The 144,179-nt window shown below is 35.6% G+C and overlaps 8 protein-coding genes, 2 long non-coding RNA genes and 2 pseudogenes across 15 annotated transcripts in view; 6 read left to right on the forward strand and 6 right to left on the reverse strand.

The window, feature by feature from the left end:
* Positions 1–4,576, forward strand: part of LOC132186079 (Nucleoside diphosphate kinase family protein) — a 5,876-nt gene extending 1,300 nt beyond the window's left edge. For both annotated transcript variants that reach the window (XM_059599869.2, XM_059599867.2), the window contains exons 3-6: positions 1–100; positions 871–978; positions 1,178–1,287; positions 4,270–4,576. The exon at positions 1–100 is cut by the window's left edge and continues 125 nt beyond it. In XM_059599869.2, the coding sequence (XP_059455852.1) occupies positions 1–100; positions 871–978; positions 1,178–1,287; positions 4,270–4,301 (350 nt within the window). In that variant the 3' untranslated portion in view covers positions 4,302–4,576. The remainder of the gene's footprint in view (positions 101–870; positions 979–1,177; positions 1,288–4,269) is intronic.
* A 9,569-nt stretch (positions 4,577–14,145) lies between these two features.
* On the forward strand, positions 14,146–17,012 carry LOC132188665 (protein DEEPER ROOTING 1). Its single transcript, XM_059603187.1, has 6 exons — positions 14,146–14,296; positions 14,432–14,507; positions 15,671–16,197; positions 16,300–16,465; positions 16,586–16,647; positions 16,762–17,012. The coding sequence occupies exons 1-5, from the start codon at positions 14,291–14,293 to the stop codon at positions 16,603–16,605; spliced, it is 795 nt and encodes a 264-aa protein (XP_059459170.1). The 5' UTR covers positions 14,146–14,290; the 3' UTR covers positions 16,606–16,647; positions 16,762–17,012.
* Positions 17,013–43,585: 26,573 nt separating this feature from the next.
* LSM1B (Small nuclear ribonucleoprotein family protein) lies at positions 43,586–48,963 on the forward strand. The gene is made up of 5 exons (XM_059603264.1): positions 43,586–44,153; positions 45,073–45,141; positions 45,231–45,346; positions 45,440–45,502; positions 48,553–48,963. The coding sequence occupies exons 1-5, from the start codon at positions 44,093–44,095 to the stop codon at positions 48,628–48,630; spliced, it is 387 nt and encodes a 128-aa protein (XP_059459247.1). The 5' UTR covers positions 43,586–44,092; the 3' UTR covers positions 48,631–48,963.
* Positions 48,964–52,495: 3,532 nt separating this feature from the next.
* LOC132188344 (Lung seven transmembrane receptor family protein) lies at positions 52,496–56,439 on the forward strand. Its single transcript, XM_059602768.2, has 5 exons — positions 52,496–52,847; positions 53,876–54,794; positions 55,069–55,164; positions 55,686–55,822; positions 55,942–56,439. The coding sequence occupies exons 1-5, from the start codon at positions 52,633–52,635 to the stop codon at positions 56,114–56,116; spliced, it is 1,542 nt and encodes a 513-aa protein (XP_059458751.1). The 5' UTR covers positions 52,496–52,632; the 3' UTR covers positions 56,117–56,439.
* Positions 56,440–58,985: 2,546 nt separating this feature from the next.
* LOC132187073 (exocyst complex component EXO70A1) lies at positions 58,986–62,711 on the reverse strand. Of its 4 annotated transcripts, XR_015912757.1 has the most exons (3): positions 60,426–62,711; positions 59,869–60,187; positions 58,986–59,416 (listed from the first exon to the last, which is right to left on the reverse strand). XR_015912757.1 is itself a non-coding variant. In XM_088517958.1 (1 exon), the coding sequence occupies exon 1, from the start codon at positions 62,493–62,495 to the stop codon at positions 60,651–60,653; it is 1,845 nt and encodes a 614-aa protein (XP_088374084.1). In that variant the 5' UTR covers positions 62,496–62,711; the 3' UTR covers positions 60,259–60,650. The 4 variants fall into 4 exon arrangements, 1 of the variants encoding a protein (XP_088374084.1); XR_015912758.1 differs by lacking the exon at positions 59,869–60,187 and having other exon boundaries at positions 58,992–59,416; XR_015912756.1 differs by lacking the exon at positions 58,986–59,416 and having other exon boundaries at positions 59,702–60,187.
* Positions 62,712–77,380: 14,669 nt separating this feature from the next.
* On the reverse strand, positions 77,381–78,632 carry LOC148584853 (uncharacterized). The gene is made up of 3 exons (XR_015912733.1): positions 78,288–78,632; positions 77,765–78,183; positions 77,381–77,674 (listed from the first exon to the last, which is right to left on the reverse strand). It is a non-coding gene; the product is annotated as an uncharacterized LOC148584853 (long non-coding RNA).
* An 18-nt stretch (positions 78,633–78,650) lies between these two features.
* On the reverse strand, positions 78,651–79,050 carry LOC148584854 (uncharacterized). Its single transcript, XR_015912734.1, has 3 exons — positions 78,963–79,050; positions 78,787–78,888; positions 78,651–78,700 (listed from the first exon to the last, which is right to left on the reverse strand). It is a non-coding gene; the product is annotated as an uncharacterized LOC148584854 (long non-coding RNA).
* Positions 79,051–80,297: 1,247 nt separating this feature from the next.
* Positions 80,298–83,865, reverse strand: LOC148584855 (uncharacterized; annotated as a pseudogene).
* A 7,511-nt stretch (positions 83,866–91,376) lies between these two features.
* Positions 91,377–93,849, reverse strand: LOC132187856 (pollen receptor-like kinase 3 pseudogene; annotated as a pseudogene).
* Positions 93,850–101,918: 8,069 nt separating this feature from the next.
* LOC132187503 (protein TIFY 10A) lies at positions 101,919–105,400 on the forward strand. Of its 2 annotated transcripts, none has more exons than XM_059601834.2 (5): positions 101,919–102,127; positions 102,233–102,437; positions 103,467–103,702; positions 103,815–103,872; positions 105,125–105,400. In XM_059601834.2, exons 1-5 carry the CDS (start codon positions 101,995–101,997, stop codon positions 105,246–105,248), a joined length of 756 nt encoding a protein of 251 aa, XP_059457817.2. In that variant the 5' UTR covers positions 101,919–101,994; the 3' UTR covers positions 105,249–105,400. The 2 variants fall into 2 exon arrangements, with proteins under 2 accessions (XP_059457817.2, XP_059457818.2); XM_059601835.2 differs by having other exon boundaries at positions 102,233–102,425.
* Positions 105,401–113,474: 8,074 nt separating this feature from the next.
* Positions 113,475–122,272, forward strand: LOC132186376 (oligouridylate-binding protein 1B). The gene is made up of 12 exons (XM_059600312.2): positions 113,475–113,711; positions 117,986–118,047; positions 118,436–118,538; positions 118,808–118,884; positions 118,959–119,020; positions 119,128–119,215; positions 119,414–119,489; positions 119,585–119,615; positions 119,975–120,094; positions 120,426–120,511; positions 121,276–121,452; positions 121,744–122,272. Exons 1-12 carry the CDS (start codon positions 113,610–113,612, stop codon positions 122,026–122,028), a joined length of 1,269 nt encoding a protein of 422 aa, XP_059456295.2. The 5' UTR covers positions 113,475–113,609; the 3' UTR covers positions 122,029–122,272.
* A 3,433-nt stretch (positions 122,273–125,705) lies between these two features.
* LOC148584856 (uncharacterized) lies at positions 125,706–126,527 on the reverse strand. The gene is made up of 3 exons (XM_088517534.1): positions 126,388–126,527; positions 125,903–126,294; positions 125,706–125,803 (listed from the first exon to the last, which is right to left on the reverse strand). The coding sequence occupies exons 1-3, from the start codon at positions 126,525–126,527 to the stop codon at positions 125,706–125,708; spliced, it is 630 nt and encodes a 209-aa protein (XP_088373660.1).
* Between the last annotated feature and the right edge of the window lie 17,652 nt (positions 126,528–144,179).

Raw genomic sequence — 144,179 nt, forward strand, 5'->3', positions numbered from 1 at the left:
AGGAGATGATTGTTCAGCTTGATGAGGACAGTGCAGCAACCTTTTATGCTGAACATTCTTCAAAGAGCTTCTATTCTAGCCTTGTCAAATATATGACGAGGTATCTGTTCTATTTTTATGATTGTTGCATGTTGTTTTAAATTAGTTTTTTTTATTCCAAATCAGAATTGAGCTCATGAAATTGGTTCTTGGGTGGATTAACCTAATTGCTTAACCAGTGTTGGTATTTATTCTTTGGAAAGCTCCATATTTGTTGTCTGCATTGCTGCTATTTAGCAAACTGCTGGATTGAAGCAAGTTCAATTTTTCTGTTCTTAGTCTTCTTCTTCACATCTTTTCATAGTTAATGATGTTATGTACAAAAGCAACCATGCTGATAGTATGGCTTAAATATACCTTTTTAAATTCTTAATTTTTTATTTTTATACCCATGAAAGTGGTTGATACACTAAAAATTATGAAAAGCATAGTTATGCATTAACTGATGTCTTCACTAATTAGTTGACTGATGGCAATATGTACCCAACGCATCAAACTATTCATTTTTATACTATTACTCTTTGAAGCTTATAAGAGCATCCTTGTTGGGTCTTTTGAGTTATTTTGAAGTTTTGATTCAGAAGAAGTCACTGTCATGAGCCCTGCCCCTGCCATTTTATACCCTTTATACCAACATCGATGTACCTCTCATCACATTGAGGTTGGGTTTTTATACAGCTCTCATCATATTGAGTTTTGACTTTGATCTTTAAATTACTCTGTGTAGTGAATTTGCTTCTGTGATGGGATTGATTCATTCTATGGTTACTTTGGCTCTCTCTCTCTCTCCCTCTCATACACACATGCACACTGTGACTCAATTTTTATCAGTGGTCCAGTGTTGGTTATGATTTTAGAGAAGGAAAATGCTATTACTGACTGGCGTGCTCTAATTGGGCCAACTGATACGCACAAGGCTAAGATTACTCATCCTCACAGGTATGTTCTCATTTTAATCTGTGTACTTGTACCTGTTTTTCTCCGTCTTTCTTGTTCTTGTCTTACAAATATATGGTCCATTGGTACTTTGTCTTATAATTTAGGAGCCTTGAATGAACTAGTAAAATGTCATGATTTCATCAGTCATAAAGTTCTTTACTGGATTTCTTAATTATATAAGTTCTGGTTTTATATCCAGCATCCGAGCAATGTGTGGGCTAGATTCGGAAAAGAATTGTGTTCATGGTTCAGATTCTACTCAATCAGCTCAAAGAGAGATCTCCTTCTTCTTTAAAGACATGTTTGCAGGTCAAATCCCATTCTCTTTTTTCCAGTCAATATGGAAAGATGTTTATTCTTTTCTTCTCAAGCCTATACTTTTCTTAGTACAATGATGCTACACTGGGTGAAATTACACATTAACCCTTTAAATTTGGCGCTTATTCAATTGCCATCTTTCCAAAACACAATGTGATGAAATGAAAGGCAATTAGCCTTAGCTCAACTGGCGCTTCTTTCCCTTGTAAGAACAAGGTGAAGGATGAGGTCGTGTTTAAAACTTATTATTGGGTGCATGTGTAACTTACTGATAAAAACGAAAAATTGAAACCAGACCTTAGGTGTACTGAGATAGTGACCCCATACAGGGAACTGGAGTTCTTAGGAGGGATTGATTAACCATGGGGGGAGTAGATGTGGGATTTTTATTTATGAGGTGTGTTCACTAAATTTGTGCAGTGTACATCAACAGAAGTTATAAATTTCTTCAAGGAAGAAAAAAAATACAAGAAAGAAAGAAAAAGAGCATTGCATAAGAGTATTTGATGTGGTGGGTTGCTTTTGCTCTTGTATGTAAAATAAAACATGGGAAAACTTCACTTATTGCCCATAATCTTTTATCACTTTTGCAAACATACCCTTAAACTTAAAAAAAATATCAATTTAGGGTTACGATCTTTTAGAAGTTTGCAATGTCTGCCCTCCTGTCAAAATTCAAAGGTTAAATCAAACGGTTGATGAGTGAAATCTCCAAAATACCCTTAAAATGTTTATTTACAAAAATGCCTTGAATTTGGACATGAGTATTTTGGGGATTCCACTTTCTCCTTTAGGATTTAAAGTTGAATTTGGACGGAATGGTTGACATTGCAAACTTTTGAAAGATGGTAACCTTAAATTGACACTTTTTAAAGTTTAAGGGTATGATTGCAAAAGTGATGAAAGATCAAGAGTGGTAAATGAAGTTTTTCCATAAAATACTGTTTCTTCTCTATTGTGCTATCTTTACTGGAAATGACAATATCTGTTATTTACTTGTTATCTTCTGTAAAATTAGTCAACTTTTTAAGTGATGTAGCATGGGAGATTGAATTGTGATGAACTTGTGATTCAAACTTGTACATGCAATCCGTATGCTAATATTTTTCTATCTGTGAATCTGAATATATGAAAGGATAAACTTTGATCATAATAACAGTAATTTTTACCTCCTTTTTACTCGGTAGCTCCATTTCTTTCTCCACTTCTGAAGCTCTGTTCCTTGAAGACAAGGGATAGAATATATGAAATGATAAACTTTGATCATAATAACAGTAATTTTTACCTCCTTTTTACTCTGGTAGCTCCATCTCTTTCCCCACTTCTGAAGCTCTGTTCCTTGAAGATAAGGGAGAGAATATATGAAATGATAAAACTTTGATCATAATAGCAGTAATTTTTACTTCCTTTTTACTCTGGTTGCTCTATTTCTTTCCCCACTTCTGAGGCTCTGTTTGTTGAAGTTAAGGGAGAGAAAATTAAAATTTGAAATCGTAGAACTAACATTCTTCCACAATAGATGTGAGATTCCAAATCTTAATACCCAATCTACGATATCAGCTAGGGGTGGGCAAATTAACCGTTACCGTTTAACCGGCCGTCTACCGGCTTCGACCGAACCGATATAAACCGTAGCCGATATGCCGATATCCTTATCGGTTAAAAAAGTAAACCGGAATTCGGTCCGGTCCGGTTAAGCGGTTCTTATCGGTTAACCGGTTAACCGATAAGAAACCGGAATTTTTTTTTTTTTTTTTTTAAGTCCTAGTCCCAAAACGGCGCCGTTTAGTCTTTTAGAGAGGTTTCCAAATTCCCACAAGTGACACAGGTTTCCGAATTTGTGTAATGGTGTTGCCCATGACTTATTTTCCTTTTGCTAAGTGACTTTAATTAGTTAATACTTTGTTTATTATTCATTAATGAATTTTATTTTAATTTGAGTTTGGGTAGGTTTGATGTTTTTTTTTTAAGTGATGACATTTGATGAGATTTCTTTGCCTTTGGTAAAAGCATTTTTCATTAACTAGTTTTGCTAGTCTAATTAGCATTCATTATGTTAATTAGTCCATTTGCTTTGAAAAAATGTATTTTATAATATTAAAAAAAAAAAAAAAAAAAAAGTTGAAGTGGATCAATATAAAAAAGTTTCAATTTTTAGCCCAAAAAACAAATATTTGGGTCCCAACAAAAAGTATTTGATCCCTAAAACAACTCATTTTTAATAAATTATTTTAGCCCAACAAAAAGTATTTGGGCTCTCAAAAGTCAAAAAAACTCATTTTTGGTTTTTGGCCCAACAAAATAAATCAATATAAAGCTCTCGGTTAAATCGGTTAACCGGTTTAACCGGACCGTTTAACCGTGTACCGTTTTAACCGAAATTATCGGTTAAAATTCTTATTGGTTCGGTATCGGTTAATAAACCGTTTAACCGAAAATTATCGGTTAATAACCGATAAGGTCCTTAACCGGACCGTTTTGACCGATACCCAGGCCTAAATTATCAGCAATGAAATGGATTATTAGGTTTTTCTTTTATGGGGGGAGAGAAGAAGGTTCAATGTGTGGATATGAACATCAATTTGTGGCTCTGCTATCCTTTTATTTACATAAGTATATGACAGGATCAACTTCCTCTGCATTTTAATTCATCGAAAAAGAAGGAAAAAAAATTCCTCTGCATTTTCTTGTTTGGTTTGCTTTTTATTTATTTTACCAAAACAAATCTAAAACAGAACATACTTTGCGAAAGGTTACCAATGAAAGAAAACAGTCGGAGCTTCTGATCACAGACTCAGTAATTATGAGATCAACTTGTTAAATGAGATTGTAAACTTAAACAAGAAGGCCTTGATTTCCATAAGGCCCTCGTGTATGTTAACAATTGTCTAATACTTTATACTTCTGCAGTGCATCGTGCTTACAAAAGAGAACTTTTATATTTAATTTGGTTATTGTATTTTCTTTTGACAGGTGGAGTAGCTACTGAACATGATGAACTGTAACTGGTACAAGTCTCTTCCGTCTTTACGTGTACAATTTTCCAAAAGGATAACTGCACTGCCAATTCCTTAATGGTGGTTAAGCCATCTGTTGCTAAAAGTTGTAGACTTTCTTTGAAGTCCTCTATGAAACTGTTTAGGTTCTTGTGATATAAACAATAATACGGGCTTGTCAGTGGGATCTATAGGTTATTTTAAGAATCTTGAAATGTCAGGTGATACATAAATTCCATTGTTTTGGCGATCCAGGCATAACTGCCATCAAGATTCTACTTTTATTTGGCAAGCACTTCTAAATTAAAAGTCGGTGTAAGTCAATGCAGATTGCTAACTGTTTATTTGCTACTAATTTTTTCTGGTATGAGGTTCCTTGTACATAAGTAACCAAGTTCTAGTTAGTTCTCATTGGTTTTTATCTAGTAGTTTCTTATCTGATAAAAAGCAAAACAAAAAAGAAAAGGAGATTGGTAGTTAATCTCAATCAAGGAGGTTTTTGTGTTTTTTTTTTGTTGGCAAAAGATGATCTTATTTTTATCAGAAGATGTGATGCTGAGTTCTCCTATGAGAATATGATGCTGACAATTCATTTTTTAGAACATGATCTGAAAGTGTGGTAGGTGGAGATGAGTTGGTCTTTTAAGTTCAAAAGCCCGGTCATGACAAGTGATAGTCAGTGAATCTGCATTTATTGGAACTTAACTGATCGAGATTACTAGGACTTTGACTTGTTGGCATGGTTTATTAGTGCCGAAAGTAATGAGGTTCTTCGAAGCCAGGATAAATCTTACTTGTCTATCTGATTTTGTACATCCATGTGGTTATGCATCTAGCTAACGTTGGATGCATGCTGGTTCGCTTGGAAATTCTATACGTCTTTTGATATGATCAGAGTTAAATGTAATCTTGTTCAACTTTTGTGTCTACCACTCAAAAATCATCAATGTGGTAAAATATTAGTCTTAATTATATCAACCATGTGTAATGGGGTCTAGAAACTACTTTAACAATTATAGCTCCCCTCCCCCCTTCCAAAAAAAAAAAAAAAAGAGGAAAGCAAAAAATTTTGCGTGCTTGTTAATATTACAATCTTATGCTGTAAAATAGGGATTGTAGTTTATGTCTATCTGCCTGTTCATTAGCTTTTCATAGCTCCATTGTTGGGCTGCAACCTCCGTAAGAGTAGCCAAGATGTGAATAACCTCATTCGTATAGACCCACGTTCGTTCTCCGCTTCATATATGTGTGTTGTAGTCCCTGTTGCTTGGGTCAATTTCCCACTGAATGAAAATTTTAAACTGCAGATGTAATAGTTGCCATGTAGTGTTAGGAAATTAATCCTATTTCTCAAGACTAGTGAGATGCGAAAAATAAGAAGAATGCGGAATAACAAAGATAAACAATCACACACGACACAAAGATTTAAGTGGTTCGGCTTAACAAGCCTACATCCACAGGTGGAGACGACCTGGAGAAAATTCACTATCAAAAGATGAAGTACAAAAATAGTAGAGAGAAAATCATTCAGATCCCAAAGCCCCAATACACCCAAATCTCACTATCACACAAGAAAGATTATTCCCAAAATAGAATACAAAAGACAGATGTACAAACTCTTTTTTTGCTGGAACGGATGGCGGTTGATCTCTATTTTCTTCTCTCACTCTGCAGCACCTTTTTTCTTCTAATCACTTGTTTTTGGCTCCTCCAAAAAACCACCAAGAAGAAAACACCCTTGCTGTCCTTGTACCTCCTTTTCTCAAATTCTCTATTTTTTCTCCTCCCTTTGATGCTTCACGTTTTTAGCACACACAAATTCACCTTGTGCTTTGTTCCTTATATAGAAGCTTAACTCTCCTTTTACATGTTGGTCTAGGACTCTTACTATAAGTCAAACAAGGAGTCCAAGTATACATAGGAGAAGGACTCCAAAACCCACATGTAAAGGAACAAACCGGTTGAACCAAAAACCTCTCCTACTTGAAGAAAGAGACAAACCACTGGGTCCCACCATGACTTTTAATTCAAGTCATACTTAATAATCTCCACCTTGACTTGAATCCCATCAAGTCTACCAAAACGAGTCTCCTCCAGATGTCTCCGCCTCAGCCCCTAAGGGCAATCACATTCTACAAGTGTCCCTCAAGTCCAAGCGCCTCTTGAACTTGAGCATAGGACCTGATTTAGGCATATTACCATGCCTCCCTATATGTCCCGTCGACCATACATCTTTCTCTGATGACTCTTTCTTCCTGTAGACCCATTTGCACCCTTCAGCCTTTTTTCCCTTGGGTAATTCTGCCGATTCCCAAGCTTTACCACTCCGTAGTGACTCCACCTCTTTCGGCATATCATCCTGAACAGACGATGGATCTCTACTACTAACTGTCAGAGCAAAAGAAACCATATCCTCAAAGTCATACCTCTTTGTTGCTTTTCGACCATGTTTCTCTTGCCTCTTGCTAAAGAATAACACTCTTCTCAGTGTTGTAAGTTTCTTGAAGATTCTTTGTCATCACATTTATCCGTGAGTGAACACTGTTCATCAAGCTCCACCTCCATGAATTGTTTCTCTTTCTACACTGTACTTTCAGAAAGCTCATCTAAGTTAACAAACTCAGACTTCTTCGGTTCATGCTCTGTAACTTCAGCTTTTGCACTTGATCCATCCTTGTACATAGCACATTCATTAAAAGTCACATTTCGACTTCTAATGATCTTCCGATTTTGATCATCCCAAAATCGATAACCGAAGTCCTCATCTCCATATCCAATGAAGAAACACTTACTAGATTTACCATTTAGTTTATTCATAGCATCAGACTCAACATGGACATACGAAGCACAACTAAAAACTTTCAGATGTGAAAGATTTACCTCTTTTCCACTCCAGACTTCTTCCGGTAGTCTATGGCTCAGGGGAACGGAAGGCCCCCTATTTATCAAATATGCAGTAGTGCTCACTGCATCAGCCCAGAAAGTATTTGGTAACCCAGCATGCAACATCATACTCCGAGCACGCTCATTGAGGGTTATATTCATGCGCTCAGCCACGCTATTCTGCTGTGGTGTTCCCGTGATAGTTTTCTCCATTATAATCCCATTCACTACGCAAAACTGTTTAAACCCCCTATCTTCGTATTCTCCTCCATTGTCTGATCTCAAACGCTTGAGCTTCAAGCCCGTTTTAGTCTCAACCATGGCCTTCCATTTCTTAAAAGTCTCAAATACATCAGATTTACTTTTCAAGAAATAAACCCATACCTTTCTGCTTGAGTCATCAATAAATGTGATGTAATACCGCGAGCCTCCAAGAGATGCCACTGGTGCGGGACCCCACAAATCCGTGTGTACTAGCTCCAGCTTTTCAAGCTTAGGTGCTTTGCCAACTTCCGCGAAACTCACCTTCTTCTGCTTCCCTAGGATGCAGCCTTCACACAAATTAAAATCAATTGACTTCAACTCCGGTAGTTTCCCCTTTGACATAAGTACCTTCATCTCTTTCTCGCTCATGTGCCCAAGCCTTAGGTGCCATAGTTTTGAGTCAGCAGTCGTATCTACAACAGCATTTGTATCCTTGCTATTCGTGGTCATATAGATAGTACTCGTCTTATGACCAAGAGCCAAAATCCTAGCTTCCCTGCTGACCTTCCACTTTCCGCCGTGGAAATGAATTGAATGCCCTTCTTCATCAAGCTGTCCCACTGAAATCAGATTCTTCTTCAGCTCCGAAACATGCCTGACCTTCTGTAGCTTCCATATCGAGTCACTGTGAACTCTAATGCGAACATCGCCTAAGCCCACAACATCCAGCGCCGTTTGTCAGCCAAATACACCTTCCCAAAATCTCCACCAACATAGTTCTCGAGAATTTTACGGATCGCTGTCGTATGAAAAGATACTCCTGAGTCTAAGACCCAAGAATCAAGAGGACTGTCAATAGAGAGAAGTAGGGCATCATATACTTCTTCTGTCATTACGTTTGCATAATTATTCTCAGTCTCCTTCTGCAGTTCCTTGCAATTCTTCTTGTAGTGGCTAGTCTTGCCACAGTTCCAACACTCAGGTTGTTGGCCGAATCTGAATTTGTTTCTCCCTTTTCTGGAATTTGATCTGCCTTGACCAGAGTTTCTATCTTGTCCTCTGTCCTGAGTCTTGAGGTTTAAAGCAGCACCAGAACAAGAGGCTTCATCTGCATCTTTTATGCGAACCTCTTAACTGAGACTCAAATTTCTGACGTCTTCATAGCTCAGTTTACTCTTTCCTACAGAGTTACTCACAGCCATCCTCACTGCTTCCTAACTATTTGGCAAAGATGCCAAGACGATCAACGTGCAAACCTCATCATCAAAATTAATTTCGACCGAGGATAATTGATTTGTGATGGTGTTGAACTCATTAAGATGATGTGCCACCGAAGCCCCTTCCGCCATCTTTAGGTTGAACAATTTCTTCATCAGATGCACCTTGTTGTTAGCCGATGGCTTCTCATACATGCTTGACAAAGCCTTCATTAGACCTGCTGTGATCTTCTCCTTTACAAAGTTTTGTGCAACTGATTTTGACAGTGATAACCTGATAACTGCTAGGGCTTTACGATCAAGCAGAGCCCACTCGCTATCATACATGTCGTCGGGTTGTTCTTCCAAAAGAGGTTGAAGAAGATCCTTCCCATAAAGAATAGCTTCAATCTGTACCTTCCAAAATCCAAAATCTTTGCCGTCGAACTTCTCGATTCCTATCTTTCCTTCTTCACCTACCATCGCTCCCACTCCAACCAACAGCTCTAATACCAGTTGTTAGGAAATTAATCATATTTCCCAAGACCAGTGAGATGCGAAAAATAAGAAGAATACGGAATAACAAAGATAAGCAATCACACACGACACAAAGATTTAAGTGGTTCGGCTTAATAAGCCTACATCCACTGGCGGAGACGACTCGGAAAAAATTCACTATCAAAAGATGAAGTACAAAAATAGTAGAGAGAAAATCACTCAGATCCCAAAGCCCCAATACACCCAAATCTCACTATCATACAAGAAAGATTATTCCTAAAATAGAATACAAAAAACAGATGTACAAACTTTTGTTTTGCTGGAACTGATGACGGCTGATTTCTATTTTCTTCTCTCACTCTGCAGCACCCTTTTTCTTCTAATCACTTGTTTTTGGCTCCTCCAAAAAACTACCAAGAAGAAAACACCCTTGCTGCCCTTGTACCTCCTTTTCTCAAATTCTCTATTTTTTCTCCTCCCTTTGGTGCTTCATGTTTTTGGCACACACAAATTCACCTTGTGCTTTGTTCCTTATATAGAAGCTTAACTCTTATTTTATATGTTGGTCTAGGACTCCTACTATAAGTCAAACAAGGAGTCCAAGTACACATAGGAGAAGAACTCCAAAACCCACATGTAAATGAGTAAACCGGTTGAACCAAGAATCTCTCCTACTTGAAGAAGGAGACAAACCACTGGGTCCCACCATGACTTTTAATTCAAGTCATACTTAACATGTAGGATGTCACATCAGTTTGTATTAGTATTGTACTAAAAACGATCTTATCTCTAGCATTTTCCTTATCCATATAGGGCTTAAATGGTGTTGTGATTACTCCGCATATTTCTATTCTTCTCTTTTGGTTTAGAGACCATAGAATTAAATGTGCCGTTAGTCTTGGAAGTTGCTTGTATTGATATTGCTACTGGTAACTTATGGGCATTACCAGAGCTCTTTGAGATTTCAAGAAATTAATACAGCGTTAGATTGTTGATTACTTTACAGGGTTGCCCCTTCGATGGAACTAAAGGATACCAACAACAACAAGGTCCTAATTCGTGGCCAAGAATGGTGGCTTTCTCCTTGTATTTGAGAGACAGAGGCCATAAATTATTATTCACATGTTAGTAAGATATTATATGCTGATTTTTTGAGGTTTTGAAGGGACCTAGTTGCAAGACGAAACATTTGCTTAACCTTAATGCAAGATACTTAGTTTATTAATTTACTGAAGATCCAATGAAAGGTGATCTAGTAAAGCATGATGGCCACCACGTTCATGGAAGATAGAGGTCCACATCATACAAGGTCTTTAGTTTATCTTGGGAAAGTGTACCACATTCCAGAAATAGTAAGTCTACTCCATCCGCTTCTTTGATTCATAAACCCTAGACATCTAGTAGATGCGATAACAGGTAACTCACATGGCTTCTATTCTTTTTCCCTCAAAAATTTGTATCTTGGTGGGAGTGATTCCTTTGGACTCTTTTCACCTCCATCTCGAGGAGTTTTCAATTATGAAAAAAATATTTTTAGGATTGCAGTGACGAGCCCAATGACGACAGGTATTTATGATATTTCTCACTTTGCTTTCGTAGCATTAGTATATATATTTATATATTTCTGATAATTTGATCTTTCTGATAATTGGATCTTTTTAGTCTTTGAAAAACGCATCTTTACACGTAGCTCATTGAGTTGTTAAACATCCTAAAATCCCCAATTACATGTTAAATCAATCATAAGACTAAACATATTTTCGTGGTGCACCTTGCTTGGAGGCGGCACTTTTTAGCATGTCCGTCGTTCAAGTGGTCCACACCAGTTTTGGTAAACTCTTTAGAATGGCTAAACATTCTGTACGAAACCTTTGTTTTTTGGTACTCTGCAAATGTGAGTGAGGAAGCAGAACAATTAACCAAGTAAATTGTGCTTATGCTCATTTTAATTATCATGGTTTGCCTAAGATACTATTTATAATAGAATAGTCCAATCAGAGAAATCTTGAAAGCAGCAATTGAATTAAAAAAGGTGGCACTTATCTTGAAGAAAAAGTTGATTCAGAAATCTATGAGATGGTGGTTGTTCTAAGCATGTATGTGGAGCCCATACACCGCTCTGAAGGGAAAAGGGTTTGGGTACTAGAGAATAATACAGATCAGGGTAGAAGTCAACCCGACCCCTTTGGTACACGTGTAGGTCCGACATAAGATGATGGGAGTTACTTTGTCGTGACACGTAGCCAACTGCCATAACCTAACCCACTATCTTTTTTTAACGTTTGTTTTTTCCTTTTCCTCAGCATAACCTAACCCACTTGCACCATTTGATGCCCCATTCCAAGCATATATTGAGATTGCTTAAATAGCTGAGGACAAGGCCTTTCATTTGTTAATACTTTTTAGAGTTTTTTTTTTTTTTTTTTTTTTTTTTTTTTTTTTTTTAAATATATATTTTGATGTGACAAAAATAAAGTAGTTTGAGTGTTTTATGTTTTGCATTGTTCATTATTGTTTTTGTTTTGCAAAAATAAAGAATAAAAGTTTTATCAAACAATTATTTTTCTTGTCAATTACCATGTACCCTAAATCCTTGGGAATGTATAACTTGCTCTATTGTTCTTATTAAACCCTTTGGATTGGTGTTCAACAAGGGTAGTCCAATATATATATAAGAGTGTGCAATGAACGACATTTTGGTTGGTTGGTAGTAATGAGATTTACTATAATATTATTAGCTGTAGATGAGTAGATGTTACACAAATTGGGAGATATATACGGTTTTGGTGGCAAATGGCAGCAAACTTTGAACGTTAGCCCCTTGAAAAGAGGGTATTGTCTTGTAATAAGCATTGAGTTGAACTTACGCAGCTAGAGAAGATTTTAGGTGGTTTTCTACTTTCTAGTCAAGTTTAGTGGCGGTTGTATCATGTATGTAGTCTGTGTTTATGAGTTTCTTTAGAAGCTCGAGTATTCTATAGTGTTAATATAGCTTTAATATTAAATAGTTCGCTACATAGCAAGACACAAATTACTTTTCTTGATGTACTATATATATATAGTTGAATTTGAGCTCTTCTTCCACATGGCAGTTGGCATGGTCCTCATTCCATCTTCGAGTTTATATATGATTGCGTTAAGGAGTTTAAAAAATGCATCTAATACGTTATAAAGTATCAAGCAAAAATGGGTTTGTCTGGTGAACAATTTAAAAAGTAATTTTTCAACATTTTTGCTCTAGAAAAGCTCAAAATTGTGTTTTTGAAAAGTTAAAAATAAGCTTAAGGCTTTTTATCTCAACACAATCTCAAACAGGCTTTAACATAGGCATTTACCCTGTTCCATGACCATATGGTTGTTAACTCAATGAAATGTGAAACCTATGATATAGCCTATCAAGCAAGGGAAATACTCAAAGGGCTTGAATCTTGATAGCCTGAGTTACTAGAATTTCAATCTCATATATATGATATAACCTTCCAAAATTTACATTTAATGAAGCGTCCCTTGAGAAGGGGGATTTGTGGTTCCTCAAATTAATTACATGTTTCTCTTGTCAAGAGAGATCCGTCCACTTAGATCTGCCTATGTTTCAACAAGATTTGTCAAGAAACTTAATTGGGTTCGTGGGAATTTCTGTAACGGTGGTGATCATGGATAATATGAATGCGACATTAATCTCTCGGGATAATTCCCTATCTAATTACACCAATACTAAGCCGCCATGTGTTTACATAGTTTAATTCCAGGAAATTCGTGTTCCTTTCCTAAAACGTTTCATGAGGTTTTCAAAAGAGTTTCCGCGGAGGGAGGGATAATCTCTACTGCTTGAAGAGGAGAATTCCTTTTGTTGCTGTCCAGAAAATCAATTATCAATATCCCAAAGCAATTGTAAGTATTTTGGTTTAAAATGAAAAGGAAAATACACTTTTTTTTTTAAAAGAAAAACCTTGAATGAAATTTTTTTAAAAAGCTGTTTCTTTCGGAATATAAAAGGCTTTACTTCCCGACACAGTTTGATACAGGCTCTAAAGCCTTGAGTTCAGAAGTATTGAACGTGCCCTACAACTGGGGGGGCAGTTGAAATTCAGTAGCCGGTTGGGTCATAAGGGACATTCCCATGCGAAAATTGGATTTTTTTGCTCAGGCGTTCCTCCTAGCAGCCCTAAGCATGACCCCATACCTTCCTTCCCTTTACTTTACTTTTTTCAAATTAATTTCTTCTATACTTTTGCATCGGGACTTTAATTTATTCTGCTTCCAAGTCGTTGCCCATGCTGCCCATCACTCCAATATCATATATATATATATATATATATACTACTAGTTGTGGATTGTGGTAATTAATTAATTTGTCTAGCTAGCTAGCTTAATTAGCTGCCACATGAACTCATTTATTTTGCTTTAATTAATCAAAAAAAAAAAAAAAAAACTAAGAAAAAAGAGAGTACAATCCTTAGCATATCATATGGATGCTGCATGTGTTAATCGAGCATCATGGAACCAAGTGAAGTGACTCACTGTACGGACGCCAATTAAGTTTTCGCCGTAAAAGGTCGAAGAAGAAGAGTCGCGAAAGCTTTTATCGTACGTATTATTAAAAAAGCAAACAGTAGTGGAATTAAAGCACAAAAATAACATTAAAACGAGTGGTCGTTGAGGCAGATTTGTACCACCAATTTTGGCATCCCTCGTGTCACCCCAATCGCCTTTCGATTACAGATGTATTGAGATTGACTTCTTTCTTGAAAAATGTCCAGCATCTCTACTTTATGATCTAATGGATGAACGTGGTGACACAAGGGCTCCTAGGTACATGATACAGAAGATGTTCCAGAATCGACCCGCACCATCCTCGTCCATGAGTTGTGCATTATAAATTGGAAAGAGAATGTCTTTATGCAGTTATGCTCGTGGGGGATTAATAGTTATTATATATACAAATTAGTCACATAAGTTGAGAGAGATTAGAGAAGAGAGTTTGGAGAGTGGTAATTAAAAGGGCCACGTCTTTTGGGAACTTGAACCACTACAAAATTAACTCTCTCAGCTCAGCTTGCCCATCAAATTCAGCAAAACGCCATCTTGAATTTTAAACTCCCAAAGCTCCATTTTCCATTGCCTTTTAAGATTGGCCTTCAGCACCTCAGTTTCTCCAAACACCGCCACTTCTTTCCATCCATACCCTTTCAAAGAGCTCTCAAATCTGCTGTGAAAATGAAGGTAAGTAAGTTCGTCTGCATGCATGAGAGAAAAACAGAGAGAGAGAGTTTGGTTGGTTGATTTAGCTCACACCCACGTAAAATGATTTAGAGATTATGGTTCTGAACTGATCATTTTCATTTGTTTTGATCGCAGCTTTTTAGTTGGATGCAAAATAAGCTCAACGGGAAACCAGGAAACAAAAGAGCTCATACACCTTCAGCTACTACTAGTAAGCATTATTTACACTAGCTTCCATATATATATATATATATATATATATATATATATATATATATAAAGCTGTATTGAAGTAACTGTTGGGGAGAGAGAGGGAGGCCGGGGTAGGATCATTCAGATCCACTCTGTATTTGATTTGATCGTGATTCATCCAATTCAGTATGAAAGTAAGGGAATTCGAACGTTAAAGCGTGTTTTAATGGGTCAGATCTAGATCCGAATCTAAGGGTGAATTTGATCTACATCAAAATTGAAGCACGACACAAAAGAGAGTCAAAAAAGTTAACAAGTCGGAACAGGATTTTAAGTCAAACGATGCAAGTTCTAAACCTAGTCAAGTCTATGATTTGATTAAGTTAATTAAATAAATACATTAAAATAGTCAATGGACCGTCAGAATGGAGACACTTGAATCAAGGTGCCGTAAAGTTTGCATTCCATTTTATCCGTCATTTGCCTCAAGCTTAACTACTTAAGCTATCTTATTGGCCGCTACTAACTTTGTGTTTAGAAACATTCTCAATTTCTCTATCATGTTATCTCCTATTAGAATTAATAGTGAAAATGGTCCCCTATATAACCCTTCCTTTTTGTTTGTATTGCTAAAATAAATTTGTTTGTTGTTTTGAAATTCACTCATTCATTCATAAAAAATAAAAGTAAAAAAGAAAGAGAAAAGTGATGGTAGGAATTCTACGACTTTAAATTTTTTGAACTATTAATTTCACTATTATGGATTATCACTTTAGTTTGTCAATGATTTTGTAATAAAAAATTCTAATACCCAAAGCATTTTTCAAAAAGAAAATTACTTTTGTTGGATAAAAATGTTGTTACCAATTGATTTGCTATAAAGGTCTTCCAAATTCTTTATCTTATAAGTCATATAACTAGATCCCATGGGCTTTAATTTTTTTAAAAAAAAAAAAAAAAAAATTGGGGTTCACCTTACAAAAATATAAATTTAAAGAGAATTTTTAAAATTTTGGGGCTCTTATTTATTTATTTTGCTTATTTAGTGATTTTCTTGGCCTTTTATGATAAAATTAAGTGAGCTCTTGAGAATGATTTTTCTTTCTTTTTTTTTTTTTTTTTTTTTTAAAAAAAAAAAAGTAGATTGAGTAAAAATTCTCTCTTTCTATTTCTTTTGTGTAGATCATCATGTGAAACAAGAGCCTCGTGAAGAATTCAATGACTGGCCCCATGGCTTGCTTGCCATTGGAACTTTTGGAAACAATGATTTGAAAGAAAATCCAAAAACCCAAAATACCCAAGACGATCCATCTTCATCAAAAGATCAAATACTAGATTTTACTCCCGAAGAAGTTGGGAAGTTACAGAAGGAGCTCACAAAGCTCTTGACACGTAAACCAAACGTGGAGAAGGAGATTGCTGATCTTCCTTTGGATAGATTCCTCAATTGCCCATCAAGCTTGGAGGTTGATCGAAGAATTAGCAACGCACTTTGCAATGATTCGGATGATCATAGAGATGAAGATATCGACCGTACGATCAGTGTCATACTTGGTAGATGTAAAGACATTTGCTCAGATCATAATAACAAGAAAGCCATTGGGAAGAAATCAATTTCTTTCCTTCTCAAGAAGATGTTTGTTTGTTCCAGTGGGTTCACACCAGCTCCCAGTTTAAGAGATACCCTTCATGAGTCAAGAATGGAGAAGGTATATCTATATATAAGTGTGTGTGTGTGTGTGTGTGTATATATATATATATTATGAATTTTTAGAGTTAGATTTATTAAAATTATTTTTATTGACTTGCAGCTTTTGAGAGTAATGCTTCACAAGAAGATGAACCCACAAAGTTATTCTCGGCCATCATCAATGAAGAGATATATAGAGGACAAAGAGATGCCAAAGAGGGAGAATGATGATGAAATGCAGGAGAAGAGCAATGACAGATGCAAATGGGTGAAGACAGATTCTGAATGTAAGCAGGACCCCTTTTAGTTTACATTAATTCAGACCCAAAAACCTCAAAAAGCACACACAAATTAAAACAACATGCACAAAATATGACACTGATGAGATAAATGTTCATTGTTTGCAGATATTGTTCTAGAGATATGAATCTGCCTTCCATCTTTGCTATAATATCATTTCAATTGCAAGGTAAGATCGAAGACCCTATTTACAGCTTCACTTGAATGAATATATATAACGCACAATTTTATTTTCTTAAGAGTTGGATCACATCTCTAACTTCATGCTATAATAACTTTGCAGATTCAAATGTTTAAGAAACATGAAGAAACTTTTTAATGGCGCCTCTTGATCAGAGGGCCAGAAAATGTATGATCGATATCCAGATGGTGTCTCTTTTTTGGGACGGTGTTTCCCCTTTTTTTTTTTCATGCTTTGTATCTGTGGACACAGTACAACGCATGCTATGAGATATCGTCAAACGGATTTCTGGAGTTTGTACTGACAAAGCCAGACATTATCTACATTTTTCACCATATTTTACATTACTTTTTTTTTTTTTCCTATGTTGCTCTCTTTGTAAGATATTTTAAGGTGAATAATATTAGATTGACATGGAATTATCAATTATGGAGATATTAGGGAAGACAAATTGTGCTTGCGTGTCGGATTCGTGTCGTATTAACGCATGAGTATAAGACTATATAGGTCAACTCTAATCTAACACATTTAATTAAATGGGTCAAATCTTTCAACTCTAATCCTCTAATTTTGTATTGGGTTCGTGTTGTGTTTATGAATCATGTCAAAAATTGTCAACTATTATGTCGCGTGTTGAATTCGAGTCATGACGAGGCATGTGTATAAAATTATATCGGTCAACTCTAACTCGGCCCATTTAATTTAACGAATCAAACTCCTCAACCTAACCCTCTAATTTTATGTCGGGTTCGTATCAGGTTCACAGGTCGTGTCAAAAATTGTTATTCCTATTTATAGCTAGGCAGGTTTCATATTCGATTCAGTTGATCAAGATGCCAATTAATTAGTATTGTTGAGAAGATAAATGGTGCGCTTATTAATTTCTTATCATATATCCACACTTTCACTTATTATTTATAGAGAGGAGATTCCATTTCAAGATTAATTAACACAAAGTCTAGCTACCAACAAGATACAGTTAATCACAACTCTTAAATAAGACGGACTACTAAAACAATCATATAAGATTAAACTACTATTCTAATACTTCCCCTCAAGTTAAGAATATATATTATATAACCCCAACTTGGAGAAAATATATGCAACTCACCCATGACCAAGTGCTTTGATGAATAAACCTAGCTACCAATTGATCTTCTGAGTTCACATTAGAAGTAACGATCTTTTTATTGAGTAATTTATCATGAAAAAAATGGCATTCTACTTTAACATATGTGCTTCGTTCGTTCATGAAAAACTGGATTGGTGGCTATATGACAAACTGGATTGTAGGTTGTCATATGTGCAAAATTAGAAAAATCTTGAATCAAACCATCCTATTTGAACACGGGGTTCCCCATTCAACCGGCAACCTATAAGACGTGGCAACAAAAGGGAAAAGTGCGGGAAAAGATCAACAGATGAAATCAAGTGACCGTGTTTGAACATAGAATGTGTTGTTCGAGCAGAATGAATCTTCACATGGCACCATCAGATCACATGGTGACAAACGATCAATGACCTAGATTTGAGCACCTGCCGAAATGACTTATTTGACAAGTTTAAGGCTAAAACATTAGGTGGCGTTCGAATGATTATCGACCGGAGGGAATCTCTACATGTCAATTAGTGTGTAGTGAGACGTGACACTAAAGGTAGATATTTTCATGATGACACAACGCCCTTCGAACGGGAGTGCACAAGACGAAAAGCATTTCCTATTTAATGGCTCATAACGTTGAGAAAAAAGTTTTATAACTTAAGCCTTCATTCTTAAAAAGTAATGAGGTGCTAACTCGGAAAGAGAGGAAGGTATTATAGCGTACTCGGAAGATATAAACACTCACACCCTCGTTTGTTCATTTAGTATAGTTATTATAGGCTTTATAGCGTCGTTATAATGCTTGTGGTAAAGCCTCCATCGACCATCATAATGTCTTTTGTCCGTCTTGACACCCTTGAATTCAAGAGGGCATATTTGCCTAGCCTTCCAGACTCCTCTAGTAACGGGCACTTTCTGCAATGACCTATGTAGTATGTCGTCCGAGCTCTATACTAGTCTTCTTTTAACAATTTCCTCAACCTCTTCAACTCTTCATCAACTACATACCTAAGTACGAGCTACCCATAATTCCCAAAACATAAAATAAATGTTTGGACATCGAATGAGCCAATTCTGTAAAACCTAACAAGTATAGTGTTTGTGAAGGAAACATAAATGTACTAAGTCTGAGTTTTGAGTTTAAGGTCAAAAGTTATTTTTACCTGATTCATATTTGCATTTTTTGGAGGCTCAAATATAACCACTTTTATGTCACATTCCAACTTTTACTTGCCAGTACCCCCTATGATGGCCTAAGATTGAGCGTGATTTATCCTTTAAACTAGGAATATATTCCATGTCATGGATCTGTGCATAGGGTTGTCAACTCGGTCCGGTTTCTCGGTTTTTGGTCAAAATCGGAACCGGAACCGGGGTACCCTGGTTCTCGGTTTTGGGAAACCGGAACCGGAACTGGGACCCCGGTTAACCGGGGTCCCAGTTACCAGCCGGTTCCGGTTTTACCTGGTCCGATAACCGGTTTTTTAAGAAAATTAATTTTTGCGCTTATTTTAGGTATTGGGCCTAAAATAAATCCTTTTTTTTTTTTTCATAAATTAGCTCATTTAAAAAAAAAAAAAAAAAAAATCTATTAGTCTTTTTGTCTAAATTAAAGAGGCTTTGTTGTGATTATTCCAAATAATTAAAAAATAAACTTAAAAAAAGCCTAAAAATCCTTAAAAAAAAAAAATCAATATTTTTGCCTATATAGGCCTTAGAAATAAAAATTCAATTTTTTAAAATACCCTAAAAATCATTTTAAATTAGGTACATAAAGAAAATATTAAAATAATAAAAAGTAAAAATGGAGAAGTGAAATGAAGAAGAGGACTAGAGGAGAAAATGGAGAAGAGGAGGGGCTTGCAGCGTGATGTGAGAAAAGAAGATGAAGGGGACTTGGGGGAGAAGTGAGAACTGGAGACGGGAGACCTAAACCTAAATGTAAAAAAATTAAGAAATATTAATATATATAATATAATAATATATAAATATTATTTAATAAAATATAAACCCGGTTCCGATATTCCCGGTAAAAACTGGGTACCGGAACCGGGGAACCCGGTTTTTGAATTTTTCAAACCGAAACCGGAACCGGGTCCCCGGTTTTCCGATTTTTTGATTCTGATTCCGGTTTCCCGGTAATTTTTGACACCCCTATCGGTGCATGATTATTATCATTGGGATGCACTTCATTAGCTTGGGAATGGATTCCTTTCTATGCTGGTAGGATATGACCAGGCTTCGGATCAATTTTGGGCTTGTGGATTAGTTTAATGGTCTTCGCATATGAATTTTGTGGGCCGTATGGCCTTGTCAGTCCAATTCCCAACAATTTCGACACTTATTTGTTCTTACACATATATGCTTACATAAATATATACGCAATAAGTCATAATCAAAGATTATTTATTCTTATTTTCAATAAAAATTTTGGGTCCATAGATATTGATATAAGTTGTTATTATTAAGGGTAACTTCACTTTAAACCCTTGAATTATCTCGCGATTTGACAACCTCCCTCCTCCAAAATTTCAAAACTTCTCAATTTAGACCCTTAAACTTTCAATTGCAATCAATTTAAACCCCTCCGTCAGATTTAGCTGTTAATTTCTAACGACAATACCTAAAAAGACTAAATTATTCATAATTTTCGTTTTTTTTTTTAAAAAAAGACCCATGGGTTAGGCCCTGGCCGTGACCCACGTTGGGTCTCGGCCAAAGACCCACCGTGGGTCAAGGCCAGAACCATGCTAGGTCACGACTGTGACTCAGCCGTGGGTCAGCAGGCCAAACCCACGAGGAGAGCTTCGTTGGACTGTAAAGCTCCAAGCCACCCACCGCTCCCTCAAAACACCTTTGCCCCTGTTCTCTTCGCCCCTGTTCAGTTTATTAGCGTATTTTTTTCAAGTTTAGTTTCAATTGTTTTCTCTATATCACGGCTATGACCCAGCTGTGGGTAAGCAGGCTAGACCCACGCGGAGATCTTCGTTGGACTGTAGAGATCCAAGCCACCCACACTCCCTCAAAACATCTTTGCCCCTGCTCTCTTCGCCCCTATTCACTTTATCAGTGTATTTTCTTCAAGTTTGGTTACAATTTTTTCTCTATGTATGCTTCTTGTTTGTTTTTCGTCTTCGTATGCTTCTTGTTTGTTTTTAGTTACAATTTTTTCTCAAACACAAACGACAACTCTCGTAGTGTTTCCCAAAGCCGCCTTCACTAAAATCCCAATTTCCCTTTTCATTCAACAACGGAGAGACCAAAACAACCGAGTTGGGTTTGGCCGTTGGGTCACGGCCAGACCTAGCCGTGGGTCTCTGGCCAAGACCCAGCGTGGGTCAGGCCAGACCCGCCTGACCGACGGGTCACAAGGCCAGAGAACCGTTGTGACTGCAATTTTTTCTTTTAACTTTTTTTTAATTTTTTTTTTTTTTTTTTAATTTGAAATTAAGGGTAAATTTGAAATTTTATAAGAAAGTTAAGGGTATAAATGTCATTGTCTCACTTTTAACGTTTAAAATCTAATGGAGAGGTTCAAATTGATTGTAATTGAAAGTTCAGGGGTCCAAATTAATAGGTTTTAAAATTTATGAGGCTTGTCAAATCGCGTTGTAATTTAGAGGTTTAAAATGAAGTTACCCCTTATTATTATTATTGAAATTATCCCTTTAGTTATCTTTTAGCTATAAAAAGTATATAGAATAAAACCAAAGGCCATTTCATATAGTTTGGTGGGAAAAACAAAAGGGAAAAATCATATTTAGCCTTTAAGTTCTCATTTGATTTGGATTTAATAGCCGAGTTTCTAATTTCAAGAATAAATTCATTGAGTTTTATCCAAGTTTGAAATAGGTTCCTATTACTTTACTGTTAAAGACTTAAAGTTAACAATTTGTTATAGAAGCATGTTACACATCATTCTTTCAACCATCTCTTTTTATAAATTCAATTAATCAACTAATGGATTTGTGGACTCGTGGTCCTACACAAATTCAATGATGAATTTATCTATTCGCTATATAAAAATGGTTGAAAGATAGTTGAAAGAATGATTTTTATCATTTCTTTTTGCTATATACCACTTGCGTTTCATTTGATACCTTAACATTCATGTCAGCACTCAATCTATTGCCACACCAACTAGTGCCAAGTGATTAATAGAAAAATAAAACCCAAATTATGGGAAACAAAAAGAAAATTAATCTTTCGCGTCCATCAAAAATGGAAATGCCAAGTGATTAAATCCTTGGCCAATCGCAAAATTTGTAAATATGCGCAGCCAATGATAGCTGAAGTCACGTATGATCCGTCACAATTCCAAAGACAACAAAAGATAGGTTTTACCATGTTGGCCAATTAGATCAACTCTAGCAAATTAGTTGAAGGAGCAATATTAGCTACATTTTAGCTATTATTAATTGCACTTTTTTGAGCTCCAACATAATAGCTTCAGATTAGCTAGAATTCCTTAATTGCTATAGTGAATAGCAATTTGGTGATATTCATTGTAGCACACTAGATGAATAAAATATGCTTTCATTTTCCTTTGTGTTATGAATACATTCATGGATTTGGTGGATGATCATTTAGTTTTATCTCTTAGAATTCTACACATTCATGTCATCTTTTAGAATTACTATAACATTCATGTAATACATTGATGTAACCTTTTGATTCATGTACTACCCTTTTATATTCCTTAACCTCTTATTTGGATTCCATGTCTATAAAATGGAGTATTGAGTAGTATGTAAAAGAATATAATATAGAAGAATCATACATAGTTTCTGAATAACTAGTTTCACATATTGCAATCTTTTTATCTTATCTTGTTATTTTCTTTGATTTTACAACACATTATCAGCACAAAGCTCTAGCCAATTGTTGTGTTATTTTGATCTTCAACATTAAAAGCTATATATGAGGTATTCTCAATTCATTGTAAGTTTCTTTAACATTTAGTAATCATATTATATATTTTGTTAATTAACATTCTAACATATGCTTCAAAAAATTTAGTGTTTTCAGAATCACGTTATAATATATGCATATTATGATCTATGTGAGATTTATATGAACTAGAACGTTATCATACTAATGCTATGAATATAATGTCTTATAGTTTATATTTTGAAAATTTTTGGTTTGCGTATAGTATCACTTAATTTTAAATAATGTTTATTTATTTAATTCTTGATATATTTTTGTATAGATAATGTCAAATCTTACAAAACTTGAGTTTGTTACTCTTGACGTTTCTGGCAATAATTACATATCTTGGATCCTTGATGGTGAGATCCATCTTGAAGCTATGAATCTTGAAAATACTATTAAGCAAGATAATCAAGCATCCCAGCAGGATCGCGCTAAAGCAGTGATTTTTTTTTTTTTTTTGTCATCATCTGCATGAAGAATTAAAAACTGAGTATCTTACGGTAAAGGATTCCTTGACCTTGTGAAATAATTTAAAGGAGAGATACGAGCACTAGAAGATAGTTATCCTCTCAAAAGCTCGTTATGATTGGATGTACCTGAGGTTGCAAGATTTTAAGAGTGTCAGTGACTATAACTATGCACTCTTTAAAATCAGCTCACAATTAAAATTAGTCACTGATGTGGATATGTTAGAAAAAAAACATATACCACATTTCATACCTCGAATGTGCTCCTACAGCAGCAATAGCGAGAGTGTAATTTCATAAGATATTCTGAACTAATTTCTTGTCTTCTAGTAGTTGAGTAAAACAACGAGCTATTAATGAAAAATCATCAATCTCGTCCAATGCCAACGGGTTCTACACAATTTCCTGAAACAAATGGAACCTCATTTCATGGTAATAAAGGAAACCGTGGACGTGGACGTGGTAGAAAAAATTATAGAGGTCAAGGGAAACATACTCATAATTCTTACAAAAGAAATGCTTTATACCATCAAAAGTAGAACCACACTGAGGCGAAACAAAATGAAAACAAAGGTTTACAGAATAAACCTACAAATAATTATGAAGATAAATGTTACATGTGTGGTATGAAAGGACATTGGTCGCGTACCTGTCTTACACCTAAACATCTTGTAAACCTATATTAAGCCTCCATAAAAGACAAAGAAAAGATGATTGAAATGAATTTTGCTAATCACAGTAATCTTGTTGATTCTTCAGTTTTTCTTGATACTTTAAATAGAGAGGGTAACACTCATCTTGATGTTTCTGATTTCTTGGTAGACTCTAACACTAGAACTGATCTTTTGATTGGTGATGAATATGTCTGCAACAATTAATATGTTTTCATTATGTCTTAATCACAGTATGTTTACATTGTCAAATTTAATTGTATTTTGTTATTTTCTTTTTGATTAATAAAATTTAATATATATTTTGTTTATGTATGGAGGCATGAGTCATATTGATGGAATGATTAATTCCAAGATGATTGGTGAAGATTTGTGTATAGCAGACAGTTGTACAATGCACACAATTTTTAGAGATAAGAAACATTTTCCATACTTGATATTAAACAAAGCTAATGTCAATACAATATTAGGTTCATCAAACCTAATCAAAGGCTCTGGAAGAGTGAATATCATATTGCAAAAGGAACAAAATTTTGTATTGACAATGCTTTGTATTCTTCTAAATCTAGAAGAAATTTAATCAATTTTAATGATATTTGTCTAAATGGTTATCATGTTGAAACCACTAATAAAGGCAGTGATGAATATCTTTATATTACTTCAATAATTTCGGACCAGAAGCTCATATTAGAAAAACTACCTGCTTTCTCTTCCGAGTTGTATTATACAACAATAAGAACAATTGAATCACATGTTGTAATGCACCAGAAGTGCTCTAATCCAAAGATATTTATACTTTGGCACGATCATCTTGGACATCCAAGAACAATTATGCTGGATCAAATAATTGAGAACTCTCATGGGCATCCCTTAAAGAACCAGACGATTATTTTACCAAGTGATTATCCTTGTACTGCATGTTTTCAAGGTAACTTGTTATCAAACCATCCCCTTCTAAGGTAATTGTTGAATCTCCATTTTTTTTTACAAAGAATTCAATGGGATATATGTGAGCCGATTCACCCTCCATATGGGCCATTTAGATATTTTACGGTTTTAATAGATGCATCAACTAGGTGGTCACATGTTTGCTTGCTTTCTACTTGTATTGTTGCATTTGCTACACTTTTTGCTCATATAATTAGATTACGAGCACGATTTCCTGATTATCCAATTCAATCTATTCGGATGAATAATGCGGGTGAATTTACATCTCAAGCATTTTATAACTATTGCATGTCAATTGGAATTAATGTTGAATATTATGTTGCTCATCATCATACTCAAAATGGTTTAGCTGAATCGTTTATTAAACGACTTCAATTAATTGTTCGGCCTTTGCTTATGAAAACAAAATTATCTGTTTCTGCTTGGGGACATGTAATATTACATGCTGCATCATTAGTTCAAATCAGACCAACACTTTACCAAAAATATTCCCTTTTGTAACTTGCATTTGGTCAACCACCAAATATTTTTTATTTTTGTATTTTTGGTTGTACTATATATGTTCTAATTGCTCCACTTCAACGCACTAAGATGGGACTTCAACGTAGACTTGGAACTTATGTTGGTTTTTGATGTGGTATTTTTGTGACCAAAAATATCAATTATAAAATTACCACTCGCAATAGGACGAATCCCGTAGGATATGGCTATATTGAGGGTGTCGAACCTCAATGAGTGCAGAGGTTTTATTATCAAAATTCGAAAGATTAAAATTAACTTAATTAAAAAGAAAATTGATTTGATTTTCTTTAAAACTTAAAGTGCATGAAAATAAAAGAGATTTAAAATAAGAGAGAGTGTAGGGTATTGACTTCAGCTCTATCCGCACAACAATGGTTAATTATAATTAATCTAAGAAATTCATTCTACGCATGTTATAAATAAACAAGAAACTACCTCATTAAAGAATAAGCATAATCTATCTTCGGTTGGCACGAATCGTCCACCTAACCACTAAGATGCGGTACGACCCGTCTTCCCTAGGTATAAATTATCAAATTCTTTAACAGGATACATACAATCAATGAATAAGTGTAACCCATCTTCGGTTGGCACGGACTGTCTACCTAAATTACACTAAACTAGGGTGTAGTACAATCCGTCTTCCCTAGGCATGGCCTATCAATCCTATTGATCATATGTCAATTAAACCCATTGTATAACTATCATCCTCATAATCACAGAAAACAAGAATGATTTGAGATCAATAAAAGTAAAATACTTCCTAAGACAAGAGAAGAATTTCACAAATATTGATTGTGGAATTTAAGAACAATTGCATTTAATAATTAAGAACATAATCAAAATGTAGCAATTTTCATAGTTATACAATGAACATGCACAATTGAAAATTAAATATAATCAAATCATTGTGCTTGGATAGGGTTACATCAACACCCCACGAAGGGGTTTAGCCGCTCATGATCTTTTAAGCTCCAAAGACAATTTTCTGATTTACAGCTCTAGGAAGCGGTGTGTCTATTTACAATGTTTAGAGCCCTATTTATAGGGATTAGGAGAATCCTAAAAATCCTAGAAATCCCAGAAAAATCGCAATTCAGTCTCCTAGTCGGATTGGGAGACCTAGAAAGACTTTCCTTATCAATTTCAGACTCCTTTTTGTCTCTGTCGCGCGTGTGCGCTCGAGCGCACTGTAGCTACAGTAACTTGCTATAGTAACTCTGCTACAGTAAATCGCTACAGTACTTGAAATGCATTTTGAGCCCAAAAATCAATGATTTTCTTGTATCTTTATTAAACACATGAAAACACAAAAACAAAACAAAATCAAACAAATAATAACACTAAGGAATTAACATATGGAAATTAAGGGACTTGAATGTCCAGCATTCGGCGCTTATCAGTTTTGATTCTTCTTCTATCATTAAATGCCTTGAGCTTTTAACTAGTGATATTGTTAAAGCACGTTTTGAAAATTATCATTTTGATGAAAACATATTCCCATCACTAGGCAGAGAAAAGTCGTTGCTAGAAGCACGACAAGAAATCACTTGGAATAATTCGACGTTATCTCATTTTGATCCTCGTACAAATCAATGTGAACTAGAAGTTCAGAGAATCATTCATTTGTAGAGTATTGCAAATCAATTGTCGATGCATTTGCTAACAACAAGAAAATAGTTAAGTTTCACATTCTAGCTGCTAATACTCCAGCGAAGAGAGAAGTCCCTATAGGACAATTAATTAATACAGCAGAAAATGAGTCTGAGGCACGCCTGAAGTGTGGAAGACCTATTGGTGCAAAGGATAAGATTTCCCGGAAAAGAAAAGTACAAGGAAATGAAATTTGCGCTCTTGAAGAGGCCTTACCCACAAAACAGGCAACGAAAATTGATCTATCCAAACTTTCTCTACAAAATTCTCCTAGAAAGGAATCCTTCGAAGAGGAACCTCTTAAAGAGGAATTTCTTGAAGAGTTACCCCTAAAAAGGAACTGGTACCTGAAAATAATGAGATCTTAATAAATTATGTATGTACAAGAGAAACATTGGATAGAAACAAACTTGTTGTCGACAACATATTTTCATTTAAAGTTGCATTTGACATTACCAGAAGTAATGATGATATTGAACCACAAACCATCAAAGAATGTCAACGTATAAATGATTGGCTAATATAAAAGGAAGCAATTCAGGCAGAATAAACTCACTAGCAAAACTAGAAGTATTTGGACCTGTAGTTCAAACACCTAAAAGTGTATCACCTGTTGGATACAACTGGGTATTTGTACGAAAACGTAATGAGAAAAATGAAAATGTGAAATGTAAAGCAAGACTTATTGTACAAGGTTTTCTGTAGAAACCTAGTATTGATTATGAAGAAACATATTCCCCTATAGTGGATGCAATTACATTTAGATTTTTTATTAGCTTAGTAGTTATAGAAAGTTTGGATATGCGTTTAATGGATGTAGTTACAACATATTTACATGGATCACTTGATAATGATATATACATGAAAATCATCGAAGGATACAAAATGCTTGAAGCATATAATTCCAAATCCCAAAGTATTTATTTTATCAAGCTACAAAGATCTTTATACAAGTTAAAGCAATGTGGTACAATCATCTTAGTGAATATCTATTGAAAGAAGGATTTGAGAATAATCCAATTTGTCCATGCGTTTTCATTAAGAAATCATAATCTAGATTTACTATCATTGCAGTTTATATAGATGATTTAAATCTTATTGGGACTCTAGAAGAGCCCATAAAAACTACCACTTATTTAAAAAATGAGTTTGAGATGAAAGATCTTGGAAAGATAGTTTTATCTTGGCTTACAAATTGAACATTTTTCAAATTGAATTCTTGTTCATCAGTCAACATACATAGAAAAAGTCTTGAAGTACTTTTACATGGAGAAAGCTCACCCTTTGAGCACTCCAATAGTTGTTCGATCACTTAATGTGAAAAAAGACCATTTTCGCCCTCGAGAATATGATGAAGAAATTCTTGGTCTTGAAGTACCATATCTTAGTGCAATTAATGCTCTGATGTATCTTGCAAATTGCACATGACCTGATATAGCATTTTCAATTAATTTACTAGCAAGATACAATTCTGCACCAACTCGAAGGCATTGGAATAGGGTCAAACATGTTCTACGTTATCTTCGTGGAACAACTGATATGAGATTATTTTATTCAAGAGGTTCAAATTCACAATTAGTTGAATATGCAGATGCGGGTTTTCTTTCTAATCCGCATAAAGGTAGATCTCAAACATAATATCTATTTACATGTGAAAGTACTGCTATTTCATGGAGATTTGTCAAGCAAACACTTGTTGCTACTTCTTCAAATCACTCAGAGACTATTGCAATTCATGAAACAAGTTGGGAATATTATATGAAGATAATGCTGCTTGTATCACAGATCAAAGGATGATATATTAAAGGTGATAGAACCAAACACATTTCACCGAAGTTCTTTTATACACATGAGCTCCAGAAGAGTGGTGATATTGATGTCAAGCAGATATGACCAAGTTACAATTTGTTAGATTTATTAACCAAAACATTACCAAGTGCAATATTTAAGAAGTTGGTGAATAACATTGGAATGTGCCGACTCAAGGATCTTTCATTATAAACAATTGAAACTCTTCATGCTAATGAGGGGGAGTAAAATGATTATGCTGATTGTACTATTTTTCCTTCACTAAGGTTTTTCCCACTGGCTTTTTCTTTGCAAGGTTTTAATGAGGCAGTCCTAAAGCATACAAGGGCACACAAGAATATTGTACTATTTTTCTTTCTTCACAAGTTTTTTTTTTTTTTTTCCCATTAGGTTTTCCTTGGCAAGGTTTTAACAAAGCATATTCTTAATGTATGGTCATCCAAGGGGGAGTGTTATGAATGTATTCATGCATTTGGTGGATGACTATTTAGTTCCATCTCTTGAAATTCTACACATTCATGTAATACATTGATGTAGCCTTTTGATTTATGTACTACCCTTTCATATTCCTTAACTTCTAATTATGATTCCATGTCTATAAAAGGGAGTATTGAGTAACATGTAAAATAATATAATAGAGAAGAATCATACATAGTTCCTGAAGAACTAGTTTCACATATTGCAATCTTTTTATCTTGTCTTGTTATTTTCTTTGATTTTACAACACTTTGTTTATTGTTTATTTATTTGGCCTCTTTTCTCTCAAAACATTTTTTTTTCTTTCTTCTAAAACACATCTCTCATCTGCAACATCTGTCTCTTCCAAAACACAAATCTTCTTCACCCAAATAATTTTTCTCTCTCTCTCTCTCTCTCTCTCTCTCTCGCTCTCTTGCTCGCTCGGTATGAATTAAGAACGCAAAAACAAACGCCTATCCCATAGAAATTGAAATGCTGCCTCAAGTTCTTCAAAAAGTCTCTCATAAATGCTAAATAAAAATATTGCTATGTTTTATAGTTATGGGCAATTGGAAAATTTCCAAGGGGACCACCATTTCATAGTTTTGGGCAAGAAGAAGCTATATAGAAATATTGCTCTATTATGGCCCACTTAATTTTTTGGATGATTTTTTGGCATGATGCGGCCCACTTGATTATTTTTCCCCATTGCATGAATGATATTTCTATTGCAAATAGCAAAGATTTAAAGAAACCAGGTTTGCTTGGTCATGTAGGAGTTTTAGTATGTGCTTCTCGTTTTCTTCGAACTATCTTTTAGACTTTTTTACTATTTATTTTTTATTTTGGAGTACATCAGACAACTCAAACTCCATTGAGAGTTGGTTGTACACATGCATATTTGTATTTTAGTTGTAACCATTTTTTCAGTTTCCAGTTTAGTTGGTTATTTCTGTTTCCTTGTATAGTTAGAGTTAGTTAAAGATTAGTTAAAGTTAGCTGTTAAATTCTGTTATGTAGCCGAGTATATAAGGAGGTTTGATCCCTCATTGTAAGTAAGGTTGATTACACAGATAATGAGAAGTTCTTTTCTCTCTTCTCCACTCAACCTTTCTCTCTGCATTTCATCTTGTTGCTTGGCTCCTTCTCTTCGTTTCTTTTCTTCTTTGCATTCTTCTACTATAGATTGCAAGCTTGACATGGTATCAGAGCCATAATCACAACTGTGATTCTTCTTATTCTTTTGTGCTTCTTTTCTATCTTCAATGGCAAACAACATTCCATCCACTTCCGCTCTTCTAAATGATTTTCAAGCTTCAATAATGGCAGAAAATCGTCCAATATCCCATCAAACCATTTGTCAAATCCTTTGACAGATAATCATCCAAACACCTTCTCAGATTCTTTTGCAAATTCTCGTCCCATTGATCCATCTAGTCCTCTTTTCCTCCACAGTGGTGACAATCCAGGAATTATATTAGTTCCTTAGCCATTGACAGGAGAAAACTATAGCACCTGGAGCCGCTCAATGCTTGTTGCTCTGAGTGCCAAGAACAAGGTGTGCTTCGTTGATGGTTCTTTGCTAAAACCATCAATTTTTGAAAGCTATTTTCATTCTTAGATTAGATGCAATGATCTTTTGGTTTCTTGGATTTCTATAACATTGTCATCTACATCACTTCTTCTCAAGATATGTGGCAGGATCTTAAGGATCGTTACACACAAAAGAATGGCCCGAGAGTTTTTTAGCTGCAAAAGGCCATATCTGTTGTTGCTCAAGAGAATTCCTTTGTCAGTCAATACTATACTAGAATCAAAACTCTTTGGGAAGAACTCAACAATTATAGACATGTTTCTATGTAATTGTTGTTATTATGGTCAAATGGAGTCCATTCTTGAGCTTTATAGCCAAGAACGAGTTCTACAGTTTTTAATGGGTTTAAATTATTCTTTTTCTGCTGTTAGAGCTCAAATTTTACTAATGGATCCTCTGCCTCCCATAAACAAAGTTTTCTCTATTGTTGTTCAAGAGGAAAAACAAAGGGAAATTTGTGTAAGTCCTCTTAGTCATGATAATTCTTCTGCACTCATGACTAAGTCACTCATGCCTAAGCTTACCCTTGCTTCCTCTCCCACATTCATTCATGAACCTACAACATTCATGATTAAAACCACACCAGGGCCTAGGTTTTCTAAACCAAACTATAGGAAAGATCACCCTATTTGTTCTTGATAAGCACCGAATGTTACACATTCAAGCCCCTTAATTTGCATATGTTAATTCCTTAGCGTTGTTATTTGTTTGATTTAGTTTTGTTTTTGTGTTTTCAGGTTATAAATAAAGATGCAATTAATTCCATTGATTTTAGGCTTAAAAGCACAATTTGAGAAGACCTAGAAGATATGGTTAAACTTAACCAATCATGGTTAAGTTTAATCAAATAAAGAAAAGGATTAATTCGGAATTTCTCAAATTGGAGTCAAAATCGGATTTGATTCAAATTTGGATTCTGCATATGTCTCGGTATTTTGGTCATAACTTTCAGCTCAAATATCCGATTGAGGTGATTCAAGCGGCACTGGAAAGCTAACTCAAATTGATACAAATCATTGTGAAATATAAGTTTCCTAATTCGGAGCGACGAAATGCCAAAATCGCCCCGCAACATCGGAATGCAATTCTGGGCAAATCCTATTCCGATTTGAACTTAGGTTTTCTTTATTCTAATTGGACTTGGACTTAAATCGCCGAAATTTCTAGGTTTTCTAGGGCTTCTAGGACTGACTTGCTCCCTATAAATAGACCCTTAACCTTTAAGAGAAGGTGCACTTAGTTTTAGATACTAAAATCTTCTTGGAGGCTTGACAAGTTGAAGAGGAGATAATCCATGGCAGGAGGCAATCCTAGCACCCCGATGAGCGGCTAATTCTGTAATAGGGTGTTGATATAGCCCTTTCCAAGTAACAATAGTTTAATTGTATTTCTAGATTTTCAATTTATGCATGATCATTGTATAACTATGAGAATTGCTACCTTTTGATTATGTTCTTAATTATTAAATGCAATTGTTCTTAAATTCCAAAATCAATATTTGTGAAATTCTTCTTTTGTCTTAGGAAGTATTTTACTTTTATTGATTTCAAATCATTCTTGTTTTCTGTGATCATGAGAATGATGGTTATACAATGGGTTTATTTGACATATGATCAATAGGATTTGATAGGTCATGCCTAGGGAAGACGGATTGTACTACACCCTAGTTTAGTGTAATTTATGTAGACAGTCCGTGTCAACCGAAGATGGGTTACACTTATTCATTGACTGTATGTATCCTGTTAAAGAATTTGATAATTTATACCTAGGGAAGACGGGTCGTACCGTATCTTAGTGGTTAGGTGGACGATCCGTGCCAACCGAAGATAGATTATGCTTATTCTTTAATAAGGTAGTTTCTTGTTTCTTTAAAACATGCATAGAATGGATTTTTGGATTAAATTTGATTGACCATTGTTATGCGGTTAGTGGTGAAATCAACCCCCTATTCTATCTCTCATACTTTTTATCTTTATTTTCATGCACTTTACTTTTAAAGAAAATCAAATCAATTCTCTTTTTAAATAGTTAATTTTGATCTTTTGAATTTGATAACAAAACCCCTGCAGTCCTTGAGGTTCGACACCCTCTCTATAGCCGTATCCTACAAAGATTCGTCCTATTGCGAGTGGTTATTTTTATAATTGATATTTTTTGTCACAAAAATACCACATCAATTTTTGGCACCGTTACCGGGGACTGCTTAACGGTTTTATTGTTGAAATTTTAAGGATTAATTTTAGCTTAATAATTTATTTTTATGTTTTAAGTGCTAATTTTAATTCTGTTGTGTTTGGTTTTTTATTTTTTTAGAGTTTGCAAACAGGTTTGTAGTTGCCTTCTCTGTGACTGCGATCGAGCGCAGATCGCGTGCGATCGAGCGCACGGACGCAATTCAGCAGGAATCAAGCCAGCAGCGCTCGAGCCTTCCCCTTCTGCACTCGCACCCATCTGCGGCACTACGCTCGAGCGTACCCTGCCGTGCGATCGAGCGCACTTGCGGCAACCTGCATCCAAAACCCTAAGTGCACCTAAGGGCCGTTTGTGAGTTTTTATTTTTATTTATTTTTCTATTGTTATTTTATGTTAATTCTATTAGTTTAGTTCATGTGGGGAGGCATTCCAACACCCCATGGACCATGTTCATATTGCTATAGTCCTTATCATCATGTTAGAGATTGTCCTACAGTAGGACAATTTTCTAATTCTTATGAGCATATGAACAGACCGTTCTCTAGACCGGGGAATGGCCATTATTCTGATTCCTATAGCCCGGCGTGGAGCAACCAGTCTAATCTCTCGTGGAAAACTCAAGCTCCTGGGAATTATGCTCCACAACGTCATGAACTGTACCATCATACATATCCTCAATTCAATGATCAATCTTATTCTCCTCCATATCAAGCAACTCCACAACGGATATACCAAACCGAACCACCTCCTCCGATGGGTTTTGACTTTCAAGAATATAAAGAGGAGCCATCTCCCATCTACTGGCCTTCACAACAACAATACCAGGCCGCACCACCTCCCTCAGATTCTAATTTTGAGGATCGGATACTAAAAATGATGAGTGAGCTGGTAGGCGAGATAAAGCAAACGGTGAAATCTCAACAGGAACTTTATACCCCTCAATTCTTCGCCGAGATAGACGCCAGGATGGAAGCTCATGTTGAACAAATCATCAGCCACCTCAATAGGATGGAAGAAGAAGAGTTTCAAAGTCAGCTGATGGCCAATCCTGATGGACACTACATAGAGGAAGAAAGTACTTCTTGTCATGACCAAGCTATCACCACACTGAGGAGTGGAGAGGTGGTAGAAAACCACGTGGAAGAAAGGAAGGAGGAGTCAAAGGAGGAGCAAATTGAGGTCCCACAGGATCTACATCGGGAAAAAAGCAAGGAAGCGAGCACTAAGGCTTTTTCACCATCACCTCTTATTCCTGAGATGCCATATGAGCCCCAAGCCCCTGTTCTATTTAATCTGAAATCTTCATTTTTAGGGACAAATGACACTATCCCGGTCATTATTTCTTATGACTTACCAAGAGGCCAGGAGGGTAGTCTGTTAGGGCTGTTAGACGAGCAAAAAGAGACCATCGAGGTAGAAAAGCTCCCTAAGTATTCTCCCCATTTTATTCCAATTCATAATTCCTTTTCGGATGAGAAATTGTTTGGGAATACTCAGAAGGATCTACCTCGATATGCTGACATTTGGAATTACCTATTTGTGGGTAAAATTTATTTTCTTTGGTCCAAGAGAAGAAAAGATTGGTGCTTCAAATTTAAACTTAAGGGTCAGAGAACACTGCGCGTATAAAGGACGTGGATTCTGTTCCATATATTTTGACTAGATGAGTTAGTTTCCTAGGATCAAGTGCAGGCCCTGTGCGCTTGACCCTTCACCCCACCAGGGCATATGATCTCCATCCAGGTTTATTTTTTCCATTGTTGCTTCATTCTTTGTTTATCTTTTTAAACAATGTGTGCACTTGATTGGTATTTGGTTGGAGTATCACTTTATTTTTAGGACATGTGTTTTTGCATTCAAGTTTGGGGGTATGATATGCCCACATCTGCTCATTCAGGTATTTCTGTACTCTTGATCTTATTCTTTAGATCTATACATACATTGGGGATAATGTATGATTCAAGTTTGGGGATATGGAAAAACAAAACACGATCCATTTTTGTTGTTATGTCATTCTTAAGCATATGGTTGAGCTTTGATTTTGGTTTAAATTTCATTGATAGGTTTAAAGTTATGAACACATGATCATATGACTTAGGGATTTTAAGTCTTGTTACTTACTTTCGGCAACATGAGATGCTTATTGTTTCAATTTAAATCTATCTTGAGCACACTAGCACATGTTTGTGAGGTATGAATTTTGAGACCAATTATGTTTGTTTTCAATGTCTTGAATTCTGTTGGGTGACATATTGGATGAATAACTTTGGCATGATATACATGTATAAAAAAAAATTTAAAAAAAAAAAATCAAGTTTGAATTTTTCGCTGAGTAACCGGACCTCTTGCCTCATTAAGCAATGAGTGTTCGCATCAAAAAGTGAAATGTTTGGGTTGATTAATAAAATGGCTAGCTTAGCTTCGTAGCCTTTTTGACTCGAGTTAGTAAGTCCTTAGGGGTGTCTTTACACTTAGTGCCCTAAAGCCATTTGGTTTGGGAGACATTGGCCTAACACTCGATACAGGGGTCAACTAGAAAGCTTAAGGGAGCTAAGCATTGCAAAGCCTAAAAAAAAAAATGTATGCCCTGGTTGTTTCATTTGATATGAAGTCCAATAAATTCTGAGATGTTGATTCATTCATACTAGAATTATTTTGAAGCCTCATAATTATGTGTTAGTTCACTTTGCACTAATTGAAATTTGTGTATCTCAATCTGCCATTTGTAAGTGATTTGACTTGTAAATTCCTTGGAATTTTGAAGATAAAGTTTATAATTTTAGGCTTGCTAATGAATGAGAACCATTATTTTTGTGATACTTTAGCCTTTTGAATGACATAATGATGACAATGTTTGTGGGTATCATTCCTGGAAAACCCTCACAAGACTTCACTCGTCCTCTAGGGAATTCCTAGGGGTTTAAAAGGCTTGTTGCATACGCTAAATGCAACCGTACATCCCACGAAAGATGGACTTATATTTTTGTTTTTCAATTTATTTTCTGTTTTGTATTGCTAAGGGACTAGCAATATGTAAGTTTGGGGGTGTGATAAGCACCGAATGTTTCACATTCAAGCCCCTTAATTTGCATATGTTAATTCCTTAGCGTTGGTATTTGTTTGATTTAGTTTTGTTTTTGTGTTTTCAGGTTATAAATAAAGATGCAATTAATTCCATTGATTTTGGGCTTAAAAGCACAATTTGAGAAGACCTAGAAGATATGGTTAAATTTAACCAATCATGGTTAAGTTTAATCAAATAAAGAAAAGGATTAATTCGGAATTTTTCAAATTAGAGTCAAAATCGGATTGGATTCAATTTTGGATTCTGCATACGTCTCGGTATTTTGGCCATAACTTTCAGCTCAAATATCCGATTGAGGTGATTCAAGTGGCACTGGAAAGATAACTCAAATTTCTACAAATCATTGTGAAATAGAAGTTTCCTAATTCGGAGCGTCGAAATGCCAAAATTGCCCCGCAACATCCGAACGCAATTCTGGGCGAATCCTATTCCGATTTGGACTTAGGTTTTCTTTATTCTAATTGGACTTGGACTTAAATCGCCGAAATTTCTAGGTTTCCTAGGGCTTCTAGGACTGACTTGCTCCCTAAAAATAGACCCTTAACCTTCAAGAGAAGGTGCACTTAGTTTTAGATACTAAAATCTTCTTGGAGGCTTAACAAGTTAAAGAGGAGATAATCCATGGCAGGAGGCCATCCTAGCACCCCGATGAGCGGCTAATTCTGTAATAGGGTGTTGATGTAGCCATTTCCAAGTAACAATGGTTTAATTGTATTTCTAGATTTTCAATTTATGCAGGATGATTGTATAACTATGAGAATTGCTACCTTTTGATTATGTTCTTAATTATTAAATGCAATTGTTCTTAAATTCCAAAATCAATATTTGTGAAATTCTTCTCTTGTCTTAGGAAGTATTTTACTTTTATTGATCTCAAATCATTCTTGTTTTCTGTGATCATGAGAATGATGGTTATACAATGGGTTTAATTGACATATGATCAATAGGATTTGATAGGTCATGCCTAGGGAAGACGGATTGTACTACACCCTAGTTTAGTGTAATTTATGTAGACAGTCCGTGTCAACCGAAGATGGGTTACACTTATTCATTGACTGTATGTATCCTGTTAAAGAATTTGATAATTTATACCTAGGGAAGACGGGTCGTACCGCATCTTAGTGATTAGGTGGACGATCCGTGCCAACCGAAGATAGATTATGCTTATTCTTTAATAAGGTAGTTTCTTGTTTCTTTATAACATGCATAGAATGGATTTTTGGATTAAATTTGATTGACCATTGTTATGCGGTTAGTGGTGAAATCAACCCCCTATTCTATCTCTCATACTTTTTATCTTTATTTTCATGCACTTTACTTTTAAAGAAAATCAAATCAATTCTCTTTTTAATTAAGTTAATTTTGATCTTTCGAATTTGATAACAAAACCCCTGCAGTCCTTGAGGTTCGACACCCTCTCTATAGCTGTATCCTACAAAGATTCGTCCTATTGCGAGTGGTTATTTTTATAATTGATATTTTTGGTCACAAAAATACCACATCAGTTCTCATTGTGGAGTGGCAAGTCCCTCTGTTGAAAAGTATTATAAGGTACATGGCTACCCACCTGGTTTTAAGTTCACTCGAAGTAAACCTGCTTTACATTCAACAAATCAAGTGTAGCAAGTGCAGCAGCCTAACTTGCCCCATTTTCACTAGCTGAATCTGAACACTCCTCCTCAGTTAAGCATGATTTTAAGCAATGTCAGCATTTGATGGAAATTCTTAAATGGTGTCAATCATCCCAATCACATTGTCAATCTTCTACTACAAATTATGTTGCTAGCATATCAAGTCCAACTCAATATCTTGATCCCAAATACTCTGGTTTTTTTTTTTTTTTGTTAATATTGTGCTAAAACATAAACAGAAAAATGATTCTTGGATTATAGATACTGGTGCAACTGATCATATGATTAGTTGCTCATCCCTTTTTACTTCCATTACTGCTATTGTTTCATCACATGTGAAGTTACCTAATGGTTCTATAGCATCCGTTACACACATAGGTACTGTCACACTTTCAAAAAATCTTACATTGACTGGAGTGTTGTGTGTTCCCTCTTTTACCTTCAATCTCATTTCTATTGGCAAGCTTATTAAAAATCTAAGATGTTGTCTCATCTTTTTTGTTGGATTTTGTTTTATACAGAATTTGTACCATTGGAGAACGATTGGGGTGGGTAAGGAGGAAGTTGGTTTGTTTTATTTGCTGCAAGACAACAAGGTTTCTGCTTCTGCTCATGCTGCTTCCATTCCCTCCTTTCACCAACATGCTTCTCTAAGCTCTATCAAACAACCATCACATGATGTTTGGCACTATAGACTAGGGCACCCTTCAGCTTGTAGAATTAGATTGTTACATGCATATATTCCTGAGATTTCATGTAAACCAGAAAGTGTTTGTCCAATTTGTCCTATGGCAAAACAACATAAGCTTTCTTTTCCTATTAGCATTTCTATTTCCCAGTCACCATTTGATCTCATTCATTGTGATATTTGGGGCCCTTTGGCCACCAAGTCATTAAATGATTCCAGTTTTTTCTTGACAATTGTGGATGATTAGTCAAGGTTTACTTGAGTTCATTTGATGCAACACAAATCACACACTAGTTCCATTATAAAATCTTTCTTTCAACTTGTTCAAACTCAGTTCAAAACTAAAATCAAGTGTCTTAGATCAGATAATGGTGTTGAATTTAAAATGCAGGATTATTTTTCTAATCAAGGCACCATCCATCGACTTAGTTGGGTAGAAACTCCACAACAAAATGCCATAGTTGAGAGAAAACATCAACACTTTTTGAATGTTGCAAGAGCTTTGCTTTTTCAGTCACATCTTCCTTTAGCTTTCTGGGGAGATTGCATACTTATAGCCACTCATGTCATAAATAAAATTCCTACACCCCTTCTTTCAAACAAATCACCACATGAGTTGTTGTATTCTTCCATGCCATCTTATTCTCACCTTAAAGTCTTTAGTTGCTTAGCTTATGTATCAACTTCATCTAGAAATAGAACAAAGTTTGATCCGAGAGCTATTCCTTTTATTTTCATTGGATATCCATATGGCATGAAAGGTTTCAAATTCTTTAATCTTCATACTCTTTCTATATTTGTTTCCACACATGTCATTTTTCATGAAACTATCTTCCCATATGCATCTCATTTAGATCATTCCTCATCTTCATCTCATGATAGAATTTTTTTTTCCAGTTTCTAATTTATAACCTGATTCTGTTCCAACAGTGTCAATTCCTATTTCTTCTTCTCAACCATCTTTTGTTCCTCCTTCTCAGATTACCACATCATCCTTTGTTCCCCATTCTCAACCAATCATAGCACCCTCTCATTCTCAGCCACTCACAGCACCTTCTCAATCACAGCCAACCCTATTACCTTTTGCTGAACTAATAGCTTTTCCTAAATTAAATGTTTCATTAGATTCTCCTTCATCTTCTAAACCAATGAAGTCTAATCAATTATCTTGTCCCCTCTTAGAAGATCAACTAGGGTCAAAACCAAACCTAGCTACTTCCAGGATTTTCATTGCCAATTGGCTTCCTCTTCTCCACCCCAATCTTCTACAGTGTCTACTAATTTAGGTAATACTAATCCATTGTCTTCATTTGTTTCTTATAACCTGTCATCATCTCACAAACATTTTTGCCTTTCCATTTCCTCTATCATTAAGCCTAAGTTCTATCATCAAGCTGTTAAAAAGATACATTGGTGTGAGGCTATGCAAGTTGAAATTTCAGCCCTTAAAGCAAATTAGACTTGGGTTGTTTCTGATTTACCTCCCAACAAATAGGCCATTGGTTGAAAATGGGTGTATAAGATTAAACAGAAGTCTAATGGTAGTATTGAGAGGTATAAGGCTAGGTTGGTAGCAAAAGGGTACACTTAATGTGAAGGGTTGAATTATCATGAAACTTTTTCCCCAGTTGCAAAAATAACTACAGTGAGGTGGTTTTTAGCACTTGCAGTAGCTAAGAATTGGGTTCTACATTAGTTGGATGTGAATAATGCTTTCCTCTATAGGGATTTAGATGAAGAAGTCTATATGACTATGCCCCCTGGTTTTGGCACTAAGGGGGAGAACAAGTTTGTAGATTGACAAAGTCTTTGTATGGATTGAAGCAGGCATCCCGGCAATGGTTCTCCAAGTTTTATGTAGCTCTCATTGAAATTGGTTTTATATAGTTCAAGGCTGATTACTCCTTATTCACAAGGCTCAAAGGTTCTTCTTACATGGCTCTTTTAGTCTATGTTGATGATGTAGCCATAGCTAGCAATGATCCTAAGGGAGTTTATGATTTTATTATTCTTTTGAATGATAAGTTTCGGTTGAAGGATTTAGGACCTTTGAAATAATTTCTAGGGCTTGAGATTGCTAAATCAACAGAGGGAATTTCTGTATGCCAAAGAAAGTATGCCTTAGAGATACTTGAGGGTTCAGGTTTATTGGCCTCTAAACCTGTTTCTCCAATTGAACAAAATTTGAAATTGTCCAAGGATGAAGGCACTCTTCTCTCAGATTCTACTTCTTATAGGAGACTAGTTAGGAGACTCCTATACCTCACCATCACTAGGCCTGGTATTGCTTACTCTATACAGATTATGAGTCAGTTTATGGATAAACCAAGGTAGCCACATTTGGATGCTGCCACAAGGGTTTTGAGGTATATTAAAAGTTCTCCCACTCAAGGTCTTTTGTTTTCTACAAAATCTAATTTTCAGTTGAAGGCTATTTCAGATTCTGATTGGGCAAGGTGTGTTGATACTCGAAAATCTATTACTGGATTTTGTATTTTTATTGGTGATTCTCTAATTTCTTGGAAATCTAAGAAGCAACAAACAATTTCAAGATTTTATGCCAAGGCAAAATATAAAGCAATGGCTTCCACTTGTTGTGAGTCAATGTGGCTATTTCATTGCTCAAAGACTTTCATATTTCTCATCCTAAGGCTGCCTTATTGTTTTGTGATAGCCAATCAGCTCTTCATATTGCAGCCAACCCTGTGTATCATGAGAGAACTAAACACATTGAAATTGATTGTCATCTTATTAGAGAAAAAAATTCAACTCGGCCTCATCAAAACACTACATATTCCTTCTCAACATCAGTTGGCAGACATTTTTACCGAGGGACTTGAGTTTAAAGACTTCTCTCACTTGCTATCCAAGATGTTTGTCAAAGATCTTTGTATCAGACAACTCAAACTCAGTTGAGAGTTGGCTATACATGTGCATATTTGTATTTCAGTTGTAACCATTTTTTCAGTTTCCAGTTTAGTTGGTTATTTCTGTTTCCTTGTATAGTTAGAGTTAGTTGAAGATTAGTTAAAGTTAGTTGTTAAATTCTGTTATGTAGCCGAGTATGTAAGGAGGTTGGATCCCTCATTGTAAGTAAGGTTGATTATACAGATAATGAGAAGTTCTTTTCTCTTTTCTTCACTCAACCTTTCTCTCTGCATTTCAACTTGTTGGTTGGCTCCTTCTCTTCTTTTCTTTTCTTCTTTGCATTCTTCTGCTACAGATTGCAAGCTTGATAGTACGAGTACATAAAAACAGAGAACCAAAAAAACTCAACCAGGTGTCTTTTTTACCACCTAGCCAAATTGATAAATGAAGTTGGAGGAGTCGAGGATGCTTTCTGAAAATGAATGTTCATTGTATGTGTTTATTTTTGTTTTTATGAATGATTTCTATATATATATATATATATATATATATATATATATATATATATGTTTGTTTTTCCCTTCGATTAAGTGTTGGCAAGAATATAATATAAAAAGAACAAGAAATAATATTTGAAGGCAAGTACAAAATAGAATAGAGAATCAGTTACAGTGTGTAGTGAAAAAGTAGTAGCTAAATAAAAAGTTGTACTTTTTCACTAGCTAATATAACTAATATCGCTGGAAATGCTCTTACATTGACCTTATGAATAGGCTTTACATATTTCTCTCAAGTTCAGCATCCATAAATGACAATACACAATCATCGCTCTACTATCAACAAAGAATCAAAGATAATGAATATTATATTTTACAAAGTCTTGAATCGGGTAATACATATTTTCAAGAAAGTGAAATCAAATAATGTGTTTGGATTTAGCAATGCAAATCATACAAAAACCAAATGGATCACTAAGTTTTTTTTTTTTTTTTTTTTTTCTTTTCTAATTAGAAAAGGCAGATAGGGAGACCAACTGTGGCTATTTTATCTAAGCGTGACTATAGTAACACCTACCCACTATGAGCCTCACATGAGAGGCCTAGACGAAGGGAATTACAAGCACTCTCTCAAGTTAGACTGAGCCATAACCTAACCCAATCCTACCAGAACATTAGTAAATCATAAGTTGAATCACACCCGATTGGTTTCTCATATAAAAGGAAGATTGATTTTCCTTTTGTTTTGTATAGTTGATTGTTATTTTTTTCCTATCAAGGACTTGACACTATCTAATGTGGCATTGGATTGATTGTTAACATGGATATTGATGCGTGATATACGACACACATAGTAAATGATAAATTATTAACTTTAACGATAAAGTAATTAAGAGGATGACCTTTTAAATTTGAGTAAAACCTTAAAAAATGTCTCCCTCCTCCTATTCCCTTTCCCTTCTACTCCCCACTCCTATCCTCCCCCTCCCCTTCTATTTTTTTTTCTTTATATTTGTAGGTGTTCTCTGACCAGATCAGCAACTCCGGCCTCTCCGTTATACGTCTGTCCACCTTCCACCGTGTAGTGTCGTTCATCTCCTCCCCGGCCACTGCTGTTTGCTAGTTGTTTGTTTGTCTTTCTTGTTTTGAATAAGAAGTTTATTCTCTCTCGATCTGCCATCATGAGCGATGAGGAATAATTAGGTACGAGAAGTTATTTCTCACGACCTGAATAGTTCGGTGTAAGCGGTTATCTATCATGGCCAGTTTAAATAAATTTTGTTAGAAAATTTGACTACCCATGTTTTAGATCTAGTATGCTTGAAGCAAATCTGCTCTTTAATTGTATTTGTGCATCAGTTAACGAACGATTGAAGTTATAGATATCGCTTGATTGTAAGAATTTTTATTTGTATCTATGACTTTGTAACCTCATAGCATCTGGCTATAATTTTGCAGAGTTTTATGCTTTATGCTGTAAGAACTTTATATTCGTAATATTTAATCAATGAATTTAAAAAAATAAAATAAAATAAAAAATAAAATAAAAAAACCTAAAAACTTTATTCTTAAAACTAGAAACCCATGCATTAAATTCAAATCAAATAAACTTTGGACTAAATAAGATTTTTCCCAAAACAAAAATAAAAACTGAGAGAGTGATTCCCATATTACAAGTCGTTTAGTTTTGATTCTTGAAAGTGTGCAAGAGATCGTTCAGAGACTACAAGTCGTTTAGTCTGAATAATTGTGCTAGAAGTCGTTTAGCTCCAAAATGAACAAACTTGTACAAACCCAAAAATCTTCAATCAAACAGACGACACCACAACCAATGGAAGAACTAACTCCAACTACAACTCCTCTCTCTCCAATCTCTTCCACCACCACCTCCATGTTCTACTCTTCCAAACCCTAGTCATACCCAACCAAAACCAAAAAGGAAAAAATCCCACACTTCCTTTCTTTTTCCCTTCAATTTTTCTCTCAATTCGCTCCTGAATATCTTCCGGTGCGATTGGATCTGAGTGTTTTTACAGCCCCACCTAGACCCATCAATCCGGAAGAGAAATATCGATACCCCAGTTCTTTGGTCTCGCACTTTCTAGTGTTTTGGATCTAAAAATTTTAAGGTTTTTTTTTTGGTTGTTTTTAAGGTTTGTTGGAGTTAGGTTTTTGGAGGAGTTTTGAAAGGGTTTGGTGAGGTGGCATTGCAGAGAGGAACCTGAGCTGCCAATGCCATTATTGGTTTGGTCTAGAAAGAGTTTTTCGGTGGTTTTTGAGATACCGAAAAAGCTTGAGTTTGAGCGCATCAATGTCGTGGGCAGGCCCGGAAGATGTCTACCTCTCCACCTCCCTTGCCAGCTATCTTGACCGTACGCTCTGTGTGTGTGTGTGTGTGGTTTACTTATACATATAAACGCGTCTGAATTGTAGATGTGTTTGATTTTAGATGTTACTAGTTTCAAGTTTGGATATTTTTATTGGTTATGAATTTTGTAACACTGCGAGAATCTATGATATGGTTTTATGGATATAATCTCGAAAGAGATGGGAGTAATAGTTGTTACTAGTTGTTGTTTTGATATATCGATGCTAATGGGTTGTTGTCAATTTGGTCGGGCATGCAAAGACTCATCTGGGTTTTTGCTAATTTTAGTGTTTTTGTATTAAGAATGTGGCAGCAATTGTACTGATCGTTGTTCTAGTTAACATAATAATGTCTAATCTCCTCGATTCACATTTCCTTCTTGTCACCTTTCCGTACACAGATTTTTTTTTTTTTTTCCACGTTCTCTTTATAATCTTCCGTATTGGTTTTATATGCAACTTGAAGGTTACGCCCTCTGAAGATTTCCTTCTGTCCGTTTCTCTTAACAAGCAGGAAACACTTAGTAGTATGCTTACTTGGTGCTCTGAATATCAAGGATCAACTTTTTGGGCATTATTTTAGATTCTTTAGATTTTGTTTCTTCTTAGGATATCTATAGACTTTATCTTTTAGGAAATGTGAATACATCATAGTAAAAACAAATATATTTTATGTTTTAGTGAGAGAATGTTTCTATGCTAACATATTTGTTTTCTTAAGTGGAGTTTTTCTTTTCCAGATTTCCACAATATTTCATATCCATGCATTTTAGATAGAAATATTGTTAAAATATGAGTCTTTTTAAGACATAGAGTTGCTTAGGTTGTGGATTCAAATCTGCTTACAAATTCTTGGATGGAGCTTTTTTTTTTTTCTTCTTGCCAGTTCTTTTTTATGGACTTACACTATTATTAATGCTACAGGGAAACTTCTTGTACTGCTACGAGATGGTAGAAAGCTCATGGGGATACTTCGTTCTTTTGATCAATTTGGTATGAAATGTTTCTTCTCTCATTGTTCAGGTTTCACATGCTATATTTTTTTTTAATTGACTGAAAATGTAGCATTTCTCATATTGCAGCCAATGCTGTTCTTGAGGAAGCATGTGAGAGAGTTATTGTTGGTGATCTTTACTGTGACATCCCTTTGGGCCTATATATAATCCGTGGAGAGAATGTTGTTCTAATTGGAGAGCTGGTATGACAGGTTTATAGTTCCTTTCATATTGTAGATATCTCAATTGTAGTAAACACCCTTGTGTTTTCTTAAGATCTGCACTCGATTTTTTAGGACTTGGAGAGGGAGGAACTTCCTCCACATATGACTCGTGTTTCAGACGCAGAAATTAAACGGGTAATTATTTTGATCTTGATATTGTTCTAGTACATGAATTCTGGTTTAAAAGAAAAACCTATTGAAAGATAATATTAAAAATACTACTGCAGACTTTGAGATACATCATCATGGCTCTATTTGTGGTTCATCAAGTATCCTCACTTGCATAGTTTCCTTTTATACATTATTTTTGGCACTATACATATTTTCTTTTCTATTAATTCCTTAGGGACAGAGTTAATAATGATATGGTGTGTGGTAAATTCTTTTGCCAGTTAATGATAATGTGGGCCCTAATAGAGAGATTAAAGTAGTAAGTCTTATTCCTGTTTTTATCTTGGGAATTTATTTAAACAAATTTCATTCAAGAGATTTAAGATTAGAGAAATTCAAGAGGGTAAGAAGAAGAAAGGAAGAGAAACTCAGTGTTAATAATAATATATCATCCTTTAAAGTTAAATATTATAGAAATTAGTTCATTTCAGCTTATATTAAAGGAAAAATAGCAAAATTAATCCATGTGGTTTTATTGAGTTGCAAATAGCTCCCTAAAGTTTAAAAAATGATTGAAAACTCTCTGGGGTAAGCAAAAAACACAAATAGGTCGATGGATGTGTTTTCCGTTAGCAAATTGGACAGAATCCGTTAATGTGTCATGTTAGCACCAATAATCTTTAGAATATAAAAACAAGAAGAAATTTAAGGAGATGGCCGAATCAAGCCCCATCTCTCTAGGGCTGGCTAGAGGGTCTCCATGGAGGAGACCATTTGACTGGCCTGGGGTGGCCGAACCACCTCTTAATTTTTTTTTTTTTTTAAAAATTTTATATTTCTTATTCTAAAAGACACATGTCATAATATTATTGGTGCTGACATGACACATTAGCGGATTCTGTCTAATTTTTTTTGATAAGTAATTTTAGACACTCCCTAGGATTTTTTTTGTCTAATTTGCTAACAGAAAACACGTCCATTGGCCTATTTGTGTTTTTTGCTTACCCCATGGAGTTTTCAGTCACTTTTTAAATACTAGGGAGTTATTTGCAGGACTAATTTTTCATTTTTCCTTATATTAAAATCCTAAATGCAAGTGTCATGCTACAAATAAATATAGATTGTGTATCAAGTTATGGAATATGGTGATGTCTCTGTGGCTGTACATGCTTTTAGTGATGTGCAGTGTGCTTGAATATGAATTTCAAATTTTGTTCTTCTCTTCTCCATCATGTCAAAATCTGCTTTGCACATCAAGGTCGTCAAACTACTGCTGGTAGATTGAGTTGGTTGAGTTGTGGATAAATTTATAGATTTTTCTGAATGACTTGCGAATGAATTTTTATCTGTTTGAGAGTATCTACTTCTGCTTGAGTAAGTTTCTTTCATTAGAGATGCAACAAAAAATGTAAAAGATTTCTTTGAGTAGTGAAACCACAATATTATGAGCAGATACTTTCGTTTTCTGTCACTTGGGGGACCTACGTGACCTATGTGAGTCAATTTTTTACTAGTGGCACTCATCAAACATAGGGTTAAATGTAACCACAAAAATCATCTAGTATGTTGAAGGTTGACCTACAAAACAAACTCTTCTGGTCGGTTGAGACGCTGCGAAGTCTGAAATTCTGCTTGCATATTCTCTGTCATGCATTTTGTCGTTATGTATGGATTCTAAAGTTCAAATGTGAGTACAATGCCACAGAGTTCTGGTCTATCATTCAGCATCAATGTTGGTCAACTTATTTATTTTTAAGGTCTAATTAATGGTGGTTTTTTTCTTTCTTTTCTAATCAAAGGGGTGAACTCGTAGTTAGCACATTTAGGCAGTTGGAAAGGTAGAAAATAGGGAGGGAGATGTGGAATTGCTTAAGAGAGCTAGTAATTAGTTGTTTAAAAGAGATGTGGAATCGACTGAGGCAGATATGTGCTCTTCAGTTTCAAAGCTTGGAGAAAAGCCCAGTGTCGTATGGCTAGACCTTACATATCCACACGATAATTTCTACTATCGTGTCAGGGCACTGTTTAGGTGCAGGTATCTAAAAAATGGTCTGCTGAATGGGGTGATCTTTTGAAGGGACAATCTATCCACATATATTGCCATTTGCAAATGTGAATTCAGGTAGAGAGATGAAGATTGAAAGCCACAAGGGGACTTTTGGAAATGGGGGGAGCTGGAAACAATTAAAACCTGATAGAAAAATGCTTAAAGAAGAGGAATGTGAACATCACTAGATGGACATAAGAACACCAAGTACGAAGTAGGGCATGTATAATCAGGAGAAGATATAGCTGTGATTCTGATGTAAATCATACAAGAGTAATATTGGAATCTGTACATTTATTAAATTTAGTATAACGAATAATGATGATCATGGTTCCGTATATTCAAAACGAACTTTTAGTATCTCATATGCATATTTGGGTTGTCTTGAGTTATGCCTAGACGAATAGTCGATTTGTATGCTTGTTGGTGGACTGCTAGTAGCACTCGGAGTGCTGCTGTGTGGAAGATGGAGTCTTCGTGCCTTTTGTGGTGTCTATGGAGGGAAGGGAATGATAAAAGTTTTGAGGACTACAAAAGGACTTTGGAAGAGATTAAGTATTTTATTTTTTAACACTTTGTATTTTTTAACAACTGTTTATGTTTTTCTTTTGGTGATTAGTTATTGTGATTCTTTTATTCTTTTTGCCCATACTAGTTAGATGGTTTCTTTTGTATACTTCCGGTGTACATCGGACGCCTTACGTTTTTAAGAAGATCTTGATTACTTATAAAAATGAAAAGTACTCATATATGTGATTTTGAAACATCCTAGGCTCGAAAGTGAACTCTAAGAAAATTAAAGGAATAAAAGCTGCAAAGTGAGAGTATTAGGTGAATGGTTCAGTTTCTAAGTGTGCTTCCGTTCACATTCTATATATACCATATCTAGAATAGAATAGATAAACACTAGTATTTTCATAATCTAAGTAGCATATATGTTGTCAATGTTGCTGAGAAAGTTGGTTGTGTGCTTTTGCCTTGCAATTTTTTATTTGGTTTCCTCATCTTTTAACCTGAAATTGTGCAGGCACAGAAAGCAGAAAGGGAAGCTACAGATCTTAAAGGTACCATGAGGAAAAGGATGGAATTCCTCGATCTGGATTAATGAAATTTGCTACTTCATGGAGTTCCTCACATGGCCATCCGCAAATATTATAGCGGGTTTCTTCTTTTAATTTTTATTTTTTATTTTTTTCTCCCTTATCTTTATTTCCCCACTCCTTTGGCTGGTTAGATAATGTTAGATGTTAAAGGGTCAAATGTATGGGAATTAGAATTATAAAGCTTTAACATTGTTCAAATTCCCTCAGTGTAATATTTGTTGGAGTGAATACAAGTATTTCCTTTCTTTAGAAGATTGATGATTCTAGTGCGGATTTGAAATTGATAAAGCATTACTTTTCTTGCTCTTGTAATTTATAAAATCTAAATTAAGAATGATGTGGGAAGATACTGCTCTTTTATTTATTTATTTATTTGTGAGTAGGGAAGATACTGCTTTCAATCATTCTTATTGATTCACTTTTCTTTTAAGGTGGAAAATGCCAAAATTTTAACTTGGCTCCGTACAAAGAGAAGGGCTGACACCTTTGGCAAATATGTTAGAGTCTCCCTAAACGTAATGTATCATTGAATTTGAAATGATTATTATTAAATTTTGATTTAAAATTCACATTATATTTGGATGAACTCAAGACTCTAGTATTCTTTTTAGTATTACTCATCTCATGTTATGAAGGCTACTTTTTGTTCAAGCCGACCATGCCCATGTCATTTAAGACACATTTGGAACACACCGATTATCCTATTAAGAAATGAAAAAAATTGTGGAATGGAATAGCTATTTAAATTTTTAGTTTTGTAATAATACATATGCTCTTGTGGGAGTTGTACCAAAATTACTAAAATATTCTAGATATATACACAAATTTTTATGTGAATAACTATTTTCAGGAATGACGTATTTACCAAACAAAATAATGGCTATTCTACGAGTCTATTTGGCATACTAAACGTGCTTTCAGATACGATTAATACTATTTAATAGAATATTATACATTTGTCATACAACTTGATGATGTGGCAATGAAAATTATTTATTGGATTAACACTTAAAAAAAATTAAGGGTGAATTTTATTTCAATTATATGGCAATTGTAGAACAATTTATTAAATAACATTACTCATTGTAGAATCATTGCGCTTTTTTTTTTTTTTTTTCTAAGTAAATGAGGAAAGGATTACGAGCATTAAAACACCGAAAATAAACTAATTGCTTATAACAATGATTAGCGACAAATTGAGGATTATCTTTAATACTAAAGATGGTGATAAAGACATTGGCAAGTTGGTAAAAGGAAAAATAAAAGGGACCAATTTGACAAAGGTCCCCTCAACTTTCAAATCACTCACTTTGGACCCCTGAAATTTGATTTGTCCTCACTTTAGACCCCTCTGTTAATTTTCAATGTTAAACTCAAACGATTTGACTTTTTATGTCAATTATACCCCCACCTAGTCTACTTGAAATTTCAAAAATGCCCAAAACTACAGCACCCACCCCTAGCCCAAAACGACACCATTTTGGGCATTAAAATTAATTAATTTTTTTTTTTTTTTTGGAAAATTATTTATAAACTCCTTAGGTCAACGTGCTTTCATTAAAAACTCCTTATGTGCTTTTTTTTTTTTTTTTCGGAAATTGACTCCCTGTGTCAATCGAAACTACAATAAATTCTCTATCGTCAAAAAATTTTAACGGCCGTTAGGGCCACTCAAAACTTCTCGTTTTACCTGATTAAAATATTAATTTTTTATTAATTTAATTTAAAAAATTTAATCTTAAAAAAAAAAAAAAAAAAAAAAATTGAAGGGTGGCCCAACCCTTATGGGGTGGCTTACCCTGGGGTGGTTTGGGGTGGCTCGCAGCCACCCCATTGGGGTTTGGGGTGGCCCGCACGCCTCCCCTCCACCAATGGGGTGGCTCTCGACCACCCCAAACCACCCAAGGGGCAGCTCGAGCCACCCCATGGGTGGTTTGGGGTGGCCCGCAAGCCACCCCAAACCACCTGGGGGAGGCCGCAAGCCACCCCAGGGGTGGTCAAACCACACCTGGGGTGGCCCGGCCACCCCATAGGGGTTGGGGGGGGGGGGGGGGGTGGCCAGGGGTGACACCCTTCATTTTTTTTTTTAATTAAATTAATAAAAAAATAATATTTTAATCAGGTAAAATAGAGAGTTTTGAGTGGCCCTAACGGTTGTTAAAAAATTTTTACGGTAGGGAGTTTATTGTAGTTTCGATTGAACAAGGAGTCAATTTCTGAAAAAGAAAAAAAAAACAAGGAGTCATTAAAAAAAACCTATGGAGTTTTTAATGAAAGCGTGTTGACTTAAGGAGTTTATATATAATTTCCCATTTTTTTTATAAAAAATAAAAAAAGAAAAAGAAAATGCAAAATATTAAAAAAAAAAAAACACCCTAGCCTAAAACGATGTCGTTGTGGACATTAAAATTGTTTTTTTTTTCTTTAAAAAAAAAGGAGAAAATATTATTAAAAAAAACTAAGAAAAATCGCGGTGGTTCCAACCATCCCCTTGGCCAAAAATGAGGTGGTCCATGACCGGTCTGGGGGTGGTCGAACCACCCCCATGGCCAAGGGGGTGGCAAATTTGGGCCAACCCCATGACAAAAGGCCAAAAAAAGAAAAAAGAAAAAAGGGTCTTGAGATGGGTTTGGGCTTTTGGGGGTGGCTTGGCCAACCCCAAGGCCTGGGAGTGGTTTCGGCCACCCCCTACGGTCGATATGGGGGTGGCCGAAACCACCCCCAGGCCCTTGGGGGTGGTCCGGCCACCCCCAAAAGCCCCAAAGCCAGTCCCTTTTTTTTTTTTTGGCCTTTTGGGGGTGGCTGAACAACTTTCTTGGCCATGGGAGTGGCTCCAACCACCCTGATTTTTTTTTTTTTTTTTAATATTTGCATTTTTTTTCTTAAATAATAATTTAATGCCCAAAAATGGTGTCGTTTTGGACTGGGTGGATGCTGAAGTTTGGGGCCCAAAACGATATAGTTTTAACGTGAGGGTATAATGTGCATAAAAAGTTAAACCGCTTGAGTTTAACATTGAAAACTAACAGAGGAGTCTACAATGATAGAAATTGAAAGTTTAAAAGTACAAAGCGAGAGATTTAAAAGTTGAGGAAAACTTTACCAAATTGGCTAGAAATTCAATGGGACATACTGAAGTTTTCCCAAAATAAAATAAAACAAATCACCGACATTGACTTGGCCACTCATCGAAACATAGAAGGCCCATTGGCCACCCACAGGCCACCACGTAAACCGTACAAATAAAACCAAGAAATGATCTACAACTCCCGATTCCACGTCTACCCTTTTCTTCCTCTACCTTTGACACAGACACGTCATCTAATCCAACGACTCCAAACCCCAAACTCACGAATCCACTCCTTATATCCGCTGCAGGATATCCTTAACCTCAGACTTTTAAACCTTTTCGGTTAACCAGTTAACCTCAACAGCTCAAGTTGCTAAATCTCACACTTAAGCCTTTAGTTAACCAATTAACCTCAACAGCTCAACTTGTCAGCAAATTGGAAGTCTCTTTATTAATATATTGCAATAATATTTGCGAAGGGAATCTTAGATGTTCTTTTAGCGTTTTATTAGTGTTATTTTAATTATGATGTGACTTTTAAAATCATCAATAAATTAAAAGTTAATAATAATAATTTTAAATTTAATAATTATTTTAAAAATCACATCATAGTTGAGAGGATACAGAATACAGAAGAACACATAACATTTTCTAATATTCAGCCTTATTAAATTTGAATTATTATATTATATTAATTACTCTTATTAATTATTTTTCTTATTTTCAGATGAAAATAAAAAAAAAAAGAAAGGAAAAAAAGGAAAGGGAGGAAGCGACAAAGGTTTTAGCTCAGCTTTAGACTTTCTGACTCTCTCTCACTCTCTCTCTCTCTCTCTCTCTCCTCGGACAAAGCACTGAGCTCATTTGAAGCGCAGATCCAGAAGCTTCTCTCCCTCTCGCTCCCCGTCTCTGTGGCTCCAGAAGCTTCATTCCAATGAAGCGGCTCTACGGTTCCCGTGCGGTTCTCGCTCTGCTGTGCCTTTGTTCTGCGTGCATTGCAATCGAAGCTTCGGTTCATGAATACGCTGGCGAGAGGTTCGCCTCCAAAGGAAACGCCTACGTAATCCACGCCGGAAGCGAGGGAATTTACTCCTCTGTCCCTACTACCAACGATTCCTCGATCTCCGCCACTGGCGACTCTTACATACGGTAAAATTATGAAGTTAGTTGACTTTCTAGTCTTTGTTTTTGTGTTTTGTATGTTAGCCAATGGCGACCATTACATACGGTAAAATAATGAAGTTTGTCGATTTTTCTCATCTTTTTTTTTTTGTATAAAAATTTGGTTAATTGTTTGTATTACTTGATTTTCGGTGATGATTCGATTTATTTTGGTATAATCTGTTAAGATCTGGTGTGAAATGTGTTTTTTGCATCCTAAGACACTGAAATGTTTATGGATATGTTTGTGAGTCTGGTGCGAATTGAAATTTGGGGCAAAGATCATTGACTAAGAACAGAAGTTAGGGAACTACGCGTTTAAAGATGGAAAATAAGGTCCTATAATCTTGCAAAAGTAAAAAAAAAAAAACATTTCTCTCAATCTTACTATTATCTATTTACTTATATTTTGAGAAATGCTCTGGTTTTGATGTTAAATAGGGGCGGAGAGTGGATTTGTAATGTAGTTGAGGGAAAAAAAAAAGGATCAAAATTGATGGCCGCTTGAAAACCTCTAACAACTTATTTACCTCTGATGACTTAATGAAGTGAGGGTGCTAGATGATTCTGCTGTGGAATTCATATGAAATAAAGTAATGGGTTCGTGCATATTCTCTTTCTCATCTCCCTTGTTTAATTTATACATGTTTTTTTTAATCTTATTTCTTGCGCTGGTGAGAGAGCATGAGTGTTCAACCAATTTTGAATAATGACAATTCAAAGCTTAGTACTACAATCCAAAATTGTCTCAGATGCATTTCATGTTATATGCAAGATCTGGTTAAGAAATAAAAAGCATAAATGAGCTCATTAGTGTTGGTTTGCTACTGGAAGAAATCTATTGAAAGAACTAGAATACTGGTTTAACATTCTGCCGCCTTTCTAATTTATTCCACGGAAGTGGGTTTAGTTTTATTGATCATAATTCTTTTTTTGTTTGCTCTTGCTCTGTGGTTTCCTTTGGTTAAATTATTTGTTCCCATCACCTCACCTTTTATGTGTCAATATGAAACCAGCTTTGAAAAGGTTACATTCCGGAGAGACAAGGACCTTGCCAACTTCAGCTCGGGTTTGGTCCACGCTATTGTTTTTGAGGTCGAAGATAGACAAATGATTGGGGGTTCAGCTTATGGGGGTCAAAGAGCAGTCTGTTGCACGTCAGATCTTGCAAAACTAGGTGTATGTTCAGAAGGAGAGATCATTCACCGTCCATCTACAGAGAATCCGGGCTGGCCCAAAGTGTTTGGTGTCTCATTTGATGTGGATGAACTAACTGCAACATTGCCATCAAAGTCAATACAAATAACTAAAACTGGGATGTATAACTTGTATTTCATTCACTGTAATCCGAAGCTGAAAGATTTGGTTGTGGAGGGAAAAACAATATGGAAAAATCCTACCGGTTACTTACCTGGTAGAATGGCGCCACTTATGAATTTCTATGGGTTCATGTCCTTCGCCTTTGTGATACTTGGGATCTTTTGGTTCTCTCAGTATGCAAGATTTTGGAGAGAAGTTCTTACATTGCAGAACTGCATAACACTAGTAATAACACTGGGCATGTTTGAGATGGCTTTATGGTATTTTGAGTATGCTGAATTCAACGAGACTGGAATCCGGCCAACTGGGATAACCATGTGGGCTGTCACCTTTGGGACAGTTAAACGTTCAGTAGCACGTTTGATCATTTTAATGGTTTCGATGGGCTTTGGTGTTGTAAGACCTACCCTTGGTGGGCTTACATCAAAGGTAATCATGCTTGGGGTGACGTTCTTTGTGGCATCTGAAGTACTTGAATTGGTAGAAAATGTTGGTGCAATAAGTGACATTTCAGGAAAGGCAAAACTCTTTTTGGTTCTTCCTGTAGCAATCTTGGATGCTTTTTTCATTCTTTGGATATTTACGTCCCTCTCTGCAACTTTAAATAAGCTTCAGGTACTTGTTTGCATCTGCCCTTATTAATATTAGTATATCTTTAATTACTTATCCAAAAAAAAAAAAAAATTAGTATATACCTATATAAGTGGTTCATAAGCAGTACAGTATTGCTTTAGATCTATGGAAGATGGAAAAACATGGCCTTTCTGTCATGTTTTCAAATTGAAAACAAAAGGCAACAGAAATTGGATTTTGCTATCACTTTTTTTTTTTTTTTTTTCATATACACAAATCTAGATGATGACTTTTATATGCTTATGTTACATGACAGGCTAGACGGATGATGGTTAAACTGGATATTTACAGGAAGTTTACAAATGCTTTGGCCGTAGCTGTACTTGTGTCTGTGGGTTGGATATGCTATGAGGTAATCTTCACACTGACACTTAAAAAATAGAATGTGAACGCATGCTCAAGAAAACTGTTATATTCACCAAATGACTTAGTCAGCTACGAGTTGAATCTAGAACATCCTATATAAACTGGGAAAAATGAAAAGAAGATGATAAGAAGGTTTCATCAAAAAGCCTTGGAGGGACAAAAACATTGGTGTCAAAACTCTCCACTATTTATTGCTTTATTATATGTGAATTAGGTGCTCAACCTGTCAAGAATTTGTTCATGTTTTTAGGACAGGTTGGATTGAAAATGCCTGAACAAGATGGGTTGACACTTTTATTCTTGGAAAATTAAGTTTGTACTTTATGCCTATAAATGGTGGAAAATTTAATTTGTTATTTGTTGAGAATGTCTTCTTTTTTTATCCTGCTCTGTATCATGCTTGTTATTTTGGTAACATAGTCAATTGTTACATAATTCTGAACTTTGTATTGGCAGCTTCATATAAGGGGTCATTTATAACATATTTCACAATTTTGTGAATTGCAGCTTTATTTCAACTCAACTGATGTTTACAATGAGAAGTGGCAAACTGCATGGATCATTCCTGCCTTCTGGCAAGTCCTGTCTTTCTCTCTCCTTTGTGTAATCTGTGCTCTTTGGGCGCCCTCTAAGAACTCAACAAGGTAATAGCTGATGAAAAGGGATTTTTTTTGTCCCTGGGTTCAAGCAGCATATCTCTGTAGTTACTAGTTTCAAAAACAAAAACTCTATTCCGACTTGTTTCTTCTTCTGCTCTTGACAGATACACTTTCTCGGAGGAAACGAGCGAGGAGTTTGACAAGGATGACACAAGTTTGACTCTCATAAAACCATCCCCAACACCTTCAAAGGATGTTCGAAGTGCAGGCGAAGCTAGGCCAGTGCAAGACAGCAATGGAGTATCAAATGGGGATCTGGAAGAAGACAAGACGGAGTAAATTTAGATCCAATTGTGAGTTTGTTGTTATCCTTATAAACCTCCGGCTGGTCTCTCCCCCACTAGCACTTATACAGAAGTGGGGATCGCGATACGAAAATTATTTCCATGTTTCTCTGTTAGTCTTTCCTATTCTTTTTGTTTTTGTTTTTTTTTTTTTTGGGGTTTGTGTTAGTTAAATTAGTTATTGATTGCTAATTTATTGCTGTGGCAGAGGGGAAAATGGAGATGATTTGTAGTGTTCTTTTGTGATACAAATATAATCTGTGGTTCCCGCGCTCATGTTCGTTTGATATAATAAATGCAATTGATAGCTTCTTGTTTTTTTTGGTCAAAGGAAAAATCTTAAGTAGTAGGATTAGGGAAGTTGTGAATGCTGCACTGGGGTGCTGGGCCTGCTGATTCACCTGCCAGACCTCTTCCTTTTTCAATGCGCATGTTGCCTGTCGTTTCCCTTTGGTTCATGTCAACAATAGGGAAATTGGGTCAAAGGTTGCTTTGCCTCTATCATTAATTATGGCTTAAGGAGAAGAAGGTGGGATGGAAGATAAGATAATCGGAGATTATGAGGGAAATCTGCCAATCCATGGACCATGCTAAGATAAGATTTGAATTTTAAAGGGCAACCATAATCCGCCAAACAAGTCACTCTCAAGGATGACAGATCATCCGCTTTATACTTTTGGATTTCTTTCTGTTTCTTTAAGTAGTGTAGTAAACATATTTGCAATTGCAAGGTGATGCATATGCACCTTGCAAAGATTGGCACTCTTTGTGATACATTTCTTTCCCCCTTTTTTTAATCCGCTTTATATCAAAGAGTAAAAATGTGAAATGATTTATGAGATTGAGTACACCAGATTTAATTTCACTTTTTCTTTCTCTTAAAAATATTGAAATTAAATTGATAAAACTTCAATTAATCCCATGAACTTTCATTGCTTTTCTAATCTCTTCTTAAAGTTCAAAAAATCTCAATTTAGTATATGAAACTTTACAAAATTTGCACTCTTACCCATCTATTAGGATTTTATGTCAAATCCTAACAAATGGGTGAAAATTTCCCAAAATACCAATGTATTTTTCCTATATATATATATATATATATATATATATATTTTTTTTTAAAAAAAAAAATTGTAATTTAAGGGTGATTTTGTAATTTTATAAAGTTTATAGGGGTATAATAATCATTTTACCATTTGACAGTGTAATTTAACTACAAATAGCCTCACCAAAATAACTAAAAATATATTTTTTCTCTATTTTAACTACCCACTTTTTTAAAGTACTTCTAGCAGCCTCACTATTTTAACTATCAATTTTTACTATTCCATTTAAATATTTTTTTTTAGATATTTCTGTTTTTTTATTTTTTTATTTTTTTTCCAAGAATAAGGAATGAGAGAAAATTTATATTATTTCTTATTCATTTGGTGAGTAAATAGTACTCATTACAGATAGTGAGTACTATTTACTCATCATTTATTTTGGGTTAAAATGGTGAGGCTGAAAAGTAAGGAATTTAATCACTTTTACCAAATTGCCTTACTAAAATAACTAAAAAATGATTTTGATGAGACTGCAAAGAATGCTCTAACAGGAATAGTGAAATTGCAAAATTTTTAAATTTTAATAAACTAAATTAAAAATTTTTAAATTTTGAACTGAATTTATAAAAATAATGAAAGTTCTGAAAAATTAAGTAAAGTTTTCCATTTAAATTTGTACGGTCGAACAAACTATAGCACAAGCTGAAAGTGAAAGTGAAAGTGAAAGTGACGCATAACAAGCAAATGAAATTGCGCAACACCTTGCCTTACGCCAATGTGCGCACCTACAAAGCAAGCGCACCTATAAAGGACACAAACCAAAGCTTGTGAGTAGAAGCACCTGAAACATAGGATTAAAGGTTTTGACTTTTATCAAAAGGTCTTTCCACTCACACCTTACTAGAGAAACACCCACCAACACCTAAACTCCCCCTCACCTTTCAAAGGAATCCTTCTGAACTTTCCCTGCAAGTGGCCGTCACTCAGAATTTGAAACAGTTTTTCCAATAATCATCCCCAACCCCAATCATCGCTCGCAACTCCTGGGACCTTTTAACCTTCAAAAGTCCTTTCACTCATACTCTTTTATCAATAAATTTAATAATTAATTTATTAAATTTGTATAATAAGAAGAAAAATATTTTAAAAATATTGACGTGAATAAAAATGTAAACAAGTAAGTCTGAGCAAGCTTCTTTTATCTGGATTCGGCTTAATTAAATTTTACTCAAGCTCAAACCAAGCTCAAGAATAAATCAAAAAATTGAGCCCGAGCTCGAGCTCATAATACAAGCTGTCTCTTATATTTTATTTTATTTAATTTTTTTATTATAAATTTAAACTTCAAATATTTTTAAACGGCTCAAGAAGACAGCTTGCATATGAACATTTGCTTAGTCTGGCTAGCTAAGTATGGAGTATGAGTCAATACAGTAAAACACTTGGTTTTGAAGAGAGAAGTTTTACATCCTTTTATAATAAAAGGATGCTAGTAGAAAAAAAAAAAAATATATATATATATATATATATATATATATATATATATATAAGCAACCATGTAAACAACTACTAATTCAAACCTTATACAAGTTGCTCACGAGCCTAACCGAGTTGAGCTGAACTTGCTTTGTTTAATATTCGAGCCAGAATTTGTGTTCACGAAATGCCTCATTTAATAATCGAGTTGAGCCGAACTTATATAAGCCGAGCCCGAGTGAAGTCACGAGAGCTACGCTCACTCAACACCCCTAGACGTGAATCATTTCTCTATTCATATTGGAATTATATAAAGGAAAATATATATATACGGTGGTAGTTTTTTTAATTGTTAAGATTTAAAATCTTTCATAAAAAAGAGGTAAAAAAAAAAAAAAATTGCATAACACGCTATACTCAAATTTTCTTCTCCATGAGGCACCAAAACATGGTTGGCTTTTTTTTTTTTTTTTCACTAGACTTGTGTACTCAACATGATAACCCTGAAAAGGAGGTATATGATGCCTTGTTTATATCGACACTCTTGAAGCACATCTTCCACCTCCCAAATCAAAAAGAGAAAGAAATATCCAATTCTTTGCTAATTGTCATTAATATCTTATATCTTCATGCTGATATGGCACCAATCTCTTGGATTTTCTGTAAATTGTTCCAAGAGCCAGTTCTGAGCCCTAGCTACCCCACTTCCAAACTTGGGTGCTGAACCTGTGTTCCATCTCTTGAGCTTAAGTTTAGGGTGAGGTAGGAAGAGGCTGGCCAACCGGAAAAAAAAAATAAAAAATAAAAAAACAGAGAGAAAAGAGTTATACCAATACAAGTTCCAACTACATCAACTATAACATTCCGGTCTCATATTGAAAAGATGAGTAACTCATATAAAATTGACAGTTTAAAAAAGATATTCATGAGTGTTAAATTCCACATTGTTAACTTACTAACCAAAACTAGACTTTATACGAGATTTTAAGAAAGCTCTAAATTGACTGCTCCTTTTAAAGTAACAGAGCATATATAACGTTTTGCTATTTTGAGAAAGCACCTGTAATTATCACACCATTTTATTTGGATGAATATCAAAGTATGTAATTTATTGTTAACATGAATATTTGAATCACAATTACATAAAGATGCAAGCTAAAGGAATAAAAAAACTAACTAATTGTACCAGGAAATTCCTAGCTGAAAATTGATTATTTACAAGTACCTCAATAATACAGGGGATGCAGCTTGGAAGGAGACAGGTGAACAGACCAAGCAACTAGATAAGTAGCTGCCGGGATGATCAACTTATACCAATTTTTTTGACTACGAAACCCCTAAGGTAGGTCACCTCGTGTACCCACCACGGAAGGAAAAATTCCGGACCCGTGTAAAGCAATCAACTTATACCAAATTTGAACTCATACATGGTTTTACCTAGTAAACATCTTAAAGCAATTCTCAATTAGGCATCTAATACTCCATTTTCGATATTCAACTCATCAAGGCTGGAAACATTACATGGAATAGAAGTCATGCGAAGCCTGAAAAGGAAACTTTCAGACTGTCAATGCTTATATGAGATTCCATTTCCTATACTACCAAGAGCCAAAAGTGCAAAAACTGTACAAGAATCATCTGAATCTATAAAAGGAAACTGCTTGCTGACATTACAGAGTTGAAAAAAGGAAAGAAAAGAAAAGAAAAACACACATGCAACAATTCCAATATAAACAAATGAAACAAAATCTAGAATTGTAAGAGAACAAATCACATGCTTACAGGGCAGAAGCATTCAGGCTGAGGGAATTGGCTTTCTCGGGAGAGTCCCCAAAGAAGTTGATCTTGTCCAACCCACAGAATATTGAATGATGAAAATGTCAAAAGAATCAGAGAGCTCAGGAAATCCCACAGATTGACCAGCACCACATCACCCAAATACTCCACAAAAAATTAAAAGAATTTTGAGTCCTAGTTTTCTAACTCACAAAACTCAACTTCAATCCCTCACTGAGATCTCCTCCTCAAGTGCTGGGATACTGGAAAACCCTCGAAGAAATCCAAGACAGCAGCCTCCAAATCCTCCACCGAGTACTTGATGTAATTCTCCGGGTGCTTTCCGCTCTCTATATGGCTCCTGAACCGCCCAAGAAACGACCGATAAGCCGGGATCAACTTTTCCGATATGGATATCCGCAGCTCCTCCCTGAGCTGAACATCGGGTATCAACCATGTGGCCTGAGTCCTGTGAACCTCCTCAAACATGGCATTGAACGACTTAAACCTCTCTCTCAAAGCACTCTTGGAGACCCCAGATGAAAAACTCCCACTCACGTGTAACCCCTCATCTCTGAGACTATACAACACCCTCACCCAAGTGGCCCTCAGATAATTCGTCGCCGCCTGCCTCAACTTCCCCGTTAGCTTCTTCAGGTAATCGTCTCCGATCATTTCTCTCAGTTCCGGCGATCCTTTCACCTTCTCAACAATGTAGTGCACATTGTTCATCATAAACAAATGGGCCAAGGAAGGATCCTTGTAGTGCTTCGACTTGCCCTCCAAATTGAATTGCAAAATAACAATCACCCAAATCAAATGGAGCGCCAGAGGGGTCTTCCCCTCCAGCTCCCCGAACTCCATATCCGGAGTCGTCGGATCACTCGAATACCTCGTCCCGGTAGACGGTTTCGACACGATAAGCTCATTCAAAGTCTGCTTGTAATCCGAAATCAAGCTTATGTAATTCATCACATACCTCGTCAGCGGGTGAATCGTCCCGCCCGGCACCGGAACCCTTGACGGCTCCCGGAGCACTGCGTTCTCGAACTCTGATAGGATCCCCCTCGCCGCCTCAGCCAGCCGAGACAAAATCTCCGCCGCCTGAACCCGAATCGACTCGGACGATTTGGATTCGAACACGACGTCTATGTCTGGAATCAAATCCATCAACCCGTCGTGGAGGTCGAGGATCTTGAACAGCTTCTCGGGGGACCGCCGGCTTATGCTGATCGCTTCGGCGAAGTTGAAGAGCTGGATCGCCGGACCCTTGACCGTCTCCATGAAGCACGCGTCGTCCACAGCGGTTCCGATCCCTTCGAATATCTGCTCGCAGAGCTTCTTCTCGCTCGCGAACACAACCCTAACGCAGACCTTCGCGGCGCGTATCCACCGTCGGATCTTCGTCTCCAGCTGCTCCCACTCCAACCTCTGCACGTCTCCGATACTCAGCTTCTCGATTCCCAGCCTCCGGAAACTCGCGTCAACGGCCAATTTCCGGACGCTTCCGTAGACCTGAATGCACTCGCGGAGGTAACCGGCGGAGACCATCCGCTCGGCAATGCTCCGGAGGTCGAGCACCGCTTCCGACGGCACTAGATCGATCTCGCGGATGCTGCTCGTGGACCTGTAACTCGATCTGTCGCTGCTTGCCGAGAGATCTTCCTCGTTCAGATGGTCATCGTCGAGCTCGTCGAGCTCTGCAGAGGGAGTGTCGATAGAGGAGCGGCTGGAGGAGCCAGGATCGGCGGAGATGGCAGTGGAGTCGAAGGAGTCAGGCTCGATCGGAGAGGTGTGGTTGAGGAGGATGTTGCGGAACTCGTCCTCGAGCCGAGCCATGGCGATCTGAATGGTCGAGTTGGCCTTGTTTCCGCTTTGCTGCTCGTCGCCGGAGAGAGACACCGACGACAGTGACAGTTGGATTTCATCGACGGCCTGCAAGTAGCGATCGACCTCTTGGCGATCGGATTCAAATATCATTCTCTCCCGCGCTTCCTCCGACGCCGTTGAGTCCCACCGAAGAATTACCTCCTCCGCCGCATCCAACGGTGCTCTCTTATCCTCCGGCGGCTCCATTAAAGAACAGAACAATAACTACTTTTCGTCTTCTTTTTTCTCTGATATTTGGAGTGGGAATAGCAAAGGGAGAGAGAGAGAGAGAGAGAGAGAAAGAGAGAGAGTAATATGGTGGTGGAGCTCTGGGGTTGGAATGGCTGCTTGCGTCGTCCTTGAGATTTTTTGTCTTGACTTGAAAAATTTCAGTGTCTAAATTCGATACGAAAGAAGAGGGAGAAAATATGGACTTGTTTTTGACAATTACACTAACCTCTCATTGGCTGCCAGGGTGGAATCTGTTACGCTAGGGTTCACTCAGACTTACACTGTTACTCACAGTCGGGTAGATATAAGTTGAAACCCACCGTTAACCAAAAGAAACCAGACAATTCTTACCAAAAACAAAAAAAGAAACAAGAAATATAATTTATTGTATAATTTGTATGGGCCTCCTCTTGGAGGGGGTTGGTTTGGACTTTTTGGGCTCTGGCCGCTGGTAATAGTTGGGAGTATCTTTTATAGTTGGTCCAATCTGGCATCTTGCTTTAAAAGGATTGTAGGGCATGTCCAAGCCCACTTTAGAGATAGGGCAAAAATGACTGGACAACCTTTTTATTTTTTTATTTTTTTTTTACAAATACTTATTATTTTCAATGTTATATTATCTTAATTGTATAAGAGTCATATAATAGCTTCTTCTTTTTCTTTTTTTTTTTTTTTTAAAAAAAGGTGTCAAGTGACTTCTCATTAATGATCAATTAAAGTACGCCGCTCAACATGAATACAATGAAGAATTTTCTCAAGGAGAACAAGTTCTTTCCTAGCGACAGCGCTTCTTTGACTAGCTAATAAGCCGCCCTATTTAAAAGACAATTAACATGGGTGACCTTTCATTGTTTGTAAGCAGCTTTCAAAGCTCTAGCTTTGCCCCTACACAATTCAGATAATACTGTTGTCTCTCAAATTAAAGTCAAAAAGAAAAATATGCACATTTAATAAATAAATAAATAAGTGGTTCATCTTGAGGCCAGCTGGGAAAGAGCTTGATGTTCTGTCTAACCCTTCTCTTCAAAAGAGGTAAAAAAAAAAAGCGAATAATTAGCAGATATTCCTGTTTACCCCTGCTGCAGCGCCAGATATAAATACAGCATTAATTAATAAAGAATTGAATGATAAGTTTAATGAAGTCAACCGATCTAGTGACAAAATAGGCCGACATTCACGTGCATGCACGCATACAATACAATTCAAATAAAAGAAATAATCACTACTTTTTTTTATAAAAATTAATTGGAATTAGTATAACACAATTACTTTACTACCCCCGTATTGATTGCAGTTTTCTAATGTTTTTTTTTTTGTAATAAGAGAACAAGTACTGCTCCTTAATTATCAATTAACAACAATCTAGAGGGCGGGAAAGATTTTATGAAATCTTGTTGGTCAGGGGAAACATGTTTTTTTTCTTTCTAAATCTGGAGTTGCACGAGTGGTGCAGCGTGCATTGGCCGCGAGAGTGAGCATTTTGTTGCCATTGCTGCACACTCTCCAATACTGTAATATTGTAAATCTAAATTAATGTACGGATAATTAATTATTATTATTATATATCCAAAATTTTGGATGGACTTTCAGAACAATCGGTGGCCTGTGTATTTCCAGCTGTACTATCCTCATGAAGCAGAGAAATGTTGACTTTGAAATTATAAATAATCAAAAGAGATTTATATATATATATATATATATATATACTGAGCACAGCAAATATTATATTAAATATTTCTGTAAATGAGTTGGAACTTGGAAGTCTCATTGGGCTTCAGAAGGCCCATCCAATCAGGGCGAAAGTTCTGATCGAGGTTTTGCTCATTTGGGGTGAAATATCAGAGTCATTGCTGATCACTCAACCCAATTAATTATGTCGAAAGCATGGGTGAAGAGAAAAGCTCACACAACTTTATTTTTAAGAGGGAATGATTAAATAATTTTTAGTCTTTTCTTTTTTATTAGATGAGTAAAGATAAAATTATAACAACAAACTAAAGCAAAGTAAAATTACATATAACCAAAACAATGACTAAAAATAGGGATGTAAACGAGTCGAGCTTGAGCGAACTTTTCTTGTTCAAGCTTGGCTCGTTTAAATTTTACTCGAGCTTGAACCGAGCTCAAGGCCGAACCAAAAAAATCGAGATTGAGCTCATAATAAGACGAGCTGGGCCAGCTCACGAGTTGGCTCTTATATTTAATGTATTTTTTTTAAAAAAAATAAAAAAATAAAAAATAAACTTCAAGTACTCTTAAACGTCTTACGAAACCAACTTGCATATAAGTATTTACTTAGCCTGACTAGTTGAATATAGAGCCTGAGTCAATACAACAAAGCACTTGGTTTCAAAGAGAGAGGATATGCTTTCTTTTATAGATTAGCAAACTTGGGGATTGATGTTTTCTTAACAATGTGGGACAAGTTAATACGTTGTATTTAGACTGCATTGGGACAATGCCCCCTACAAAAAAATATTTTTTCAACGTCTTTCTCTCAATCTCCCTCACCAATCATAGCGCATCTTCCACATGAATTCTCATTTTTCACATTCTCACTCTCGCTCACAGATAGGTAGTGATAGTGTTTGGATCTATTTGATTCTTCAATAGTTTCTGCCTTTCGCAATCTCCCTCAATAGTTTGTGGTTGATTCTTTTTCCTTTTGTTTGGTCTGCTCTAATTGAATCGGGGTCTTTTTAATTATTGCTCTCTCTCTCTTTGATCACGAAGGGTCTAGAAATGTTCATTTTCTAACGCTTAAATATAAATGTAATTTTAAGATTTTAATAATTATGAGATTTATAATTAATTATGTGTTACTTAATATATATATATATATATATATATATATATATATATGAGCTTGCTCACGAGCCTAATCGAGTCGAGCCGAGTTTGCTTCGTTTAATATTCGAGACAGAATTTATGTTCATGAAGCGTTTCATTTAATAATCGAGTCGAACACGAACCGAACTTATACGAGCTGATCCCGAGCGAGCAAGCGGCTTGCCCACTTAACACCCCTGACTAACAATAACATAATTCATTGTAGAAATCCATTCCCTAACATTGGAGAGGAACCTTAAGATATAAGGAGTAAGATGTAAGCTCCCAACTGTGTTAGTAGCGGCCCATGGTAAAATTTGTAAGTGCATTGAGCAATCAAAAGAAACCAACCGCATAAAAAGGCTATGAAAATTAAAAAATAACTTTACGTGCAGATAATAAGTCTCTACCATGGATTGTAAAACAAATAACAAGGGAGGTGTATTATGAGGTCCACATCTAGATCTAAATTTTTTTTTTCTTTATAGCAAAGAAGCTCTATAAGCAGGAAGCTAGAGGAGCAGAGGTCGAGAACTGCCGGATCTACCAAAAAGAGTGCAGCTCACGCGCACCATTGTGACGCATGGCATTCACGTGCCACAGTAGGTAATATTAGTGGAGAAAGAGCTGGGCAAAGGTGGTAGAGGAGAGGTGAAGAAGTTGGAATAAATCTAATAAGTAAACTCTTAGACAAAAGAGTTGTTGAAACTAATGAGAAAATGGAAAGGAAAAACAAAACGGAGGTTAGAGAAGGTTTATTTGAGTGGGGGAGGGAAGAGTATAAGCATAGCTGAGGTCTGAATGGGTTTTGTAGAGAGAGCCAAGAGCGTTTTTCAGGAGCGAAAATGAGGAAGCATTCATTGATTAAATAATTTTTATTTGTTTAGCGTATCGTGTATTTTTCTTTTTATCAAATTTTGGGATTGGAGATTTTCCTCAAATTTGTTTTTTTTTGGATGTCAAAACGACAGTGGTTTTATTTTTTAATTTTTTTTTATTATTTTTTTTATCAAAACGACATCATTTTTGTTAGGTAATAGTTTTTTTTTTATAATAAAAAAAAAAAAAAAATATTGGCCTTATTTGGTGCACAAAACCTTCTGAAAAAATTTCCAAGTATTTTGGGTTGTTTTGAGGTGTTTTTGGAGTTTTTGTGACACAGTTTTAGAAACACGTTATAAGGTTATTCTAACAGCAACAACTTGGTGAAAGAAGGTGTTCTCTTTGCCTTTCCCGTTAGAAGGACATTGGAAAATCCGTTCTAATAGAAAGCCTATGGAAGAAAGAAGATATCTTACTTCTCCGTTCAAACAAAATCAAAGTCGTTCTAACGGTACACCACTGGAAGACGTTTCAACCTCTCTACCATCCTCCATCAAAAGGGCATCAAAAACACATTTGGTTCAATCTTTAGATTGACCTAAGCATTTTCTGTAAAGTCCCATCAGATGCCCGATCTAAAGAAAGACCCAAGAACTAACAAGTATCAAAAAGTTAGCGATGGAACCCTATTGAAGTATTGTTAGAACGTCACAGTTGACGTTCTAATGGTAGCTTGCGGAGCAATTTATAAAAATGGTACTTTTATCTCATTCAAAAGAGATTAAAGAGCCATTTTTTCTAGAGATTTTCATATGCTCCATAAGAGTTATTGGGTACTTGGTGAGAGTATGTAGGATAATCCATCACCAAAACTAAAAGAGTGTGCCCAAGTGTGGATATCCCGAAAGCTTGGAGATTTTTGCCCACACTTGATGTGTTCTTGAGAGTTTAGCCAACAAATCATACACAACCGTTATTCAAAAAGAGTCTACCGAATGATTGGTAAGGATATGCATTATAGGAAGATTGGAGGGTTGAGAGGCTAGCAGGTGGCTAGTTGTCTTACAAGATCTAGGATTTTGTAAAGGGTTATGAGTTTCATTTTATCTTGTAATTGATTTTTCATATAATGATTTCTCAGGGCTTGACTGACATGAAGTGGTTTTTAAACCTTTGATGTGTTCAAAGAGATTTTCAACTTCATAACCAAAAAACCGTGTTGTAGTTATGTGTGTTTGTTTGATTTAGTATTCAAGCAATTTATTACTAGCTATGATAATTATTGCTTAAATTTTTTGTTGATTTGGAGGTAGAACACGATCATCGGATTCTTTCAATTTTGTGTCATACAAACAGAAGCCGTTTTGCCGCCCTATGTATTCATTACTTCTAAAATAACCTTAACCTAACCTAACATGATACACCGTTGACCATTCAAAAAATACAAACCACAAACACTGAAACTCAGTCTCTCTTCTTGTTGCCATACTGAGAATAGACAAGAAGTCTAGATTCACTCTTTGTCTCTCCTGTCGTTGCCAACGCTATTCTCTTGAACTCTGAATCTCACATTCTCTTGTAGTCTCTCTTGCCGAGCTGTGAGTGAGTTCAAAAGAGTAAACACTGTTTTAGTATGTCTCATGTAACAAAACATGAAAGCCAGAGAAACTTCTCTCACTTGCTGCTTGGTCAAATTTAATTCAATCACTATGTGTGTGTCCATGAGACAATAATTGACACTATAAAAAAAAATAAAAAGGCAAGTTTTTTTTTTTTTAAGAAGAAAAAAAACTAGCGTTCATGTAAAAAAAGAAACTATGTACAGAGATTTGATTTCTCAAATCTTTGCGTAAGTTCTACACTCACTACAAAAAAAAACAATTTTTTTCTTATTGGAGTTTTCTGACATGTTACGGTGTTAGGGTGTCTGACACGTCAGAAAATTTTTCTAACGTGTGTTGAATGTCAGAAGCATAGGTGCATGTCAAGAAATTTTTTTTCCTAACGTGTTACTGTTTTGACGTGCCAATTTTGGCTTGTCAAAACATTTTCTGACGTGTTAAAATATAACATGTCAAAAAATTGGCACGTCAGGAAATTTAAAAAACTAATTAAAAATAATTTTTTTAAAAAATTTATTAATTTAAATTATTATTTTTTTTTGTAATTTCTCTTGCAGAGAAAAGAAGCAGCTGCTTCGTTTCTCCAGCTGCTTCTTTTCTCCTCTTTTTTTCTCTTCATTTCTAATCTGCTTCTTTTCTCCATGCTCTCCCTTTTCTCCATTTTCTCACTGCCTCTCTCTTCTTTTCTCCATTTACAAAAACCCAAACCGAAAAAGTCTTCAAAAAATCAAAAACCCATATCAAAACCCAAACCTCAAACCCAACATATTTTCAAAAACCCAAAAAATCTTTTTATCTTATCTTCTTCTTCTTCTCTTCTCCTTTTATTTTTTTTTTCTTCTGCTTCTCTTCTTCTTTCCTTTTTCTTCTCTTCTTTTGCTTTTCTTCGATCTGCTGCTTCTCTTCTTTTTCTGACCACCTTTTCTTTTTCTTCTTCCTCTAGGGAGGAGCTACATACCGTGCAGAGAAGAAGGAGATTGAGAGAGGAGAGAGAGAGAGTGTTGGGAAATAAATGAAGAGGGAAGAATAAAAGGAGGAAAAAAGTTGAGGGAAAAATTTCAAAATCCCGCCCATGGCGAGTTTATGCGGGGAGGGGCTCGAGGAAGTTTCCTGACGTGCCATGTGTCGCACGTCAGAACAGGAAAAGTCTCCGAAAAAAAAAAAAAAAAAAATCTACATAATTATATATCTATAATTATCAGTTTATATATATATATAGTGTTCTGAGGTGGTAAATGTCACCACGTCAGAAATTATATAATTTTTAAATTCTTAAAATCTGTAATATTTTTCTGACGTTGCAATATTTAACACGTCAGAATTTTTTGACGTTTTAAAATTCAAACGTCAAAAAATTTCTGACGTGGCAACAAAACATGTACTGTAGCCATGTCAGAAAATGCTATTTTTTTTGTAATGACTGTTGTTCATAAATACTAAAAACCTCTTTAGGATTTGAACTCTTTATTTTTTGTAATCACACCAAATTTTTCTTTATTTTATTTTTTAAGGTAAAAGCCTTAATTGGTGTCACGCCTTTTGAAAGCTCAACGAAATTGTGCATTGCGCATTATACCTTAAAGCAAAATGTCTAAATTTTTAATTTTAATTTAATTATTATTTTTTTAAAAAAAATCAATGTCAAACGTTGATTTTTTTTTGCTATTTAGCTTTCATTTTAGAACTTATCTTTGGTGTTTGTGTAGTGAATCATGTTTGTTCAAAATAATAAGAAATATTGTGAGTTATTGTGATTTTACTAATTTTTAACTCCTAATCAACCAAAATCTTTCTCTCTCTCTAACTGCTTTTCAACTATCACAGCCACCGATTCACCGGTGATGGTATTAAACGAAATAGGCCAAGTCGGAACGAAGTCAATGAAATTACCGACTTCACTAACAAACTCCGGATGGTAGGTGAAAAATCCCTACCATCATCGACCCACTCTAGTCATGGCTCATGCCAACCCCTAATTCAGGCGACCACTATTTTCGACAAGAAGTTAGTCCTTTGAGCATTCGTAACAGCCTCACCAGATTTACTAGTCAAAATAACTAAAAAAATACATTTCTCTATTTTAACTATCTAATTTTTCAAAGCACCTACATCAGTCTTAACATTTTAGCTACATATTGTTAATGAAAATGACAAGCAGCCTACTCATGACAGCAAGAGAATCCTCCATGACAGCAAAGCATTCACTTATTACAACAAGAAGTTTAGTAATAGTGCAAACCTTCAAAAAATCAAATTACCTCAAGATGGAAAGAATCTCACTAATTCTGGAAAGGAGAAGCCCACTACAGCTACGGTAGTTGACAAGCTGTCAAAGTGTGATGATCAAGGCAAGCCTAACAGAGAGAGGAGAATATTGCATGCAACCTCCTTAGAACTAAACAAGAAAGATACTCATGATTCACAATTCAATGAATCCTTTGTCAATCAATATTTGTAATCTCATGTATATTATTCTTATACTCTAGATTGTAACCTTGTATAGCAAAACCTAGTGTGTATATAAGGCCGTGTGCCTCTCCATTTGTAATTTTCAAGCGATTACAATATATTAAGCTGAGAAATTTTCATAGTATCAGAGCCTCTCTAAGCATACGCAAATTCTTGCATTGATCCATACTTTCATTATTGATGCTCCATCCTCAAACACTGCCCTCACCCTTACTCTACCAAACACCAACTAGAATGGCTCCCTCAAACTTGACAACAACAATTACCTCATGCGATTAACGCAAGTACTTCCTATACTGCATACCCATAACCTGATGGGTATCGTTGATGGTTCAGAACCATGCTCTCAGAAGACTATCACTGATGATGAAGAGATGGAGATTCCCAATCCAGAGTTTTATACCTGGCACAAAGAGGATCAATGGATCCTTAGTATTATTATTGCACCTCTAACTGAAAAGGTTTTAGCCATAGTTAATGGACTAAATACCTCAAGACAGGCATAGACAGCCCTTGCAACCAAGTTTGCCTCACAATCCAAATCCAGAATCACACACTTGAAGTAGCAATTGCAGAACCTATCCCAAGGTCCACAGTCAGCCTCAGATTACTTACAAAATGCCAAATAATATGCAGATCAACATACTGCCGCAGGAAAGCCTATTGCTGATAACGATTTCATTGCCTGCATCATCAATGGGTTGAATACATCATTCACTAGCTTCATCACCACCTATTCCTTTGCAACCTGGGAGAGCAACCTCAGCTTTGAAGATTTCCAGGACCAATTACTAAGCCATAAGATGTTGCTGAATCAGCAGTAGAAAAAGGCCATAGACAACTCCACCTTTGCTCTCACTGCAAGTAGACCTGCACAACCTCCATTCACCAGAGGTAGAGCCCCTTCATTCTCCAAGTATGCACCTAGAAGTTTCCACAACAGACCTAGCAGTGGTTTCCCACCACCACGTGCCCACTATCAGCAGCTCACTTGAGGACCTCAGCAGTACAATCCTCAGTTCAATCAAGGCAATTCCTCCTTCTCCAACCACCCATATCAGCAGCAGCCTCAAGGAAGTCACTTCTCCAATCAGAGGGCTCCTTTTCCCAACAAATCATATCACAATAGCTCTATACAGTAGAATCACAATAGCCCTATGCAGGGGAACTCATTTGCCAACAATTCATGAGTACCTTGTCAAATATGTGGTAAGCTTAGTCATCTAGCCATTGACTCCTAGCATCGAATGGGTTATGCTTTTCAGGGAATGAATCCTCCACCACAGCTAGCAGCCATGGTAGCACACACTAATGTTGCTTATGAGGACCAATAGTGGCTAGCAGACAGTGGAGCCAACACACATATCACCAATGACTTGGAAAACCTACAAGTCCAGCAACCATTCCAGGAGACTGAAGATGTCACAATGGGGAATGGGACTGCTCTTGCTATAGCAAACACTAGTTCATCTCTTATCCATACTCTTGATTCCTTTTTTTAAACTCAATAACATCTTGCATTGTCCACAAGCCTCTACCAACCTGTTTCAATACAAAAATTTTGTCTTGACAATTCCTATTATTTTATCCTAACTGATTCTCATTATTATGTCAAGGACCTACTGACTCACACGGTACTGCTAGAAGGGAGGAGTGAAAGCCTATACCCATTGCGGTTTGGAAGAAATCTTCATAAAGGGACCAAGACATTTGCTGTTTTGATAGGAATAAGGACCACATCTTTAGTGTGGCATTTTAGACTAGGACATCCTTCTTTAGAGATTGTCAATTGTGTTGTTAAGAATACAAATTTGTGCGTTTCAATTTCCAATTTCAATAAAACTTCTGCTTGTATTTCTTGTTAACTTGGCAAAAGTAAGAGGCAGCCTTTTCAAGCATCCAACCGAGTCTCCCTGCACCCTGTAGAATTAATTCACTCTAACATATGGACTTCCCCAATTCAATCTATTAGTGGATGCAAATATCATGTGGTTTTTATAGATGATTACTCTCGATACACTTGAATTTATCCCCTTTACCACAAATCTGAAGTCTTTGACACCTTTGTAAAATTTAAGCTCTTAGTTGAAAATCAGTTTTCTACCAAAATCAAACAATTTCAATCAGATGGTGGGGGAGGGGGGGGGGGGGGCGGGGAATATACATCCATTCACTTTCAATCTTTCCTAACCAAGAATGGTATTTTGCATAGGAAATCTTGTCTTCATACTTCTTCTCAAAATGGTCTTGCAGAAAGAAAACTAAGACACATCTTAGAAACTAGATTAACTCTTCTAGCTCATTCTCATCTCTGCAATAGATATTGGGTAGATGTCTTTTTAACTGCCGTGTATGTGATAAATAGATTACCTACACCAACTCTTAAGTATGAGTCTATTTATCTCAAACTCGAACCTGACTATCAAAACCTTAGAGTTTTTGGCTACCTCTGTTACCCTCTTCTTAGACCCTATGGAACACACAAATTAAAGTATAGATCAAAACCTTGCATTTTCCTAGAGTACAAGTATGCTATATATAAATGTTTGAATCCTGTTCCTAACAAAGTTTATTTGTCAAGACATGTCATCTTTAATGAAAATTTGTTTCCTGCAAAAGATCAAACCACTTCACAGCTCCCATCCAAGATTAGTGCTCAAGGCGATGCTCCATTTATTCTCCCTATTACAATTCCTTTTGCTACTAACCCTCCCTTACAACCTGGTTTTTCTAATATCCCTACTCAATTTGTTCAGCATGCTCAACATGAATCATCTAGCACATCTCCTACTCCTTTAGTTACAACCTTTGACTCAGCCTCAACCTTAACCCCTTCAGTTGAGCCCATTGCCCCTACAACTTTAGGTTCCCCTGCCTCTCCTTTTCCCACTATCACCTCACCCCATGCATCACTTGACCAATCACAACTACCCTTGCCACCACCTCCACATCCAATGATCACCAGGTCCCAGACAGGCTCTCTTAGACCTAAGAACTTTGCTAATTACCAGCTTTTCCATACCATTCAACCTGAGAATGAACCAGTCACCTACAGCAAGGCTGCTCTTGATCCACGATGGAGGGATGCTATGTAACTTGAGTATGCAACCCTCATATCTAATGGAACATGGACTTTGTGCCCGAGAGTCCGAGACCTCCAAACCAGAATATCATCATAAACAAATGGATGTACAAAATTAAACGCAAGGCTGATGGTTATGTGGAAAGGTTTGAAGCATGGTTGGTTGCAAAAGGGTTTGATCAACTCAGTGGGATAGATTATACTAAAACTTTTAGTCCAGTTATCAAACCCTCTACTATTTGAGTTATTTTGGTGTTGGCAGTACACTTTGATTGGGAAATTTGTCAATTGGATGTATCTAATGTTTTCTTACAAGGTTTTTTATTTGAAGAAGTTTATATGGAACAGCCTCAGGGCTTCATTGATAAGAATCATCCTAAGCAAGTCTGTCGTCTCCACAAGGCTATTTATGGTCTCAAGCAAGCTCCACGAGCTTGGTTCACCAGATTGTCTACCTTTCTCCTTAATCTTGGTTTTGTAGCTTCCTTGGTAGATACTTCATTATTTATTTATTGTCATGGTCAAGCTCATCTCTATATGTTAGTCTATGTGGATGATATCATTATTACACGAACTCATCCCTCATTGATCACATATATGATTACTCAACTTCAACATGAATTCCCTTTGAAGGATTTAGGTCCCTTGCACTATTTTCTTGGCATCCTGGTTACACGCCACAAGCATGGACTTCATCTTTGTCAAAAAAAATACATATCCGAATTGCTCACTAAAACACATATGGATGGGGTCGAGCCTGCAAAGTCTCCATGTCCCTCTAGTTCCAAGTTATATAGGTTTGATGGTGACCCTATGGCTGATCCTACTCCTTGATGGTGACCCTATGGCTGATCCTACTCCTTATCGGCAAATAGTGGGAGCCCTGCAATATTGTACGCTCACACGGCCAAAGATTGCTTACTCTGTTAATTAGTTATGTCAACATTTGCATACTCCTTCCTCTACTCACTGGACAACATCTAAAAGAGTTTTGCACTACTTCAAAGGTTCTTCTGATCATGGTATTCATTACACTAAGAGTAATTTGCAGCTCAATGCCTTTTGTGACTTCGATTGGACAGGTTACCCTGATGACCGCCGCTCCACCACTGGGTCTATTGTGTTCCTTGGTGATTGTCTTATCTCCTGGAGTGCCAAGAAGCAGCCAGTAGTTTCAAGGTCCAGCACTGAGGCTGAATACCATTCCCTTGCCATTACTACAGCTAAGGTATTTTGGCTCCGCATGCTACTCAAAGAACTCGTAGTACTCCTTTCAGATGCGCCTATTCTTTGGTGTGACAATCTTAGTGGTCTTGCCTTAGCTACTAATCCTGTCTATCATGCTCGCACTAAACACATTGAAGTATTATCACTTTATCCGAGAAAAAGTGCTTAATGGTGATGTCTTACTCAAGTTTATCTCTACTGGTGATCAAGTGGCAGATGTATTTACCAAGGGCCTATCCTCAGCTCAATTTCTGCTCTTAAAGTCCAAGTTGATGGTGGTTTCACCCCTTATCAACTTGCGGGGGGATGTTAACGTGAATGACAAGCAGCCCACTTATGACAGCAAGAGAATCCTTCATGATAGCAAAGCAGTCACTTATGACAACAAGAAGTTTAGTCATGGTGCAAACCTTCATCAAATCAAATTACCTCAAGATGGAAAGAATCTCACTAATTCTGGAAAGGAGAACCCCACTACAGCTACAGTAGTTGACAAGCTGTCAAAGTGTGATGATCAAGGCAAGCCTAATAGAGAGAGGAGAATATTGCATGCAACCTCCTTAGAGCTAAACATGAAAGATACTCGTGATTCACAATCCAAAGAATCCTCTGTCAATCAATATTTGTAATCTCATGTATATTATTCTTATACTCTAGATTGTAACCTTGTATAGCAAAACCTAGTGTGTATATAAGGCCGTGTGCCTCTCCATTGTAATTTTCAAGTGATTATAATATATTAAGCTAAGAAATTTTCATATATTCACTTTGACTATTTCGTTTAAATATTATTTTTATTCATTCTTTATGAAAATATCATGAACACATTTTTACGACAAAAATGAAAGACAAGTCAAATTGGAGAAGAAGAAAGACAAAAAAATGAGATCCGGCTAGTAAGGCAAATCGGAGAAGAAGAAAGCCATAGCTCATTAGCTCTAATGCTCTAGACGGACAAGGATTCTCCTGCTCGAGATTCAGCGGACGTAGGGCATTGGGCGTCAAAAAAAAAAGAAAAAAAAGAGAGAGATAAGGAAAGGTTAGTAAGGGGAGTGAAATTTTGGGGCTGAGAGGGGTGGCGCCGTGTGTATCAACGGCCACCATGCCGCATGGTGGATGTGCTCTTATGTTTGTTGCCGTGCAAGGGGCATTGAGTTGAGAGATAGAGAAAAGAGCAAAGATAGAGTAAATTTTAATTTTTGGTGAGTGAATAGTCACTACAAGAAATTTGCTCATTAGCGGCGACCCAAAGTTGCCGCTAATGAGCAAAACGTCGCCGCTATTGATCAATAGCGGCGACACTTGGCCGCTATTCAGTTGCTGGTATTAATCCGCCACTGATGATCAATAGCGGCAACATTTCGGGTCGCCACTATTGATGGGTCAATAGCGGCGACTTTTAGTCTCCGCTAATGACTTTTTTTGTTGCCGCAAAAAAAGCTTGAAATGGGCCGAGTGTCGCCGCTGATGATGGTCAATAGCGGCGACAAAAATGTCGCCGCTATTGACAGTCAATAGCGGCGACCATCTGGGTGGCTGCTATTGACTATCAATAGCGGCCACCTTCTAGGTCGCTGCTATTGATAATCAATAGCGGCGACGTAATAGGTCGCTGCTATTGACTATCAATAGCGGCGACCTAGATGTCGCCGCTATTGATAATCGTAAAAAAATAAAAAAATCATTAGCGGCGACATTGAGGTCGCCGCTAATGATATTTAAAAAAAAAAAAAAAAAAAAAAAAAAGGACCTGCTTATAATAGATGTTATTATATAACAGTTATGAGAATTACATCAAGCCTATTTATAGTCAAATCGCTCGAGATAACTAAAGTTAATTGGTGCAAGCATTGCATATATATGAAAGGACAAGTGGATTCAAGGATTCACTTCTTATCATGAAACAAAAAGTGAAAAGAGGGAAACAACAACACAAAATAATGACATGTTGGGGACGTCCGGACAATAAGGTTATAATCAAAAGTAAACTCATGCCAAGTCAATCAAACTAAACCACCCAATCCAAGGCTTGCCTTTGAATTGTGGACCCTAAGAGCAACAAACCTTACATATATTGAAGGGTTTGAGTCTTCACCTATGAGCACAAACTATGTCCAAAAAATAATAAAGGACTTCATCTCATCAAGCAAAGGAATAATAGGTAAACCATTAAAACAAGTTGGTGCAAGCATTGCATATGGAAGGACAAGTGGATTCAAGGATTCACTTCTTATCATGAAACAAAAAGTGAAAAGAGGGAAACAACAACACAAAATAATGACATGTTGGGGACGTCCGGACAATAAGGTTATAATCAAAAGTAAACTCATGCCAAGTCAATCAAACTAAACCACCCAATCCAAGGCTTGCCTTTGAATTGTGGACCCTAAGAGCAACAAACCTTACATATATTGAAGGGTTTGAGTCCTCACCTATGAGCACAAACTATGTCCAAAAAATAATAAAGGACTTCATCTCATCAAGCAAAGGAATAACACTATCTTTTATTCAAATGCTTCTAGTATTTGCTATTTACATGCTTGCAAATTCTTATAAAAAGAAGAGCAACTCACATAACGGTGGAACAAACAAATGTTGAAAATAAAATTCACCAGAAAACAGACAAAAATTTTAAAAAAAACCATCCAAATGAGACCTTCTTGGGGTGTCAAACTAGTTGTTAGATCTAACTACAAACTGGGTATAGCTCACTGATCTGAAACAAACATTCATATGAACAAACTAAAAAAAAAAAAAAAAAAAAAGAATTAACTAAGACTAAAAGCAATTCTTTTTTCCTGAAACAAATAACGTAAGACAAAAAAAGATCGTCGGCCTTAATTACCACAATCAAACACAAACATAAGCTTATATGATTAATGAGGTCACAAACGCAAACCAACAAACAAATATAATCAAAAACCAAACACTCCAATTCACATTCTACTCATCCTTATAACTCCATGCAAGCCTCCCGCTCGCTACATTTCACAGTACTTCCACCAACAAGTGAGTGACAATAGGTTTGAAATAACTTACCATCAATTGAGTCCTTTAGTGCAACAATTTCTTGCCTATCTTTCTCTCCAGCCATTCTACATACACTAAAAAAAGAAAATAGTGTTATATACTTGTATTAAATGGAATTAACTTCCCACCAACAAGTGAATGACAATGGGATTGAAATATCTTACCCATTGTTATTTGAGTCCTTTAGCGCCACAACTCCTTGCACATCTTCCACTCATGTCATCCTGTATACACTTAAAAATGAAATATTGTTATATAATATTACTCTCTTGCATTGTTTACTCAACTTGATAAACATGTCAAGAGAGGTTCACTAACTCAAAGTTCTTAAACAAAAAAACTGTTTGAAGTTCTTACCTTCTAACACAAACCAAATTTGTTATAATCTTTGTAATTTTAAAACTTCTTCAACAAAGTACAACTAAAGCACCCTCCAAGTTCTTAAACATTCAAACTATTTAAAGTTCTTACCCTATAATACAAATCTTAATAATATTAAAACAAAGTCTTAAACTAAATACAACAAAAACTCTTTCAAATGTTGCTTCCGCTTGCTTGAGATCCATAAGAGCTCCCTCCAATCCTAGGAATAATAGAATTCATATCATAATCAATGATCTTTCTAACAATTACTTGATATGTGTGCGAAATAAAAAAATAAAAAAGTTATAGGCAAGATTCTTTTACCCTCCTATATGTTTTAGCAGCATTTCCATTTGTGCTTGCATAGCAGCTTGAGATGCTTTTGACTCCTTAATTTGGGCCTGAAATGCTGCCTCCATAGCAGCTTGTGATGCTTTTGACTCCTTAATTTCGGCCTGAAATGTTGCCTCCATAGCAATTTGTGATGCTTTTGACTCCCTAATTTCGGCCTGAAATGATGCCTCCATAGCAGCTAGTTTCTCTTCGGTTTCTAGCTGTTTAGCCAAGCATTCATCATGGTTTTGTTGGTTGCATGAGGAATTTGACTTGGTAGGTTTGGCACCACAACCTTTTCCTCTGACATGTCCTGAGCGGTGTCCACCTAGCACCTTTAAGAAAATGTCGTCTTGGCTGGCATTAGTGTTGTCGGAGTTTGCTGCTATTGATTCCATTTCATTCTGCACAATCCATATAAACCTCAACTAAATAAGCCATGCAAGTTCATTAGACATATTCATCATGAGTACCCATTTCATTCACTTACATATTTACTCTCAGCGTACTCACTCACAAATATCCCATCCTTGTTAGTGTGCGTGTCCTTGTATATTTCTATCGGATTGGGTGCGGCATTAGTTTTCTTTGCCTGCACATAATACACATAATTAACTGTTACACTGAAGAACATTACTATAAAAGCCTAACACTATATATTCTTACCTTCTTGTGAATGATATTGACGAACGTCGTGCTGCCAGCGGTATGATTTGTTTCCATCTTTGCTCTGTTTTTCTTATTTCGCTCAGATTTTTTCTACAAAAATTCAATCAAAAAACATATTAATTTCATTTTTTATAGCTGAATACAAATCTTAGAAATAATAATTGACTATCTATTTGAATAAGATGTGTTTACCTTCCATATATCAACTTCGAATGAATCACATATAGCAGGCCATTGTTCTGGAGAAATACCAGTTGGAACATTGGCCCTCGCCTCAGCTTGAGCATTGGCCACTGCTACTAAATCATCGCTATCCACATTTTTGAAATAAATTTGGTAGTTCTTGAGGTGCAATGCGGAGCGTTTCCTATTATAGGCCTTACCTAGTTGATGCTTTAAGGCATCCTTGTGCTTCTGTAGCTCCGGATCCAAAACAAACTTACCCTGAGACATAGTAATTACGAAAACAATGGTCAAAAGTTTGTCACATTATTTGTAGCAAGTGACATAATACACATACATAATGAGATTTATACATTCACTCGTTCTTCCAATCTTTTCACCATTTCATCTGGGACCATGGTCCAACTCTGATAATGGAGGTCGCAATGATCAAGGACAATCTTAGAAATTATCCTCGACCACGCCCCGGAATTGTCGCCCACAGGTACGACATACTCATCCTTGAATTCCAAATTGAGCGGACCATCTTTATCTATCATATCATTAACCTTGGAATTCTTGTTCTGACCCCTTGGCCGTCTAACAGACGTGCTAGCTATTAATCAACATATGAAAACGTAGTTAGTTGTATCTGGAAAAGAAGTTCGCACAGTGTATGCAACAAACTAATAGGAAAAAGATTTTATATTCACTTACAGCTTGCAGTGGGTGCAACTCCCGATGAGGGTATGTCATTAGACCGCTCATGGGAAGAATGGCTATGGCCCTCCGCCGAATCGAGGGTCACCGGTGATAGCATGTCCATATCATCATCAACATCAACAAGAGTCGGCCTATCATGATCCTCAACATGACACAGGCCTCGGCCTTGACCTCGGAGTTGACCACGACCTTGGACTCGGCCACGCCCTTGGCTTTGCCCTATCACCATTTGTAGTTGTTCTGATAGATCTGCAAACAACACAAAATAAATGTGGATCAGTCATATAACCATAATATTGCATGCTATATGGTTTGGACAAAAAAAATTATTCATATACTTAATTTAGTTAATTGCACATAAGTGGTCAATATGTAGAAAAATAAAAACTAAAAATAAAATATGAGTAGCAACACATCATACAATTTGTTAATCCAATTCCAACTTGATCATTCTGTATCATAGTCTGTATCATTGTTGCTTGAGGATGACTGTTCGTGTTCAGAGTTCTCTGTGTGCTCAGATTCTGTGTCATAGTTGCTACTTAACTCTTCTTCACTATCAGAGTTAGTATTGTGCTCCTCAATCGAAGGGTTATCGTCAATGAACATGCTTGCATCAAGTTGCACATATAATTCGTCAATAGGTATTGTCGAATCATCTCTACGTAACATAGTAGAGTTTTCAACAATTGCAATATTACCCCCAACACATTCATTTTCCTGGTATACCTCATTGTTGGTTCCTTGGTCACCATTCTCATTATCTTCCCCTACCACTGTTGGATTATAGTATGTGTTTCTATTGGTCAGCGTCTGTGCTACTTTCCAACTGCCACCCAATTTAGGATCACTCAAGTAAAACACTTGCGCAGCTTGGCATGCTAATATGAACGGGTCGGACTCATACCATTTACGAGAGGTATTCACAATTGTAAAACCTTGTTCCTTTCTTATTCCCCGCGTATTACTCCCAGTGTCCCACCAATCGCACTCAAACAGATACACCCGATTTCGGCCAGGGTAACATAACTCAAAAATGCTCTTCAACTCACCATAGTACTCATCGTCTGACGTGTTGTACCCACCTTTCACAACAATACCACTACTCTGGGTAGTACGAGTTTCTGCACATTCTTTTGTGTGGAACCTAACCCCATTCACAATGCAACCTCTATACGATCTAACTTGACGATCAGGCCCGAGTGAAAGATGATATAATTGTTCTGGGACATTTTCTGCATTACGCCCACCACTGTATATATTATCTCGAAACCAGCGCTCAAATGTGGCCTCATGCTTCTTCTCAATGTCATGGCCACCTTCCCGTTCGATCATCTGATAGTGTTCACTGCGTAGAAAAGTGTATGTCGTTAGTAATCATCTAGTGTCATGATTAAACAAAAGAGAATCGGATAAGGAACCCACAATTATACACTTACTGCAAGTATGAAGCTGTTTCCTAACAATTGCTAAGTACATACCATCGAGCCCTCGCAAAAATGTTCTCATCAAGTGTCATATATTTTGCCGCACCCAATGGTCGAACTCGCTGAAAGAACACATCGAGGCCTTGTTCCGTTTCTTCCATACAGCCGTCAGCATTTCGCTCTTCACGGCTCCATCTTGTCTCAATCCCACGAAGATACATGGAGCAAAACGTCAAACACTCATCAACTAAATAAGCCTCAGCAATTGAAGCCTCTGGTCGCGCTTTGTTTCGCACCTTCCTCTTATGTTTACCAAGTGTCCTTTCCATTGGATACATCCAACGGTTTTGTACCGGTCCCCCAAGCTCAGCCTCTCGAGGTAAGTGAACCGCTAGATGGACCATAACATCAAAAAATGCTGGTGGAAATATTTGTTCCATCTTGCATAGAATCACAACAATGTCGACCTTCATTTGCTTCAAGATATCTACTTTTAATGTCCGTGCACACAACTGCGTAAAAAAATTACTCATCTCAATCAATGTTTTTTCTATTTCAGGCGTTAATTTTCCACGGATCGCAACAGGAAGTAAGCGCTGTAAGAAAACATGACAATCATGGCTTTTCATTCCCGATATCCTGCCAGGAAGCTTGTTCACACATCGACCAATGTTAGACGCATACCCATCAGGAAATTTTACACATTTCAGCCACTCACATAACTGGTTCTTCTCATCTCTTGTCAAAGTGTACGCCGCAACTGGCATCTTGGTGGTTGCACCATTTGTCTGCAAGTGCAATTCTTTACGTATACCCATCTCACGTAAATCTCTTCGTGCGTTGGCTGTGTCCTTTGTCTTCCCAGGAATATTCATCAATGTACCCAAGATACTATCACATATGTTCTTCTCAATGTGCATGACATCTAAATTGTGTCGTAATTTCAATGTTGACCAATAAGGCAACTTAAAGAAAATACTTTTCTTCCTCCAATTCGACACATTTATATCACCACCACTTGTGCGATGCTTTCTCTTGTTCCCAATATGTTTTCCAAACTGCACATGTTCAACATGTATTAGTTGTTGCAACAGTTGATCTCTGGACATTTCTTCAGGTTCCAATCTATGCTCCTTTGTACCATCGAACAATTCTCTTTCTTGTCGCCACACATGGTCTTGAGGAAGCCACCTACGATGACACATGTAACACTCTTTAGACCCATACTTCAACCTATAAGACATTGTATCCTTGTTACATACCGGACATGCCAGTTTTCCCTTCGTAGAATAACCAGACAAGTTTCCATACGCAGGAAAATCGTTTATGGTCCATAGTAACGCTGCATGCAACTGAAATGTCTCTTTAGTCAAAGAATCGTAAGTGGTTACACCTTCATTCCATAATTCATGCAAATCATCAACCAAAGGCTGCAAATACACATCAATGTCGTTTCCAGGTGCAGTGCGACCAGGGATAATTAAGGACAATATCATATTTGGATCCTTCACACACATCCATGGAGGTAAATTGTACGGCATTAATACTACTGGCCATATGCTATATGTGGTACTCATATTACCAAATGGGTTGAAACCATCACTTGCCAAACCAAGTCGCACGTTGCGGGAATCACGAGCAAACCATTCATGTTCTTTATCAAACTCTTTCCATGCAAGACCATCGGCTGGGTGTCCTAGAGTGTTGCCGTCATCTTTTCGTTCATCTTTGTGCCACCTCATATTTTTGGCCATATCTTTCGACATGAACAATCGTTGCAACCTCGATTTTATTGGAAAATACCGCAAGACCTTTTGAGGAATTTTCTTGCCGCTACCCTTAACACAACTCCATCTTGAAGTGTTGCATGTTGGGCATTGTACTTTATCAGCATGTTCCTTCCAAAAAAGCACACAATCATTCTGGCATGCATGTATAGACTCATAACCAAAACTCAAGTCCCGGCAATATCGCTTTGCTGCTCGGTAGAAGCATGGCAAAGTCTCTCCATCAGGAAGGGCCTCCTTTATCAACTTAATAATCATATCGAATGCCTTGTTACTTATGTTGCAAATCGTCTTTATATTAAGCATCTTCAAAATAAAAGCTACTTTTGTAAATTTATCACAGCCTGGATAAAGTTCACCCATGCCATCTTCCCATAATCGACCAAAACCAGTTCTATGTTCGTGATTGTCAGTTGTTGGACCCCGACTAGTAGAGGATTCACCTATGTTGGCTTCCAAAAATGTCCCCATTTGAACATCGCCTAACAATTCTTGGATCTCATCAACCTCCTCTATCCTCGCATTTGTATTAGTGTGTAAGTTGGCAGTCACATTTATATTACACGGATCTTCTTCCCCATGAAATATCCATCGAGTGTATGTGCGATCAATTCCATGTAGATACAAGTGACTCTCCACCAATTCAATATGATGAAAATATCGATTTGCACAATCACGACATGGACACCTCATAATACCATTTACATCCACACATGGACGCACCATTGTAAAGAATTCTTCAAGTCCTTTTAGATATCGATCTGAACATCGAATAGGTTCTTGCATCCAACTCTTATCCATCTCAATGTTACTATCACAAGTTACTCTTTCCCTACATTTAATCACAAGCGTGTTTAGAGAAGATAAACGTTACCTCTATAATATGAAACTATTCAACTTGGAACTATTTACCAACATCTAAGATACATAAGGGTTATGACATTAAATCATTGGATGTCATCTTGTGCAAGAAACTGACATCTTTTATTTGTAGTTGTAAAAGATGTCATCTTCTTTCATGCGTGACATATATATAATTTGCAGTTTATGGAATGGTTTGATATTAAAGGACAAAGCCCATATAAAACGGATATTTGTAATTTTATAATTACAAATGGTTTCATTCTATAAATTTTACCTCTGTCTTCATTGAGGCTTAAAAAAGATGTTAGTTTCTGCAATGAAACTGACATCTTTGTGGCGTTGATCACCATACACGTTTACATGTCTTAATTTTTAATTTTTTTTTTTGACCTTTTTATAATCTACCTTTTCATCCATTTTGCTCAAACTTTTATTCTATAAATATATCCACCTAATCCATACGGAATATCTGATAATTATGCTTTGTCTCATTAAAGTCATTTGCTTTAAATGCTTACTGATATCATTGAATGTCACATCACCCCCATCCAAATCCAAAAGCCTCGTTTGTTTCAATACTAATATAAAGAGAATGGATCTTAATCAAACCTATTTTTTTTGAAATTGAAGCCAAGAATGGTGATAAATTCAAATTAAGTTGTTCATAAATTCAAATCCTCCTTTCAATATTAATTAACCTAAGTTGATATATTGTTTCAGCTTGAACAACAGGCAAATCAATGCAACACATGTACAAGTTAGAAAAAGTGTTTGGACTTATTCTGTAGCAAAGGATTAATTTAGTGACAAAGCAACCAGTATATTTAATTAATTAATGAAAGGGATAAAGTAATTAACTTAAAAATTAAAAAGAAAAAAGAAAGAAAGGTATAAAGCGATAAACATGTACAGAGTTCTTTTGCCTCGATATATAGTCATGATTATTTTGTACAGTAATTATATAATAATTTAACACAAAGCTGAACTATGATAATATAATTTAACAACTATAGTACTATTAATAGAAATAAAACTGAAATAGGAGGGGGCCGGTGGGGATCCTTACAAACACCTAAAACAATATTAGAAATAAATGAAAAATGAATAAAATATAATCCGGTCTCATAGTAGCTTGACCAAAAGGCTAAGGAGAGGTCGTCTTGATAGCAATACAAAACACATTACAAACTATCTAGCAATAAAATAATCTTTCAGTGAATTGATTTTTTTTTTTTTTAATGAATAGGAACTTTATTAGCACCCAAACACATTACAAACTATCCAGCAAACGCTGAACAACAAAGATACAACCAACAATATCAAGAAACAAAAATCAAACACTAATAAACACAGACACACAAAATAAGAATATTTTATATAGTCCTTTACTATTTTGAAATTTAAAATAAGATGAATCCCAGATTATCATTGTATAGTCCTTTAATATTTTGAAATTTAGTCATCTGTTTTCAGATGACTAAATTTAGTCCTTTAATATAGTCATCTGGAATTTGCTGATTGCAAATATTTTAGTAATTTAGTAAATATTTTCAAATACAGATCGACGATTATTAATTTAGTCCTTTAATATAGTCATTTGGAATTTGCTGATTGCAAATATTTTTTTAGCATAGCAGTTTTTATAAAGGAATTTGCGAAAATAATCCTGATTTTGTAGACTTCGAGTAGAACAACAGACTGGAAAGTCGGGTCCTATAGCATACTGCTAAGAATAGATCATGTGAAGCTGTTCAGAAGCATTTCCAGGAGTGGTGAACCAACTAATTGGAATACTTTGCCATCAAACAGCAGAGGTTCTTATTTGCAACAACCTTCCCGAGTAGTAAAATTCCCACATTTGAAAAAGGGAAATCTACCTCAAATCTACAAATTCCATCAAAATCACAACTTGGAATGTAAAACTAAGACAAACCCACATAATAAAACCAACCAATAACACCCAATAACCCCCACCAAGAACCAGCTACAGACAAACTACACAAACAAAAATCACAAGGAAACAGCACTTGAATTTGCAGAATCCCACTAAATTTTCCAGCAAAACTGCCCCAAATCTACCAGTAGATTTAAGAGAACCACGCATATGCCTTCAAAAACCAAGTCCAAAACCCATCAAAAACCTAAAACCACTCCATTAACATATACCCACTTTCTAATAATGACCAAAATCTAATCCCACAGGCCACAGCCCCAAAAGAAATCCCCCTACCAGACACCTAAATTAGGTCAACCCCTCTAATCTTCTGCCCCCAAAAACCACCCAGCTGTTCACAGACAAACCCAAAAAGTTGCTAAAATTTTTCCACCCTTAAACCCACCAAGAAGATTCCCAAATTCAAACCCTCAAGAAACACAAGGCATCAAGATTCAAAGCCACTCATTACCATTAAAGAAAAAGGATTCAGATGACTATATTTGCAATCAGCAAATATTTTCAGATGACTATATTTGGTAATAATCGTCGATCTGTTTTCAGATGAATCCCAGATTATCATTGTATAGTCCTTTAATATTTTGAAATTTAAAATAAGAATCAAATGAACCTGCATCATTTTTGAAGAGCAACAAAAGTAGTGATCAAACTCCTAAAGAAAAAGTGAATGTTGTCCGGGAGGCAAGCATTTAGGAGAAACTCATACCGGAGAGAGGTACGTCGGAGAGAGATCGAGCTACTGGAGAGAATTGAGTGCGCCGGAGAGAGAGCTGCCGGAGAGAGTTGAGTGCGCCGGAAAGAGAGCTGCCGGAGAGAGAGAAACGTTCGCCGGAGAGAGAGAAACGTTCGCCGGAGAGAGAGAGAGAGAGAGAGAGAGAGTGAGAGAGTACTGATGGGGAGGTCTGAAAAATGAAAAATACAGCTGAAAATAAAACAGAGCTTTCTAAAAACAGAGCTGATCGATGAGGGATTTTGATCCAAAAAAAAAAAGAAAAAATAAAATAAAACATGTCTGAAAATTTAAGAAATCGCGCCAATATAAATAGCTGGCGCCAATTTTTTATGCGCACTCATTAGCGGCGACCTTAGTCGCCGCTAATGAGCTCAATTATTTTTTATTTTTTATTTTTTTATTTTTTTAAATTATACTTACAATTTTGGGTAAAGTCCATGTACCCCCCTCAAACTACCACCCAATTGACAATGTCCCCCCCCCCCCCAAACTTTTAATTGTAACAATGTCCCTTCCAAACTACCAAAACATTGACAATGTCCCCCCCAAAGCTAGCAATAAGACAAAAATGCCCCTATAGATTTCTCAATAAGACAAAAATATCTCTATAAATTTAAAAAAAAAAAATTGATTTTTTTTAAAAACGAAAATTTTAATTTAAAAATAATATTTAACTATTTTTTAATTTAGTTTTAAAAAACAAAAAATTTCATTTTATTAAGCGAAAATTTTATTTTTTTAAACATAAATTTTTATTTAAATAAAATTATAGAACAAGAATAAAATAAAATAAAAAAACGAAAATTTTCAATATTTATAAAAATAAAAAAATCAAAATCAAAATTTTTAAAATTTTTTTCTTATAAAATTGATTTTAAAAAAAAAAAATTGGCCAAGTTTGGATTTTTTTTTTTGTTAGTTTTAGATTTTTTCTAAAAGTTTTAGTATTTTTGTTTATATTTTACTATAGGTAATTTCGTCATTGGGGGGAACATTGACAATTTTTGGTAGTTTGGGGGGGACATTGTCACAATTGAAAGTTTAGGGGGGACATTGTCAATTGAGTGGTAGTTTAAGGGGGTTATGTGGACTTTCTCCTACAATTTTTTAATTTTTATTTATTTATTTATTTAGAGTTTTTTTAAAAAAAATTTCTCTTGTAATATGTTTTTATTATTATAATATTAACTAAAAATTTCCGTTTAATAAATTTTTATGATAAAGATCATTAAGTTGATATTTATCTTATAATTAATTATAAAATAATACAAAATTCAAAAAGAATATAAAATCAATATAACTAAGGCACTAAGATAATGTAAAAAGCTTACAGTTCAATTGAGTATTCGATTGAACCTTTAATTGTATCCAGTTTGATCTATCAATTGATTATATCACAATCAATCAAACTAATTCATTAAGATCGATCGAATGTTTGATCGAATATTTAATCATATCACGATCAATCGAACTAATTCATTAAGAGTGATCGGATGTTTGATCGATCATTTGATCATATCACGATCAATATAATTAATTTAGTAGGATCGATCGAATGTTTAATCGATAATTTGATCCTATCATGATCAATTGAATTAATTCAGTAGGATCGATCGGACATTTGATTCTATCTCGATCAATCGAACTAATTCATTATGATCAATCAGATATTTGACCGAACATTTGATCCTATCACGATCAATCGAACTAATTCATTATGATCGATCGTTTGATCCTATCACGATCAATTGAACTAATTCATTATGATCGATCGGAGGATTCGATCAAATGTTTGATCCTATAACGATCAATCGAACAAATTCATTAGGATCAATCGGATGTTCGATCAATCATTTGTTCTTATCACGATCAATCGAACTAATTCACTAGGATCGATTGGATGCTTGATCAAACATTTGATCCCATCACGATCAATCGAACTAATTCATAGGATCGATGTTTGATTGATCATTTGATCATATCACGATCAATTAAACTAATTCACCTGGATCGATCGGATGTTTGATCAATCATTTGATCCTATCACGATCAATCGAATTAATTCACCAAGATCGGTCAATTGTTCGATCAAACGTTTAAATAAGAATAAGAAATAGAAAACTTCAATAATAATTAATAGGAGAATTTGTTTTCTTTAAAAGAAAAAAATAAATATTGATTTTTTATATAAAATAAGAATAGAAAAATAGAAAAATAGAAAAAATTCACCAATAATTAATATAAAAGAAATAATGACATATTATCGGAGGATTCGAGGTGAATTTTTGGTAAATAATTTTTTCTATTATATATGTAGGATCAATAGCATCGCCCCAATATTTATATATATATATATATATATATATATTTTTTTTTTTTTTTGTGGTGTCAATAGCGGCCATCCCTATAGTCGCCGCTATTGAGGGGTCATTAGCGGCCACTAAAAATGTCGCCGCTAATGACCCATTAATAGCGGCAACTTTTGGGTCGCCGCTAATTAATTTAAATTACTTTTTCCCGTGTCAATAGCGGCCATTCCTATAGTCGCCGCTATTGAGGAGTCATTAGCGGCCACTAAAAACGTCGCCGCTAATGACCCATTAATAGCGGCAACTTTTGGGTTGCCGCTAATTAATTGAAATTACTTTTTCCCGTGTCAATAGCGGCCATTCCTATAGTCGCCGCTATTGAGGAGTCATTAGCGGCCACTAAAAACGTCGCCGCTAATGACCCATTAATAGCGGCAACTTTTGGGTCGCCGCTAATTAATTGAAATTACTTTTTCCCGTGTCAATAGTGGCAACTTTTTTAGTCGCCGCTACTGACCCATTAATAGCGGCGACTTTTGGGTCGCCGCTAATTAATTTTAATTACTTTTTTCCTCTGTCAATAGCGGCAACTGTAGAGTCGCCGCTAATGACCACTTATTAGCGGCGACTGTTCAGGGTCGCCGCTGTTGACTCTCATCAGCGGCGACCCTAACGTCGCCGCTGTTTGGTGTATTATTAGCGGCGATAAGGGTGGCCGCTATTGTTGTTTAATAGCGGCGACCCCGCAGAGTCGCCGCTAATGATGCTTAATAGCGGCGACTTATAGTTGCCGCTATTGTTGTTGCTGCTAAATAAATTTTTTTTTTGGTTTTTAGTGTCGACTATTAGCGGCGACCCACATGTCGCCGCTATTAATGGATCATTAGCGGCAACTAAAAAAAGTCGCCGGTAATGACCCCTCAATAGCGGCGACTTTTGGGTCGCCGCTATTTGTTTAGTCGCTAAAGACCATATTGCTTGTAGTGAGTATTCAACAAATCAACTTAGCACTATTCACGCTGAGCAAAAGTTTTTAGCAAAATGCTTAGGCAAATGGAGTGTGATTTTGAACTCTTTTAACATTTTGGCTCATCAAAATAATTAAAAACTAAGCTATTTTGGTGAGGTTTGTTAAGGATATAAATCCTTTGTGATAAAGTTAATTTGTATTTTTTAAATTAAGGGATTTAGATGATATTTGTTAACCTTAATTTAAAGGATATGTTGGTATTTAAAATATTTCAAAGTACATGTAAACTCTATAAATAGAGTTATGTGCTCTAGTCATAAATCAAGAAAAGATGTAGGCTTTACTATATATGTAGATATAGGCTATATGCCGAACCACCTGAATCTCTATGTCATTCTCATTATTTTGCTTTATATTTACCATAATTCTGCTCTATATTTATCAAATTATTAGTTTCTATAAGGATGTTGTGAGTGCTGCTAGAAGGCATTGGACTAGTTCCAATTAAACCTTTGTTATTCATAATTTTTTTCAAGTTTTTAAGGATTCTTAGTAGCTTCAAGTTTTTTTATTTTTTATTTTTTGCAAGTGATACCAAGCAAAACATGCTTTAGAAAAAGTTAGAGAATTAATGTGTTTAAAGTTACATGAAGCAGCACACTGAGAGCATAACAGAGTGGGGGAGGGAGTTACGACTCCCTCCTCCTCACCCCCTTTCTCTTTTCCCCTTCCCCCTTCCTTTTCTCGCCACCACCATAGATCGATCAAGGCGCGTGTGTCAATGGTCTTCGGAGTGCTTTTTAGTGGCGCGTGATTGGCCAGGGGTGGCGCGTGGAACGCGTGAGGGTGTGTTGAGTTTTTGTTATTGTATTTTTGTTCTTTTTAAATAAGAATGTATTCTCTCTATATCTGCTTTTAATAGTGATCTATGGAGTGAAGTTTTATTCATTTTCTTAGGTTTTGTTTTCATGAATCCATAAAAATAATGGAATTAGTTTCCGGTCGGTCTTTTATTTTCTTATGGTTCATTTTCTTGAAGCAAACTATAGATCAATAACGGAGGAGTTATTAAGCATAAAGAAAAATTGTCACTATGGTAGGAATCAAGAACCTGGCAACGAATAGAGACGTAATTTGCCTGAATTTGCTATAGATCTGAAACTAATTGAGACGGTGATTTTTCATAGATATTGTTTTATAATAGCCTGAGAGGCAATTATATATGCCATAAATAATGTTTGAGTTGTAAAAATTCTAAATTATATCTTTGGCATTGTACAGAGTATTTTGCCCCATTTGATTGTTATATGAATGAAGAGATAATTCGTTAAAAAAAAAAAAAAAAGGGCTACATAACGTTGTATACATGCAAAACTTTTTCCCGAGAAACACCACTTCGACTCATTTCCCGTTCAGGGTTGAATACAAACATATCATTGATCCTTAATCAAATCAAAAGGGTAGAAGAAATTGCTTTACAAATTATGAGATGTCAAAGGCAAAACTATCGTCAATATGACGCCCTGATTGGCTTAAAAAGCTGTCGGATCCATGTCTCCTCGAAGAGTTCACCCCAAGGCTTTCTTGTGAACCTCTTAACACGTGAGCTGGTGCCACAGAATCTGCATACCCATCTCGAAGCGATGGCAAGACGTACATTGTTCTAGAAACCTGATCGTGGGTTCCCTCTCCCTCCACCTGTACCTCCTCTATTCTTCTAATGGCTTCCATCATGCCTAACCGTCGATCTGGGTTACTTTCAGTGCAGGCTGCGCCAATGTGGAGGAGTCTTTCCATCTCACCAAGCGAATTTTCAAAGCTCACAATTTCAGGATCAAGCAATTCAGATTCTCTCCCATCAGCAATGGCCAATGCCACCCATTGGACTAAATCAGTGCCGCCCTTATTATTGTTTAGATATTGGGAAGGATATTTCCCCGTGAGGATTTCAAGAATGACAATTCCTAGGCAGTAGACGTCGCATTTAGGAGATACTTTGCCCAACTGTGCTGCCTCCGGTGCCTTATATGCGAAGAATGCTTGCGCTGCGTTTGCAGGGTTGATCAATGGGACCAATCCATAGTCTGAGAGCAATGGGTCATAATCAGGGCTGAGAAGAATATTGCTGGACTTGAGATTTCCATGGGGAATATTAGAGAAAGTAAGCTTTGTGTGAATATAACCCATCCCTTGGGCAATTCCTTTAACAATCTTTAAACGAGTAGGCCAATTGAGCTCAGCATGCGACACTCCACGATCACCTAAACAAGTATATTGCAACATTAATATTGAGATTCCTACCCGTGTAGTGGGAATTTCTAAGTTCAAGAAGTCTGCAATCAATGAGAAACTATGTGGAAATTGGATGTTTTGCAAGATAAAGTACTTTGGTAATGGTTTCTTTTGTTTTGTTGTTGTTGTTTTTTTTTTTTTTTTGTCCTTGTCCAGATGTTTGTAAATTTGTCTCAGTGGGGTGGGTAATCGTGTCTGGTTTTAGCCTGGTTTGCGTGTTTTCAGTTTGTTGGTTTTCAATGAAGCTTATTCATTCAAAAAAATAACAAAAGAAAAAGAAAAAGAGATTCCTACTATGCAATAGAAAAATAAAAAATTAAGAATGTTTTCATGAATTCCTACCGTGCAATAGATAGAGTAAACTGCCATTCGGAATGTACTCAGAGACCAATAGCTTCTCTTCCTTCCGGTAATGGTAAGCCAAAGGCGTCAAGATATTCCGGTGTCTGAACTTTGCAAGCTGCCTCATCTCTACATCAAACGCATCTCTTCCAAGTGCATTCATCTCTTTCATCCTCTTCACAACCACTGTCACCCCATTAGACATCACGGCCTTGTATGAAAACCCCAGTACCCCATTTGCAAGAACTTCTGCCGACGCCTTCATCAAATCTGACAACCCAAAGATACCCTTTTTTTGGTTCACCACAATTAGCTCTCCCATGCCGCCGCCGCCGCCCTTGCTGTGATTAGATGCCCTACGGCTTGATGAGCTACTGCCCCCCCTTCGGATTGTATAGGGTTCTTTCTTATTTCGCCCGGATTGAGACACATGCACCTCAACCGGTTCATCAGCACTTCCCTTCTCATGTACCTCAAACACATCGAATTCCTCTGTCTTTGGCTTTGGCTTTGGCTTTAATCTTACAATGATCACAACAACAATTGATACAAGAGCCACCACTGTTATTATGATTGCAGCAATCATCCTATTGGAACCATTCTTATGTGTTTGCTGATCAACTGCCTTTCGACACTCGCCCAAACTTCCTCCACAAAGGCCAGCATTTCCCGCGAACGAATTCACATTAAATCTCGATAAATTAGCCGGGATTTCCCCTTCCAATTTGTTGTTTGACACGTTGATTGTGGACAATGTTGGTTGATCAAGAGTAGGAATACTACCATTGAATTGATTGTTTTCAAGACGTACTTCAACGAGACTCGGAAGTTTAGCCAACGAAGAAGGGATTTTGCCCGTAAATTTGTTATCAGAAAGGAAAACTTTCTTTAGGGACTTCATTTTTGCAAAATAATCCGATGATATTTCACCCGAAAACTGATTCCTTGACAAGTAAATGGCCTTCAAAACACTAAACTCGCTGAATTTCGGTATCGGACCCGAAAATGTATTGTTCATAAGGCTAATACTTCGAAGACCCGGAAGTTGAAGCAAAGCATGGACATCTATTTTCCCTGATAAACCCATTCCTCCAAGCCGAAGACCCGTCACAATCCCATCATAACAAACCAGTCCAACCCAATAGGCACCATTGCAAGGCGGCAAGCCGGGCACCCAAGAATTGAGAGCATCGGCATTTGTGAACGACTTCTTCAGCTTCAGCAATGCTTCGGATTCGGTCATTGAACATGTGATAGGAGAAAGGACCAAAAAAATGGATAAGAAAAAGGACGGCCGGAGGAGAAGCCGAGCCGCGGCCATTACTCAGCCGGTACCTTGACGCCTAAGGAAGGTCTTGGCCACTGAAGAAAATGGTGTAATAATTCTGTGGGTCTTTTTGGGGATGCTAATTTTTCGTTTTTTCTTAATTTGTTGTGCTCTCTTCATGGTGCGTATTCTTTTGGGAGAGTATAGTGCAAGAGAGCCTCAGAATAAGAGAGAATTAGAGCCTTTTGTTTGAATAAGTCAATTCGAAAAACAGTTATAACTGTTAATTTGTTATTATGGATGGGAATGTCCTTTTGTAAATGGTCTCTTCTAGAGTTAAAATAAACTAGCTTACAACCCGTGTTATGCGCAGCTTAGTAAAAAGTATTTAAAAGATTATTAGTAATCAATTTTCTGAACGGAGATCTGGCCTGAACGGTTAAAAAATATCTAAAATGCTTATAGTGCTAGTTACATCCCATTACTTCGAAGCCATACTTTTTTCGGCTATATAACCATTCAAGACAACCATTTAATTATATCCGCAATAAAAACCCAATTTTAAAAATCATATAAGTACCTAAATGAGTCATGCCAATATTTATAACAACGAGATTATCTATGGTTAAACTCTTCACAACTTATCAATAGATATAACCCTTTTGGTATGAATAGTTTGTGGGTCATTTGGACTTCTTGAAATAACATATTGTCCCCCAAAGCCTATTTCTCTTATTAAATAATTAATAAGCTACTCAGAAACAAACTCGATAAAATCCCATAAACAATTATAAGAAGAAGAAGAAAAAAATCATAATGCATTATAAAAACTTTGAAAGCCATTATTGTCTATCAATTAAGTACGTAAAAAATGTGCATTACAAAAAAAAACTACTCAATTTTACAACGGTCTAAACTAAAAAATCGACATACCTCGTACTAATTTTTTTTTTTAAATGTTACTTAATGAACACTAGCTTAAACTAAAATATCATCCTTGTACCAAAAACAACTCTCTTTTCATCATTTTTTTGAATTCAATGTAATATTTACAAAAGAAAAAATAATCAATTTGAATTAAAATAAAAAATATATAAGGACAAAAAATGGAAACGGAAGAACAAACTATAGGAAAATAAAGACAAAAAAAAAAAAAAGGAAAAAATGAAAAATATTAATATAATAAAAAAGAATTGTATTTCATGTATACTTTTTTCAGTTCTAATAAAACCTTGAAAGCTCATATCGTCCATCAATTAAGCACGTATACAAAGTATATTGCCAAAAAAAAATCCTACTCAACGGACAACAACGCAAAAAAAAATCATTATACCTCATACCAAAAACAACGATTAGAAATTCTCTCTCACACTATCATTTTACTGAATTCAATGTAAAATTCACAAAAGAGAAAATAAGCAATTTGAATAAAAAATAATATATAAATTAGAAAAAAAAAATGGAAGAACAGAAACACAGAAAATAAAAAATACTATACAATAAAAAAGAATTATCTTTTTCTGTATACTTTTCCAAGTTTCAATAAAATTTATAGGTAAAGAAAGAAAACAAAAATGGTAAGGTAAGTTTTTTTTTTCTGTTTTTTTAGAAAACAATATCAACGTAAAATCAGGAAACGTAACGTTATACTTCTAAGTAGTGTTTAGAAACGATTATTTGTTATTTGCAGTTTTTGAAGGTAGTTTAGAAGACATATAACTAAACGCGCTTGTCTAGAAAATAGAACGCACTTTGTCGCAATTAATTATAGGCTCTTCTCTTATAGATTCCTCTTTAATATAATATATATATACCAATTTTAGGGTATTGGGGTGAAGGAATGACAGGATCTAAAGCACAAATAATTAACTAGTGGTATATATATTTTTTGAAAAAAAAATAAATAAATAAAGGTTGATAGCCTCGTCGTCCACACAGAACAAGCACCAAAAAGGAACCTGAAGGCTGAACCTCGTTTTGGGTCGTAAGAGAAAAAGCATTTAGGTACAAACTATTTACTTGCTTTAGATGGGTTTGAGCCATAAAACTGGGAACTAGAAGAATAGAGCCCCGTATCCCGAGCAACGAAGCACACTGTTCAATCGGCGAAGATCTCGTGTGAATATATATATTCGGAATTTGGAACTTCGGGTTAGGGTCGGGTTTTATGGTCAGAATTTGAATGACAGTTTTTCTGTTTTGTTTTTTTACGTCTGTTTTTCATCCTTTTGTTACGGTAATAGGCCAGATAAACCTTTTTTTTTTTTTTTTTTTTTTTTGGAAATGCTAGATGTTTTCTTGGTGTTTTCCTAGTATTCTTCTAGTCGATCTTAGGCAAATATTATTTTCTAAAAATTGAGTGAGATAAATGAGGGTTAGTCTCTTTTTTGTTTTTATAGACAATAATGTTGGGTAGTCTTGGACCTATCTCAACCCTAAAAGTTAACTCAAGAGGTGAAGCTTCACTCACACTTATAAAGGGACCATCAGTCCTTTCTCACAACCGATGTAGGATAACTCCAACAATTTCTCCCTCACACATCGGGCCCTAGGTCGGAGCAGGGACAACATTTTTCTCCTGTGAACTGTTAGGCCGAGACTTATTAGTAAACCTGGGTTCTAATATCAGTGTTAGGTAGTCTTGGATCTCTCTCAACCTCAAAAGCTAGCTCAAAAGGTGAGGCTTTCCTTCACACTTATAAACTGACCATCAACCCCATTTTTCAACTGATGTGAAATAATCCCAACAAATAATATTCACATATGATCAAGAAAACACTCACAAAACACTATGCAAAGACTTAGCATTCCCATTTCAGTTTTGCTTTGCTTTATCTTAAATGAGTTAAAATAATAATAATAATAATAAAATAAAAAAGTAATGTTACTTTTCCTTTTGGTTTCTTTTTCTATCCTCTCACTTTTTAAAACTACCACTAAATCTTATGAGGTTATAAAAGTCTCATAAACCCCATGTGAACTCCACATATCAAATGATTGTTTTAAAAAATAAGAGAATGAGAGAAGAATGTATATAATCCACTGAACCGACAGTATTGACAAATCAAATTAAAACAGATTGAGTTTAATCGCTAATCCAGATTGACTTAAAAACAGACTTGAATTAAACTGTCAATGTCAATCCAGATTTGAAAATACCAACAAAAAAAACAAAAAAAAAAGTAGCAGTAATATTATCCAAATGCTGTCAGCTTTGCATTAGTCCGATCAATGAACTTAAGTTATCCAAATTACACTTTCAAATGGCTCACAAGAATGACGTACGCAGGTAGATGGATAAACATTAGAGAAGAAAAGGTGAACACTTTGTGTAATATTTCTCTAATTTGCTCAAAACGTCCAATCCCTCGGATAACCACAAAACGTTGAAATCTCGTGCCTCAGATAACTAATTTATTTTTAATAATATAAAATAGGAATATTTTGAGAACTTTAAAATCATTTAACCAAAAATTCTAACGAAACGAGGTAATTAAAAGTTCGATATATTTAATTGAGAGTTTTTAAACTTTAAAAGTGTGTCAAAATTGTTAGAGATAATATGTGGGTTGTCCCACATTGTCCAAGTGAGGGGAAGCTTTGGCCATTAACTTGTATAAAAGTCTCATCCTCTTATCCCACATTGTTAAGATACAAGAAACACATTGTATAGGGCTTTAGTGTGTAGATGTAGATATATTGCCGAACCACCTTAATCTTATCGCTCTTGTTTATATTTCTGTTCTATTATTCCTCATTTTAAATTCTCTCAAAATGAATGAAATTTCATAGGCTTCTATTAAGTTTTTCCTTAAAAAAAATTAAAATAAAAGAATGACTAATTGCAGTTTACTTATTAACACTAAATTACAGTTTTCTAAAAAGAAAGTATGAGATAGAGGGAGCAAAATATGAGCTTAGCATACATTAATTCTCATCTCGAACTTTTTTGCCATCTTCTGGAGAATCAGATTGTTGACATATGACTTACTATTCATCAACTCCTGTTTGTTGAGAGATATATTGTTGCTATGGGTGGGCACGGGTTGGGTATTCGGTATTTCGGATACCCATCTAGAGGTTGTGGGTATTAAAAATGGGAATAAATATAAAATTAGTCATTATGTTTAGTCTAAATTATAAGTCGGTACTCTATATTTATGTGGTATAAAAATTAATTTATAAGTCCATGTAATTGGTCTAAATTATAAATAACTCAATGTGGTATAAAAAATGATTTATAGGTTCTCAAGATATACTAAAATAACAGTTTACTCTATGAAATCAATTTTTTGTTAAGTAAATTAACAAAATCTGTCACTTTGCCACGTCATACCCAATAAAAATGCGACGCGTGTTATTATTAATTTTTTACGTTAAAAAATGACAATTATGATTTTTCACATCTCACTCCACGTTATATTAATGTTATAGTAAATTAACATAATCTCTTATATCCCCGAAATTTTACCATGTGCGAAACACTTTATCATCTTCATCTTCCTCGGCACTTCATAAAATGCAATAGTCAAATTCTCACAAAATGCTCTCAAATCATAGCGAAGAGATGAAAATGAAGGGGAATTACGCACGAAATAAAATTTTGGAGGACAAAAGAGATTAAGTTAATTTATTGTACTTGTATTATGTGACAAAGTAATGAATTTTGTTAAGTTACTTAACAGAAATTGATTTTTGAGAATAAATGTTATTTTGACATATTCTAAGGACCTATAAATTATTTTTTATATCACATGAAGTGATTTGTAATTTAAGTTAACTATGAAACCATATAAATTATTTATTATACTACATAGAATAATTTATAATTTTGACTAAACACATGAACCAATTTTACATTTATCCCTTAAATATTAGATTCGCAATCCAGCTATAATGAACAACATTTGTGGGTCTCGGGTTTTGCGGGGCGAGGTGAGTATTATGTGCTTGGACATTTTTGTAACAAATTAAGAGGCTGAGAGAAAGAGAATGAAAGAGATTCAAAGAGAGAAACCTCGAGGCTGGAAGTTGGGTGATCGAGGCTCTCGAAGTGGAGGCTGACTGGCTGAGCGGAGGAGTGGCCGAAGAAGAGGAGGCTGAGCGGCGCAAGGTGAAGTAATGTGCGGAAAGAGAGTGAAGAAAGAAAGAAGAGGAAAAAAAAAAGAAAGTGCTGTGTGGCGGAAAGGTGAGAAAGTGAAGAAAAAAAAAAGAAAAGAAAAGAGAAGTGAAGTGCTGTCACGGAAAGGTGAGAAAGTGAGAAAAAAAACAAACAAACAAACACAGCACGGAAAGAGGTGAGAAAGTGAGTAAAGAAAGAACACCGAACACCCCAAAATTTGTGTGCCAAAAAAAAAAAAATAAAAAAATAGAGATTTACGTGGCCTCTAATGCTTCTCTATTCGTATTCACTATTCACGCGAAGAACGTTCAAGTGTACCCACGTGAATTGTGTGCCACATATGCAACACGGTTGTATCCACCACAAACCCCAAAGCGTTGATAACGACGTCGTGGGTGGGTCAATAGGGCCGCCTCAAAATGACGGAAATGCCACTTGAATTGCAGAATTGTTTATCACGTGCTCTTATACAAGTCGCGAATCTCGAAGAGACGTGCAGGAGTCGCTTCTGTCAGTCCATGTCGGCCGCGTAACACATTTAACTCCGTCAGTGCCCCAAATGAGCGAATAGAACTGTGACCCCACAACATTACTGTTCAACTTCATTAATCCATGCTTTCTTTTTTATTTTTTATTTTTTTAGCAATCCATGCCTCATTTGAGCAAATTATATAACTACTATTTTTTTTTTTCAGTTCCAACTTCTTGACCTTCCTCAAATGTGCGATTTTTTTTTTTTTTTAATGGAGTTATTATTTGCTTTTTATTTCCAACATTGAAGAATTTTTCATATAAGGATAGGAAATGGTAGGTGCTCTTCTAGTGTTTTTTTAGTGTATTTTTGTGTGTTGATAAGTATTTTTAGGGTTTTTTTTTGTATTTTAATTGAAAAAAATGTTTTGATGTGAATAAAAGTAAAAAATGTTTCTTTTGTGTTGAAATTTATTTGTTAATTTTTTAAATTTTTTGGTAGAAAGGAAAAAAAAAAGGAGGTTAGCAAACACACTCTTTTGGCTCTATTAAGTATTTTTAGAAATATTTTGTATCTGAATTGTTTGATAATTTTTTATTTAAAAATAAATAATAAACAAAAATATAAAATTTTAACAGACTAAGCAATATATTTTTCAACACAATCTTATACATCCTCTTAAAATATTTTGAAATTAATTATTATTATTATTATTATTATTTTAAGAAAAAAGTGAGAGAAGAAATGAGTTATCAATTATACTTTTAGTCTCCCTTATTTAATGTGAAAAACGCTTTGCAGGTAAATATCACACAATATTCGAAATTAACAGATAATTAACTATAAGGATACAATCACCAAAATATGTAAAATCAAATACAACGATTTTGATGACAAAGAGTAAACTTTTTAAAAAACGTTTTAAAAGTAAAACTTCTCCGGGGCAGCCAAATCCAGGAAATCACTATCAAAAAGATGTTTACAGATACTATGAACACTTACAACCCGATGCAAGTCCTTGACTTTGTAAGATCGACAAGCCTCCAACTCGTTTCCTCGCTCACAATCTGCTTCAACGTGATTCTCCTTTACCGGACCTTTCCAATAGGCCTCTTAATGAAGCTCACAATGAAATTTACAATAATCTTCTAAGAGGAACGATTAGGCTCACAACTGATGTTCTCTCTAAGCATAGCCTTCTCACAAAACCTAATGTTAAATCTCATACCTCTTCAGTTCTATAAACATGAATATTTATCATCTACAAAACCCTAGACCTGGGCCCACATAAAATACACGATTTAGGTATAAAACGTACGGGGCGTCAGGAAGGGGTAAGTGCCAGACCGGACAACAACTTTCAAAACTGCGTTTGTCGACTTTTTGGAAAGCCCGTCCAGACAGCCTAGCTCCCTGTCCAAACGGCCACTGTGTTGGGGTTGAAAGTAGCTTGTTGGAATTCATGTCTGAACAAGCTATCTTCCTGCCTTGCGTTGAGGGTGAATCTTGGTGCTTTGCAATTTCTGTTTTGATCACTGAATTAGCCAACACAAGAACTAACATAATGAACTTTGACAAATAGACATATTATTCAAAATAGTGTGGAATTTTCATTACCCACAATTAAGGTTGGGTATTGGTTCGGTCGGTGTTGGTAAGTGCATTTTCGCTTACCGATTCGTAACAGTCGGTTAAGTCAATTAATTAGCCGACTTTATATCGACAATGAATAGTCTTGACTTTTTCAATTAATCGATAAGTCGGTTAATAGGTGGTTGATTAAGTTGGTTAATTTTTTGTTACAAGTTTTTATGTTAAAGATTTATCAATTTCTTTGTAACTACTGAATTAGTAAAGAATATGTTTTATAAATGAAAAGAAAAAGTAAATTCATGGAACATGGACCAAAATGACAACCACAAATCAACGGGATAAATACAATAAGGAAAGTTTCCAGATAAAATTCAAAATTGACTTGAAAAATCGGCTATCTTGGTTAATTGTCGGCTAATCGATAAAAAAAAATTTCTACTGCCCACCGAACCATTGAACTGATGTCGAAACAGTATTTTCATTCTGTCTACTAATCGTTGAAAGTCAGTTGTTGATCAATAACAATTTAATGATGGTTGATAAACAGTCACTAAGCAATAAACAGATAATTTGCTTATCCCTACCCGTAACAACATAAATATCTAGAATGTCAAATAGGTAAAAGAAGGAATGAAAGCCAGATTGGACCAAGCCCACCGTGGGCAATCTTGTAAATGTGTCAACTTGGAAGAGAATCTCGAGGAAGCCCCCTTCTCTTTGTTCTTTCATTGACTTGTTTTGTTGGAATATGATTACCATCTTGCTTAATTTCCACCTCTTTTTCTGATGCAAAAAACACGTGCTCTAAAAACAACAATAAGATAATTCCGCGTCCACGTCAGGGCAAGCCAGGTTCAAAGCACATGCTAGGAAACTCCCCTCTCCCTCCCTCCACATATATCCCTGCCTCCAAATCTTCCCCATTTCTTCCAAAGCAAGCTTTCAATTTCAAACGCACAGCGCCGCCGACAACTCATCCATTATTGTGAAGTTTTTCAGCCAAGCAAAAAACATGTTGAAGGCTACTAAGGCACCGGAGAGGTCCAACTTCGCTCAGACATGCAACCTCCTGAGCCAGTACGTGAAGGAGAAAGGAATGACTGGCGATTTTAGCCTTGGGATGACTAGGAAACTGGAGTCTAAAGGTGTTCATTCTTTCTTCATCTTCATATCTTTTTTCTGGGGTAGTCTTGGTTTTTCCCTTTTGTTTTTGAACAAATTGTCTCATAGTTTGTCCTGCCATGTTTCAGAAAAACCAGAAACATCTCCGCCGGTGGCGACCACTATGGATTTATTAACAAACATGGCAAATTCAGCTGCTGAGGCTTTGAGACAAAACACTGGGACTCCTTCGAAGGCGCAATCCACGGATTTTCTTCAACAGTTTGGTTGCTTCGATCCCTCAAACTCGAGCGACGTCGCTTCTAATAAGCCTGATTTCAGGTATGCAGACATGTATGAAATTGAACTCATTTTTAAATTTAGATACGCATGGTTAGTTCGAAGCATATACTTTTGCTCACATTTCGGAGGATCTTCTGAAATTACTGAAGATCCCCTACTTTTTAGCATAAGTGCTGAAATTTTTTATATGATTTACAAATTCGAATTAACGTTTCTAAAAGACAGGTCAATCTCGAGAGTCAACGTATGCTTTAACTTATGAGTGACCCGTTTGATCTGTATAATTATAAAATCAAACGATTCGCCAAACCTTCTTCCTCATTATTCTTAGAATCCCCAAAAAAATTATGTCGTTAATACTTGATTTAATTTTTATTTATAAGTAATTGCATCTCAAGCAGAAATAGACAAAATAGTTACCGAAAAAGTTGTGAAAGAAAGAAAATGAGAGAGACTAAAAGAAAGAAAGGAAGATAAAACAGAATAATAAACAAAGTTTATAGTAATTAGCTTATTCACTATGCATACTAGAAGAAAAACTACAAAATAACTATTTTGCTTGGGAGGAAAAAATGCTAATAATAATTAAATCTCACTATTATGAAGGATTTGTCTATTCTCTCGAAAATACTCTAATATGATTACTTATTCATTTATTTGTGTTAGTTTTCAAATTACAACGAGTTAAACAATTTGTGTCAACCCAATAAAACTTATAACCTATTTTTTAAATGAGTTATATTGGTCGGATTGAGTGAATCCATCATGATTTGATTATTAAGCATGTCGTGTCGTGTCACCTACTTATTTAAATTATTTGTACCACAATTGAAATTAATATGCGACGGATTTAACTAAATTACAAGTTGCGTCAAAGTGGACCCTTAACTGGTTGGTGGATCGGTCACCTCGTGGACACGAAATGCCGGCCCTTGTCACCAAAAGGAAAAGGAAAGGGGAGAATAAAAACTAATTGCACGTACATATCTGAAACATACGTACATCTTGCATGAAATACCCCAGCATTAATCCCTTAACTAAACTGTTGCTAAATTATCAGTTTTTTTTTCATTGCTTTAGGAAATCGGCGATCAAGGAGGCTGCAACAGCCCAGATGACTATTTTTTACGCCGGTCAAGTACTAGTATTCAACGACTTTCCGGCCGACAAGGCAAGGGCGATCATGGCTTTGGGCAGAAAGGGTAGCTCTTATATTTCTGGCATAGACAAAGTAAATTCCGGAAGCTTTATTGCTCCTGCTGCATCGAATATTGCAGCCACGTCTCAAAGGAATCCCACCCAAGATATTGGTTCTGGTAATTTTCTTGGCTTATGTGAATATTATATATAAGAGGATTTGTTCATAATGGGTTTCGAGAGATTTGTATATTGTATTAACATTTTTTATTTCTTGTTTCTTATTTTTAGATTTGCCAATTGTAAGGAGAGCTTCACTTCACCGGTTCTTGGAGAAGAGGAAGGATAGGTAAGCAATATTACTCTTATGGAGGCGATCGTCTCTTTCCTCTTCTTTTTTTGTTTCTTCTTTGAAGGTGGCTAGGGTTTGCTAAAGCGATAATTTACATGTACTTCAAATTTAAAAAAAAAAAAAAAAAAAAAAAGATTGTTAGGTCAGTTTAGAAACTAATTATAAGGTGCCATTAAAAAAATATTATGGCATATGTGTTCTAATGGTTTAGATTTAATTTTTTTATTAATTAAATATGGATCATTAAAAAAATTATAACACATATATACCACACCTAATTAAGCCAAATCTATTCCGACAAATTAGCCTGGTCCAGTTTAAGAAGCTCAATAGAGAGAGTTGAAATCTAGGTCAAAGTCGGTCGAATGTTGGGTTTTCAACATTTTGTGAAACAAAAAGTTGGCATGTTTGAAAGAAAAAATTTTAAAAGTATTTTTTCAACTTTTTTATTCTAAAAAGGGCAAAACACACTTAAAAAAAAAAAAAAAAAAAAAAAAAAAAACTTGACTGAAAAACTTCACAATTAAAGTTTTTTTTGGTAACTTCACTGAAAAACTTTGAACTTCCACTCGATTTGACAAATTTTTCAAACCTCAAAATCTCTCAACTTAGTCCCATGAATTTTTAATTGCTCTCAATTTGAACTCTTCCGTTAAATTTAGCCATTAGAAATAGAAAAAAAAAAATATATATATATATATATATATATATATATATATATATATATATATATATATATATCCTTGATTTTCCTTTAAAAAAAAAAAAAAAAAAACGTTTTGAAATTAAGGATAAAGTTGAAATTTTATAAAAAAAATTCAAGAGTATAAACATCATTTAACGTTTAAAATCTGATGGGGGGTTCAAATTAATTGTAATTGAAAGTCCAGGGAATAAATTGAGAGATTTTGAAGTTTGAGAGGTTTATCAAATCGGGTGGAAGTTCAGGAGTTTTAAGTGAAATTATCTTTTTTTTTTTTTTTCTTTCTTTTCCTTTTAAAAAGACTTTAAAAGCTTTACTTTTTAATACAATTCCAAACAAGCCCTTAGTTAAATTTTGAAAAAAAAAAAAAAAAAATTAACTATATTTCTAGAATAATGCTGTGTAAGCAAAACTTTTTTCAATGTTTTTGTGGGTTTTTATTTTTTTATTTTTTTATTTTAACTCCCTTCTCATTCTACTTGTATTGCTGAAAAAAAAAGACATCAATTAATTACATTATTAATCTTTTTTTTACTTATTTTTCAGGGTGGCGGCAAAAGCACCATATCAAGTCAACCCACCTTTCCAAGCTCCTCCGAAGCCCAAGGAAAGCAATCCCTGGATTGATCTCGAAGGCCAATCTTCAAAACTGCTCGAGCTTAAGTTATAATGACCACCTCAGCATTTCCGAGGACCTCCATATATGGCGGCTTAAAATTCCTAATTATACAATTGCTAGGCCTTGTGTACTTTTTTTTCCCCTCAATTATTTAATAAATTTGTATATACTATTCATCAAATAGATCCAGCAATATCTGAATATTTGAAATCTGGTATAAGTTGTGTAACTGAAAATGCCATGTTGTCATGTCGTTTACCTCACTTCAAGATAACCCAACATTTATGCGTTTGTCGCATGAAACCTCGACGTATATATATAGGAGGTCATATGTAGTAGAATTCTCATGAAGAAGGGCTGTCCGTGGTCAGATTGGATTTCGGATCTGGCATCAGATGCTCAAGTTATATTCAGACTTATCAGTTTTATAAACTCCCACGACCTGCTTCCCCTCCTCTACCAAAAAATACTCTTGATTCTCCATAAAATAGTTTAATCGGATTCTAATCTCCAATTAACGCTCATATCCTCAATTATCTCTAATTAGCACAATATTATTCTAAGCACCCTATGTTTAGAACACTCAACCTGAATACACTACAAAAAAAGTCTAATTAGTGACGTAACTAATATGCAGCGTTTTACTGTTCAAACGTCTATATTTTATAAATATGAACATTTGAATAGAGTTACTATTTACGTGTGAATAGTAATACACTGTTGACGTGTCACTATTCACACGTGAATAGCAATGCATGAATAGTAATATTATTTACACGTCGCCTTTCGCACGTGAATAATAACACTATTCACATACTGTCTTTCATGCATAATCAGCAACTCGTTACCAGTATGTTATTATTTAAACGTCCATAATTTTGAAAATATTGGCCCTTAAAGCTTGCGTTTATAACAACCATCCACACCAAAAAAATTCAAAATTTTCTCCTCTTTCACCCACACACATAAAACTAAATTGAAAAAAAAAAAAAAAAAAAAATTGCTGCCAAACCGGCAATATATTGACAATATATTGTAGTTAATGAAAAGAAAAAGTAATTACCCTAATTAAAATTTCACGCCTAATCAAGCCACCATGTTCGGACACCATTGCACACAACTCCCTAGACTCCACCATGTTCGAACATGTGCACACATGCCATAACACAACTTTTCTACTTGGACCATGTTCGAACAACAATCCTCCATGTTTGGACATTCACTTTTGTACTTATATTCTTGGAGAATTCTCACAACTCTTTTTTTTTTTTTTTTTAAGTAATTCTCCCAATTCTAACTAAGCACAAAAACTACTCAATGCCATAACATGCAAAAAAAAAAAAAGAATTGTTTTGGACATCGAATGAGCCAAGTAAAACCTAACAAACTCTTCATTTGACCATTTAGTGATCACAAAACCCATTGTAGACATGCATACGACTCCAATATCCCCCTAACACTCAACCTAACCTATTTATCAAACCTCAAAATAAGGTTAGAAGCAATTTTGAACATAGTTCCTGAAATTATTAAACAAATTCATTACGCGCATGGGGAACTAACAGGTATTAACATATCTCCAAAATTAAAATTTAGATTCACTAAAAAAATAATTTTAAGAGCATGCATCAAAATTTCAATACTTCCAATATCCTAACAAAAATAGATAGACAATATTATTCATACATACTAACACCATAATATGAATCACTTAATCCATCTCATAGATAATATCAACCGTCTCTAAGGAGCAGCTCAATTGGCTGAGGATTACACCTCATAAAGTAAAGATCACTAGTTCGAATTTTATTCCCCATTTTCTCCCCTTGTGTGGAAATGTCAAGGGAAAAAAAACAAAACATCATCCACAAAAGATACACCATAAATGAATAATGTCAATCTATATCAAAATTAGAATAAACTATCCATGAATAAATATACCAAATGATGAGTGCCAAATATTGTGTATTTGAGTCCCTTAATTTACACTTGTTAATACTTTAGTTGTTTTATGTTTTGTTGTTTTGTGTTAGTTTTGATATTTTAGTGTTTTGCAAGTTGCTAAGGGAATATTGCGCCTTTAAAGTGAAAAATACAGAGTTTGGAAGAAAGGTGAAAAAAGTGCCATCAAAGTAGGATCGAGCGCACCATCCTGCACTCGATCCCAGTTGGGTTGCGCTCGAGCGCATCCATGCCTACCAGCAAGCCACAAACGCCTAACTGTTGCGCTGTAAGAGAAGAGCTACATGTCTGAGTACGATCGAGCGCACTGGCCATGCGCTCGAGTGCACATGTCTAACAGACTGGCTTTAGCGCCCTTTTTAGGGTTTTAAACCCTAAAAGTCCCTATAAAATGACGGCTAAGCCTCAAGAAAAGAGGCTGGGGAGACCATGTCCGAATTTCTACAATTTTTCTCCCTTTTAGTTTAGTTTTTTTAGGTTTAGGTTTTATTTTTAATATTCATGTGGAGCTAAATTCTCAATAAAGGTTGAGTATAAAGCCTCACCGATGAAGAACAACACACTTTCATGTAAGTTAATATGATATGATTTTATGGATTTTTAAGGTTTCAGTTGTTTTGCTTTAATTGAATTATTGAAATTACTCTTGAATATCTTTTGTGATTCTCGGATACATGATATGATTTAGGAAAGTTTAATTTAATTGTTTACTTGGATCTTTATTAAACTAAAATTAGATATCTATTTGTGATTTGTCTGACGAATACAATTGATGATTTGGTTTAATCTGAATATCTTTTGTAATTTGTATAATGGATGGATACATTAGATGATTTAATTAAATTGTGAAGCATGGTAAGACATATATATGATTTTATTTGTGAGAACTTTAGATGGTATTGATGAACATGAAATGTGTTGTTCCGACTTGGTGAGTGTGGATTCCGCAACTTTAGTATTTTATCTTTTGATTATTGTTATTATTATTTAGTTTATGTTTTATTTTATTCAAAATCTAAAATCTTTTGGAACTAGGTTAAGATTTTAATTAGTTTAGATATAATTTGTCTGTCAAAAACACAATTCCCTGTGGATTCAACTTCGCACTTGCAAAAACTATATTGCAAATGACTCGTGCACTTGTGAGTAACATTAAAACTCCCAACACCAAACATAGATCAAATCTATCCTAAGAAGTTATTAAAAAGGATTAACCAACTAACATCCTCAAAATTCTCACCCTTTTTGTCACCAAGGACAAAGGGAAACAAAAATAGCCAAAAGTATCAAATGTCATCAAAATGTAACACAATAAGCTTGTATCGTTCCAACGGTTTGACTCGCATAATGCTCAATAGTCTTAAGGTTTAGCTTTTGAGTTAAAATTTGGTGTAAAAATATGACTAATAGTAGAATACCTTGCTAATGAGGAATACGACGAGTAACCAAATAACTTCCTTGAGGATTTCTATGAACATGGTGAGTAAATTCTCATGTAGACTCTTAAACTAAGATTTTCGAGCATGAATATTTTGCAACGAACTGTGCATCTTTACAATGCCATTTTGAACATTTTTTATTTAATGACACGAGCCCTAATTTTACAAGTATGCTGAAATGAATCTTACCATGGCATAATTGGGTGATTGTTACTTCTTGATTTACGTTCATATGGTAATATAGATCTCTAATTGTGTGTCATGGTCATTATTGTAAAATGTTGAGAATTTTTGTGAAATAAACATTTAGTATGGCATATTAGTTATATAGGCTTGCCCTTGTGGCCAAAGTGATGTGCTTAATATATTTTTCAGGGTGTCTTACTTTTTATTTGAAAAATTGTTCCAATATGATATTAAGGTAAATTATTTTTGTATTTTTATGAGTATTTTGTATTTAAGTTAAAACAAAAATGTTAAGAAATATAGGCATAAATTGAGTAGGTACTCAAAAAAATGGATCCAACATACACGCTTTTTAATTAAAAAGTACATTCATGTGTGATTGGTGTGGAAAAGCGCCTTTGATGCATTGTTGTACGTTGTATGTGTAAGAGAATTAGCAGCAGCTTCGCTTTGATTTTTCCTAAGTTTAGGACACAAAATTACTTTGCTTCCCTATGAAAATATATTTCGCAATAGTTTCCCTTACCTTTTTCTATACCATTAAAATATTAATTCTTTACAAAATACAAGTTTCCTAACTACCTACACTTTTTTCACAAAATCCAACACAATCCCCAATTAAAGACAAAAAAATGAAAGAGGCGAGAAAAAAGAGAAATATTTACATTAAAATAATGTATACTTTTGATTCCCTATACATTGGAAAACACTGTAGCAATCATTAAGGGTTGATTAAATGTAGAGAATCTGATGTAGTTTTTTTTTTTTAAAAAAAAAAAAAAAAAAAAAAAAAAATTCCTAAACATAAGGAAGGGAATAGCATATATGGCATCTGCTGCTAGTACTCTGACACCTCTGTCCCATATTGGGAAGATGAGAAGTATTCCACATAAAGTGAATTCTTTATAAAGAGAGTTATGAGTGCTAAGTCCTGCATTATCTAGTTACTAAGTGAAACTATACTTTATAATGAATTATTAAAATAAAAAAAATAAAAACTCCAAATTGATTAGTCATTTTTGTGGTGATAGCGAAGATGTGGCTATCACTTTTCTCCGGGGTCGTTATAAATAGTATTAGAGCCACCTAATAATGCCACGCCATACAACCTCAAGTGTTTAAGATGGAGAGTTTGTAATACCACAATTTCATATTAGAAGATGAGGAGTAACTCACATAAAAGAGTAATGATATAAGGAGGGCAGAGTCCTCCTAGAATCCTTCCAAATGTGATGTGTCATTTAAAATAATAAATAGATCAAAATTTAATAATGATCATCTCAAATTCAATGGTGATTTTGAAAGCCACGTCACATTTAGGAGGACTCTAGGAAGACGCTAGTCCTTCTTATATCATTACTCCATATAAAGATAGTGGTTTATAAAGAAAGTCATGAGTGCACTTTCATTAATGAGGAATGTCATGAGCTACATTTTTATCTTATAATTATTTTATAATTCTAAGGTTAAAGTTCTAACCAACTCTTAAATTTGTATTTATTTATTTATTTAAAAAAAAATTAAAATTGTTACATTTGCATTGTAAGATAATTATAAAATAAAAATATGATATATATATATATATATATATATATATATATATATATATATATCATTTCTTTTTATTAATTTGCAAGGCAAATGAAGTGCAGTGCTATGGTCTATTTTGGAGGTAGCAAATCTCGGTTCTACTGTTGGTCCTACTCTCTGGTTGGCACTTTGGAAGTGTTATAAAGCCCAATAACTAAGCCCCGTAGGCATGGACAGCTATATCCACGCGTGGCTCCTTCGGTATCTCCTTCGCCCACCTACCTTCGCTCTTGCTGATGTATTGTGGTGTTTTGCTCCTCTGATTTTTTTCCCTCCGTTCTCCATTAACTGTAATGCCCACAAAACTTAAATTGGCTAGCCTATCAGGGTTATTGGCAATTACTCTAGTTTAACCAACTGGTGGCTAAATAGGGAACCACCACTCTAAGCATTATCAGAGTTACTGCATAGGAAGGTGAAATAAATCTGAGAAATCTATAAATCATTACAGGTGCAAGTATAATCCTCAAATTAAAGACATTGATCAACTAACAATAATATAGCAAACCTGATAACAACATAAAGATCTTAAAACAAGGTCTGTGATGACAACTGTACCACTCTTAGGTTTTAGGAACAAGCTCACTATAAGAGTAATAACCATATAAGTCTAACGACTTAGTAAGTAAACCTCACAATTGGATATGACATAAGCCTAGTATTATTAAATAGAAATAAACGTGCCGTTTTTTTGTAAACATTGAAAAGGATGTGTTGTTTTCATTAATACACTATAAAAGTGTTGTTTGGTTAATAAAAGAGTGGTGTACTACCAACGAAAATCGCTTAAGTATTTTGATGTAACAAAACTAATGTTTTATAGGTTGTAACTATCAGATATGGTTTACCCGAAATATTACCCATTCTCAGCAGGGTTGGCATTATCCCGAGGGACCTGTAATACAATGCCGGTGCCCCAAACATTGTACGCTACCATCCATAACACTAACAACCCAACCGAATTAGACCACGGGTGGCCTACGCTACTAATGATGTACGTCCCGAAGTGACCGACCATTAGGCAATGGTTGCGCGCGGTCATGAAACAACCATTGGATCTAAGACCCATATAACAACACACACATTTGACCATAAAATCAAGTCTCTATAGTAAACCCAGGACCATTATACCACAGTACCGATATACCATGTCATACGATGTATCTTATCAACTAGTTATTAAAGCAGTTACCAAGTTATTACAAAAAGTAGACATGCTTATATCATACATGTGGTCAGTCAGATGACATATCCCATGTTTTTAAGGAAAGTGTTCGTATGCATTTAATTACCTCGTTCACTCACTCGAATCCTCGGACATCACGAATCTCTACTATAACGAAACACGATTCATCATTATAAGCAGTATTAGAGAACTCCACGAAGTTCCATTTGTCGAAAAGGGACTGCTAAAAACCTTTATACACATTTATGAGGCTAAGGGGCGTGTACCCCGCTCTCTGGGCGTGCGCTCGCTTCCTAAGGTGAGCGTTTAGTTAGGGGCTAGGGTTTGGCCAGAAATCCCCCAAAAAATGTTTCTAGACTTCTATCTAAGGCTATGGATTGGTATTTTCTTTCCTAGGCTCAAAATAAACACATATGCCACGGAAAAACACAACACAAAGAATCAAAAAGGTGTTTAAAATCATTTTTGAAACATTTATTGGTTTTATTAAGAAATAGGCACATCCAAGTGCAAAACATATTATTATACAACTTCTGAAGAGAATAAGGGTGGGTTAAAAGCCTTTCAAAATCGTTCTTGGTTTTACAAGAAAATTTGTACAAGAACTTGTTATGACATCTTTAAAACTTATAACATTAAGAGAGTAGTAACAATAATTAAAAAGAGCACAAATGAATGCTTAAGAAATCACCTTAGAAGATAACAAGGCTTCACACTTTCTCCTTTCTTCCTCCAAAAATATCAAGGAAACACTCAAGGCTCACAACAACACTCACACAACAGTTCTGGGGAGTAACATAGGCTAAAACGAGGTTAAAGGGTTGGGGGGGGGGGAGAGAGAAAAAGCTGATGGCGCTGTAGGAGAAATCCTGAAAAGGTGCGAGCACTCGTGTACTATGTTGTCGAACGCTCGTGTACAATTCACACCGGGTTAAAAATGCTTTTTAGGCATGTGATTTGGGTATTGTCCAAGAGTCTGAAAATTGGTCAACGAGTGCTCGCGTATTGTAGCATTGAGCGCTTGTGTACTATTTACAAAAAGGTTAAAAGTGCTCTAATGTACGATTGGGTATTGCACAAGGGGTATTGCATTGTTCATGCGAGCACTCGTGTGGTCCCCAAGGCGAGCGCTCGCCCAGTGAGGGTGTTTTTGTGCTTTTGCTTCTTAAAAGATCTTAAGGGCTTGATTTATTCAAAGAAGGTTTAGGCCACTTATTTTAAGGTTTTGTTAACTGGTTAAGAAATCTTTAGCTTTTTAAAAGAAATGGTGATTTGTTGGGATATTACATTACTGCCATGTGTTCATCACACGCCAGCCAAGAATCTTGTTCCTCCGTTGTTGCTGCTGTTGAGGGTTTTTTGCTTTCTTTCTTGTATTTTGCTTTGTTTTCTGTCTTGTATCTATGTTTGTTCTATTCTGTTGTTCTTTTGTGAGTTTTAGTCTCTAATAGCTACTCTAGTTTGATCTTTTTGTGGAGATTGTTTCATCAACCGGATATCGTTACTCACTTGCAACGGATTCAAATAGGAATTTAGTGCCTCTCCTTCAACAGCCTCCTTTCGATGGATGTTATTTCAAAGTTGGTTAGCTCTTTGGCTTGCTTTAAATACCACTTTGATTGTGCCCTTTTTTGGTCTGTTGACTAAGATCAAGTGGATTGGGATATTTTTTGGCCAATTTCCTATTTATTTGTATTTTATGCATTATATTGCTGGGGAACTCAACCATTTTTTAATTTTTTTATTTCTTATACACTATCCTTATTTGCGTAAAAAAAAAAAAAAAAAAAAAAAAAAACAAAGCCATGTAGGCCAATCATCATCCTTCACAAAAATATCCCTCTATAAATACCCCCATGATAGTTGTTTGTCTTTCTCTCTTAGAGGCCTCTTTTTCTCTCTCTCTATTTTTTTTTTTTTTTTTTTTTTCTTTTGACCTTTTAACATTTTTCTTTCACTTTCCCGAGGTCCTCACTCGACCCCCCACCCCTAACCCTAACCTCTCACTTTCTCGGAAAATCGATTTTTTTCTCGGGAATCGCCGAGAAAATGCAGCAACAGAGGTTGAAGCAGCAGCAACAGGCTCTGATGCAGCAAGCTCTTCTTCAGCAACAGTCAATCTACCACCCTGGCCTCTTAGCACCTCCTCAGGTTCCAGCTCACTCCTTCTCATTTCCTTTGATTCTTGGTATTGATAATGATCTGTGTGATTTTGATTCTACGTTTTGCTTCGATTTTCTTCATTCTTGTTCTTTTTTTTTTTTTTTTTTTTTGAGGAAGTTTATGTGGAATCGGATTGTGGGAGCTAGGGTTAGCTCGGCTTGTTTGGACCTATATTTGAAAGATAGGGTTTTGGATATATTTATTTTTATAGAAGATTTTCTTTCTTTTTCTTTTTTCAATTAGAGAGAATTCGGTAGTATTTTGAATTTTACATTAGCTATATTTTCTTTGTTCTGTGTTTGATTGCTGTGAAAAATTGGGACTTGAATGGAAAGTAAAAGTAATTGAATAATATCGCGAAATGAAACACTGGTTTCTACTACGAGTGTTATTGTATCAAGTTCAGTTGAGTGAAGGGTGTGGAGTAGGCTATTCTTTTTCTCAGGTGAAATTGTTTACTTGTTCTCATCTTTAAAATTTTCACAATGACCCAATTAATGGAGATCCTTGTTTTGATATTTAGATGTTTCGATGCTTGTTGATGAATTTGTATTATCTTTACCTTTTTCTGTATATCTTGTGTTAGAAAGCTTTAGGTACTGTGCCTTACCATGGATGGACACTTTTCTGTTTAGGGCACTTGCGCTTTCACATAAAATTGCAAAAATCTGATTGTTTGGTAGTGCCTTTGAAAGGAATCAACGTTTTGAAAATGTGCAAACTCCTTTTTCGTGCAGTAGAACCTTGGGTGCTTTTTCATGCACAATTTTAAAGCCTAATTACGTTTCGTGTAGCAGGAATCATAAGCGTATGTTACCAAGATTGTCCTCATTAAACAATAAAATTCCGTGAATACCCACTGAAAACAAGAGCAAACCCTGGTTGTCTCTTTTTTCTCTCTCTACCTCTACTCTCTCGTTAATCTTCTCCTGATTACCGTGCTGGTCATCCTCTCTGTTTTCTACCACGACTCAACCTTTAAATTTCAGGTAAGCATCTTACCTTATCTCTCGAGCACGAACCTAAAAGCATGAGCAACAGTGAAACCCCAGTACTTGTTCAAGCTAATAGTACTTGTTCAAGCTAATAGTACTTGTTCTTCTTCTGCTACTAAAAGTGACTTTCCTTCTTCCTCCTCCTACTTCAAAGGGTAACTGCTCTCTCTTTTTCTTTCCAAAACCTTTCCTTTGTTGTCTCAAATCCACATGCTTCTTATTCTTTTTAATTTATGGAATGGAGAGAGTAAAAGATGTGAAGACAGACGAACAGGGAAAAAGAACTTGTTCGAACAGGGTGCCACTCGTTAGTATTTGCAATAAGGTTTTCATGTTATAATTTTGTTGGGCATTGAGCAGTGCAAAATAACAATTATATGAAGCTCAAAAACATAGTGGAACTGGTGAAAGTAAACGTTGCTATTTGTCCACTCAACTCTCTCTTGATAACCACACCTTATCTTTCTTTCTCGAGCAGTGAGCAGTGTAAATATTTGGTTTTGTTTTAATTCATTATTTCTTGAGCACTGTAAATATTTGTGGTTATTATTTCCAAGGTTAAGGATGAATGCACTTCGTTGGATCCAACTAGAGGCAATCCTTTCTCGCCGAATTTTAGAAACAAAATCATCAAGATTGGCAAAAAGCTCTACAACAAGTGTGGGGCATCTGTTGTCTTTCTCATCATCACTTTATTCTTAACCTTTCTTTTATATTAAAGTTTTAAAGTTTAAAACTTAAGAAAAATGGAGAAGTATTTGTGTCCAAGAAACCCACCAAAAGAATCTCTCATGAGTTACAAAATCATGGTGACATTTGACCAGTTCTTACATTTCCTAAATTATAATAGGCTTTCCCCATAGTTGTATTCACTGTGTTACTGCCCCACACATGAAAACTTTGTTCTTCTAAATCAATGTTAAACACTACACCATTGACATCTCCTAGGTCTTACATTTACATAAGCATTAGATTTAAATATAACATACAAAAACAATAATTAGATTTATATATAACAGTATTATTATGTCTTTGTTGGTAATTTAAACCTGAAACTGCACTCATATAATATTTTTATCCAAACGCTCAAATGACAGAAACAACACTTCTACAAATTTTATCAGATGTTTAACTGCGATTTTCAAAATTGTGTCGTCATAAACTACGTTTTGAAATCTCTATTTTCAAATTGTACATTTTAAAACCCCAATCCCAAATGGACCCTTAGTAGATTTCCACTCCTTATTTTTTGTATTTTTCATAAAAATCATTGTGGGTTTATTCCTTTTCACTTGTATTGAGTCTTTGTCCTTGTTTTGGTCATGTTGACAGCTGCTTGGTTTTCCTTGGTCACCATTATGTAAACTTTCGTAGCAATCTCTCTCTCTCTCTCTCTCATGGTAGCAAAATATGGAGAGAAAAAAAGACCCATTAAATCATTCTGGTGGATTTGTATTCTTCTTCTCTATACTTGGGTGTCTCTCATGTGTACGCCATGTGTATTTTGGGTTGGTCCCCTCTACACTTTTTAATAAGATCAAATTACCTATCAAAGTAAATAAATAAATCATTCTGTTGTTCACTTTGAGAGTTCATTTTGGCAGCATTTAATTAGGTTGAAAGTGGTGGAAAGTAACTGGATAGAAACTTCCTTTGATCTGACAATATCAATTAGTTTGAATGGCAGTAAGGTTGCACATAGAGTTATTGAGGACCATGTTTGATCTATCCTCCAAAATTGTTTTGCGCGCAAATTGCATATGAAAGTTAAGTTTGTTGGCAGTAGAATATATTTCTCACCCTCATCATTGAATCCACTCTGATACATGGTTTTTGTTTTGACATAGAACCATTATTTTTATCCTCATATCATCGATATTTTTTTTATTATTACTTCTTTCATACACTTTGAAGGCAAAGAGAGTGGAAGAACCAGAAATTTGTTTATTCTACTTTAAGTTTAAAAGCCAATTAAGCTATGACCGGAATTTAGGTGGGTTGAACATGCAACTGGAGGATATATATATATATATATATATATATATATATATATATATATATATTATATATATATATAATGAGTCTTTGAATTTAAGGATATATCATGATCTTGGACAAAGGGCTCTAACACCATATCTGATGCGGACAGTAGCATAGGGAAGTTATTTTGATAGCACCATGGACAGTACTTAGAATTTATAGAACCATGAACTGCACCCCCAATTACTGTAGCAGGCCATTTTGGATTGTTTTGGTATATCTGATGATGGATTGACTTGGGTTCTTTTATTTTTTAGGCAGGAGCTTTTAGGTTTTACGGGTGTGAAATTAAGGTCGGATTGTAGCGTTTGAAGTCTGGATGCATAAAGAGAAAATAGAAAAAGATAAATCTAGGCATTACACCTAGTTTTCTTAATAATCATATAGAGTTTCCTTAGCATCATATATTGGATAATGATTGTATCACATAAACCTCAAATAGAACCTCGTAGCTTTGAGATTTTGGCAAACAATAGCCTCTATTGAATAGAAAACATTATATATATATATATATATATATATATATATATATATATATTGATTTGGCACCGGGTATCCAGAGCTTCGCTCCGACTAATCCCAGGGGTGCACAGGCCCTCGGCAAGGAGTTTCCCGCAAGTGCACCTCGGTTAATTCAAGGAGCAAATCCCCAGTCTGATGGCCCCAAGAAGTAGTTTGCACTCGGTGGGTTTCGAACCTAAGACCTTGAGGAGCATGTTCAAAGTCCCAAGTTGTCCAACCACTGAGCCAACCCCTTGGGGTTAGAAAACATTATATATATGCAATTAGATGATAAATACATAAACGTAATAAGACTTAGGCTTAATGGGCTTTGACTGCTTCCAAACTGAATTACTAGTAAAACCTCAAATAAATACCCTATAACATAATCGACCCAAAAAAGACCAAATAGATCGAAAGAGTAAAGCCCTTAACAGAAAAATTGGAAAAGTATCCCTGATTCCTACAATGGATGTGCAAACTGGGCCAAATGGATTAACTCTGAGTGAAAATATCCGGCATCCTCTGGAAGTGTCTATGTCTTCTTTTAGGTCGAAACAAAGAACTATTGTTTCTTCGTGCTTTAGGTTGGTCTGTGTGTCTTTTCTATGGAAGTATTACACCTTCTCAAATTGAAATAGTCTTGATGGGTGGTGGATAAAGCAGAATTTTTGTTTTATTTTGCTCTTTTTATTTTCTTTTCTTTTTCACATTTTCCTTTTGCAGATTGAGCCAATTCCAAGTGGAAATCTGCCTCCTGGTTTTGATCCGAGTACTTGCCGCAGTGTGTGAGTGTTTGTCTAGACATTTTTCTTTTTTTTTTTTTTTTAATTTTTTTTAATTTTTTCTCTTTTTTCTTGTGTTTTTTTAATGCTTGTTTCATCTGCATGCTTATGAACTTAAGCATTTATTCATCTCTTTTTTATTCCTTACCACGAACTGATAGGAACTCTCTCGTGAGCTATGTGGATGGCTATCATTTTTCAAGTTATTACTCTATTCTTACCCATTCCACTAAAAGCCATTCAGAAAAATGTTAATTATTAGGACTAGTTGTATGTTATCTCTTGTTTTGGGAATGAAATTGAATACTTATATTTTGCTATGTTTTCGTTTTGTTTTGTTTTTTTAACCTGCTTTTCTACACCTTCTAATCTCTTTCTTGTTCAAATGTAGTTATGTGGGGAACATCCATACACAAGTAACAGAACCGCTTCTCCAAGAAGTTTTTGCAAGTACTGGTCCCGTGGAAAACTGCAAGCTTATTAGAAAGGAGAAGGTAGGGTTATCACTTGTCTGGATAGTTTGCATATTCTAACCCCAATAGGTAGTATAATTGGCTGTGGACCACTCTTCATGAAGTGGAGGTCTATAGTTCGAATCTCTCATCTTTCCTCCCTTTGAGGCCAATTACTTATATAATAAGAAAGAAGATAGTTTGCCTATTCTTTTCGTATGTTCTAATTGATGTTTTATTTAATCGTTCTCTGAGTTGTTTAATGTGATATATTCTTTACTTAATTTACTTGCTTTCTCTGCCTTAAGCAGTCATCATATGGGTTTATCCACTACTTCGATCGCAGATCAGCTGCTCTTGCTATATTGCATCTGAATGGAAGGCATCTGTAAGTACATTTGTAAAAAATTTATGCTGATTTGACTTTGTATTTTTGCTTACATCTATTTATATGATTTTCAGGTTTGGGCAGCCTATCAAAGTTAATTGGGCATATGCTAGTGGTCAGAGGGAGGATACGTCAGGTTGGTACTCTTTTCGTGTGTGCACTCTTATGCTTGAAACTCGTTTTTGCAATGCTGTGGCATGTGTTAGCATGGGCTCTGTGTCATACTGCTGTAATGATGTGCAGGTCACTTCAACATATTTGTGGGTGATCTCAGCCCTGAGGTTACAGATGCTACATTGTTTGCCTGCTTCTCTGTTTATCCTAGTTGTTCGTAAGCTTCATATCTTTGATCCATCCGTGATTCCCTTTTATTTTCTTGGCAGAATAACAAGCTTGATGGGACTGTTTTTTAAAAATTCAAGGAATGCAAAATTCAGTAGTTAACAAACTTATTCATAAATGCATGATGCTTACCATAATTCTTTGTGCCTTAATGGGTGGCATACAATCTGGTGTTTGCTGATTTCAGAGATGCAAGGGTTATGTGGGATCAGAAGACTGGGAGGTCAAGAGGGTTTGGGTTTGTTTCTTTCCGGAATCAACAGGTGATAACTTTATTAGCATCTGCTTGTTGTTAGTGGTCCCTTTCTTTACTGATATTCTTTATGATCATCATTTGATATTTTCCTAATCTGCTCAGGAAGCGCAAAGTGCAATAAATGACTTAACTGGTAAGGATGATTCAGTTATATGTCATATTTCCCTTTGTTTTTCTTTCTGGTGCTGTATTTGTAATGAAGCTGCAGTTATCAGCTTTAAGATGCTCCATTTTTATATTTCTGTGCCCTGAGGTAAAAATTACCAGGATTTAACTCTTTATTTTTGTGAATTCACATAATACATTCTGAGAGTGTCTTGATAATGATCCAGAAAAATAAAAGAAAAGTTGAGGAAATAAAGAATTGTTAGTGATTACTGAAATTTCTGCTTTTCTCATCTCCCTCTGCTACGTTTGTTTATGATAAGTATGTATGTATGCATCCATATATTACTTGCATTTGTTCTATGAACCTGTTGCTTAATTTTTCAGGAAAGTGGCTTGGCAGTAGACAGATACGCTGTAACTGGGCCACAAAAGGTGCTGGTGGCAATGAAGACAAGCAGAGTTCAGATGCCAAAAGCGTGGTAGAACTAACAAATGGCTCATCAGGTGAGTCTGAGACAACCTGAGATAATGATGAGAATCAATGGTGGATTACCATTATCTTGTTTCATACATGGCAGGCTTTCACTACCTTATTTAGTGCTGCATTACCTCAAAGTTTTCTGCAAGGACAATTTATTTTTGGGTGATTATACGTTTTTTTTTTCCTGGGCTTTGGGTGGATTATATTGATATCTTTTAATTTTTCTTGTTTTGGTGGAAGGAGAACAGATTTGGTTTACATAAGTTCAAAATTGTCGATTTTCCATTGGCTTCTTGGCTAACCGATGGTGTGTGAAGCTTGTGACATACTCTTTTTTTTATCTTGATCATGCAGAAGATGGCAAAGAGACTACAAGTACTGATGCTCCTGAGAATAACCCTCAGTATACTACTGTTTATGTGGGCAATCTTGCTTCAGAGGTAAAAAAAACTATCTTGTATCAGTTTGTTGTTCTGTTCATTTACACTTACGTGTGCACAAATACACAGCACACACACAGACATTAATTTTGTTCTGCCATGGTTGTAAAAGTTCTACAAGCTTACTTTGGGGTATGGCAATAAGGTGGATTTGTGCACATTCCAATTTCTCATACCGACTCCACATCTTTACTATGAAGAGGGAGGGAATGATATAAATTTCTTTGTTATGTGTTCTTTCCACTATGTTTCTTAGAATATAGCAGAAATTCTTGAGAGATGTATGTTGTAGTAGTCTAATCTTTTATAGCGCTAACAGCAGCTTCCCTTAGATTTTTCTTAAATGTAGGGAATCAAACTACTTTTCGTTTTTCTATTCAAATAAGCTTCACAATAGCTTTCCTTATCTTTTTCCTATTTAAATGTTCTTTAAATTAAATAGTAGGAGAAAAAGAGGGGAAAGTGAAACCATTTAAATATTGTTTCAAATAAATGTTAAGAGGAAAGAGCAAGCCTTTTTATATTAAAATAATGTTAAGGGAATCAAAAGTGCTACCCCAAATTTAGGGTAGTACAACACCAAGGAAGTTTGACCCCAAATTTAGGCTAGTACAACACCAAGGAAGTTTGATTCAGGTGATTTTTTAGTTGTTTTCCTATATTTAGGTAAGAGAATGGGATTTAGGGAAGCAGTTGTTAGTGCTCTTAGAAGTTTCGGTGGTGGTTCTAATCTCTAGGATATTGTATTTTTGTCTGATTTGCAGGTCACCCAACTTGATCTCCATCGTCACTTCCATGCTCTTGGTGCAGGAGTGATTGAGGAGGTCCGGGTCCAGCGAGACAAAGGCTTTGGTTTTGTGAGATACAGTAATCATTCTGAGGCAGCTCTGGCTATTCAGATGGGAAATACCCAGTCGTATCTGTGTGGAAAACAAATTAAGGTTTGGTTTTCAGCTTGCTGGTAGCTAATAATAATACAGGACTCTTGAAAAAGAAAATCTGTGATAATTGTCGTGTGTTAAGAGTGTTAAACTGTTAATATTGTTTTAACTTTTCAGATAAGAAAAAAACCAGAAAGTTGGCTATATTTTCTTATTTATTTTGCTTTTATGTTAATGCAGTAAAATTCTTTTGGCAAATAATTTGGAATCTTGCTAGTTCCTTTTTTCTTTTCCCTTTTCTTCTGGTTAATTGGATGTTGACTATTTAGTGGTTTCCCTTGATGCCTGTAGTGTTCTTGGGGCAGCAAACCGACCCCACCAGGAACAACTTCAAATCCGCTACCCCCGCCTGCAGCGGCACCTTTACCTGGCCTCTCTGCGACTGATCTTTTAGCTTATGAGCGGCAACTAGCAATGAGCAAAATGGGTGGTGTTCATGCCCTGATGCACCATCAGGGGCAGCATCCTCTTAAGCAGGCAGCAATGGGAATGGGTACAGCTGGAGCAAGCCAGGCTATATATGATGGCGGGTTCCAGAATGTTGCTGCTGCCCAGCAGCTGATGTACTACCAGTAATTTAATGGTGAAACCTGTATTTCCTGCTTTCTGCGGGGATTTGTTTCAGTTTGTACCTCTAGGAAAGCTTTATTATATTGTCATTTTCCCGTCTCCAACGGCGAGGTTCTTACCTACCTTTTCGCATGCGTGCTGTGCTGTGTATGGATATATGTATCATCATGTATGTTTTGTGATCTGTACTTTGTAGCGAGGAGTGATTATGATTGTTAAGAGGGAATGCAAACACTAGTGTTTCGGAGTATTTTGACAGTCATCTCATACATGGGAATATATATAATCCGTTTTGAGCTATTATATAATACTAGTTTATAACCTGCTTCAGTATAATTTAATTTTAAAACTTAAACACATCATTTTTCTTTCTTGTTTTTTTTTTTTTTTTGAGTGAAAGATCATTGCTTCATTAAAAAGAATCAGGAGAGAGGAGTGAAATCTCCTCCCTTACAAGCTTGTCAATACATTCTGGTAACACATCATTTTTTATTATAAGTTAAAAAGACGTATAAAAATATCTTACCTCTTTAAATAAAAATAAATAAATCTTTGTTCCTATAGGTATATATGATTTAAAATGAATAGTATAAAGAAAAAAAAATAGCAAAAAGAGTACATTGATTATAATAATTATAGTAAACGCAATTAATGACGCTAATTAATGACATGGATTATATTGAAATATAATTAACGCAATTTTTCAAACAAAAAAAAAAATTAACGCAATTAATGATGTTAATTAATGACTGGTTTTTTTCTTAAAAAAACCGCTTATAATATTATTAAATTGTGTATCTTTTTTTGGAAAAGAAGTTTGATAATATTATTAATCTCAAAAGAAACAAGATTAATACACAAAAGGAACATGAAGAATTTCTTCCTTCCTTAAAATACCCCAAATATATGGTGGAATCTCTCCCACCCAAACTTGATATGTGGTATGAATGGTTGCCTCTCGAGCAAGCCCATGTGCTAGACAATTCGCCTCTTGCAGTACATGTATAAAATCAATTCTCCCCATCAATTGCAGCCTAGATTTTATATCTTCAACGAAATGCCTGAAGTTGCTATGGCAGGTCTAAAGCGAACGTACTGCTTTAACTACTTGCAATGCATCTCCTTCAAATAAAATTCCATCAACACCTAAGTCCTTTCCCATTAGCATTGCATGTAAAGCGGCATAAGCTTCAGCCATCACTGGATCCAGAGACATCTCATAAGATAGGCTGTGAGCAATAAGGCACTTCCCATTACAATCCCGAGCAATAATACCCAGACCCATCCGGTTCTTCTTGTTATCTATTGTTGCATCCCAATTGATCTTCACCTAGTTAATGGGAGGTGGCTGCCATTTAATATCCCCCCGAATAGCACTAACCCCACCCCCCCTCGTCATGTTTAGAGTTGGCTTGTTGGAACTCCTCAAGATCCATCGTAGCCCTACGTAGTAGCATGTTTGGATGATCAAAAGCCCCTCCATGAATCACATTATTCCTCCGAAACCAGATCTTTCTAGCTACAATCCCAAACAACTCAAGCTCCTTTTTGTCACAACGTCCTAGCAAGTCCTCCATGATCTGATGAAAAGTACCTGTCCCAACTCCCCTCTTTTGCCAAATAATCGGGCCAGCACCCAACACATCACAAGCTGCCGGATAATTCCATAAGGTGTGTACTGTCGTTTCCTCTTCTTGTTGACAAATGGGATAAAGTTTGTAGAGGTTTATACCCTTACGTGATAGGTTAACTTTAGTAGGAAGTAGATCATTGCAAGCCCTCCACAAAAACAATTTCACCACATTAGGGACATTGAGCTTCCAACAGGCCTTCCACACCGGTGATTCTTGCACTATCCGTGACCCTTCACTTTCTTTTGCTTCGTTGATTTCTACCTCAAGATGATACGCACTTCTGATCGTGAAATCTCCATTTTTGGTACATCTCCATATCAGGCGATATTTGGGGAACATCGGACTTAAAGGAATCTATAGGATGACCTTTGCTTCTTCTTCAAAGAAAATGTTATTGATAAGAGGGACCTTCCAGCCTCTAATGTCCCTGTCTATCAATTCCTCTACCCTTGCATTCGCCGCTAGAAGAGAATTTGGTGACTGTACCATATAGGTAATCGGGAGAGGTAACCACCGGTCCCCCAACACCTTGATGTCACAACCATTACCCACCCTCCAAATTAGACCTTGGCTTAAAACTTCTTTAGCCCCTATCATGCTCTGCCACATATAAGATGGTTTAAACCCAAAATTGCCTCCATAACCGAACCCTGGGGATAATACTTAGCTTGTAAGATACGTGCTGCCAATGAATCCGAATTTTGGAGGAGACGCCATAATTGTTTGGCCAATAGAGCTTTGTTAAAGGAAACCAAATCTCTAAAACCCAACCCTCCTTGAACTTTCGATTTCCCCATCTTAGCCCAACTCATCCATGGGATTCTTGCGGTATTCTCCTTATGACCCCACCAAAAACACTGCATCATCCCATTAAGCACTTTGCAAAAGGCTTTCGGAATTTAGAAAACACTCATACAATACGTCGGAATAGCTTGGACAATGGCTTTTATTAAAATTTTCTTCCCAGCTTGTGAAAGAAATTTGACCTTCCAATTATTTAAGCAATTCCACACTTTGTCCTTAATATTCTAGAAAGCTATAGATCTCGACTTACCCACCAAAGTTGGGAGCCCAGGGTATTTATCATAACTTTGGGAAGCCAGGATACCGAGCAACTGAGAAATTTCTGTCCTCCTTGAATGACTACTATTGCGAATGAAAAAAATAGAAGTCTTATCTTTGTTCAATCGTTGCCCCGAGGCCGCTCCACATTTTTCCAAGATCTTAGTTACCCTTCTCCATTCTACCGAGTTTGCCTTGCAAAACAGCAAATTGTCATCCGCAAAGAAAATGTGGCTAAGACGTCCTTTTTTGGAGGTAAGGAATAACACCTTTTTGTTCTGCTTCTGACAATAGCGCACTAAGCACTTCCGCACAAATAAGGAAAAGATATAGAGAAAGAAGATCTCCTTGTCGTAGTCCTCGGGTCGGCTGAATATTTCCACAAGGATTACCATTAACCATGATAGCATAACTAGCAGTCCACACACACCTCATTATAAGCTAAATCCACCTGTCAGTGAATCCCATTTTAGCCATCACAGCCTCTAGAAAAGCCCATTCCACCTGGTCATATGCCTTGCTTATGTTGAGCTTAATCCCCATAAAACCGACTTTGCTCCACATACGGGTATGCATAGAATGTAGAGTCTCATAAGTTGTTGCTATTATATTGTTCTTCATTAGCCTACCTGGGAGGAAAGCACTTTGATAAGGACTAATAACATAGTGCAATACCACCTCCAAACGATTAGATAAGACCTTTGAAATAATCTTGTATAGAACATTGTAAAGGCTTATAGGCCGAAAATCAACAACACAACACGGATCATGTTTTTTGGGAATAAGTGCAATATGTGTGGCATTAATTCTCTCATCCATAATAGTAGAATTTAGAAATTGCAAAATCACCTGACAAACCTCCGGGCCTACAGTATCCCAATGATGTTGATAGAACCCAACTGTAAAACCATCAGGGCTAGGTGACTTTAGAGGGGCCATCTGGAAGAGAGCTATCCGCACATCCTCATCGATGAATTCTGCTGACAACTAGTTATTCATGGCCTCAGAAACAGATCCTCGGATAGCACCCGTGACTTCCCCAAAGTTGGTTGGAGAAGCTATCATGAAAGGTTTTTGGTAATACCCTACAAAAGCAAACTCCACAATAGCCTAAGTACTACATAGCCGGCCCTCCTCATCCTAGATTTGTAAAATCTAGTTGCGTCTCTTTCTTTGGTTGGCACAAGCATGAAAGTACTCGGTATTCCTATCTCCATTCCTCAACCACTCCTCCTTAGCCCTTTGACGCCATCTTAAGTCCTCTTGTTCCAACAAATTATTAATCTCCTTCTTAAGAGTTTTTTCATATTCCTCATCACGCCCCACATCCTTACATCGAATTGTTTCCAATTCTCTTGTTTTGTCCCGAATGATATCTTCAGCCCTCACCACTTCTTTCCACACCCACTGCTTGAGAACTCTTTGGCATCGTGTGAGATTTCCATGCATGTTATCCCACGGGTTCTCGTGTCTATTCTTTTTCCTCCACGTCTGTTGGACAGTTACCTTATATCCTGCAAGGCAATTCCAGCTAGCCTCAACCTGAAAGGGCCTCCCCTTACTCCATTTCAACTTCCTACCATCCGTAAAAGAAATAGCCAATGGATGGTGGTCAGAACTTCTACTAGCCAAGACCTCCACATCCACATCCCCAAAACTACCACATCACTCATGAATAGCAACCACCCGATCCAACCGCTCTTGTGTGAAGGCTCGACCATCTCTACCATTATTCCAAGTGAATTTGGGATCTCTAAACCCCAAATCACTTAGACCACAATCTTCAAGAGTACGTTGAAATTCCTCCATTTGACGCCGACCTCTTGTGATTGCCCCTCTCTTAATAATATGATTTATATTATTTGTTTCCTTGTTTGATCCGAACATTAATAATAAATAATTTATATATGGAAAACTCTTGAAATATAATTAACGCAATTAATGATGCTAATTAATGACCGGTTTTTTCTTAAAAAACTGGTTCATTCTTAAAAAATTAGTTAAAAAATTATGTCTTAAAAAACCGGTTTAGCCTTTAAAAAAAATTGGTTCACGCCATATGTCGCAATTTTAAGGCACTTATGGGAGGGTTTCAACTTATATATATATAATGAACCTTGTGGTTGGAAATTTACCAACATTTCTCCAGTGGTCTGGTAACACCGACATAACACAACAATTAATTACTATTTCACCGCCGGTAACTGTACAAGTATAATGGGATAGTGAGTTAACATAATATCCTAAAATCTCCCCTTGTGGGTTTAGGCACCTCGTCAGGTGTCAGTATTTGAAACGTGATTGAATATGATGTAGGCAAGTCAGGAGGGGTGAGTTAGAGCTTGTTTGTGATTGCGTTTGAGAAATTAAGCTTTTAAGTCAAAAAGAGCTTTTGGACAAAAGCTTCATTTTTAAGCTTTTGCCAAAATGAAGCTTTTGCCAAAAGTGCGTTTTTGTAATTTTTAGGATTTTTGGACCCTTAAAAGCGCTTTAATTGTTTTACCAAACAAATACTTTTTTCTTCAAACGGACTTTTTGAGTGTTAAAAGCACTTTTAGGTCCCTCAAACGTAATCTTAGAATCTCGCCCCTCACTCGAGCTGCTTGACGTAGGGTTTGACCGGATTTATCAGCTGCCGACCAATTTAAGCAACAATTCAACTCAATTTCTTTTGATTTTAGTTTTTTTTTAGCATTTAGACTCTTCATATTTCCAACAATTTTCCAACTTGAGGAGATTTCTTATCTTTAGATTATTTATAGCATTGGAACTCTTTAGAAGAAAGAAAAAATCTTTTTTAAACGTTTGATTATCTAATCTAATCTAATATCTAATGTTGAATATACAAACTTTGGTGAAACGTTGTGCCTTTAGTTATTTTTTCAAAACAACATTTATAATAAAATAGCGTATCCAATAAACATTAAAGCAAACTTCTTTTCCATACCTCTCTCCCCACTCTGTTTCTCCCAAACGTCTATGGCATGCGGCTTGGTTCAAGATATTTTGGTGAACAAAGCAAAGCTATTAGACAAAGCAATAAAAGAAGCAAAGCAATCAAAAAGAGAGAAAGAAAAAGATGAACCATCATGTTTGGCACTCAGCCAATCGAGTTTTAAAGGTTCCCATTTTTTTCATGTACAAAAATTTGAATTTTATTATTATTATTATTCTTCATTTGTGACGTATATTTCGGTAGTTGTTGGTGGCAATTTGATTAGGAAAATTACTCTTTTCAAATTCATTAGTTTTGGACTTGATTTAAAACACCATATTTCACATTTTCACTCAAAAGCCACTTACCCTCATTTTCACGTTAAGATTTTTGAATTTTATTTTATTTTGTTCTTCATTTGTGATGTATATTCCGGTAGTTGTTGGTGCCAATTTGATTAGGAAAATTACACTTTTCAAATTCAAAACAGACACATTCCTTCACTTCCCAAAATGTTAGTTTTGAACTTGGTTTAAAACACCATGTTTCACACTTTCACTCAAACACCACTTCCCCTCTTTTTCACGTATAGAAATTTGATTTTTTTTTTTAATTATTTTTTATTTTTCATTTGTGATGTCTATTTTGGTAGTTGTTGGTGCCAATTTGATTAGGAAAATTACTCTTTTCAAATTCGAAACTGGCCTATTCCTTCCCTTTTCAAAACATTAGTTTTGGACTTGGTTTAAAGCACAATGTTTCACACCTTCACTCAAACACCACTTCCCCTCTCATTAAACGTAAGTTTTAGACGAAATGTCAGATTTACATTTCGAACGTAAGTTTCACTTTGAATGCTCAAATATCTCTCTCACCCTTGACTTCGACGAATTTTCAGTCTCTTTTCGCAGGCTACTTTACATTTGCGTGTTAAGAGATAATGATAAATAATGTAGAAACAATGATAAATAAACCATTAGTTTCTTTATTTTTTGTCGTTATGTATTTATTTTCTCTCTTTATTTTTTGTACTAACTTTTATATTATTTTTTAACTTCTGCTCTAAAAGTAGTTTCATTTACATTATATATTGAGATTTGAGAAGATGATCAAAACATTTCTTTTTTTTAAAAAAAAAAACTCTATTTGAGAATAGGGACGGAGCCAGGCTTGAGAATGGGCAAGGGCCATGGCTGAAAAAATTTAATGGGCAAGGGCCCATTAGCAAAAAAAAAAAAAAAATTAACCATAAAAAAATTGTGATTTTTTGTCCTTATTTTGTGTGGTTCTATTATTTCGTTTTCATCTTTTGTCCTTATTTCCTATATATATATATATATATATATATATATATATTGAAATTGGTTATTTTTTATTTTGTAAATTTTTCACTGAATTGAGGAAAATGATAGTGAGAGAGAATTTCCTATCTTTTTTTTTTTTTTTTTTTTTTTTTTTTTTTTTTTGTCCTTATTTCATGTTCCAATATATGTATTATTTTTACTTTATTTTCTAAAAGTAGTTTCTTATACATTATATAATCAAATGATAGTCGAAAGAAAAAATCTTTATTTGAATTGATATCTTCTTAAACCTAACAATTTTATGGGAACCAAGAAAATTATATATAAAAAGAAAAGTATTTTCTATTATATTAGTATTTTCCATTTTCCGTTTGTTTGTCTTTATTTTATGTGGTTTTGTTTTTCCATTTCCCTTTTTGTTCCTTATTTTCTTTTCTAATTTATAGATTACTTTTTATTCAACTTTCTATCATTGTCGGAGGGCCCAAAAAAGACAAGTGGCTATTTAAAATGCTGTATCCATTTTAAGTTAGACCATGAGTTTAAAATCAAAAGGCACGTTTAAGTGAAATAGTGCTTTTATTTTTGTTTTTGTTTTTTTTTTTTTTGAAACAGTTCAATCTCATTCATTGATAAACGAGTATAAAGATCAAACAACACAGCAACTACGAGGTTACAAGCGTCAAAGATGACGTACTACATTCTAGACTCATACAAAATTCGCTAACCTATGACTAATTTTCAAATTAAATAACAGATCTATGCCAAACAAACTCAAACCAATGCATACGTAGCTCTTATTCCTTGGCATTGAGGGTAGAGAACCCCAAGCCAAAACTCATTTGTCTCGACCCGAAAGCTAGGATAACGTTTATATCCACAACCCAAAGGTCTGGACCAAAGCAACTACCCCGACGGCATCAAGCAAGTAGATCGAGAGAGAGGACCGAGCATTATTATAAGCAAAAACAAAACTGATACAGGGAAACTAAACAAGACTGAAAGAACAAAAAAAGGAAAGCTAGACAAAATTACAGGGAAATAACCAACAGAAAAAAAAAGCACACTAAGAGGATGACAGCAGCCGGAAAGAAGAGCCAATCGTGCGCTCGCTTGAAACCAAAAACGGATAGGGGCGTTGGAAGCTCATCGCGGTGGGGGGTGCGAGAAAAAGGCCCAGTAGAGGGCGGTGGGCAACGGAGCAGGCGCGGAGGAGATCGGCGGCTCACTCAAACAGAGGGGGAAGTTTGAGTGAAACCCCATGAGCATCACCCACAAAGAGTACGTAAACAAGCAGAAATAACAAAAGCAAAAACATAAAGAAACAAACACAAAATCTAGCAAAAAACAAGAAAATGAGAGAATATAAGAAAATAAAACAAAGAAATAAGAAACCCAAAACAGTAAGCACGTCGGGGAGGAAGGTTGCCAGGGAAAAATGGCCGAAACATGAAGAACCTGGAAGGAGCCGAAGAGGACAGGCGGAGGGGTGAGCGACAACATGGGTTCGGCAAGGATAGTAGCTCGGGCACAGAACGGCCGAGCCAAAAGACTAAAGCAAAAAAAAGGGGACCAAAGGAGGGGGAAGAGGCAGAGAGGAAGGGAAATGAAAAAATCGCCCAAAGAGTTAAGGGCATCAGGCAAATAGGCTAGCTAGCTAAGAGAAAGAGGGTGACGGGAGGGGAGAGGGGAGGCAGAAGAGGGAGAGGGGAAGAGCACTAGAGGGAGGGAGAACAAAGTCTGACGGCGCTCTCTACTAGAGATGAAACCCTAGCAGATAAGGGACGGGGAAAGGCGAATAATTTTTTTTCTTTCAAAATTTTATTGAAAAACAGAGCTTTTGTTAAGCAAAACATAAGTTCGTTTCTTTTGCCAATCAAAGGGCTGACAAGTTTTTATTTTAAGTGAAACTATGCATGTTATCCTCCTAGTGAAACGTTGTTATTAAAATTGCCTTCATAGTTTTATTTTCCCACCATTCCACTTTTCAACCAGTTTTCAATTAACCGTGTGTGCAGTTTTTTACAATAGGGCCCAGTTTGGTTTGCGGAATAAATCCTTAGAATGGACTAGCTAATCCTAGGTATAGCTATTCTTTTGTTTGGTAACACACTATTCTCGGGAATAGTCTATTCCCATGGGACTACTAATCCCATACACACAGGATTAGCTAAGCCACTAAAAAACGTGTGGCTTTTCTAATCCTTTTCTGTGGGATTAAATTACTCGTCTAAGTTGCCACAAAACCCCCAACCCTTTAGACACCCACAACCGTCTTCACGTCTTCTTTGCAAGGTATGTCTCTCTCCATCTCTTCTATCTCTCATCTCTCGCCCCCTCTCTCTATTTTGAACAAGTTTTTTCTTTTTTTACTTCGATCTTTCTTCTCTCGTCTTTTTTCTTCTTCTTCTTCTTCTTCTCTCTCTCTCTCTCTCTCTCTCTCTCTCTCTTTGTTTCTCTGTTTCTCTACAAAGCAACAATTTTTCATCCCTCTCTCTGTTTCTCTACCAGTTTTTTTTTTATCTCTCTCTCTCTCTCTCTCTCTCTCTTTCTCTCTCTCTCTGTTTCTCTACAAAGAAACAAATTTTCATCATTCTCTTTGTAGTTTTTTATTTTTTATTTTTTTTATTTTTATGGCATGCTCTGATTATCTCAGTTTTTTTGGTGATCCATTTTTTATTACTGCATAAAATTTTTTTTTAAAAAAATAAAATAAAAAAAGCCACATACCTGACATAATTAAAAACAAAAAAAATTATAGTATAGTTTTTTATCTTTAAATAATAAAGAAAGAAAGTCCTTAATAATTTAAATTATATTTGTATTATAAGGGTATTTTAGGAAATTTGGCCACAATATGATTCAATTCATCAACATATTGTATTGTAGCAAACGAAAGAATACATATTCTGGCTCTGTTTGTTTCGGCGTAAAATATTTTCCGTCGTAAAATATTTTCAGGGAAGTGATTTTAGAGGAAAATATTTTCCAATGAAAACAATTTCTGGCATTTGGCGCGTGCACAGAAAATCACAAATATTTTTTATATTCACAATATAAAAATACTAATATATAATAATTTAAAAAATAAAATATAAAATACTCCCCCGAGACTTGACCAGGACCCGCCTGCCCAGGACCTCGCCGAGAGTTGCCCTGGACTTAATCAGTATTATTTATAATTTTAAATATTTATACAAATACTAATATACTATTTAGTATTTATAAGTAGATTGATCACCTATTTCACTGATTGACTTATGTTTAAGATGACCATGATAAGTACTAGAATATTATCTTTAAGACTTATGTGTTATCTAGCCTACTGAATGTAGTTTCGATTTATCCATTACAATGGCTCCAACAACCGATCGAAAATACGTTATGAATATATAAAATTCTAATTGAGATTGCAACGCATGTTAATTCCATGTTAATGTAACTTTTTCTTCTTTTCTTTTTACTTCATTTTTTTATTTATAATTTTTAGATTTTGTTCATCCATTTTAATTAGGGGTGCAAAGGCGGTTACGGTTAGCGGTTAGTGACAATAACCGCTAACTGTAACCGCCTTAGCGGTTAGTAGATTTTACTAACCGCAACCGCTAACCGCCTAGCGGTTAACGGTTAGCGGTTAACCGCCGGTTAGCGGTTAGCAAAATAGATAACCGCCCGCTAACCGCTTTTTAAAAATTAGGCTTTTTTTTTTTGCTTTCTTTAGGGCTTTTTGGGCTTATTTTTACCCTCATTTTTTTTCTTGTATTTTTAATATCTTCTTGGGCCCAATTGCTATAAAAAGAGCCTATATTGAAAAATCAAATATATTTGACCCAAAATTTACATTTACTTGTACTTTAAAAAATTTTCCTTAAATATTAAATCATAACCGGTTAATTATTTAAATTCTTATCATATTTACTTATAATCTTTTTTTTTTGAATTGAACTTAATATCTAATGGTAAATAGTAATGTTCAAACTCCTAAATCCTAAATTCCTAAAGAATCTAATAATGCTTTAATTAAATTGTAGACTTGTAGTTATAAGTAATATATTGTTTAATTCAATTGAATCAATGTGATTATCATTGTACATGAATCATATGATTAACTTGTAGACTTACGACTTATGAGTTATGTCATATTATATATGTATTATTTATTATTATATAATCATATGATTTAATGATCAAGTCATCATGTGATATAATCGTATCAATTATAGTGATAATATATAAATTACTAAAATTATAATGATAATACATTAATACTTAAATTGTGTTTATAAGTAACACATTGGTCATTGTTTAATCCAATGTCAATTACTTAATTTGATATTATACGAATCATATCATCATTGTACATTAATAATATGATTCACTTGAAGTCTTGAATAAAGTATTTGAATTGTCATTGAATCATATGATTAAGTATTGATATTATATATTTATATTATTCATATACATATGTAGACTTATATAGACTTATAAGTTTATAACATACATTGGAAATAAGTCTCTAGATATTTAATTGTTGTATTAGTATGAATTGGTATACTTATGAGTTATGTCATATTATATATGTATAATTTGTTATTATATAATCAAATGATTTAATGATCAATCTCATATGATATAATCATATAAATTATAGTGATAATATATTAATACTCAAATTGTGATTTAATTATTTTTTCCAAAAAAAATTGTGATTTAATGATCAAGTGATTATATGATATAATCATATAAATTATAGTGATAATATATTAATACTCAAATTGTGATTTAATTATTTTTTTAAAAAAAATTGTAATTTAATGATGAAGTGATTATGTTATATGTATAAATATTTTTATAATTATAATTATAAAAATATATTATATAAAAAGGCGGTTAGCGGTTAGCGGTTACGGTTAGTAGACCCAATAACCGCTAACCGCTAACCGCTAGGCGGTTATAGCGGTTAGGCGGTTAGCGGTTAATGCGGTTAGACGGTTAAGCGGTTAGACGGTTGGCGGTTATAGCGGTTAGCGGTTAGCGGGCGGTTTTTAACCGCCCGCCTTTGCACCCCTAATTTTAATGGAGATTTTGTTTATTTTATATTTATGAAAAAAATATTTTGTTTATTTTTCTCTGTATTTATTTCGAACGTTCAAAATTAAATGAGTTTTATTTGTATTAAAATATAGGGTTAAATACCTTTGCACCCACTGTGGTTTAACAACTTTATTTTTTGCTTCATCGATTTGACTTTGTATCATAGATGGTACCTCAATAATGGTAAAAGAGAAAATAGTACTTCCATTTAAATTTCATCTAAAATTTGATGAAAAGCCACGTCTGCACTATAAAAAAATTGACATGTGTCCATATACTAATAAAAAATATTAAAAAATTATATATATATATATATATATATAGGAGCCACCCTTTTGGACAACATGGCCATGCCCAATTTGCAAAATGGGGGTGGCCAGCCACCTCCATGTTGTCGAAAGGAGTGGCTTGAGCAACCTCTTTCCCTTTATTTTATTTTATTTTATTTTTTATAATTGTTTGAATTTAAAATTTTTATTTTTTATTTTTCATAAATATATGGAAATATGTCGATTTTTTAATGGTCCTGACATGGCTTTCCATCAAATTTTGGAAGAAATCTAGACGGAGGTACCATCTCCTTTTTTTTGCAATTATTGAGGTACCATCTATGATACAAAATAAAACCGCGGGGGGAAAAAAATAAAGTTATTAAACCACAAGAGGCAAAAAAGTATTTAACCCTAACATTTAATAGGTCTTATATTTTAATTCATTTGATATCAGATTTTTTTTTTTTTTTCCTTTTGTGTGATTTATTCGGATTTTCATGCATTTTTGGATTTTTTTTTTCTTCTCTTCTTAAGAGCAAAAGAAGGAAAAAAACTTATTTGATTGTTGTACATAAAAGGAACATGAAGAAATAAAATGAAAACATTTATTTGATTGTCCCCAAGGGTTAGCTCAATCGACTGTGGACTGCACCTCATGAAGTAGAGGTTACTAGTTCGAATCCCCTCACCCCCTTCCGTTGTGTGAACATGTCAAAAAAAAAAAAAAAAAAAAAAAAAAAAAAACCCTTTCAAAATACTTAAGTAGATAATGAAGCATTGAACCTGATGTGAGATGATTTATTTGATTGCCTTGAATATTGAGTGAAAGTATTTGTTTTTGTTTATTTTACTTTGTATTTTTTAACCATGATTTAATGAATGTTTTTTATTTTGAGTAGCCAAATAATTAATTGAATGAGGAGAAAGAAATTAGTTAGTAATTACATATAATCTTTTAAAATTCTTTCAAGTAAATTAAAAATAAATAAATAACCCACGCATAGCGCGGGTTATAGGCTCGTTGTTATAAGAGCAGAGTTGATGTATTCAGAAAAACACTTTCTTTTTTTTTTTTTTTTTTTGATAATAAAAATTTTGAATTTTCTTTCTTTGCAAGGCTAATTGCTTAGCTTGTAAGTGTTTCATATTGAAGACACATAGTCTTCCTTTTTATCGCTTCTGCTACGTCAATTGGTATCAAATCCTTGATTAGCCTAATTTGATGGCAAAAGACGAGCACGCAAGTAACTACTCTGACAATGAAGATGTTAGGGAATTGTGCCTTAAATCCTAATGATTTTATATATCAATGATGACATTCAATGTTTGTAATGAATATATATTTTATTCACTGATTAAATTATTTTGAGCATATATGACATAAAATGTATTTTACATGCCTATTACCAGTAGTTCATCATGTATCTGAAAGGTCATAGGATAACATTGAATATGACTATGAGTGTGATGTAAGACGATATTTGCCTTTATTTTCTGTAAAAACGAAAATAAAGAAAATATCAAAAATAATATTGGAGCAGAGCTACTTGATCCGAATTTTACCATTTTTAGATAATGGAAGTACAAAAGGAAAAATTGTCACAATTCCCGCTGATTGTCAATTTTATATTAGGGTTTTATTTTATTTTATTAGTACTTTATTTCCTTTCCTTATTAGGATTAGGTTTCCTACTGCTACTAAGATTAGGTTTATTATTACTACTAGGATTGTGTTTATTTTCTCTACAACTATTTCTCTTCTATAAATAGGCTAGTTTATTATGTAAAACTAACTTATTGAATTATTATCAAATCAGATAATTATCTCTCAAATACGCTGCGGAGTTTTATCTTTCTTTTAGTTTGTGGGCTTGTTTTTATCTTTTTGGGTAGAAGACGAAGACGCTTCACCTTACAGAATCAAAGACGCTGATCTTTGATTAGTTACCTTAGTCTTCTGCTACGTCAGTTGGTATTAGAGCAGGCTTTATCCTAATCATAACCAATCAGCGCAACGGTGACAAACTTCTCAAACAACCCAGCTTGCTAGGGAGGGACTCTTTCGAGAGTCAAATTCATGGGTTATCCGAGCCGGCGTTATCCGGATTCGATGGCCAACTTATACTACAACAACAACTTCTATAATGACGCTGTTCGTGAGAGAGATGTTGTTTTGAGATCCGATTACCAGTGATACATTAAACACTTAAAGGCTCCTTGGAGAACCGAATTCCAAGAGTTCAAGCAGACTATGCACGCTATGCAACATGACATGCGCAAGATGTGGAAGATGTTGGAATGCATGTGTATGGGTTCCCATTGGAATCACATGGACAATGATGCCAAAGATGACTATGGGATTTGAGTGAAACCCGTTCAGTTTTCATATGTTGAAAGGTTCTTTGACGATGACGTAATTCACATTCGACCTGGTCGTAACCATACTCATAAATCTACAAATAGGCACTTTGCCAATGAAGAGAATATTAATTATGGTGAAAGACATGTGGAAGCTGTTAATTTGGTTAAAAAAATGGAGTTGCCGTTAGAGAAAAAATATGTGCAGCCACAAGTTTTTGATACATAGTTTTCAAAAACACTCTGAAAATTATTAGTTCTTGTGTTAACTCATGAAGAATAAAAGTTTAAAGATTTTAAGAGTCAAGCAAGAGTCCACACTCTCTTGGTTATTATCAGTCATTGGTGAGAAGATCTAGATGTCTCAATATTCTAGAGATCAACTGTGTTATTGGAGAAGAAGAAGAAGCAAAAAGTTTTTGCTCATAGCCAAGGCATGACTTTAGATCTTCAAGTAAGTAATTTTTGTTCTTGCTATTTATTGAAATAGCAGTTGTTATTCATATATTATTCATAAATTTTTCCTGGGCATGGGAATATGATTCTTTTCGCTGCACAAATTTTGATTTGCGTATGTATTTCCAACGGAAGATTGTGGAGTGCATGTAACACCACACCCCAATGACACACAATATTATCCGCTTTTGGCTCCCCCAAACCCAACTTCCTAAGAGGTTACCCATCCTGGTACTACTCTCGCATAAGCTCGCTTGACTGCAAAGTTTTAATGGGATTATGACCATCATGACTTTAAAATGCGTTGTTGTTATGAAGAGTGTATGTATACATATAAGCACATCTTCATACCTAAGTGATGTGAGATGCCACAGTGCAGGCTCTATGGGCAGCCGTTCAGGCTCAAGTACAAGGTTGATAGTATCGAACACATGATGTGAGAGATGCCAGAAGGCATCATCAGCCCTACGATTGGCGGCAATCGAAATAACCATCATAATCGGAACCGTGTTGATGATGTAGATTGGCGCAAACCGGTAGTTGGTTATGGTCCTATATCCTAGCGGAGACCTCGAGTCCTATATCCTATTGTTTGTGGAAAAGGAGAATGGTGGTAGGCGAAACCAAAAGAACTCTCATAACTTTCAAGCTATGATTGATCTACCATTCTTTAACATACATCTCCATGTCGAGAGCTTTCTCGAGTGGCTACTTGAAATGGATAATTTATTTGATTATATGTAAATACTAGAAGCCCAACAAGTGAATTCACTCATATATAAGTTATGAGGCGTGTTTTAGCTTGATGGGAGCAAACACAAAACAATAGGAGGCGACAAGGGAAGTAGCCCATGGCTGATTCGTAAGTTTGAAGTTTAGGGTGTAAAAATGAAACCCTAACCCCAAAACTCCATTTTTATAGCTCAAGATGCGACCTTTTTCGCTTTCCAAAATGAAACTATCCAAACAGTTTTTAAAATCATCCTAATAGTTTTTGTAACTGTCCTAATGCTACCTCTGGACTGCATTGCACAATGCTTATAAAATGGGCATAACTTTTGATGTGACTCCAACCTGAAAAGCTCTATTTGAAGCGCACGTCTTTTTCTTTTTAATACAGTGTTTTCAATGTTTTCTACCCTTTAAGAAATCAACCTTAACTTTCGCACCTCAATTGCTCAAATAATTATTTTCCTAATAATTCCCTTTTAGTTACTACATATTTTTACCGAATTGATCATCATTACACATAGTTTCACATTTTCAATTTATGATTTTGAAAGGGGATATTACATATTAGAGTATATGATAAGGATACAAATTCTTATCATAAATGAGGATTGGATTACCCTAAATTTATAGATTTGATGAGAATTGAATTACCTTAAATGAAATGATTTGATTAGGATTAGATTGGATTTGAGTAAATTCAAATAATTTGTAAGCTCCATAAAGAGAGCCGCTTGTACACAATCATATCGGGCAATAAAACCACAATATAGCCTATAAAGCTCTACCCTAGTGGCTAGCAGTGAATGTATGTGTCTAACACCAAGCCACACGTAAAATCATTATCTCCATGTTCTCTTATTCTTTCATTTCTTCTTTCATTTTCCATTTAATTATAAACTCGAGAAAAATACATATACCCCCCTCAAACTACCACCTTATTGTCAATGTCCCCCTAATAATAATAATAATAATAATAATAATAATAATAATAATAATAATACCAATTGTGTCAATGTCCCCTCTAAAATACCAAAAAAATCTCAATGTTGCCCTAAGGACAAAAGTACCATTCAAAAAAAAAAAAAAAAAAAAGACCCAAGGGTGGTTGAATGTATCGCCTCAAAAATTAATTAACTAGTAATTAATTCCACGGTTCGTCTCCCAGCCTTATTCTACTCCAAACAAGACTCTATGACCTCTACTCCTCAAAAAGGCTGAGGATACTAAACAACAGAAACAATAAGATTCTATAAACATTAATTATTACAATCAGAGCATCTACCAAGGAATATCAAAGTAGCGAAAATCACACTATACACATCATCGTTACAATGGATCTATACTATACCTTAATATGCAAGCATGCATAAAGCTCTAATTCTACAACATAACTCAAAAGTACTAATTACCATGAGTATCTGTCTAAGTTTGCAATAAGTCCTCAAGCATCTCCCTGGTCGAATCCTCCACAATAACTGGGTGCTTCGCGGTAGCCATCTTCTGCTAAACTATCTCTAATAGCACATTTGTACATATGGAGAAAAAAAGGGAAATAATACAAGGGTAAGTCCGATGATTTAGTGAGTATAAATGCACATGACGTACCCGTCATTAGTTTGTGGATTTAGTTATTTATAAAGCACATGCAACATTATAACAGTTTATTATGGATGTGATATATATATATATATAATCATGAGTAACAATAATAGTTCAACCATATGGTTTACCTGAGATATTACCCATTCTCAGCGGGGCTGCCGTTGTCTCGAGGGACCTGTAGTACAACATCGGTGCCCCGGATATTACACGGCTACCATACATAACACTAGTGGCACGACCGAGTCCGACCTCAGGTGACCCATACTACTAATGATGTCTGTCCTATAGTGACCATCCATTGGGAATGGCTGCGTCTTGGCCACGAAACCATTGGATCCAAAGCCCCCCCACACACACATGACCATAAAGTTAGCATGTATAGTAAGCCCATGACCCTTATCCTGCACGTACCGGTATACCATATAATACTATGCAATTAATCTTATAAGTCTTTTACATACATAGTTTTACAAGCTTCATTGTTAATTTATTAATCAACACTTACCTATCAAAAAAAAAAAATATATATTAATCAACACATGTTTTCGCAAAAGAGAGTTCACAGTAGTTTCAAAATGTATTTTCTGAGAGTTGCAAAATATGCATGTCTGATATATATAAAATAAACGTGCAATGCAGGAAAAGTAACAACAAGCATCAATGTGAGTTTACACTCACCTGAGTCGTAAAGCTTATCCATAAAATTCCTTTGATGCTCCATAACCTTGAATACTAAGAAAAGACCTATCATTAGTTCTAAATAGAACTAAAACGAACCTATGACATGAAAATAGAGGCTATCGGATGTCTAGCCAAAGTGGCGTTTCCTGGAACACTTCTGATCGTGGCCGTACGTCCGCTAAAATACTTCGAACCGTACGTTCGGGATTGAGGCCGTATGTCCGCTTAGAGAGTTTCAGGTAGAACCTCATTTGGTTCAACCATCCTCCTATCCTCCCAAACTAATTTCTACGGTTACCAAAAGGCCTTCTAAGACTACCTATCTCGAAACAACATCTCCATGCAAAAGGAAATATTCCCAACAAGAATTAAGCGCTAAATCAAGATAAACTATTAAACCCTCTAGATTAAGGGCAACAACATAACTAGAAGCTACAAACTACCAACTAAGCTAGCAATAGAAAAGCACTTAAACAGCATAACAACTAGCTAAGCTTAAAAGATTACCTCCTTTAAGCGAAACCTCCAAGAAATCTCTTATTCTCTTCCAAGAACATTCACAACTCACAAAAGGCACTAACACATGGTCTCCAGAGGGTTCAGGGGCGGAATGGGTGTGAAATGGTGAGGGGGTATTTATAGGTGACAAAAGGAGCGTACGTATGCTCCTAGGGGCGTACGTCCGTGTATTATTCACCAACGGTCCAAAGGCTGTTTCGTACGTACGGGTATTAACCAGCGGTCAATCCAAAAAGTAGCGGACGTCCTCGTACTATTGAGCGTACGTTCATATACTATTCACAAAGTACGATTTTCTATTTGTCAGCGTATGTCAAGTGGTCCCCTGTGTACGTCCGCACAAAAAGACAAGGGAGTACGTCTGCCAACCCAAGCATACATCCAGTCCGGAAGTCCAATTTCTTTAAAATGCCTTTCTGGCTGATCCTAGTGACCCAAAGTCCAAATTAACCTTCTAACTAAGCTACTTAAGCTTAGTTAATTATTTGGGTCAGTACATTCTCTCCTCCATATAAAACTTTCGTCATCGAAATTTTGTAGCCCCAAAACACAAGAGGAAATAGTAACATCACCTTAACGTCCGTTGTTTTTTCAAGGTTCGTGCTCAGTCTCATCCTTGGAAAAATCTTATCACATCCGTTCTTCTAGCACTAACCTCCTTCGTCCATTATAAAGTGATCCATGTCGGCATCCTTACAAGTTGTAGCAAATCCATTTGCAAGTCTCCAAGGGTGTTGTAGTCGATGTTACCCGCACCATATCAACCATCGTTAAACTCAACGACCCTTAAATTCACCAAAACAAGTAGCTCCACATGGAGTCAAGCTCGTGGGTATCTTTGACATGATGCCATATTTCCTAGCTGGAAGCAAACTTATCTTAATCAACTACTCTTAGACAATTCAAATATAATGGTTACCCAAAACCGTAATGGATAGGCACATAGTCCAAAACAAAAGAAATCAACCTTATGAATAAAATCCTTGAACCTCAATGTAAAGACATGAACAACATCGTACTCAGTGTTTCCTACACTGTACCAATCCTATTAATCTCGACACCCAAGTCGAGTAATTCCACATTCAATCTAGATCGGTGGGTATCTATGTCATATCCTTATAAAGGAAAACAAACTCTTTCTTACTCGACTATCCTTTTAACTAAAATAAGAATAGGTATACTGTCCAAGTATAGTTTTGAGAAAAAGAGTCATACCCAATCAAGTTTTAAACAAATGCGGATAACAGTTTGGCATGCCCTACTCCACTTCTCACCATGATGCTTCCTCGACACCGTGATCTTTACCGGCTCCTTGGTGTACGTTAATCCTTCTTGGATCTCCAAAGGTTCGTACTCCACCACTAATTCTATATTAGCGGTGTACTTCTTTAACATCGAGACATGAAAAACAACATGTGTTCCAACCAAGTCTAGGGCTAAGGCAACCATGTATGCCAAACTCCCCTTCCTTCCCAAATCGCATCACTCCGCTCATTGATGATATTTTAAGGAACACACGATCTCCTACTTCAAATTCCGAAGGTTGTCTCCGGTTATCGGCATAACTCTTCTGCAGACTCTAGGATGCACTCATCCTTTGTTTGATGGTAAGCACTTTGTCACGAGTACCATGAATCCTTTCAAGCCCCAATATTTGTCTCCTTCCAACGTTGTCCCAATACAAGGGCGATTGACACTTACATCAATAAAGTGCTTCATAAGGCGGCATTCCAAAAGTCGCATGTTGCTAATATTGTAGGCAAGCTTGAAGGTATTAAATCCAACTACCTTTGAAGTCCAACACGCAAGCCGTGACATGTCCTTCAGGATTTGGTTAGTCCGCTTCGACTGACCATCCGTCTATGGGTGTTAAACTCCAATTTCGTCCTCTCCTCGTCCTTGTACACCTCAGTACTTCCGGGATATATAGTATACGGAGAATGATGAGCCTCGCTCATTATCTCCTTTTTTAGTCCTTCGTCCTCCGACACATACTCATTTGAAATGGGTGAGCAACCCATCATCCTTAAGGCAAAACCCTTGTTCCTTAGCAACTACTTGATCTTGGCACACTCAGGGTCCTTCAACCAACTGAGCAACCTTAAACCTAGCAAGTAATTCCGATTGCACCCTCATCTACCACTTCTACTCCCATCCTAGCGAATTTCGTAACCAACTAGAGTTGGAAATTCTAAGAGCGGCAAGCTCTACCGTTGATTTCCTACTCAATGCGCCAACTACTACGTCAGCCTGATCATAACCCTTAGATCAACTCTAGCCACCTACTTTGTCTCCACAGACAACTGTACCCTATAACTCCTTAGTCCATTCAGGTACAGAAAGATTCTCTAGAATCTCTTAGCTCATATGTAACCCAGAATCATGCAGTTGTTGTGCCAAATACCCACCTAAATTAATAGGCAAGTACTTGGTACGTTTTACTCGCAAGTGCACAAAATCAAATGATAGTATAGCAGACAAATACGAGATCATTCCCACGAGTATTGGTAAATTATGTTTAGAAGTAATTTCCTATTTAATTAAACAGATAAAATTCAATTGTCATGATTGAATTAAAATAAAGAAATAAAATAAAAGATAAATTAAAACTAAAAAGGATTAGGGTTTTGATGTCTACCACTAATCAGATTAATTAAGATAACAATATGCTAATGCGCCAATCATACCGGTATATTTAATGTTTGCTAACCTAAGGGTATAGGTGTCTACTCCTTAAGCTATTGATCTCCCTAAGCAACGAATTAGGCATGGATGTCTACTCTGATTCTTTTTTTTTTCTTAAAGGATTTAGCATGGGTCTCTACTAAGTTGTTATTTAAGAAAGCATAAATTTGTGAAAATTGACAAACACATGAGGCCTAGGCATGGGGGTCTACTCCCGGTTCCCCGTGTTGATTAACCAAAGAACCCGATGTGGATTTCTTTTATTACTTTTATTAAATCCAAGACTCGATCATCCAAATTGATTTAATTAACTAGTCCATACCACATGCATATGTTGATCAGACAAACACATATGAGGAATTCAAGATAACAGGAATTAATCAAGTTAAATACACCAAAATATAATTGTAGTAAATACGCCAATATTGAAGTCCTAAATCGACATGATTAGGGCCTCAATCTAGCCCTAATTAAAATATAAACTACATAACAAAAATAAAAGGTAGAAGAGAAGAAAAACCTAAACTCCACTTGATCTAGCCTTCAGTTCATTTCTAGAGCTTGTGCTTCTTTTTCCACACATTTTTCCTAGAAGCTAAGAGGTCTATTTATAGGTCTTTAGAAGTCCTTGTTACACTAGTAAACCTAGAAAATTCATAGGGTTTAGTCCTGTTACAAGTGGGACTTGGAATACCCTAATATGCAAGGAAAGGGCATTCTGGCCGCAGCTCATTGTTCTCCAGTGCACGGGTGCAATCGATCGCTGCCCATGTGCGCTCGATTGCCCGTCTACAATCGAGTCTCCTTGTGTGCGCACGAGCGC

Source organism: Corylus avellana, chromosome 6 (genome assembly GCF_965113065.1).
Source record: "Corylus avellana chromosome 6, dhCorAvel1.hap1.2, whole genome shotgun sequence".
NCBI lineage: Eukaryota > Viridiplantae > Streptophyta > Magnoliopsida > Fagales > Betulaceae > Corylus > Corylus avellana.

Coding starts and splice junctions, on each gene's coding strand:
- LOC132186376 (XM_059600312.2), top strand. CDS start 113,610: ATGCAGCAACAGAGGTTGAAGCAGCAGCAACAGGCTCTGATGCAGCAA. Junction 118,539..118,807: donor AGCTTATTAGAAAGGAGAAG/GTAGGGTTATCA, acceptor TGCCTTAAGCAG/TCATCATATGGGTTTATCCA. Junction 119,490..119,584: donor TTTCTTTCCGGAATCAACAG/GTGATAACTTTA, acceptor TAATCTGCTCAG/GAAGCGCAAAGTGCAATAAA.
- LOC132187503 (XM_059601834.2), top strand. CDS start 101,995: ATGTTGAAGGCTACTAAGGCACCGGAGAGGTCCAACTTCGCTCAGACA. Junction 102,438..103,466: donor GATTTCAGGTATGCAGACAT/GTATGAAATTGA, acceptor TCATTGCTTTAG/GAAATCGGCGATCAAGGAGG. Junction 103,873..105,124: donor TTGGAGAAGAGGAAGGATAG/GTAAGCAATATT, acceptor CTTATTTTTCAG/GGTGGCGGCAAAAGCACCAT.
- LSM1B (XM_059603264.1), top strand. CDS start 44,093: ATGTCGTGGGCAGGCCCGGAAGATGTCTACCTCTCCACCTCCCTTGCC. Junction 45,142..45,230: donor TCGTTCTTTTGATCAATTTG/GTATGAAATGTT, acceptor CTCATATTGCAG/CCAATGCTGTTCTTGAGGAA. Junction 45,503..48,552: donor CAGACGCAGAAATTAAACGG/GTAATTATTTTG, acceptor GAAATTGTGCAG/GCACAGAAAGCAGAAAGGGA.
- LOC132187073 (XM_088517958.1), bottom strand. CDS start 62,495: ATGGAGCCGCCGGAGGATAAGAGAGCACCGTTGGATGCGGCGGAGGAG.
- LOC132188344 (XM_059602768.2), top strand. CDS start 52,633: ATGAAGCGGCTCTACGGTTCCCGTGCGGTTCTCGCTCTGCTGTGCCTT. Junction 52,848..53,875: donor ACTGGCGACTCTTACATACG/GTAAAATTATGA, acceptor ATATGAAACCAG/CTTTGAAAAGGTTACATTCC. Junction 55,823..55,941: donor CCCTCTAAGAACTCAACAAG/GTAATAGCTGAT, acceptor TGCTCTTGACAG/ATACACTTTCTCGGAGGAAA.
- LOC148584856 (XM_088517534.1), bottom strand. CDS start 126,527: ATGGAGGAATTTCAACGTACTCTTGAAGATTGTGGTCTAAGTGATTTG. Junction 126,295..126,387: donor CGGGTGGTTGCTATTCATGA/GTGATGTGGTAG, acceptor TACGGATGGTAG/GAAGTTGAAATGGAGTAAGG. Junction 125,804..125,902: donor TACCGAGTACTTTCATGCTT/GTGCCAACCAAA, acceptor TTGCTTTTGTAG/GGTATTACCAAAAACCTTTC.
- LOC132188665 (XM_059603187.1), top strand. Junction 14,508..15,670: donor TACACCTTCAGCTACTACTA/GTAAGCATTATT, acceptor TCTTTTGTGTAG/ATCATCATGTGAAACAAGAG. Junction 16,466..16,585: donor GGTGAAGACAGATTCTGAAT/GTAAGCAGGACC, acceptor CATTGTTTGCAG/ATATTGTTCTAGAGATATGA.